This window comes from Cnephaeus nilssonii (genome assembly GCF_951640355.1).
Source record: "Cnephaeus nilssonii genome assembly, chromosome: 9".
Lineage (NCBI taxonomy): Eukaryota > Metazoa > Chordata > Mammalia > Chiroptera > Vespertilionidae > Cnephaeus > Cnephaeus nilssonii.
Window position 1 is genome coordinate 94,643,459 of NC_137080.1, and position 144,179 is coordinate 94,787,637.

A 144,179-nucleotide genomic window follows, 5' to 3' on the forward strand; every position below is an offset into this window, starting at 1 on the left:
CCAGCTCTTGTGGCCTGCCCCGGTGGCCGGCTGAGACAACCTCACATGGAGAGTTTTAAGAGCTTGCAATAGGCTGCATCAAACAAACAAAAAAGAAAAATCAACTTAACTTTCAAATACGTTCATTCAAAGAGCACAAATGCAGTAATTCTCCCATAAGGAGGCCTCACTGGCCAGCAGGGCTGGTGCATTTTGTGTGTGATATTCCCACCAGCCACACTTGCAGCAGAGCGGAGCGCTTTGCACTTAGAGCAGTCACATTGCTGTGAGTGTGTGTGTATGAAGGTGCAGATGTAAAATGTTGGAAACATGATCCGCATTTCTCAAAGAGAAGCCTGAGGCTGAAGGAGGTTGAGTAACTTATCTCATAAAGAGCATTTGAGGTGGAGCTGCAGCTCAAGACCATTCCTCTCAAGGCTCTGCTCTTCCCACCAGGACTTCAGGCTCCCGAGTGTTTAAGACAATGAAGGGAGCATCTCCTTGACAATGATTTTCTCTCCCTGATACATGATCCCCACTTATTTCCCTCCTGAACATCTCAAGTGTAAGGACAATAGGTTTTAACTGAACATCACAAAGATGTTTACTCTTGAGTCACCTTTCTCTCTTGGTTCTCTAAACCCCTAAGGCATTCACCTTCTAAAACTGAGAGAAAGTCTTCAAATGCTCATCCAGAGCAATGCGATGCAGGCTGGGTTCCAGGCACCAGCTGAAGCACCTCCAGAGAAAGCATCTGCCCGGAGACAGATGAGGCGGGTCAGCTCCAGTGCTGATTGGCTCCTTTCCTGGGGACTCTCCAGTCTGACCCTGTGTGGCAGCTCTCAGGTTTTTATTCTCTGAAGTGGCTACATCAGTCATCAGGAGGAGCCGGGCTCACTGCCCTTACTTCTTCCTTTGAGCTCCATCATGTCTGGGAAGCGGGCTCTGTGGCCCCCCGGAGGCCCCTGGGCAGCAGCTGTGATGGTGTGGCTGGTGGCGCTGAGGGCCCCAGTGGCTGAGGGCAGAGACTCTCCAGGTGAGTGCAGGGCAGCTGCCCCGCCTCCAGCCCCGGGGTGGGCTCTGAGGACCCTGGGCTTGGGGAGGGGTGGCTGTGACCTGAGAACAGTCGGAAAGGGAGCTGCCACCTTCTCATGTCCGCCTTCTGGTGACAAGGCGAGGACATGCCACCTCAGGGGCTCCAGCCTGGGGATGACCAATGGGAGGGCGGAGACTGGCCACTGCCAGTGACAGCAAAACGGCTATTTTTGAAGAAAAGAGTTTCTCCAAAGAAGAGACAGCAGGGCTTGTCTGGACTGAAGACTAAGGGGCTCTGGTTGGGGAAACGTGTGGGCAGGTCTGTGGGGTCAGATTTGGGGAAAGGGCTCCCAGTCCCTGTGCCCGAGGGGAGGGCTGGCAGCAAACCCTGGCATCTGGGCTTCTGACCTGGAGCCACAGGCAGGAGCTCAGCTCCCTCCCAGGGACTTAGGGTCCCACAGGGAGTGGGGGGATTGAGTCTTGAGTTGATGGTGGACTGGACTGAGGAGAAAGGGGAAGTGAAGAGGGGATGGCATGCTGGGAAGCCATTTATTTCAGACAGGATCCTGTCTCCATGTAAACGCTGTCAGTCTCCTGCCCCCCAGTGTAGGTGTCCTGGTCTCTCCACAATCACCTTTATGCTCTGGGTGCTCTGGGCAGCCCGTCCACGCTGGCCACCGGCACAGCCCCTGGGATCCAGCTGGTCTGACTCGGGAGCCTGTGCGCTTTCCATGATGAGCCTCCCTTTCTGGGTGTGTTGGGGTGTGGGGGGGTCCCTTGGATCTCACTGAGTGGGGGGAAGGCTCTGTGCCAGGGAGGAGGGGCGAGAGCGAGCCTGTGGGAGGACACTGGGTCCCGGCTTTCTGTCATTGCTCCCTGGACTCTCAGCCTGTGGGGACGCTGGTCTCTGAGGTTCCAGGATTCCGTGGGAAAGGGGACCTCACAGGGGCGACCTGACCGCTCTGAGGCGGGGCGGGGATATGAGATCGCGGACCGCCCTCCCAGCGGGTGTCAGGCTCAGGGGTGATCCCAAGCCCCAGGGCATCCCAGAGACTGTTCCCTGTTCCCCTCTGTCCTCTCCCTACAGGGGGCAGTTCCTGAGGCCCTGGCAGGGCGGGGGCGGGGCGGATGGAGGCGCCGGTGGGGGCGGGGCTGCAGGTCTCAGCGGAGGAAGGTCCCGGAGCTGGCCAGGGCTGAGGCCTGAGGGCGGCTCCCCGCAGGGAACTTCGTGCTCCAGTTTAAGGCCTTCTGTTACTTCTCCAACGGGACGGAGAGGGTGAGGCTGGTGCTCAGACACGTCTACAACCTGGAGGATTACGTGCGCTTCGACAGCGACGTGGGGGAGTTCCGCGCACTGACCCCGCTGGGGCGGCCGGAAGCCGAGTACTGGAACAGCCAGAAGGACCTCCTGGAGGAGAAGCGGGCCTATGTGGACACGCTGTGCAGACACAACTACCAGATTGAGGCCCGCACGACCCTCCAGCGGCGAGGTGAGCGCCCCGCTCGCACACACTCAGCCCTGAAGTCTCTCAGCGCGGGAGTGGGGGGGGGGGGGGGGGGGGGGGTCTGCAACCACAGCTGGGCTGCATTGGGGAGAGGAGGGGAGGCCAAGGGCGGGACCAACTGGGGACCTAAGGGAGTTGAAGGGGGACGGAAGGGGACCTAGGACAGGGACCTGGATCGGGACCCAGGGGGACCAGGGACTGGACTGGGGGCGGCACCTGCACAGACCCCAATCCCACCCAAGTCCCCAAGAGGCCGCAAGGCCTGTTCCTCTTTCCACCCATTCTGCACCCCCAGCCAACCCCCGTCCCCCCACTCCCGCTCAGGTGTGTTTGCCTCCTTGTCCCTCACTTTGCGGGAGCTGTCCCGTGCCTCATGTCCCTGTGCCTGGTGTCCCTGTGTCCCGTGTCACCATGTCCCCCGCCCCCGCGCTGCTGTGAGCCCCTAGCAGGCCTGCCTCCAGTTAACCTTCTGGTGGGGTCTGCGGCTCCAGGGCCCTGTGCACACGTGCACACGTGCAATATATCACAGTGGTGAAGAAGTGTTTTGGCTCTTTGGCCTGAATTCTGTTTTCCTAAATGTCTGTCGCTAGTCCTGCACCTCTTTAGCAGCGACTGCCAGGTCTGTTTCCGGCCTCTGCCCACACATTCCCTGGCGCAGTGAGCTCACTCAGCCTTTTGAGACTAAGGAGCACGTTCTCAGCTGCCTCACGGAGGCTCAGTAGAAAACAGAAGGGCAAGTACAGCCTTAAAACGGACTTTATTACTTGTGCTATTTTGCTTAATGCAGTAAACTTTTGTTGACTTGGGTCTTAATAATTCAGAATTTGTGAATGCAACGTCTGAGAAAAAAGTGTTTGCTAAAAGCAAAACAACACTTCAGTGGTTCATAAGGCAGAATTTAATCTCTTAGGAAGCTCAGCAAATGGCACAATAGAGCTGAAGTTTTGAAGTAAATTAATTGATGCTATTAGATGATTGAATAAAAATTGTTTCAGGGTTTCATTTTATCTACACCCTGCCTGTCTTCTCTCCCCCTGTCTCCCTTCTCCCCAGAATCCACTTCAGGGGTAGATATTTTTAATTGAATTTTATTGGGGTGACATTGGTTAATAAAATTATATAGGTTTCAGGTGTACAATTCTACGATGCACCATCTGTATGTTGTATTGTGTGTTCACCACCCCAAGTCAAGACTCCTTCCTTCACCATTTATTTCTCCTTTATCATCATCTCCTTCCTCCCCAACCCCCTTTCCCTCTGGTGATGACTATACTGTTGTCTGTGTCTATGAGTTTTTTTTTAAATTTCTTTATTGATTAAGGTATCACATATTTGTCCTCGTTCCCCCATTCCCATCCCACACCCCTCCCCACACATGCCCCCACCCCCCTGTTGTCCTTAACCGCCGGTTAGGCTCATATGCCTGCACACAAGTCCTTTGGTTGATCTCCCCCTTTACCCCCACCCTTCCCTCCCCTCCCCCTGAGGCCCGACAGTCTGATCCATGCCTCCTTGTTTCTGGGTCTGTTCTTGTTCATCAGTCTATGTTGTTCATTATTTCCCCTAGATGAGTGAGATCATGTGATATTAGAAATACACTTATAAGAACCGAAAATGAGACAAGCAATAATGGTTATGGTGACAGGCAAATGAATCAGTGTGTAGTGAGTTTCTTTCTGGGCCAACAGTTCTTTTGAGACCCAATTTCAATGTCCAACAGTTCCTTATGTGTACATGTCAGCACTGACATTTCAGTTTTGGATGGTGGACAAATGGTGGTAATGCAGGTCCGACTCTGTCTGGTTTGGTCCTGGGCAATCTGCAGTGATGCACAGCTGCTAACTGCTAGTATGGGAAGGCCACATCAGCGTCTTCCGTCTCTGGACTGCTTCTCTTCTGTCTTCATGGCTGGAGTAGTCCTGTTGATTCCTCTCTTGCTGGAATCCACATGGTCTCGGAGTTGTTTTCTGAAAATATACAAACATATTCTCGACCAAAAGTTAATGAAGGAATATTATCTATAAATTTGACTGGGGATCCTTTTTCAATTTTTGCCCAAATGATTTTCCTCTGGCTTGTTTTATCACCTTGTGTGTTTTTCATGGGTGTCTTGCTTTTAGCCTTACAATTAATTTTCTAAAGTATTAATTTTCTAGATGTAATTTACTTACAGGATATTTTTCCTTACATGATATTCCTCTACTATCCCCTCCTTTTTTGATTTAAATGTTAGGAGGCTTTTGAAAATTTTATAATGTAGTCTTGATGGCTTTTAAATTTTAATTTTTTGCACTATAATATTACTGTTTTAGGTTCACTATATGGTGCACAATTTTATCATGAGATGAAGTACCAATAAAAATTTTAGTTGACACTTTAGGAACACCTTTTTGTCCAGTACAATTAATTTTTCTAGAATATTCGCTTGTTTCAACTAGCCAATTTAAATTTGCCTGAAAACTTGACTACTATTTTACTGTCAAATTTATTACTCTAACAATAATCTTGTTTTACCCTGTAAATATTGGTGGAAGGGATTATTTGCCTTCTTGAGTAGGTCCTGAGCATTCCTGGTGGTAGGCTGGATTTAGATATCGTAAACCCACTTCCCCACACCATGGGTAAAAGACAACTCAAACAATTCTTGTTGGAGTGAGAGGGCAGCTGCTGTCGGCCAAGTCTCTGTCGGTCACCTGGGTCCTGATCTGAGCTGGGCATGGGAAGCACGAAGCAGCCATGGGGGCAGGAGACCTCCCTCAGAAGGGGCTAGGATTCAGGCCCCTGCAATGTTGGGGGGGTGAGGGTCTGTGCCCCACCTCTGTTGATCCCCAAATTCTCTCCTGATGGCCCCTCTGCGACTGTGCCTGTCTTAGGTTGTTCCTTCCTTGAGGAATCTTACCCGTCTCTGGCTAACCAGCCGTCCTCCGGGGCCAAGCAGGGTGATGTGAGGTTCAGTTTTGTCTCCTTGGTAGCCTATGCCCCCGTGGCCTCCATGCCCAGCACCTGCCTTGGGATCCCCTCGCCTGCTGGCGGGACCCCAGCACTGATCACATATCTTTTGGAACCCGGGATTCTTCTCCAGGGAGGGCTCAGTTCGCCCCACTGGGTGAGAGACAGATCCATGGCACCAGTCATCACGAGACTTCAACCTCGAGACTTCAACATGAACAGAGAGCTCATGCAACAGCTGTGAGCAATTGAATTGTGAGAAGAGGGTCTCTCTTGGCCTAAAGGGTAAGAGGGACCAATATAGAATGCTCAGGTGCCCTCCCAGGAGGCCCTCTACACAATGAAAAGGGTTAAATCCTTACATGTCCTTTTTAAATTGCTGCCAGACATTCAAAGAATTAGTTTGTACGTTTGCTTGGGATAATTGTATATTATGCTGTAGTAATTCTAAAGTATCAAGAGATGTGTTAAGTTTGTCTCCAAGCACCAAACAGATGACTTTTTTTTTTTTTTTTATCCCCAAGGGTGCGAGGAACTATTATAAGTACTGGGGGTGATCCAAATCTGGGAATAAATTTTAATGATAGTGTAGAATAATATCATGTAAGGATATTCTTTGTTCTAGTCCATGGGAATTCCCTTTCAAACTGGCTGTCCATTTCTTTTTATATAGACAAGGTCTTAGTTACATTTTCTGCACCTCTACCGGGGGCACGTAGTGATAGTAGTGACACCCTTTCTTTGGTGTCCACACAAGCCAGAAACCTCTCTTTAATTGTACACACAAAGGGGCATTGTTTTGATTTCGTGTCATACAAAAGGGAAGCTGGGTGGAGACCCCTGTGTATTTATACTTTCTTGCCCCACCAATGGACCTCCTAGGTGTCCAGGGTGTTTGGTATTATTGGTAACTACATTAGTCAGGGGATCAGCCCACGTAAGGGGTCTTACCCATGAAGGGTCAGGAGCATAAGATCAAAATACTTACCCTCTTGTCCCAGGTAAAATTACCATACATCTGATGATTGCTAGCGTGGCTAGAAAGGCGTTCTCAGGCATTCTTGGGTTTCTGGTTACCTCACAATTTCTTCCCTGAGGTTTGACGTTCTGATTGATGTTTCTCTGTTTCTGGATCTATTTCCCGCCCCCCCCCCCCCCATCAGTTTATGTTGTTCATTATATTCCACAAATGAGTGAGATCATGTGATATTTATCTTTCTCTGCCTGGCTTATTTCACTAAGCATAATGTTCTCCATCTCCATCCATATTGTTGCAAATGGTAAGAGCTCCTTCTTTTTTACCGCAGTGTAGTATTCCATTGTGTAGATGTACCACAGTTTTTTAATCCACTCATCTGCTGATGGGCACTTAGGCTGTTTCCAAATCTTAGCTATGGTGAATTATGCTGCTATGAACATAGGGGTGCATATATCCTTTCTGATTGATGTTTCCAGTTTCTTGGGATATATTCCTAGAAGTGGGATCACTGGGTCAAATGGGAGTTCTATTTTTAGTTTTTTAAGGAAACTCCATACTGTTCTCCACAGTGGCTGCACCAGTCTGCATTCCCACCAGCAGTGCACGAGGGTTCCTTTTTCTCCACATCCTCTCTAGCACTTGTCATTTGTTGACTTGTTGATAATGGCCGTTCTCACAGGTGTGAGATGGTACCGCATTGTTGTTTTGATTTGCATCTCTCTAATGATTAGTGATTTAGAGCAGGTTTTCATATGTCTCTTGGCCTTCCTTCTGTCTTCTTTCGAAAAGTGTCTATTTAGATCAGTTGCCCATTTTTTGATTGGGTTGTTTATCTTCTTTTTGTTAAGCTGCATGAGTTCCCTGTAAATGTTGGAGATTAAACCCTTATCGTTGATATCATTGGCAAATATGTTTTCCCATGTAGTGGGCTTTCTTGTTGTTTTATTGATGGTTTCCTTTGCTGTGCAAAAGCTTTTTATTTTGATGTAGTCCCATTTGTTTAGTTTCTCTTTAGCTTCCATTGCCCTAGGAGCAGTATCAGCGAAGAAGTTCTTTTGGCATATGTCAGAGATTTTTCTGCCTGTAGATTCCTCTAGTATTTTTATGGTTTCCTGTCTTATGTTTAAATCCTGTATCCATTTTGAGTTTATTTTTGTGTATGGTGTAAGTTGGTGGTCTAGTTTCATTTTTTTGCATGTATCTGTCCAATTTTCCCAACACCATTTGTTGAAGAGACTGTCTTGACTCCATTGTATGTTCATGCCTCCTTTGTCAAATATTAATTGAGCATAGTGATTTGGATCGATTTCTGGGTTCTCTATTCTATTCCATTGATCTATATGTCTGTTCTTGTGCCAATACCAGGCAGTTTTGAGAACAGTGGCTTTGTAATACAGCTTGAAATCTGGTATGGAGATCCCACCTACTTTGTTCTTCTTTCTCAGGATTGCTGTGGCTATTTGGGGACTTTTTTTATTCCAGATGAATTTTTGGAAAGTTCGTTTTAGGTCTGTGAAATATGCCGTTGGTATTTTAATGGGAAGTGCATTGAAATTATAGATTGCTTTGGGTAGTATGGACATTTTGATGATGTTGATTCTACCAATCCATGAACATGGTATAATCTTCCATCTGTTTATGTCTTCCTCTATCTCTTTTTTCAGTGTTGTGTAGTTTTCCATGTATAGGTCTTTTACCTCCTTAGTTAAGTTTATTCCTAGGTATCTTAATTTTTTTGGTGTGATGGTAAATGGGATTGCTTTTTTAGTCTCTCTTTCTGTAAGTTCATTATTGGTGTATAGAAATGCCATAGATTTCTTAGCATTTATTTTGTATCCTGCTACTCTGCCGAATTCATTTATTAAGTCTAGTAATTTTTTGATGGAGTCTTTAGGGTTTTCTATGTACAGTATCATGTCATCTGCAAATAAGGACAGTTTTACTTCTTCTTTTCCAATTTGGATGCCTTTTATTTCTTCTTCTTGTCTGATTGCAATGGCTAGTATTTCCAACACTATGTTGAACAGGAGTGGTGAGAGTGGGCATCCCTGTCTTGTTCCTGTTCTTAGGGGAAATGGTTTTAGTTTTTGCCCATTGAGTATGATGTTGGCTGTGGGTTTGTCATATATGGCTTTTATTATGTTGAGGTATGAAACTTCTATTCCCAGCTTGCTGAGAGTTTTTATCAAGAAAGGGTGTTGGATTTTGTCAAATGCTTTTTTCTACATCAATTGATATGACTATATGGTTTTTATCTCTCAATTTGTTTATGTGATGTATCACGTTTATTGATTTGTGAATATTGGACCATCCTTGCATCCCAGGGATAAATCCTACTTGGTCGTGGTGTATGATCTTTCTGATGTACTGGTGGATTCGATTTGCTAGAATTTTGTTGAGGATTTTGGCATCTATGTTCATGAGGGATATTGGCCTTTAATTCTCCTTCATTGTGTTATCTTTACCTGGTTTTGGTATTAGGGTGATGCTGGCTTCATAGAAGGAGCTTGGAAGTGTTCCTTCTTCTTGAATTTTCTGGAATAGTCTGAGGAGGATAGGTTTTAGCTCTTCCTTGAATGTTTTATAAAACTCCCCTGTGAAGCCGTCTGGCCCCGGGCTTTTGTTTGCTGGAAGCTTTTTGATAACTGCTTCAATTTCTTCCATAGTTATCAGCCTATTGAGATTTTTAGTCTCTTCCTTAGTAAGTTTTGGAAGGTTGTGTTTTTCTAGGAATGTGTCCATTTCCTCCAGGTTGTCTAGTTTGTTGGAGTAGAGTTGTTCATAGTATTTTTTGACAATCCTTTGTATTTCTGTGGGGTCTGTTGTTATTTCACCTCTTTCATTTCTGATTTTGTTTATTTGGGTCCTCTCTCTTTGTTTCTTGGTGAGCCTGGCTAGAGGTTCATCAATCTTGTTTATCCTTTCAAAGAACCAGCTCTTGGTTTTGTTGATCTTGTGTATTGTTTTTTTGGTCTCTATGTCATTCATTTCTGCTCTGATCTTTATTATTTCCTTTCTTCTGCTCACTGTGGGCTTTTCTTGTTGCTCCCTTTCTAATTCTTTGAGTTGTTGAGATAGATGATCTATTACCATTTTTTCTTGTTTTTTGAGGTAGGCCTGTAGAGCTATACATTTGCCTCTCAGGACTGCTTTCATTGTCCCATAGGATTTGCAATGTTGTGTTTTTATTGTCATTAGTCTCCAGGATGTTTTTAATTTCTTCTTTGATCTCATTGATAACCCAATCATTGTTTAGTAGCATGCTATTCAGTTTCCAAGTGTTTGAATTTTTTGGAATGTTTTTATTGTAGTTTATTTCTAATATTATGCCATTGTGGTCTGAGAAAATGCTTGATATGATTTCAATCTTTTTGAATTTGGGGAGACTTTGCTTGTTACCCAATATGTTTTCTATTTTTGAGAATGTCCCATGTGCACTTGAGAAGAACGTATATTCCATGGCTTTGGGGTGAAATACTCTGAAGATGTTAATTAGGTCCATCTGATCTAGTGTGTCATTTAGAATTGCTGTTTCTTTGCTGATTTTTTGTCCAGAGGATTTATCCATTGATGTCAGTGGTGTATTAAAGTCGCCTACTATGATTGTATTGATGTCGATCTCTCCCTTGATATCTTCCAGCAGATTTTTTATGTATTTTGGCGCTCCTGTGTTGGGTGCATATACGTTTACCAGAGTTATATCTTCTTGCTGGATTGCTCCCTTTAGTATTATGTAGTGGCCTTCCTTATCTCTTATTATGGCCTTTACTTTGAGGTCTATTTTATCTGATATAAGTATCGCAACCCCAGCTTTTTTCTCATTTCCATTTTCCTGAAAAATGTTTTTCCATCCCTTCACTCTCAGTCTGTGTGAGTCTTTTGCTCTAAGGTGGGTCTCTTGTAGACAGCAAATATATGGGTCATGTTTTCTTATCCATTCAGCTATTCTATGTCTTTTGATTGGTGCATTTAATCCATTTACGTTTACTGTTATTATTGATAAGTACCTGTTTGTTGACATATTTTTCCTTAGTGTTTGTGTTTCTTCTTGCCTTTCTCTTTCTTCTTTTTACAGCAGCCCCTTTAGCATTTCTTGCATTGCTGGTTTGGTAGTGATGAACTCTCTTAGCCCTTTTTTGTCTGTGAAGCTTCTGATTCCACCTTCAATTTTGAATGATAGCCTTGCTGGGTATAGTATCCTTGGATTCAGTCCCTTGTTTTGCATCACTTTGTATATTTCATTCCATTCCCTTCTGGCCTGGTGTGTTTCTGTTGAGAAATCAGTTGATATTCTGATAGGAGATCCCTTGTAGGTAACTTTCTGTTTCCCTCTGGCAGCCTTTAAGATTCTTGCTTTGTCGTTGGTGTTCGTCAATTTAATTATGATGTGTCTTGGTGTCGGTCTTTTGGGGTTCAACTTGTTTGGGACTCTGTGTACTTCTTGGACTTGGATAGTTTTTTTCTTGCCAATATCAGGGAAGTTTTCTGTCATTATTTCTTCTAACAGGTTTTCTATTCCTTGCTTCTCTTCCTCTCCTTCTTTTATCTCTATTATTCGAAGGTTGTTTCGTTTTGTGTTGTCCCGAAGCTCCCTTAGGCTCTCCTCTTGCTTTTTAAGTCTTCTTTCCAGTTGCTGCTGTGTTTGTGTGTTTTTTCCTACCTTGTCTTCTAATTCGCTGATGCGGTCCTCAGCCTCTTCTACTCTACTCTTTAAGCCTTCCATTGTGTTCTTTATTGCAGCTATGTCGTTCTTCATCTCCTCTTGGTTTCTTTTCATGTTGGTGACATTTTCATTCAGCTCCTTATAGCTCTCATTGAGTTGTGTGTATTTGTCATCCATCCGTTTAAACATCCTTATAACGAATACTCTGAATTTTTTCTCTGTTAAGCTGCTAGCCTCAAGTTCATTTAACTCCCTTTCTGGTGTTTCTTCCTGTTCCTTCCTTTGAGAATTTCCTTTCTGTCTCCCCATGTTTTCCTGTAATGTTTTAATTGTAGTTCCAATTGCTTTGCTACCCAGGATCTTTTGGTGATGGTGCTACTGATATAATCTCTCAGTTATCCTGGGCTTGGTAATCTAGTGTAGCTCCCTACTTGAGCTACTTGGGTTCTCTTGATGTAGGCCTGGAAGCTTGAGAGGCACAACTGTGGTGTCTAAAAGTCAGCAGCTATGAAGTGGAGTGTCCCAGTTTTTGCTGTCTTGCACCCTTAGTTGAAATCGCGCGTGTCCAGTGGGAACTCACAGTGGCACAAAGGAACCGTCTGTTGGGAGAGCTCCCAGTGGCTCCCACTAGCACCCTGTGTGTAGATGGGCTCAGGGTGCTTGCCTGTTGTAAATTCCCTTCTGTGGAGGTTTGTTTGCAGGCGCACAGCTCTGACGCACTTTGAGGGACTCTGGCACTGAAGTTAAACAGCTAGGGTGTATGTGGGAAGTTATTCAGGAGAAAGGAGTTCAGAGTTTTTGCTTTGGGGCAGCGCATCCTTGGCTGTACAGAATCACTCCCAGCAGGGGCTCAAAGCAGCTCCCCAGAGAACCCTGTGGATATAAGGGCTCGGGGCGCCTTCCCTTGCTGTGGCTGTGAGTTTGCCAGCTCTGGAGTGTGCGGGAACTGGTGGCGCACCCGCCGGCGCACACCTCTGACGCAATTTGAGAGACTCTGGCACTGAAGTTAAACAGCTAGGGTGTATGTGGGAAGTTATTCAGGAGAAAGGAGTTCAGATTTTCTGCTGTGGGGCAGCGCGCCCTTGCCTGTACAGAATCACACCCAGCAGGGGCTCAAAGCAGCTTTCCAGAGGACCCTGTGGATATATGGGCTCAGGGTGCCTTCCCTTGCTGTGGCCGTGAGTTTGCCAGCCCTTGAGTGTGTGCGAATTGGTGGCACGCCCGCCGGCGCAAAGCTCTGAAGCCCCCTGGCACTGAAGTTGCACTGCAGGGGTGTCCCTGGGCAGTTATTTAGGAAGAGGCAGTTCAGAGCTTCTACTGTAGGGCTGCGCACCCTTGACTGTGCAGAATCACCCCCTCAGGGGCTCTCAGTGGTTCCCAAGCACTGCCTGGGTAGTGGAGTGCCCGGGTGCCTATGGGCTGGGGACGCGGCGAGTCCTGAGTTCCGGCGCTGGGGAGGGGGAGGTTGTACTCACTGCTTTCAGCGGCACACTTTTGGAGATGGAGGTCTCAGGGTTCGCGCTTCTGCTGCTGGGGTGGCAGGTCTTCTACCAGAGTGGCTGTAGTGACCAGGTTTGCTTCCGAGACCAGACTAGGTGGTGGTAAAGTTAGGATTCTAGTCTCTAGCAGTTCCGTTCTTAAAGATGGCGGGGTCTCTGTGCCACTGGTGTCCTCCCTGGAGTGTTTGCAGCGGCTGCGGGGTTTTGCCAACCAAGACTGCCTGGATTGGATGCCCCCTGGAAGAACTGCAGGGTCTAACTGTCCCTGTTTCATTCACACACACACCCACACAGGTCCACACACACCTCTGTCACTCCTTCACTCGATCACACACTCACCCTCCCTACCTACCTGCCGGTCACCATCTTTCCTCCTGAAAAAGAGTTTTTTGTTTTTATTTGTTTTTTGCTTAATCCTTCATCTGTTTCACCCAGCCCCTCAACCCCCCTCCCATCTGACAGCTATCAATTTGTTCTCTGTTTCTATTTTTTTGTTTTGTTAGTTTATTCTGTTCCTTAGATTCCACATATAAGTGAGGGCTTTCTCTGACTGGCTTATTTCACTGAGCATAACATTCTGCAGGTCCATCCATTGTCTCAAAGAGTAAGAGTTCCTTCTTTTTAACAGCTATTCCAATGTGTAAATGTACCACAGATTTTTTATCCACTCATCAATGGGCACTTGGGCTGCTTCCTAATCTTGGCTGTTGTAAATAATGCTGCAATGAACTTAGGGGTGCATATATTCTTTTGAATTAGTGTTTCAGGTTTCTACAGATATATCCCCAGAAGTGGAATTGCTGGGTCATAAGGCAGTTCCATTTTTAATTTTTTGAGGTAACTCCATACTGCTTTCTCCAGTGGCTGCACCAAGCTGCATTCCCACACACAGAATGACCATTAACTTCAGGGGTAGATATTTTGAATGTTAATTACAGCCATTTAATGAGTGTTTATTTCTTGACAATTACCTTACCAAACACCATGTATATTATGCTATTTAATTTCACAATTACTTGTGTGTTAGGAGTTAGCATGACCACTTTAATATGCTAATATTGTTACACTAGAGGCCTGGTGCACGAAATTCGTGCACGGAGGGGGGGGTGTCCCTCAGCCCAGCCTGCACCCTCTGCAATCTGGGACCCCTCGAGGGATGTCTGACTGCCCGTTTAGGCCTGATCCCACTGGCCTAAACAGGCAGTCGGACATGCCTCTCACAATCCAGGACTGCTGGCTCCCAACCGCTTGCCTGCCTGCCTTCCTGATTGCCCCTAACCGCTTCTGCCTGCCAGCCTGATCACCCCCTAACCACTCTGCTGCCAGCCTGATTGATGCCTAACTGCTCCCCTGCCAGCCTGTTTGTCCCCAACTTCCCTCCTCTGCTGGCCTGGTCACCCCTAACTGCCCTCCCCTGCAGGGTTGATTGCCTCCAACTGCCCTCCCTTGCAGGCCTGGTCCCTCTCAACTGCCCTCCCTTGCAGGCCTGGTGCCTCCCAACTGCCCTCCCCTGCTGGCCATCTTGTGGTGGCCATCTTGTGTCCACATGGGGGCAGGATCTTTGACCACATGGGGGCAGCCATGTTGTGTGTTGGAGTGATGGTCAATCTGCATATTACTCTTTTATTAGATAGGATAGAGGCCTGGTGCACGGGTGGGGGCCAGCTGGTTTGCCCTGAAGTGTGTCCTGGATCAGGGTGGGGGTGCCCTTGGGGCGTGGGGCGGCCTGAGTGAGGGGCCTGTGGTGGTTTGCAGGCCAGCCACGCCCCCTGGCAACCCAAGAGGAGGCCCTGGTATCTGGAATTTATTTACCTTCTACAATTGAAACTTTGTAGCCTGGAGCGGAGCCAAGCCTCCTACTCGCTCTGTGGCCGGCAGCCATTTCTTTTGGGGTTTGTGTTCCTTCTATAATTCAAACTTTGTAGCCTTAAGCGGAGGCCTGGACTGGCCAGGGTGTGTGGAAAGCTTTGCTTCTTCCAATGCCGGGGGAAACCCTTGCCTCCTGCTCTTTCCGGCTCCGTAGCTGCCGCCATTTCTGTTTGGATTTGTTTACCTTCTATAATTGAAACTTTGTAGTCTTGAGTGGAGGCTTAGGCCGGCAAGCTTGGCTTCCTCTGTTGCCTGGGAAACACAAGCCTCCTTCCCGCTCTCTGTGGCTGTAGCCATCTTGGTTGGGTTTATTTGCATATTTGCTCCTGATTGGCTTGTGGGCGTGGCTTGTGGATGTGGCTTGTGGGTGTAGCGGAGTTAGGGTCAATTTGCATATTACTCTTTTATTAGGTAGGATAACAAACACCAAGTAATTAGCTTACAGTTATTCATGAGGTCCTGAGGCCTCCCCCAGATACACAGCAGTCATAGTGTTCTGTATTGCATGTATATACTACATGCATGTAATGGAAGCACAGCCTCATTAAAGCAATTATGAGCAGAAGCAGCAAAATGAGTCTGTTCTTGCCTATTTTCTTTTCTTTTTAAAAAAATGTTTTCATTGGCCTGGATGACGTGGCTCAGTGGTTGAGTATCGACCTATGAACCAGGAGGTTGAGGTTCAATTCCTGGTCAGGGCATGTGCCCAGGTTGTGGGCTCGATCCTCAGTGTGGGGCATGCATAAGGTGACCAGATTTTAACATTGGTAAAGTGGGACACCATTGACCGGGGGTGGGGGGGTGGGGGGGTCTTTTTTCTTTTTTTAAATATATTTTATTGATTTTTTACAGAGAGGAAGAGAGAGGGATAGAGAGTTAGAAACATCGATGAGAGAGAAACATCGATCAGCTGCCTCTTGCACACCCCCTACTCGGGATGTGCCCACAACCAAGGTACATGCCCTTAACCGGAATCGAACCTGGGACCCTTGAGTCCGCAGGCTGACGCTCTATCCACTGAGCCAAACCGGTTTCGGCCGCGGGGGAGGGGGGGTTCTTGATTAAAAATTTGGTCTATATTGTAATCGCTTTTGGTATTTTTAATAAAAGGAAATTCACTTCTTAGATCATCGACGAATTTGCATCCTCTTTCCTTACTCATTATGTTAAAAATCTAAAAAAAATAATTTAAAATTATATTATAAATTATTATATACATATTACTTAAAAACACAGTAAGTAGGTACATAATTACATGAACATATTTTATTGTTAGTTTATAAATTAAATTAATTTGATTGTTATAGAGTAACTATATTTTAAAAATTATTTTAATCCTATATTTCTTTCTAAATAATAACAATACTAACTTGTATTATTTTTCCTCTGAATTTGCCATAACGTAAATCGTAAGTGTCACTTTCCAGGCCGGCACTAGGTTTTTTGCCGCCACTATAAAATATAAATAATACGAGTACTGTCTGCTAAATTCAAGAAAATTTATGTATTTATGAAATAAATAAATAAATTACTTACCTAAATTATCTGAATAGCTGATTTGTAATGACATCACTTGTTTAACTAGCTTACTAGCACGCAGTACGATGCGTATCGTCTGAGAGACAGTTACAAAATGTTTTCGTCGTTGCCAATCCCAAAAAATGCCACTGTTCACTAAGTCCAAACAATGGTGGTCGAATTCTAACGACTGATCAACAATGCGAACTTTGATAAGCAGTTCTCAATAATCAGTTCTCAACAATTATTTGTTATTATTAAAGTTTAACATTATAAAATTAACAAAAATAATATAAAACTCATATCCTGGCTAAATAGCCACATGGCCGCCCAAAACCGTATATTCCCTTCCCGTTCTCCCGCCGTTCCCTAACTTGTCGTGCATTCTTTCCAAAAATTGGGACTTCTTTAAAACGCCGCGGGACGCGGGACAAATTGTTAAAAATTGGGACTGTCCTGCCAAAAGGGGGACGTCTGGTCACCTTAGGCATGCAGGAGGCAGTCAATCAATGATTCTCTCTCATCATTGATGTTTCTATCTCATTCTCTCTCCATTCCTCTCTGAAATCAATTAAAATATGTTTTCATTGATTTTTAGGGAGAGAAGAAGGAAGAAGAATAGAGAGAAACATAGATGAGAGAGAATCATCAATTGGCTGCCTCCTGGGCATGTGCCCTGACTGGGGATTGAACTGGTTACCTCTTGGTTCATGGGTTGATGATCAACCACTAAGGCACACTGGCCAGGCTACCCATGTTTGTGCCAATTTCAATGTTGGCAGGATAAAATGATAATTTCAGTGGATTGAAAATTCACTGATGAATCCCTGGTCTGGCACCAGTGTTATCTGTACATGTTCAGATAAATCTTAACTGATTTTACACTCTCTCACCTTCTGCCCCACATCCTAATGCCACCAAGTACTTATATTTTGAGATTTCAGGTCTTTTTCATAATAATTATTCTAACATGTTTTCTCTTGAACTTGGGACCTCTATTTCTACTCTCAATCTAAGCTGACAGATTTTTTAAATCCAGCTAGCTGACCATGATTTCAGTCCCCAGGAAGGAGAACCTAAGAGTCAATCTCTAAGCTGAAAACGTGATCCCTTCCAGGCGATGGCGCAGGAGTGCCATATAAAGGGGGCACTGAGACTCCTGCTGACCCCAACCAGGCCCACTTACTTACATGTTGACTTCACGTTCTCATCAACCCAGGCCACCTCCGCAAGGTTCTCAGGGTATTTTCTACAAAGAGCATATATGGTAATAACGTCTGATTTCAGAACAAGGAAGTACTTCTTAATAGTAAGGGGATGGAGAAGAGTAGGCTGGGATATTTAGTACAGTTTCACACTGTGGGACTAAGGGAGATGCAGTAAAATGGCTAAAGAGGTAAAGGAGAAGATGAGTATATAGGTAGGGAGAGGTGTATCATATTTGATCATGAGTAGCAATTTGAGAAGATAAAGGACTCGAGACATGGGCAAACGTAATGTCTGTAGTATTACTGGTTTTCAGGCTTCCCTTTCTTTTCCTTCAAAAATATTACAAACTTTTGAAATAACATTTATTTTGTTGTCTCTTACTAGATTGCATGTTCTATAAGGGCAGGGACCATGGTCTGTTGTTTATCTTTCTATTCCTAGTGCTTGTGGAATTTGTATTTGTTGAATGAATGAATAAATGAATCAGTAAATGGATAAAACATAGGTGGCATAGATGACGTAGACATGAAGTTTATTATTTAACTAGAGGCCCGGTGCACAAAATTCGTGCACGGGGGGGTGCGGGGTGTGTCCCTCAGCCCAGCCTGCATACTCTCCAATCTGGGACCCCTCGAGGGATGTTCAACTGCCCGTTTAGCAGGATCCGGCCTAAACTGGCAGTCAGACATCCCTCTCATAATCCAGGACTGCTGGCTCCTAACCACTCGCCTGCCTGCCTGCCTGATTGCCCCTAACTGCTTCTGCCTGCGAGCCTGATCACCCCCTAACCACTCCTCTGCCAGCCTGATCGACGCCTAACTGCTCCCCTGCTGGCTTGATTGTCCCTAACTGCCCTCCCCTGTGGGCCTGGTCACCCCTAACTGCCCTCCCTTGCCAGCCTGGTTTCCCCAAACTGCCTTCCCCTGCAGGCCTGGTAATCCCTAACTGTCCTCCCCTGCAGGCCTAGTTGCCCCCAACTACCCTCCCCTGCTGGCCTTGTACCCCCTCCCCCCAACTATCCTCTCCTTCTGGCCTGATCCCCCTCAACTGCTCTCCCCTGCTGGCCTGGTCTCCCCCCCCCACACACTCAAATGCCCTCCCCTGCAGGCCTGGTCATCCCCAACTGCCCTCCCCTGCAGGCCTTGTCCCTTCCAACTGCCCTCCCCTGCAGGCCTGGTTGCCCCCAACTGTGCTCCCCTGCAGGCCTGGTCCCTTCCAACAGCCCTCCCCTGCTAGCCTGATCGCCCACAACTGCTCTCCCCTGCCGGCCATCTTGTGGCAGCCATCTTGTGTCCACATGGGGCCATCTTGTGTGTTGGAGTGATGGTCAATTTGCATATTTCTCTTTTATTAGATAGGATAGTATACAATTTAATGGGAGTTTGCCACAGAAAGGCATCTGGGCTGGGTTAGGCTAACAGCTGAGAGGGCTTTGTTGATGGGTGACATGTGAGAAGTGCTCCTGTCCTTAAGTTCTGTCCGTGTTCCCGCTGAGAATGGTAGGGAAGAGCCTGTTTGAGAACATTGCTTTGGAGGAAGGATGTGATGCTCACTGCTTCCTGCTCTGTTGGATGTAGAACTGTCTGTAATGTTCCTAATTAATAGTCTGTGTTGCTGTTCATGGAGCTGTGACCAGTGTTGATGGGCTCATGCCCCTGAGACTCAAACTGATGTATTTTCTCCACTGTCAGGAGCTGTGGGACCAACAGGAAATGGTCACTGCCCTGGTGTGAGTCCCTAGAGCTGATCCCAGGGTCACCGTCAAGGAGGAGGGACAAGAAGTCCAGGTTTTTCATCTTTATTTCAAAACATTGTGAATAAAGGCCTGTATAACCTAGCAATTTAAACATTTAAAGGGCTTCATTTTTATTAATTGTTAACAGAATAACTCCCATAAAATGATTGCTGTTAGCTTTTGAGACTGAAAAGTTAACAGTTTATTCAGCTAATCAAGTGGCCCAGCTCAGGTTCTCATCATGGGCTCAGGATCCAGGGATCTTTCCTGCTGGTTCAGGGAGAACCCTCCCTGTGGGGAGACTTGCCTGTGCCCCCACATCTCACTCCATCTTTTCCTCTCTGTTACCCTCCCCTCCCAGTGGAGCCTACAGTGACCATCTCCCCAGCCAAGACAGAGGCCCTGAACCACCACAACATGCTGGTCTGCTCGGTGACGGATTTCTATCCAGCCCACATCCAAGTCCGGTGGTTCCGGAACGACCAGGAGGAGACAGCCGGCGTCGTGTCCACCCCCCTGATCAGGAACGGGGACTGGACCTACCAGGTCCTGGTGATGCTGGAAATGACCCCCCAGCGAGGAGACGTCTACACCTGCCACGTGGAGCACCCCAGCCTCCAGAGCCCCATCACAGTGGAGTGGCGTAAGGGGCAGTTTCTTCCCTGTACCCTGGGCCCCACAGACAGAGGGCAAACAGCGGCCCCTGGCTGTCCCATTGCATCCCTACCCCTGATGTCACTGCTGAGTGGACAACACAGGACGCTAGTGCCCTCTGGTGCTGTGGCAGGGGCATCAGATCTCACTGTGTTTTCAGACACTTAGGGAAGTCACTCTATACTGTGCCCAGTACCCAGCCTGGGAGCTCTGGAGGGCTGACTGTGGCAGCTGGTGACGGGGCTTGGGGTCCAAGGTTAGAATGTGTATGAAGGAGCAGGATCCATTTCCTCCCTGTCACCACCCATGGTGTCCAAGGGTTTACTGGCTGGTCCTGTCCCAGGGGTGGAGGCTCCCAAAGGGCCTCTGTGGGTTTGGGGACAGAAGCTGACACCCAGGCTCTGCTCCCCAGGGGCGCAGTCTGGATCCGCCCAGAGCAAGATGCTGAGTGGCGTCGGGGGCTTCGTGCTGGGGCTGCTCTTCCTGGGGCTGGGCCTTGTCATCCGTCACAGGAAACAGAAGGGTGAGCACCTGGGAAACGGGAAGATGGGCTGTGCCTGGGACCCTCTGTTGAGGGGCCTCTGCTTCTAGGTGCAACTCACCTCCTGACCTTGAAGGCAGGCGGCCAGGCTGGTGGTGGGAGGAGACAGACAGCCAGGCTGGTGGTGGGAGGAGACAGACAGCTGGGCTGGTGGTGGGAGGAGACAGACAGCTGGGCTGGTGGTGGGAGGAGACAGACAGCTGGGCTGGTGGTGGGAGGAGACAGACAGCTGGGTGAGGCTTTGGACTCAATTTTACTAGTTAAAAGGCAGCCCTGCCACAGGCTTGACTGTCATGAGTGGCCTGGGGCTGAGAGCTCATCACTGTCTCGCTGGCCCTTTTCCAGAAGCTGCTTCTTTTTTTTTTTTTTTTTTTTAAATTTCTTTATTGATTAAGGTGTCACATATTTGCAGAAGCTGCTTCTTTAAGAAGGTCAGCGCATTGGCTTCCCTTCCTCCTAGTGACAGGTCCACTCATTTGGGGGATCATTGCTTAGGAGTAAGGCCTTGTGGCTGATGGGTAGGGAGGACATAGATTTCCAATTAAGTTGCTTATCTCATTTCCTGTGGGTGGGAGAGGGACTGGCTGTGTAATGAGACCTGTCTCTGGGTAAAGTCCTTTTGTAGGGTCTCATGGGCCTCTGCCTCAAGTACTGTCTCTGCTCTGATTTAATGGGTGGTGGTGGTGTGAAAACAGGAAAAAGAGGGGGGGCCGTGCAAGGTGAGTCACAAAGGTTGTGGTTCATGGCCTATTCCCTGCCAGGGGATCAAGGATTCAGGGAGGAGCTCACCCAGTTTCTGAAGGAATCTCTGGGCTTGTTATCCAGAACCCGGGCTTAACTTTGGTGGGTCTTTCTGTGAAATGTGGAGCCAGAGCCACGTCTTGGGTGGTAGACATGGGGATGATGCCCACTTTGTGCCACTTCCCGCCTATGGGCCTTTATAAGTGACTATTAGTGGTGGAAGGAAGGTTAGTTATCATCTAATTTACTAAAAAGAGTGAGGTCTTTCTTCATATTCCCCAGAAGGATAACATCTGCCCACTCACCTCTCACACATCTGCATGGAGCTGAAGTGCTTTGTCCTCTTTAGATGATTTCACCTTTGCACAGATATTGAAGGAGGTGATGATGATATTCCCTGGACCTCATCTTTAACTGATGGTTCAGAGAACCCAAGAGGAGGGGACAGGGCGTATCCCCCAGGGTGCCGAGTGCTGATCACTCTCTCTTTTACAGGCTCCTGCACTGACTCCTGAAGGTATGTCATTGTGCTTGGTTTTCTCTCCTCTGAAATGGGTGTCGATCTTTGCCTAGAGTTCCAGTTGCCTATAAATCTGTCCATCTCTGAGATCAAGCCCCACAGTCACTATGACAGTCCTCAGGTCACCTCATGTGACCCTCACCCTAAGGATGCTGCCTCCTGCACTGACTTTAGAGTCTCTTCCTATTCCTGCCAAAGTGTTTTTCTATTTCCATTCTCTCCCCACAGACTGTTCAAGAAAAGCATATTGAACTCAATTACCTACCTACAGAGCTTTTTAAATCATAATTAAACATATTGTGAGTTATCTGTATCCTGAACCTCCTTAAATGAGCAGAGGTAGGAAACTACTCCAAAATGAAAGCAACATATTTTGAGTTGACCCAGCCAGCCTGGGACCAGACGGAGGGGTTTTGCCTTGAAAAGAGACTAGAAGCATCTTGTGGTGCCATATAAGGGTGGGAAGAGGGGACAGAAAATAATTTCAATCATAACATCCTTCATGATTCTTTAGTATTGATGTTGAGTGCAGTGGCCTTAGGACCGCTGCCTCTCTTCCAGTTTGGGGAGAATTCTGTAAGTAAGCATGTGGAATTGTTGCGTTCTGATAGTGACCTCTGGTCACTGATGTTTCAAATACACCCTGGCAAGTCACATTGGCCAAGGTCAGTTTTTATTTTTGAGGAAGTATAATAAGCAATAAAAGTACCATTTTTTGGTTTTAAATGATAGGAATCAAACACAAATTTACTTTGTTCATGTTACCTGGGGTCAAGTTGACTTCAGAAGAGACAAGATCCCTCAGGAGTTCAAACAGGACACTGGGAGTTTGATTGCTCACTATGATGTACGCTGACCACCAGGGGATGATGTGGAATGAAAGAAGGCCCTGGCCAGCAGCTGGAAGGCTCTGATTGACCCTGATCGCTGGCCAGGTGTAAGAACCCTACCTATGCATGAATTTTGTGCACCGGGCCTCAAGTTTAAAAATAAATGGCACCATGGACCTGGCGCCGACAAATTAACACTCGGCTTCTTTCAAGTGGGACACAGGCCCCACCACCACCCTGGAGTGACACTCCACTAAATCGCAGCCAACACTGCCAAGACCCCATGGTGCAAAATGTGGCCTGTGGCCCAGCCCAGCCCAGCCCGGAAACAGTCACTGTGGGTGCCAGGTAATGACATCACATAGCTACACCTGGCTTCCTCTCCCTAGCAACTAGCCTCCTTGCAGTTTCTTCAGCCCAGGGACCCATTTGCTTTATAGCCAGGTGCAAACATTTTACAGTTCAGTCAAATGTTTGTGAAGCATTTTCCCCATGCCTCATTTCATTTAATCCTCACAGAAATCCTGGAGTAGGTAGATAGGAGACTAGGTAGAATCCTATTTTCTTTTCATTAGCCAGAAAATGGAGATTTAGAAAGTTTAGAAACTTGACCTGACTGAAAAGAGTAAGAAATGGTGAACCTTGAAAATCACTTCAGGTTTTCTCACTGCACAGAATATAGTCAAACACTGCTACGGTTAAATATCTTACCCTTTGTTCTCCCTGCGTGATCTACAATAATAATCTGCTTTGTGTTGATGTTTACTGCTGCATTGCTGACAATTACCTGAAAGAGAAGTTGGGGTGCTTCACTGGGCTGGAAAAGTTTAGCTAAATCAGAAAGCAGGTCTAGTTAAGCAAGTTTATTCTATACATATAAAAGGCTAAGTTGACTTCTGCATGCGCGATACATATAAAGCTCTCGCTGGTGTCAACTGCATGAGTGTGTTTCAATCTGTCATTGTTGATCGAGAATTTGGTTGACACTTCTATTATAGAGAAAGGGTGAATAGCGATTTTAAAATATATCTTCTAATTAATTTCCTTTAAGTGTGCACAAATCTGTGCACCAGGACACTATTTAATAAATAAAAAGTTGTTCTATATGAGAACAGCAGGACACTTGGAAAGTAAATCTGATTAAAAAACTTTCAGGTTTGGAGTTTCAGCTGAATCATGAAGCCATCTGCACATGACTGAATCCACTATAGTGCTTTAGTCTGAGTTGTAAGATGTGTTTCCATTTCCTTGCATCCACACATTCCATAAGCATGAAATTGGTGAAATAAAAAGGGGGGAGAATGGAAAAGGGAGAGAATACACAAGGATGTTTGTCTTCATTTAAGTCATTTAAGAAGTTGGACCTAATCTTGGAGTCATAAGAAATTTACTTCAGAAATTAGTCTTTCTTTATATTTTATTGAGGTACAGCTGAAAAATAAAAATTGTATAAATTTAGCATGGAACTCTCAAGATCCATCTATGTTGTGGCAAATGGCAATATTTCATCATTTTTTATGGCTGAGTAGTATTCCATAGTACGTATGTACCGCCTCTTCTTTATCCAATCATCCATTGAAAGGCACTTGGTTTTTCCACCTCTTGGCCATTGTGAATGATGCTGCAATGAGGTTTACAACATGAGACTTCATTCTGAAAACCAATGTTTCACCATAACATTAAATAGTAAATAGAGAATCCTACCTAATAAAAGAGTCATATGCAAATTGACCACACTTTCGCTACGCCCAAGCCATGGCCACCAGCCAATCAGGGCGAGTATGCAAATTAACCCAACCAAGATGGTGGTTAATTTGCATATCAAGGCAGCATAGAAAGAAGCCAAGCACTGCAGAAGGGAGCGAAGCTGCGGAGAATCAAGCAAGCAGGGCAGGGGAGAAGGAAGAGAAGCAGGCGGGGCGGGGAGAAGGAGGAGAAGCAGGGAGGGTTGGGGAGAAGGAAGAGAAGCAGGGAGGGCGGGGGAGAGCGCAGCAGGAAACCCTATTGCAGGAATCTTCCTGCAACGGGCTACTAGTATATGATAAGAAGGGAAGGCAGTTGCTGAATGTCAAGTATAGGGAAAAGAGGTTTTGTTTTTACTTACAAAATTATTTTCCAACATACACAAAAGTAGAGAGAATAGTATAAGGAACCGTCATGTACTCATCACCCATCTTCAACAAAATGGAGACGATAGTTTACTTTTTTTAAAAAGAAAAGTCCTCACCTGAGGATGTTTTTCATTGATTCTAGAGAGAGAGGAAGGAAGAAGGAGCAAGTGAGAGAGAAAAAATGATCAGTTGCCTCATGCACATGCCCCCACTGAGATCGAACCAGTAATTTGGGTATGTGCCCTGACAGAAATCAAACCCGTGACCCTTTGGTACCTGGGAGGATGCTCTAAACCCCAAGCAACAATGGCCAGGGCAAGATAGGTTACTCTTTAGTATAAATTCTATCTCTGAAAAGTTTTTATACTGTCTTAAAACAGAAAATCTAAGAAATTTTTAGCCTATGGTACAAAGTGAATAGAGTCTTCTAGATCTAAGCTCCTTTAGTTGGCTTAGGATTCTTTCAGAGGAAAAAGGAGAAATACCCCAAAAAGTGGTGTATAGAGTCCGAAGGACTTTAGGGCTTTAAATTAGGCAAATGCCTCATGTGGCCTGTGCTTGCAAAGGTGACTGGGGTGAGAGTTGTAGTAACCCTGTAGCTGGTTGAAGGATCAGAGGAAGAAAAGCAAAAGGGGAGAGGGGACTGTGGGGAACAGGTGGAAGAAAAGGAACTGGAAGGAGAGGAAGAGGGAGAGAAGAGAGAGAGGAAAGAGGAGAGAGAGAGAGAGAGAGAGAGAGAGAGAGAGAGAGAGAGAGAGAGAGAGAGAGAGGAGAAAGGGAGAACAAATTATATGTGATGTAAAATGATAGGAAGTATTTAACAAAGGGCATGAACTTTAGAATTTAGTCCCAGGTCTGTCACTTATTATTGCTGTGTCTGTGATTGTATCTCTGAATCTCTCTAAGCCTCAGATTCATCATCTGCAAAATAGTGCTAATAATACTTACCTGGAAGGAATATTGTCAATATCAGTTTAATGAAATATAGTAGTCCTCCTTGTCCACAGTTCAGCTTTCTGTGACTGCAGCCACCGATGGTGGACTGCAGTCCAAAAATATCAAATGGAAAATTCCAGAAATAAACAATTCATAAATTTTAAATTGCATGCCATTCTAAGTAGTATGATAAGCTCTCACAATGTGTGCCCCTCAGAGAAGGGTGGACTGCTGTAATGTGTGTAAAAAATAATTCTTGTAGGACAATCAGAAAAATTGAATACTTACTGTACTAAGGAATTATTTATCTAATTTTAGGTGTGGGATGATGTTATGTTTCTAAAAAGTCATTATATTTTAGATTTCATAATTAAATATTTAAGTAAAAGGCAAAAAGTTTATGCGATCTGAAGAGCAACCAGAGTATCTTCTAAATATCCAGTGTGCATGTAAGATTAAGTGAATAGGTTTACAAAATTTCCCATGAATTGACCATTGTTAAAGCTGGACTGTTGATAAATGGATCTATTCTCACTACTACTGTATGTAGTTGAAATTTTCCATAATGCTAGATTGCAGTTTGTTTGTTTTTAAGTGTTTCAGGAAAGATGAAAATAGGCACAGAAGCATTCAACTTGAAGTTATGATAGTTTTTAAAGTTCTCTCTCTCTCTCAAATATTTTTATTGATTTCAGAAAGGAGGGTAGAGGGAGAGAGAGATAGAAACATCAATGATGAGAGAGAATCATTGATTGGCTGCCTCCTGCATGCCCCCTACTGGAGATCGAGTCCACAACCCAGGCATGTGCTCTTGACTAGAATCTAACCAGAGACCTTTCAGTCCGCAGGCCGACGTTCTATTCACTGAGCCAAACCAGCTAGGGCAACACTAGCCACATTTTAAGTGCTCACCTAGTCACATGTAGCTAGTGGCTACCACACTGGACAGAGTGTGGCTAGTGGTTACTACACTGGACAGAGCTCTCTCTTAAAATCATACTTAGAAAACCCAGAGTATCCAAATACCACTCTGGGCTATAGAACTCTCTCAGAAATGTAACCCTAAATATTATATATACAAAAAGAAATGATAGCAAAAGACAGCAATGTTCCCTTTATTATTGACTGTATTAAGACCCAAATTTAATTAATATATTTGCTAATTTAAAAAAATGCAAAAATGGTCATTGAGCCCTGGCCGGTGTGGCTAAGTGGTTGGAGTGTCAGCCTGTGAACTGAAGGGTCTTTGGTTCGATTCCCAATCAAGGGCAAGTATCTCGCTTGCAGGTTTGATTCCCTACCTGGTTGGGGGCATGCGAGAGGCAGCTAATCGATGTGTCTCTTTTGCACCCATGTTTCTCTCTCTCTCTCTCTCTCTCTCTCTCTCTCTCTATCTCTATCTCTATCTCTCTCTCTCTCTCCCTCCCTCCCTCCCTACCTCCCTTCCACTCTCTCTAAATAATCAACAGAAAAAGTATCCTAAGGTGAGGATTAACAACAACAAAATGGTCATTGAGTACAAGTGTGTGATACATATCAACTAATTGCTGAGTGTATTAAAATAATGTGAAAACAGATATTTTTATTGTCTTAAAAAATACATACATGGGAAATAATTCCACAAACATACTAGTAATTACAAACTCTGAATACTGTATGAAGGAAAAGGACAAGGTAACATGAGAGAGGAACCAGGGACCAGGTATAGTTTGGTAAAATTTAGAGAAGAGTTGGAGAAATGTATCTTCCAATGAAATAAAATGGTACATAGTATGTGAAAGACAAGGTTAAAGGGAGCAGAGGAAATTTTGAAAAAATCTTGCCATATGAAAGAGAAGATGAGAATAAAATACAATGAAAATCATCACAAATTTAGTAGAAAAAGTTCATGTAAGAGCAAACCAGTTATTAAAGTTTTTCTAATTAGAATTCTTAGAAATGAAAAAAAATTGCATCCATAGAAGTAATAAGGGGCTAAAAATTGAAAAGTTTAATAGAAAGTTTAGAAAATTAAATAAAGAAAATCTCCCTGAGATTAAAAAAAGACCAAAAAAAAAAAAAAAGATAATGTATTGTAGAAATAAGAAGACATAGAGAATAGACCAAGGAAGTCCAACATCAAGTTAATAGAGCTAGAGAGAAAACAAATGAAGGATGAAAATTACTACCACAATAATAAGTAAAAATTTCTATCTATAAAGGATCTAATTCTTTAGATAAAACAGTACTGTCAAATATTTAGCAAAATTAATTTTAAAAGACTCTTCTTAAGTACATCATTTAAAAAAGATTAGAACCTCAGGGGCAGATTATAATATATCCCAGTGAGGGAAAAATAAATCAGACTGAACAGAGTAAAAAGTCAGCCTTTTAGATACTTCTATCATTAAGAAAATGAGAAAAAGGATAATTATTGTCTATTAATAAATGTACACCTTTTCAAAATCACAGTCATGAAGGCAATGAAAATACTGAGAGACAGGAAAATATATTAAGTTACTGACCACAAAAAATAAATAAAAATAATAAAAGAAAGTAAAATAAAATTTAATGACCACACCTAGTTTTATTGGAAATTGATTAAGAGTATGACTTAGTAAAGTGAGGTTGTTATTCAAAAACGAGAAAGGCAAGGATGCAAGAAACAGTGGGTTCAACCCCGATGTCACGGAAAAGAGCAAGCCTAAAATACGTGACTACACAAGTGATATTTGTAAAGTGATGAACAACTTTTTCAACTTTTAGAATTAAGCTGTGAGCAAAGCCAGAAGACAATTATTGTTACAACAGAATGTCAATATTTTCAGCTTTGACAATGTATATTTTTTAAAAGTGCAGATACCTCAATTTTGCAAGAGGGAGGAGAAAGAAGGGGTAGCAATGCCAATACCTTCATGTTTCAAGAAGGGGGATAAGAGACCATACATATATACAATACATATTGGCCATACATATATACAAAAATATATTTAAATTGCAAAAGGAAACTGAAAGAATTATGTAAGATGACTCATGAATTAAAGCAGCATTTTATTATTTTTTTATTTTTTAAATTCTTTATTGTTTGAAGTATTACATATGTCTCCTTCCCCCACCCCCCGCCCCATTAACCTCTTTCTGGCCGTTCCCCCCCCACCCCAGCATATGCCCTTGCCCCGCCCCTAGTTTCTGTGTCCATTGGTTATGCTTATATGCATGCATACAAGTCCTTTGGTTGATCTCTTTTCACCACTCTCCACTTGCCTGCCTTCCCTCTGAAGTTTGACCATCTGTTCGATGCTTCTCTGTCTCTGGATCTATTTTGTTCATCAGTTTATGTTGTTCATTATATTCCACAAGTGAGTGAGATCATGTGATATTTATCTTTCTCCAACTGGTTTATTTCGCTTAGCATAATGTTCTCCATGTCCATGCATGCTGTTGTGAATGGTAAGAGTTCTTTCTTTTTTCCAGCAGCGCAGCGCAGTATTCCATTGTGTAGATGTACTTCTGTTCTTTAATCCACTCATCTGCTGATGGGCACTTACTAGTAGGTTGTTTCCAAATCTTAGCTATTGTAAATTGTGCTGCTATGAACATAGGGGTGCATCTAACCTTTCTGATTGGTGTTTCTGATTTCTTGGAATATATTCCTAGAAGTGGGATTACTGGGTCAAATGGGAATTCCATTGTTCATCTTTTGAGGCAACTCCATACTGTTCTCCACAGTGGCTGCACCAGTCTGCATTTTCACCAGAAGTGCACGAGGGTTCCTTTTTCTCCACATCCTCGCCAGCACTTTTCCTGTGTTGACTTGTTGATGGTAGCCATTTTGACAGGTGTGAGATGATACCTCATTGTTGTTTTGATTTTCATCTCTTGGATGATTAGTGACTTTGAGCATGTTTTCATATATCACTTGGCCTTCTGTATGTCCACTTTTGAAAAGTGTCTATTTAGATCAAGCATGTCAAACTCATGTCCAGCAGGCCGAGAATTTGACATGCTTGATTTGTTCCTTTGCCCACTTTTTTGATTGGATTGTTTATCTTCCTTTTGTCAAGATGTATGAGTTCCCTATAAATTTTGGAGATTAGGCAAATATGTTCTCCCATGCAGTGGGCTCTCTTGTTTTGTTGATGGTTTCTTTTGCTGTGCAGAAGCTTTTTATTTTGATGTAGTCCCATTTGTTTATTTTCTCCTTAGTTTCCATTGTCCTAGGAGCTGTATTGGTAAAGATATTGTTATGATATGTGTTTGATATTTTACTGCCTGTGGATTCTTCTAAGATTTTTATGGTTTCCCGTCTTACATTCAAGTCCTTTATCCATTTTGAGTTTATTTTTGTGTATGGTGTAAGTTGTGGGTCTAGTTTCATTTTTTGCATGCATCTGTCCAATTTTCCCAGCACCATTTATTGAAGAGACTGTCTTGCCTCCATTGTATGCTCTTGCCTCCTTTTTCAAATATTAATTGAGCGTAATGGCGTGGGTCAATTTCTGGGTTCTCTGTTCAGTTCCATTGGACTGTATGTCTGTTCTTGTGCCAGTACCAGACAGTTTTGAGAACAGTGGCTTTGTAATATAGCTTGATATCTGGTATTGTGATCCCTCCAACTTTTATCTTCTTTCTCAAGATTGCTGTGGCTATTCGGGGTCTTTCTTTCTTTCTTTCTTTCTTCTTTCTTTCTTTCTTTCTTTCTTTCTTTCTTTCTTTCTTTCTTTCTTTCTTTCTTTCTTTCTCTTTCTTTTATTCCAGATGAATTTTTGGAGAGTTTGTTCTAGGTCTATGAAATATGCTGTGAGTATGTTAATGGGGATTGCATAGAATATATAGATTGCTTTGGGTGGTATGGACATTTTAATGATGTTGATTCTACCAATCCATGAACATGGTATATTCTTCCATTTGTTTATGTCTTCCTCTATCTCTTTTTTCAATATCCTGTAGTTTTCTGAATACAGGTTTTTTGCCTCCTTAGTTAAGTTTATTCCTAGGTATCTTAAATTTTTTTGTTGCAATGGTAAATGGGATTTTTTTTAAGTTTCACTTTGTGTGAGTTCATTATTGGTGTATAAAAAAGCCATAGATTTCTGGGTGTTAATTTTGTATCCTGCTACATTGCCAAAATCATTTATTAGTAGTTTTTTTATGGAGCCTTTAGGGTTTTCTATGTACAGTGTCATCTGTGAATAATGACAGTTTTACTTCTTCTTTTCCAATTTGAATGCCTTTTATTTCTTTTTCTTGTCTGATAGCTATAGCTAGCACTTCCAGTACTATGTCAAACAGGAGTGGTGAAAGTGGGCATTCCTGTCTTGTTCTGGTTCTTAGAGGAACTGGTTTTAGTTTTTGCTCAATGAGTATGATGTTGGCTGTATGTTTTTCATATAAGGCTTTTATTATGTTGAGGCATGATCCCTCTATTCCCACTTTTCTGAGAGTTTCTATTAGGAAAGGGTGTTGGATATTGTCAAATGCTTTTTCTGCATCAATTGACATGATTATGTGATTTTTTTTTATCTCTCAATTTGTTTATGTGATATATCACGTTTATTGATTTGTGGATATTGTACCATCATTGTATCCCCAGAATAAATCCCACTTGGTCATGATGTATGATCTTTGTAATGTAATGCTGGATCCAATTTGCTAGAATTTTTTTATATATATTTTATTGATTTTTTACAGAGAGAAAGGGAGAGGGATAGAGAGTTAGAAACATCGATAAGAGAGAAACATCGATCAGCTGCCTCCTGCACACCCCCTACTGGGGATGTGCCCGCAACCAAGGTACATGCCCTTGACAGGAATTGAACCCGGGACCTTTCAGTCCGCAGGCTGATGCTCTATCCACTGAGCCAAACCGGTTTCGGCAATTTGCTAGAATTTTGTTGAGGATTTTAGCATCTATGGTCATCAGGGATATTGACCTGCAATTCTCTTTCTTTGTAATGTCTTTATCTGGTTTTGGAATTAAGGTAATAGTGGCTTCATAGAAAGAGCTTGGAAGTGTGCCTTCTCTTGAATTTTTTGGAATAGTTTGAGGATAGGTTTTATTTCTTCTTTGAATGTTTGGTAAAACTCCCCTGTGAAGCTATCTGGCCCAGGGCTTTTGTTTGCTAGAAGTTTTTTGATTACTGCTTCAATTTCCTCTGTAGTAATCAGCCTATCCACATTGTTTTTTTTATTCTTCCTGATTTAGTTTTGGAAGGTTGTATTTTTCTAGGAACATGTCCATTTCTTCTAGGTTGACCAGTTTGTTGGAATAGAGTAGTTCATATTATTTTTTTTTTTACAACCTTTTGTATTTCTATGGGATCTGTTTTTATTTTGCCTCTTTCATTTCTGATTTTGTATATTTGGCTCCTCTCTCTTTGCTTCTTGGTGAGCCTGGCTAGAGGTTTATCAATCTTGTTTATCCTTTCAAAGAACCAGCTGTTAGTTCTATTGATCATTTGTATTGTTTGTGTATTTTTTTTGTCTCTATGTCATTTATTTCCACTCTGATCTTTATTATTTCCTTCCTTCTGTTCACTCATTTATTACCAGTTTTTCTTGTTTTTTGTTTTTGTTTTTGTTTTTTTGAGGTAGGCCTATAATGCTATGAATTTTCCACTCAGGACTGCTTTCACTGTGTCCATAGATTTTGGATTTTTGTGTTTTCATTGTCCTTTATTTCCTGGATGTTTTTTTATTTCTCCTTTGATCTCTTTGGTAACCAATCATTGTTTAATTACATTCTATTTAGCCTCTGAGTGTTTGGAAATTTTTTATTGTTTTTAATGCAGTTGATTTCTAATAGTATTCTATTGTAATTTCTAAGATGCTTGACATGATTTCAATCTTCTTGAATTTGAAGAGACTTTGCCTGTGTCCCAATATGTGGTCTATCTTTAAAAATGCCCCATGTGCTATTTGAGAAGAATTTACATTCCGTAGCTTTGGGGTAAAATGTTCTGAAGATGCCAATTAAGTCCATCTGATCTAGTGAGTCATTTAGGATAGATGTTTCTTTGTTGATTTTTTGTCTAGTGGATTTATCTGGTGGTGTCAATGGGGTATTAAAGTCCCCTACTATGAATGTATTGCTGTCTATTTCTTCCTTGATATCTTCTAGAAGTTTTTTTTTTAATGTATTTGGGTGATCCTGCATTGCTTGCACATATGTTTACCAGAATTATATCCTCTGGTTGTATTGATCCCTTTGTATTATGAAGTGGCCTTCCTTATCTTTTGTTATGGCCTTCACTCTGAGGTCTATTTAGTCAAATATAAGTATTGTTACCCTAACTTTTTTCATTTCCATTTATCTGAAAAATATTTTTCCATCCCTTCACTTTTAGTCTGTGTGAGCCCCTTGTTCTGAGGTGAGTTTCTTGTAGACAGCATATATATGGGTCATGTTTTCCTATCCATTCAGCCACTCCATATTTTTTTGATTGGAGCATTTAATCCATTTACTTTTAAGGATATTATTTATAGGTACTTTTTTGTAGTCATTTTTATTTTTTATGCCTTTGTTCCTTCTTCTCTTTCTATTTCTTCTTTTTACAACAGTCCCTTAGGCATTTCTTGCATTGCTGGCTTTGTAGTGATAAACTCCCTTAGACTTTTTTTTGTCTGCAAAGCTCCTGATTTCCCCTTCAATTTGGATGACAGTCTTGCTGGATAGAGTAGTCTTGGATTCAGTCCCTTGTTTTACATCACTTTGTATACTGTATTTTTCTGTGTATAAGACACACCCATGTATAAGATGCCTGCCACTTTTCCAACCAAACATTAAGAAATCAATATTTGAAACATTTTTTCTGGTTTTCCTCTTAAATCCTTCTTCTTTATGGCATTAAGCAGTTGTTCTTCCTTTTTTCTCCACTGTCTGATCATACACTCAGTGGGACGAGGTCCAAATTGTCTCTCTGCAACTCAATACCATGCTCTTTTGCATAGCTGATTACATTCATTTTGAATTTTGCAGGGTAAGACAATCACTTACCAGTATTTATCTTTTTATTTTTTGACATCTTTATGGGCTCAGAATGCTCTGGTCCCTGTTGCATCTGTGCACTCTCCACCTCCACCTCCACCTCCACCTTTACCTCTAATTACGGCATCAACAATAAGGCTCATGATTAAGGAAGCCTGTTTGACAAGGTATGGGCAGCTACACACATGTTTGGCTCCCTCCTCACCTGACTTCCGTGTATAAGACACCCCTTGATGTTAAGTCTAACCATTTTTTTAAAAAGTGCCTTATACACAGGAAAATACGGTACTTCATTCCATTCCCTTTTGGCCTGATGTGTTTCTGTTAAGAAATCAGTTGATAATCTAATGGGATATCACTTGTAGGTAACTCTCTGTCTCTCTTTGGCAGCCTTTAAGATTGCCTCTTTGTCATTAACATTTGCCATTGTAATTACAATGAGTCTTGATGTGGGTCTTTTTGGGTTCATCTTGTTTGGAATGCTCTGTGCTTGTGTGACATTTTTCTTCCCCAAATCAGGAAGGTTTTCTGTCATTATTTCTTCAAATAGGTTTTCTAACCCTTGCTCCTTTTCTTGTCCTTCTGGCACCTCTATTATACGTATGTTACTTTGTTCCATGTTGTCCTAAAGCTCCCTTAGACTCTCCTCCTGCTTTCTGCTTTTTTTTCCCCACTTGCTATTTGGATTGGGTGTGTTTTCTGCCCTGTCTTCTAACTCACTAATTCAGTCCTCCGCTTCTTCTAGTCCATTGTTGAAACCTTCCATTTTTTTTTTATTGTAGTTATATCATTATTGATTTCCTCTTGATTCTTACATAAGTTGCTGATTTTCTCATCCATCTGGTTTAGGAACTGTATAACCCAGTGATGGCGAACCTCTGACACGCGTGTGTAGCCATTTTTGATGACACACGGCCGCTGAGGCGGCCGCATGCCGAGGATGAAACATTTATGTTATTTAAACTATAAATATCGCGAAATAATGTTTTTTCCTCAAAGTGACACACTACCTGAGTTATGCTCAGTTTTTTGGCGAAGTTTGACACACCAAGCTCAAACGGTTGCCCATCACTGGTATAACCCTTACTCTGAAATCTTTTTCTGACATACTGCATGCCTGTTTCATTTAGTTCCTTTTCTGGAGATTTCCCCCTTTTCTTTCTTTGGGGGTTGTTTCTTTGTCTCCCCGTTTTTGCTCTCACTGAAGGGTCCAGTCACCAAGTTACATGGGGCCTGTAGCTGAAGTGGCAGGTTGGTGGTAGGGTTGCCACTCCGAGAATCACAGGAGGGCCCAGGTGCCAAGTCATGAGTGGGGCTTGTGGCTGAAGCAGTGGCCTTGGTGGGAGGGGAGCGTACTCCATGGCTCCTAGGAGCCTGTGGCTGAGGAGGCTGTTTCTAGTGTCTGTGGGTCTGCAGACAAGGTAGCAGGTCTTTGGTTGGAGTGGCTGTAGGGTCCCTATGTTGTTTGAGGCCAGTCTGGGTGGTAATGAGGCTGGGCTCCCAGTCATAGCCGCTCTCCCTTTCAAGAAGGCGTGGTTTCTGTGCCATGGCAGGCTGCCCCAGGAGTGTTCGCAGTCGTAGCAGGGACTCCCCATCCAGGAGAGCCCATTCTGCTGGCTCCCCAGACTCCTGCAGGATCCAAATGTTTCTCACACACACACCACACACACACACACACACACACACACACACACACACACACACATCCTCACACTCTCCTTTTGCTCCCTCACTCACTCACACTCTCACCCTCACTGCTATCCTGCCAGCTGCCATCTTGACTCCCCCTTGCCTTAAAGCAGGATTTTAGAAGTTGGGCTGTCATACAGTCACAAAAAGTCCTAAGCCTAACTCCCAGGGAGTTCTGAAGCTGCAAGAGCCTTTCAGAGTGGGCCCAAGGTAGGGTGGGGTTCAGGACCTTGCTAGCATTACACTGGGCTGGCACTGGACAAGTTCCTCCTGGGAAGTGGGGTGAAATGGGTGAGCAGCCCGCCTCACCTAAGGCATTTCCAGAGGAGGGCTTACAGCCGAGGCTGTCAACAGCAACATTCCCAGCAACTGAGGGAATAAATTCTTCAGTCCCAAATGGAGAATTCTAGGTGGATCAGAACAGCTCCCCCTACAGGTGTGCTCTTCTAGTCACTGGGAATACATATATTTTCAGGTGGAAGAAAACAAACAGATTTTAAAAATTCATCATCTCCTAACTTTCATTAATTCAGCTGATTCAACATTTTGATTTATAAACTTTCCTCCTTCAACTAAACATTCCATTATAATCAGGAAGGGAAAGGTTATGTTGTAGTAGGATCTTATCAACCTGCATTAAAAATTAAATCTCAGTGGCTTAATTCAATAAAAGGGACTCAATTCCATAGCCCTTCAAGGGCCTCAGGTTATGGAGTTCCATCTTGTACACCATCACCTCAACAACGGCTTCCAGAAGAAGACAAAGCAGACACAGCTAACACCCACTTTCAAGTTCCACTGGCTGGTACTAGTCATATGATCCCAGCCTAACCCTGGGCGAGGCTGGGAAATATGCAGAAGCTTATAGAATACTAGAGGCCCAGTGCATGATTTAATCATGCACCTGGTGCACCGGCGGGCCGGCTGTCCGCCAGTGCACCAGGCCTTCCGAAAGCCTCCTGCGCGGCGGAGGCTTTCGAAAGGCCTTGTGCCGGAGCAGACAGCTGGTCAGCTCCCCCACTTTGGCTTTTGATCGCGGGGGAGCTGGCCGGCTGTCCGCCGGTGCGCCAGGCCTTCCGAAAGCCTCCGGCGCGGCGGAGGCTTTCGAAAGGTCTTGTGCCGGAGCAGACAGCAGGCCAGCTCCCCCGCTTTGGCTTTTGATCGCGGGGGAGGTGGCCGGCTGTCTGCCGGTGCGCCAGGCCTTCCGAAAGCCTCCGGCGCAGCCATGGCACAGACGCTGAGCGTCCTGCTGGCCCAATCAGCTACCCCGGCCACCCTGAGTCCCGCCCCCTGTGCCTCCTGCTGGCCCAATCGTGGGCGTAGCGGAGTGATGGTAATTTACATATTACCATTTTATTATGTAGGATTAGTAAGCACCTCTGATATGATTGAAGGTAAGGTCAAATGCTCATGAGCAGTAGGTTGTTCTCTAGTATGCCCATAGACTAGTCTCCAAGGTATATGTCTACTAAGACTCAGGTTTTTTGTTGGCAAACTTGTTTTTATAAGATTTACTTTATCAGAGAAAACAAGATGGCGGCATAGGTTAAACACCTAACCTATAGCCTGGCACAACAATTTCAAAAATACAACTAAAAGTCAAAACGGACATCATCCAGAACCACAGGAAAGCTGGCTGACTGAAATGCCCACAACTAGAAGGAAAGAGAAAACCACAAGGAATATCAGAGGAGCCGTAAAAGCCTGAGGTATGGAGACACGGGCGGAGACACGAGCACTCGCGCGTGTGGGGAGGATGGAGCTGGAGAGGAAGGGGCGGCTGACGGCCCGGCCGGCGTTCTCTAGCAGGAAGGAGATAAAAGTTCCAGATTGCGCTGAACCCCAGCTCCGACTGCACTGAACCCCAGTTCCGGGCGAAACCCTGGAAAGCCAGGATCATGCTGGGGGAATCTGGGCTGTGGGGCGGAAACACAGAGGAGCGGCAAAAGGCAGAGCTCCGGAGGCGCACACGTGAATGCGCGCAGAGGACGGACTGTTGCCTGTGCCGCTGAATTGCCCTGGCGGGGAGGAGACAGGGGCTCCAGACAGTGCTGAACCCCAGTTCCGACTGCACTGAACCCCAGTACCGGGCAAGACCCTGGGAAGCCAGGCTCATACTGGAGGAATCTGGGCTGTAAGGCAGAAATGCAGAGGAGCGGCGAAAGGCAGAGCACCGGAGGCGCGCATGGGAATGCGTGCAGAGGACGGTCTGTTGACTGTGCCGCTGAATTGCCCTGGTGGGAAGGAGACAAAAGCGCCAGACTGCGCTGAGCCCCAGTTCCGACTACACTGAAACCCAGTTCTGGGCGAGAATCTGGGAATCCAGATTCATTGGCGGAGAGACTAGACTGTTTGGCAGCGGGCGAAACTCCAGGGAGCTTTTTTAGCAGAGGTGTTTGCAGGGAGTACAGAGGGACACTGAGACACAGGAACCTCATAGGGCGGGGCTGACAGGAAGCCAAGGCTGTAGGCTCCACCCTGAAACTCCGCCCCATCCAAGCTGAGCACAGAGGCTTTTACAATTTTGCAAGTCTAGTTGAATAAGGCTGTCTCCCGGCATAGACACAGCTGATCCTCACAGCCAATTGGACTGGAGGTCAAATCCTCCCAGTGTACCAACAGCAATCAAGGCTAAACAACACCAAGACTTTGCACTCAGCCCACAAAGTGGGGTATCAAGAGCGACCACCTAGGGAGATTGGGGAAGCTGAGCTATAGGGAGACAGCCAAAAGGTGAAGACACCGAAGCAGGTCATGAATAGAAGGGATGAAGGAAAGTAAACTAATGGACGACACAGTGTTCAGAACCACATTTATAAGGTTACTTAAGAATCTTCTGGAGGACCAAGATGGCGGCATAGGGCAGACGCCTGATTGTTGCCTACCACAACAATTTTAAAACTACAACTGGAAAACAGAGCAGACACCATCCAGAACAATGGCCGGAGGAAATGCTGAGAAGAAATTGACCGATGGGAGTTGGGATCGGGAAGACGAGGCCCCGCTGGGCCCCGGATTCAGGTGCGCTCGCCCAGCGACTGGTGGCCGCTGCAGACCCGAGTGCCGCCGCAGCGACCTCAGACCAGCCCGCCGCCGCGCACAGGGCACACCGGAGCTTCGCCAAGCCCGCAGCCCAGCGAGTTCTGCAGCAGCCACCCCGGAGCTTTGAGAAAATGGCTGAAGGAATTGCTGAGAGGGAATTGACCGACAGGAATTGGGATCAAGAAGACGAAACCCCGCTGAGTCCCGGGTCCGGGCGAGGCCATGCGCCCCTGGGTCTGGGTGAGGCCACGCGCCCCTGGGTCCGGGTGAGGCTGGGTCCTGGGTCCGGGTGAGGCCGTGCGCCCCCAGGTCTGGGCGAGGCCGTGCGCCCCTGGGTCCCGGTGAAGCTGGATTCTGGGTCCGGGTGAGGCTGTGCGCCCCTGGGTCCGGGAGAGGCCACATGCCCCTGGGTCTGGGTGAGGCCACGCGCCCCTGGGTCTGGGTGTAGCTGAATCCCGGGTCCGGGTGAGGCTGTGCGCCCCTGGGTCCGGTTGGGGCTGGGTCCCGGGTCCGGGTGGGGCTGTGCCCCTGGGTCTGGGAGAGGCCACGCGCCCCTGGGTCCGGGTGGGGCTGGATCCCGGGACCGGGTGAGGCCGCGCCCCTGGGTCCGGGAGAGGCCGCACGCCCCTGGGTCCGGGTGAAGCTGGATCCCGGGTCTGGGTGAGGCCGTGCGCTCCCGGGTCCGGGTGGGCCTGTGCCCCTAGGTCCAGGAGAGGCCACGTGCCCCTGGGTCCGAGTGGGGCTGCATCCCGGGACCGGGTGAGGCCGTGCACACCTGGGTCCGGGTGAGGCTGTGTGCCCCTGGGTCCGGGTGGAGCTGGGTCCCGGGTCCGGGTGGGGCCGTGCCCCTGGGTCTGGGAGAGGCCACGCGCCCCTGGGTCCGAGTGGGGCTGGATCCTGGGACCGGGTGAGGCCGCGCCCCGGGGTCCGGGAGAGGCTGTGCACCCCTGGGTCCAGGTGAAGCTGGATTCCGGGTCCGGGTGAGGCCGTGCGCCCCTGGATCTGGATGAGGCTGGGTCCTGGGTCCAGGCGAGGCTGCGCGCCCCTGGGTCCGGGTGAAGCTGGATCCTGGGTCCAGGTGAGGCCGTGTGTCCCTGGATCTGGGTGAGGCTGGGTCCCGGGTCCGGGTGAGGCCACGCCCCTGGGTCCGGGAGAGGCCGTGCACCCCTGGGTCCGGGTGAAGCTGGATCCCAGGTCCGGGTGAGGCCGTGTGTCCCTGGATCCGGGTGAAGCTGGATCCCGGGTCCGGGTGAGGCCATGCACCCCTGGATCCGGGAGAGGCCGCGCCCCTGGGTCCGGGTGAGGCCGCGCCCCTGGGTCCGGGAGAGGCCGCGTGCCCCTGGGTCTGGGTGTAGCTGAATCCCAGGTCCAGGAGAGGCCGTGCACCCCTGGGTCCTGGTGAAGCTGGATTCCAGGTCCGGGTGAGGCCGTGCGCCCCTGGATCCAGATGAGGCTGGGTCCCGGGTCCGGGCGAGGCCGCGTGCCCCTGGGTCCGGGTGAAGCTGGATCCCAGGTCCGGGTGAGGACGTGTGTCCCTGGATCCGGGTGAGGCTGGGTCCCGGGTCCGGGTGAAGCTGGATCCCGGGTCCGGGTGAGGCCATGCACCCCTGGATCCGGGAGAGGCCGCGCCCCTGGGTCTGGGTGAGGCCGCGCCCCTGGGTCCGGGAGAGGCCGCGCGCCCCTGGGTCTGGGTGTAGCTGAATCCCAGGTCCGGGTGAGGCCGTGCGCCCCTGGATCCGGGTGAGGCTGGGTCCCAGGTCCGGGTGAGGCCGTGCGCCCCTGGATCCGAGTGAGGCTGGGTCCCGGGTCCGGGTGAGGCCGCGCCCCTGGGTCCGGGAGAGGCCACACGCCCCTGGGTCTGGGTGAGGCCATGCGCCCCTGGGTCTGGGTGTAGCTGAATCCCGGGTCCGGGTGAGGCTGTGCGCCTCTGGATCCGGGTGAGGTCATGTGCCCCTGGATCTGGGTGAGGCTGGGTCCCGGGTCCGGGTGAGGCCGTGCCCCTGGGTCCGGGAGAGGCCACGCCCCCCTGGGTCCGAGTGGGGCTGGATCCTGGGACCGGGTGAGGCCGCGCCCCGGGGTCCGGGAGAGGCTGTGCACCCCTGGGTCCAGGTGAAGCTGGATTCCGGGTCCGGGTGAGGCCGTGCGCCCCTGGATCTGGATGAGGCTGGGTCCTGGGTCCAGGCGAGGCTGCGCGCCCCTGGGTCCGGGTGAAGCTGGATCCTGGGTCCAGGTGAGGCCGTGTGTCCCTGGATCTGGGTGAGGCTGGGTCCCGGGTCCGGGTGAGGCCACGCCCCTGGGTCCGGGAGAGGCCGTGCACCCCTGGGTCCTGGTGAAGCTGGATTCCAGGTCCGGGTGAGGCCGTGCGCCCCTGGATCCAGATGAGGCTGGGTCCCGGGTCTGGGCGAGGCCGCGTGCCCCTGGGTCCGGGTGAAGCTGGATCCCAGGTCCGGGTGAGGCCGTGTGTCCCTGGATCCGGGTGAAGCTGGATCCCGGGTCCGGGTGAGGCCATGCACCCCTGGATCCGGGAGAGGCCGCGCCCCTGGGTCCGGGTGAGGCCGCGCCCCTGGGTCCGGGTGAGGCCGTGCGCCCCTGGATCCGGGTGAGGCTGGGTCCCAGGTCCGGGTGAGGCCGTGCGCCCCTGGATCCGAGTGAGGCTGGGTCCCGGGTCCGGGTGAGGCCGCGCCCCTGGGTCCGGGAGAGGCCACACACCCCTGGGTCTGGGTGAGGCCATGCGCCCCTGGGTCTGGGTGTAGCTGAATCCCGGGTCCGGGTGAGGCTGTGCGCCTCTGGATCCGGGTGAGGTCATGTGCCCCTGGATCTGGGTGAGGCTGGGTCCCGGGTCCGGGTGAGGCCGTGCCCCTGGGTCCGGGAGAGGCCACGCCCCCCTGGGTCCGGGTGAAGCTGGATCTCAGGTCCGGGTGAGGCCGTGCGCCCCTGGATCTGCGTGAGGCTGGGTCCCGGGTCCGGGTGAGGCCGCGCCCCTGGGTCCGGGAGAGGCCACGCGCCCCTGGGTCCAGGTGAGGCCACGCACCCAGGGGCCTGGGTGATGCTGGGTCCCAGGTCCGGGTGAGGCCGCGCGCCCCTGAGTCCGGTGAAGCCACGCCCCTGCGTCCGGGCAACACCAAACTAGAGGGAGTCAGACCTGCATTACCACCATTTGTCCACCATCCAGAGCTGAAAAGTCAGTGCCGACATGTACACATAAGGAACTGGTGGACATTGAAATTGGGTCTCAAAAGAACTGTTGGTCCAGAAAGAAACTTACTACAGGCTGATTCATTTGCCTGTCAGCATAACTATTATTGCTCGTCTCACATTCGGTTCTTATAAGTATATTTCTAGTAACACATGATCTCACTCATCTAGGGGAAATGATGAACAACATAGACTGATGAACAAGAACAGACCCAGAAACAAGTAGGCATCGATCGGACTGTCGGGCCTCAGAGGAAGGGTAGGGGAGGGTGGGGTTAGGGGGGAGAGATCAACCAAAGGACTTGTGTGCATGCATACGAGCCTAACCAATGGTTAAGTTCAACAGGGGGTTGGGGCATCCATGGGGAGGGGTGTGGGATGGGAATGGGGGAATGAGGACAAATATGTGACACCTTAATCAATAAAGAAATTTAAATAAATAAATAAATAAATAAATAAATAAATAAATAAATAAAAAGATTTACTTTATCAATTAAAGATTATATTATGCAATGAAATCTGGGTGCAAAAAATACTTGTTTGTATGAAGCTGTCACTGGAAGGGAAGAAGACTCTGACCCTCTCATTGAAAAGAATCTCCCAGCATGAGGCCAGTGTGGCAGTGTGGAACCAGAAGAATGCCCTATCATATACTCTAGCACTTACCCTTCTAATAGTGCTTATGTTTCAACTAGAAAAGTCCAATTTCAATGTCTCCCTCAGCTCTGGGTCTGGTTAAGTATCCAGTCCTGCCTCTCATCTTTGCAGGGTCAAAAGCAAAGAGCTACACATAGAGAGCATGGGTTCCCCGGACACCCACACATGTCTTGTTGCCGGTGGAAATGGAGTCCTTGTGGTTTTGCAAGAAAAGCAGTGTGGGACCATGCATGGGAGGATGAGGTAGGGTGGTGAGGTTTATTGAAGCTGGAGCAAACACAAAGGACTCTCCAAGGTTTAGCTCCGCCCTGCTGTGGAAGAAATCCAGCCTTGTCTTCATCAAGCCCAGAACAAAGGCCAAGGTCCAGAGATTCTGCGCCATTGGTTCAGTCCATTTCAAAGCTTAGTCCAGGTCAAATTTTGTCCCTGTTGGGCTAGTGCAGTCTCTCTTCCCAGCTGGGCTCTGGCTGGTGCTACCTTATTATATCCAGGCTGGTGTTTGGAGCCCACAATGCTGTGGGGCCCCAGGTGGCTGCTAGGCCTGCATGGCTGTATGGAGAGAGAACACAGGAACTAACAGGAAAAGCACATGTCACACACACACACACACACACACACAGGGGAGGGAGAGGGGGGAGATATATATATATATATATATACTATATATACTAGAGGCCTGGTGCATGAATTTGTGCACAGGTAGGGTCCCTCGGGGTGGCCTGTGGGGACCAGACCTCAGCTTGTGCCCCCACCCTCATAGGCCTGCAGCCCCACCTGGCACCCTGCCGTGGCCTGGTGCTGCCCCCTTATCTGCTGTACCATCTTGCCTGCGGGTTGATTGATCGGGGTCAGGCCCCCCGCCCAGCTCCTCAGCACCTGGGAGCCAGGTGGCAGTCCCATCCCCTGTCGCTGCCACTGGTCGCCATCTGTGAGGCAATCAGTGGGGCGATCAGACCCCCACTCACACCCACCTTGGCCTCGCGCTGTCCGCTCACCTGCTCCACCATCTCGCTGCGGTCCTGCTCTCTTCAGGGCCCATCGGGGCCAGCAGTACTTCCACTGCTGCCCTCTGCCAGCATTGTGTCGCCGACACCTGCTATGTTATGCACTGCCCCCTGGTGGTCAGTGCACATCATAGCAACTCCAAGTTGAACTCCATTTGCATAGTAGGCTTTTATTATATATTAGAGGCCTGGTGCACGAAATTCTTGCACGGGGGGTGGGGTTGTCTCTCAGCCCAGCCTGCACCCTCTCCAATCTGGGACCCCTTGAGGGATGTCCGACCGTCCATTTAGGCCCGATCCCAATGAGATCAGGCCTAAATGGGCGGTCGGACATCCCTCTCACAATCCAGGACTGCTGGCTCCCAACCGCTTGCCTGCCTCTGCCTTATTGCCCCTAACCGCTTCTGCCTGCCAGCCTGATCACCCCCTAACCACTCCCCTGCCAGCCTGATCAACGCCTAACTGCTCCCCGGCTGGCCCATTTGCCCCTAACTGTCCTCCCCTGCAGGCCTGGTCACCCCCAACTGCCCTCCCCGGCTGGCCTGATTGCCCACAACTGCTCTCCCCTGCAGACCTGGTCTCCCTCAACTGCCCTCCCCTGCAGGCCTGGGTCCCCCCCAACTGTCCTCCCATGCAGTCCTGGTTCCCCCCCTACGGCCCTCCCCTGTTGACCTGGTCTCCCCAACTGCCCTCCTCTGCCGGCCCGGTCACCCCTAACTGCCCTCCCTGCTTGCCTGATCACCCACAACTGCCCTCCCCTGCAGGCCTGGTACCCCCAAACTGCCCTCCCTTTCTGGCCTGGTCTCTCCCAACTGCCCTCCTCTGCTGGCCTGGTCACCCCCAACTGCCTCCTCTGCTGGCCTGGTCACCGGGCCTGGTCACCCCTAAGTGGCCACAACTACACTCCCCTGCAGGGCATCTTGTGGTGGCTATCTTGTGTCCACATGGGGGCAGCCATCTTGTGTCTTGGAGTGATGGTCAGTTTGCATATTACTCTTTTATTAGATAGGGAGAGAGAGAGAGAGAGAGAGAGAGAGAGAGAGTTTTGGTAAAAAAAAAACTTCCTTTTATCATGACTTGTAATATTGTTGTGAAATTCTAATGACATAAATACCAAACAATAGGGAAACAAATCCTCTCTAATAAAATGGTAATATGCAAATTAACCATCACTCCGCTACATAAGCCACGCCCACCAGCCAATCAGGGCGAGTATGCAAATTAACCCCAATCCAAGATGGCTACAGCCACAGAGAGCAAGGTTTCCCAGGTAACAGAGGAAGCCAAGCTTTCCATAGCCGTTGCAGGCCTAAGCCTCCACTCAAGCTACAAAGTTTCAATTATAGAAGGTAAACAAATTCAAACAAATGGCGGCAGAATGGAGCTTGAGAGAGCAGGCCAGGGTTGCCGGCGGCAACAGGGGAAGCAAAGCTTTCCGCACACCCTGGCCGGGCCCACCCGCTTAAGGCTACAAAGTTTCAACTGTAGAAGGTGAATTAACTGCCACAGAAATGGCTGCCGGAGCCCCAGGCTTGGCTCCGCTCCAGGCTACAAAGTTTCAATTGTAGAAGGAAAATAAATTCCAGATACCAGGGCCTCCTCTTGGGTTGCCAGGGGGCGTGGCCGGCCTGCAAACCACCACAGGCCCCTCGCTCAGGCCGCCCCACGCCCCAAGGGAACCCCACCCTGATCAGGGACACCCTTCAGGGCAAACCAGCTGGCTCCCACCCGTGCACCAGGCCTCTATCTTATCTAAAAAAAGAGTAATATACAGATTGATCATCACTGCAACACACAATATAGCTGCCCCCATGTGGTCAAAGATCCTGCCCCCATGTGGACACAAGATGGCCACCACAAGATGGCCAGCAGGAGAGGGCAGTTTGGAGGCACCTGGCCTGCAAGGGAGGGCAGTTGTGAGGGACCAGGCCTGCAAGGGAGGGCAGTTGGAGGTGATCAACCCTGCAGGAGAGGGCAGTTAGGGGTGACCAGGCTGGCAGAGGAGGGAAGTTGGGGGCAAACAGGCTGGCAGGGGAGCAGTTAAGCATGAACCAGGCTGGCAGCGGAGTGGTTAGGGGGTGATCAGGCTGGCAGGCAGAAGCGATTAGGGGCAATCAGGAAGGCAGGCAGGCAAGCAGTTGGGAGCCAGCAGTCCTGGATTGGGATAGGGATGTCCGACTGCCCGTTTAGGCCCAATCCCACCAGGATCAGGCCTAAACGGGCAGTCGGACATTTCTCCAGGAGTCCCAGATTGGAGAGGGTACAGGCTGGGCTGAGGGACAACCCCCCGCCGTGCACGAATTTCGTGCACCGGGCTTCTAGTTTATACATAAAATACAAGTTTAAAAACATAAAATATTATGTACATTACATAGTATAATGGAAAATTTTTATAAAATAATCTTAAACAGAAAAGCAGAAAACCAAATTATCCAAATATGTGAGGACAAAGCTTGGAAAGGAAGTCACAAAACACAAAACAATGTGTTGAGTTAAATTGATAGTATTATGGTGACTTTAAAAAAATTAAAATTGTTAAAAATATTTTTACATATTTAAAAATGAGGGAAATGGCATCATATTGACGATATTTAATGTTAATTTCTTTTTTAGCTATAACAAACATATTCTTAATATATGAATTCAGGGTAAGAACTATTATAATAGGGCATGACTAAGAGTATGGTTTGCTCCCTACAAACCTTTTCACTCATGGCATTGAGTTTTTAGTAACATGGTCCTGGTGTATATAGAATCCACAGTCTTGCACCATGTATTTTCTTATCTATATTCTGGAGCCAGTCTACAGGTAATTAGACATTATTCATGCTGCTATCTCTGATTCAAAATGGCAGGTATAGCTATACATATCCAATTATTTTACTCACTGAAGATTGTGTCTGTTATCACATCAAAAACTGTACTATCAGAAAGAGGGTTTGTTCCCTGAAACCTTTTTAGGAAGCTAAATCTAACCATCTGTAGTAATGCTTTTGTGTTTTGTTTTGTTTTCTGCTTAGGAAATGATTGTTAACATATGGTAGTGTCAAATGATTTTTATCTTTCATTTAACAGGAAACAGCATGTCATGTCTTAAGTAGCCTGGAGATTGTTTGCTTTTGAAATTATGAATCACTAAAGGATAGTGTCTACTGCCCTTCATCATGCTGCCCTGCATTATACCAGAAAAATTCACAAATGTCCCTAAATTTATATGTAAAGTAATTTAAATAAAAACTTAGATAAGATACTGTTAGTTCAGATTTCAACCCCAAAAGTTTGATTACTATACTTGGTTGTATAGTAATCTTGAAAGGAGCCATAGAAAAGCCTACACTCTTGTTCAGATAAGGCTTTGGAGGACTAACTACATTATTTGCTATGACAATGGAAAAAAATCGCATTTTATGAAACATACTCATATGAGATGTCTTCCATTTGGGTGATAAAAATAGCTCTACCTAATGATCTTGGCATTTACACGGTTAGTTTACATTCTGTGTAGTTGAATAGACTGAAGGGATTAGACAACGTGAGTTCAAAGTCTCTCTGACCTTATATGCTTTTGAAATATTTTACATTGTTTAATAGCAGCGAGTAGCTCATTGTAAGATTTCTGGTTTCTTCATATGGATTATGGAAACAAATATTAATCACATGTTCTAATAAGTATGGATGCATTTATGGGTACAGAATACTTAAACTTGGACTCCTCTAGAAATCTAGGGCATATTATTTAATCTGGGATTAAAAAATTAATTGGCCCATGATTTCCACTTCTGACTTGAGCTCACTAGCAGCAGGCACAAGCCTAGCATTTGGTTAATATGATTTTTTTTTTAATGTATAGTTCCTCTGTCCACTAGCATGAGGCACAATGATCTAATCATAAGTCTTTTCTGAAAAGAAGGTAAAATATCCAGGGAGGCAAAGAGTGACTTTTTAAGTAACGATTGGTAATAAATAATGATAGTACATAACAGACATGACAGCCCAAAGTTAAATCATTTGAGAATTAATAATAATAATAATATTAATAATAACAATGTTTAATATTAATGTATTTCTAAGTCTCGTTACTTAAAATCAAGAAATAGCTAAAATGATCTATTTTTAATGAAAATGCACCATGAAAGTATTGAGCACATATTTTTTCTTTTTTACCTTTATTTTTATTGTTGGCATTGTTACAGATGTCCCCACTCCACACACCCCCTCTTGCCCACCTCCACTCAGTACCTGTACTCTCTTCCCTCTGGCCATCACCACAGTTGTCTGTGCCTATGGGTTATGCATATATGTTCTTTGACTAAACCCTTCCCTTTCTTTCATCCATTCCTCCCTTCCCACTCCTATCTAACAGCTGTCAGTCTGTTCCATGTATCCACGACTCTGTTTCTATTTCATCCATCAGTTTATTTTTTTATTAGGTTCCACATATATGTGAGATCATATGGTATTTGTCTTTCTCTGACTGACTTATTTCTCTTAGCATAGTACTCCCCAGGTCCATCCATACTGTCACAAAAGGCAAGAGTTCCTTATTTTTTAAAGCTGAGTAGTATTCCATCATGTAAATGCACCATGGCTTATTATTGTTAATCCTCACCCAAGGATATTTTTCCCATTGATTTTTAGAGAGAGAGTGGAAGGAGAGAGGTAGATAGATGAGAGATAGGCAGGTATAGATAGATAGGTAGATAGATAGATAGATAGATAGATAGATAGATAGATAGATAAACATCTATATGAGAGATACATCATCAGTTGCCTCCCTCATGCACCCCACTCAGAACTGGAGATCGAACCTACAATCCAGCTACATGCCCTTGACTGGGAATCCAACCCATGACCGTTGATACATTGGCTGATGCTCTAACCATTGAGAAACACTGGCCAGGCTGTATCTCAACGTTTTTATCCACTCATCTACTGATGGGAACCTGGGCTTCTTCCAAATCTTAGCTATTGTAAATAATGCTGCTAATGAACATCAGGTGCATATATTCTTTTGGATTGCTATTTCCGGATTCTTCATATATATTCTCAAAAGTGAGATCCCTGGGTCAAAATGCATTTTTAAACTTTCAAGGTAACTCCACACTGTTTTTCACAGTGGCTGCAACCAGTCTGCATTCTCACCAGCAGTGTACTAGGGTTCCCTTTTCTCCATATCCTCACCAGCACCTGCTTATTGATTTATTGATGATAGCCATTCTGGCAGGTGTACAACATAATGATTTGATATTGGTATATATTGTGAAATGATCACCACAGCGAGTCTAGTTAACATCCATCACCATACATAGTTATAAAAACATTTTTTAAAATGGTTGCTTTGTTAGAATATGAATCAAAACAAAGCCTAGCATTTGGGTAATATGTTTCTTTTTCTTTTTTAATGTATAATTTTTCTGCTCTCTATTTTCCCTTGAAAAATATTTGCTGAAGAAATGGAATTGTTTGTCTATTAGAACTTTCCATATTCTGGATCCTGTTGGTTGCATCCCCGTGATGTCATTTATTATGGGATTTGTGAGTTGGGCTCCAGAATATAACAGTAAAACCAAGTGTTAACATCTTTTGACACTTAGTATGAGTCAGGTTTTGTGTAAAGTGCTTGATTTGTAAAAAAATTTAATCCTTCAAAATTTCATAATTTGCATGTGGTAAGTACTAACCTGATATATTTTATGTGATTTTTTAATTATGTAGATTTTAAACAGTATGATATTAAATATGAATAGTCATACTTTATACACACAATCAGAAATAATCCCAGTAACTCAAATAATTATTCAAGAATCACATAATTTAAAGTCACAAAGACTGATTTCCAGCTTCATTTGCAATATTGTGATGTGGGGGGTCTCACTTAATTTTTAGCTGATTAAAAACTGTGGTCTTATTTTAAGAATTACTTTAAATTATGCTATTTTAAACTTATATAAAAACTTATGAATGAATCCCTTTAATGAAATGCAACTACCATTAAGTTTGCTTTCCTCAGTACTTCAAGGGAAAGGAGTCTGAGTAGGGCAGATTTGTGTGTTTCTGTGACACTGGTAATAATGCCATTCAATATAATTCTTATATTACAGTAACACACACACCACCTCCCAAATGCTGGGTTCTTACCTTATGGATCATTGAAATTTATTCAAAATGTTATTGCAAAATTTCTCAGTATATTTGTATGTTTTTAGTTGACTTACATTTTTTATACAAAAATGTTTATTTTACACATTTGGGATCATAATTGCTGATCTTTTAAAAATACACTTTATTTTAGAAAAGTTTTAAGTTCACAATGAAATTGAGTGGAAGGCACAGAGATTTCCATACACCCTCTGTCCCCACCATGCACAGCCTCCCCCATTATCTCCATCCCCTACCAGAGTGGTGCATTTGTCACAACTGATGAACCTACATTGACACATCATTATACTCAAAGTTCACAGTTGATATTAGGGTTCATCCTTTATGTTTGAACAAGTGTATGACATGTACCCATCATTATAGTGCCATACAGAGTATTTTCACTGCCATAAACATTCCCTGTGCTCTGTTACTTACATTATCAGGATTATTTCTGGTTCAGAGTCCCTGCATGTACTAATTCCTAGTCTGCATTTTTAATTACTCTCTTCTATATCACAGGTGGCTTTTCTCCTTGAATCTTCTCTACCTCCTTTCCAAAGTAAACAAACTTAAAGATCTGTTGTATATAGCTCTGTTGCATATAGCATACTAGTACTTAACAAAAAATTTATGGGTTAGAGAGGGAATATATTTTTCATTAGGGTGAAAACCCAAGGTCAAATATTACAATTTCTTGCCATATCAGCTTTTTTAGCAACCCCTCCAACAATGAAATGTTACTGATTGCTCTACCCTCTCTACTCTCTCAGCTTAACCCAATCTCAGCCTCTTGTCCCAAGAGGGAAAAAATCATCCAATCAACATGTGAAAAGAAATTCATCCATGGCTCCACATTTGAATCTCCTAAATTATTAAAGGGCTCAGAAAAACAAAAGTGTTTTCCATGTAATATGATCCATTAAAAATAAATTTGATACTGGATCCAGGTGAGGCTGGGTCCCGGGTCCGGGTGAAGCTGGATCCCGGGTCCGGGTGAGGCCGTGTGCCCCTGGATCTGGGTGAGGCTGGGTCCTGGGTCCGGGTGAGGCCGCGCCCATGGGTCCGGGAGAAGCCACGCGCCCCTGGGTCTGAGTGAGGCTGGATCCCGGGACTGGGTGAGGCTGCACACACCTGGGTCTGGGTGAGGCCACGTGCCCCTGGGTCCAGGTGAATCTGGATCCCGGGTCCAGGTGAGGCCGTGCGCCCCTGGATCTGGGTGAGGCTGGGTCCCGGGTCCGGGTGAGGCTGTGCGCCCCTGGGTCCGGGTGAGGCTGGATCCCGGGACTGGGTGAGGCCACACACACCTGGGTCCGGGTGAGGCCACGCGCCCCTGGGTCCAGGTGAAGCTGGATCCCGGGTCCGGGTGAGGCCGTGCACCCCTGGATCAGGGTGAGGCTGGGTTCCGGGTCCAGGTGAGGTCATGTGCCCCTGGATCTGGGTGAGGCTGGGTCCCGGGTCCGGGTGAGGCCGTGCCCCTGGGTCCGGGAGAGGCCACGCCCCCCTGGGTCCAGGTGAAGCTGGATCCCAGGTCCGGGTGAGGCCGTGCGCTCCTGGATCCGGGTGAGGCTGGGTTCCGGGTCCGGGTGAGGCCGTGTGCCCCTGGATCTGCGTGAGGCTGGGTCCCGGGTCCGGGTGAGGCCGCGCCCCTGGGTCCGGGAGAGGCCACGCGCCCCTGGGTCCAGGTGAGGCCATGCACCCAGGGGCCTGGGTGATGCTGGGTCCCAGGTCCGGGTGAGGCCGCGCGCCCCTGAGTCCGGTGAAGCCGCGCCCCTGCGTCCGGGCAAGACCAAACTAGAGGGAGTCGGACCTGCATTACCACCATTTGTCCACCATCCAGAGCTGAAAAGTCAGTGCCGACATGTACACATAAGGAACTGGTGGACATTGAAATTGGGTCTCAAAAGCACTGTTGGTCCAGAAAGAAACTTACTACAGGCTGATTCATTTGCCTGTCAGCATAACTATTATTGCTCGTCTCACATTCGGTTCTTATAAGTATATTTCTAGTGGCACATGATCTCACTCATCTAGGGGAAATGATGAACAACATAGACTGATGAACAAGAACAGACCCAGAAACAAGGAGGCATCGATCGGACTGTCGGGCCTCAGAGGGAGGGTAGGGGAGGGTAGGGGTAGGGGGGAGAGATCAACCAAAGGACTTGTGTGCATGCATACGAGCCTAACCAATGGTTAAGGACAACAGGGGGGTGGGGGCATCCGTGGGGAGGGGTGGGGGATGGGAATGGGGGGATGAGGACAAATATGTGACACCTTAATCAATAAAGAAATAAAAAAATAAATAAATTTGATAAAGATGTGGTACATATATATAAAATGAAATATTATTCCAGCCATAAAAAGAATGAAATCTTGCCATTTGTGACAACATAGATGGACTAGAGAGTATTATGCTCAGTGAAATAAGTCAGACAGAGAAAGACAAATACCATGTGATTCCACTTATTTGTGGAATCTAATGAACAAAGTAAATGAAAAAAACAACGTGGAAACTAATTAGTTAGGGAAGGAGAACATTTTAACAGTTGCTAGATGGGAGGGGGCTTGGGGAGATGGTTGAAAAAGAGGAAGGGATTAAGATGTACACTTTTCCAGTTATAAAAACAGTCATGGGGATGTAAAATACAGCATAGGAATATATAGTCAATAATCCATATATATATATAAAAGGCTAATATGCTAGGTGTCCCTCCGACTGTCTGACTGGTTGCTATGACACACACTGACCACCAGGGGCAGATGCTCAATGTGATAAAGCAACACTTGGCTTCCTCCAACTGGGACAAAGGCCCCACCACCACTCTGGAGTGACACACCACCAAATTGCAGCAGATACTGCCAGGAGAAAGGGCAAAGAGCAATATTAAAATATGTCTTCTAATTAATTTCCTTTCAATGTGCACAAATTTGTGCACCAGGCCTCTCGTATTGTAATAACTATGTATGATGCCAGATGGTATTGGATTTATTGGGGTGGTCACTTTGTAACTTATGCAATGTCTAATCACTATATTGTACTCCTGAAACTAATATAATATTGTATGCCAACTGTAGTTGAAACATTAAATAAATTATAAAAATAAAGCTATTGATGATGGATATAACTAGCAGTATTTTCTATGTATTTGTATACTGTGTGCAAAGCACTGCCTACATATCAAGTTATTCAAATTCTGTCAATAACTCTGCAAGGAAAGTATTATTGCTCCCATGTATGAATGAGAAAAAGGCACATAAATGTCAGCTACTTTACCCAGTGTTATAAAGTTTAAAATGCCAGCTATAACATGCTGCGTCCTGGATTTGGGTTTAACTTTCTTTGTACTGAACTATGCTGTATCAGTTATTCTGCTAGTATCTGTCTCTCCCAGTTACCTTTTAAGCTCCTGGAGGCAGATGGCATGGACAGGGACAGCCTCATACACCCTGTGGCAGTTCCATCATGCCATCCTAGGTGCAATGTGTGGACGCAGTCATGTGGGGTGGAAAGACTGAGGCAACGTGGGGAAAACAGTTGCAAAGGGCGGGATGTCGCCAAGTCAGATCACATACACTCTCAGGAGTGAAGTGTTGGGTGCACCCCGGAGAGCCAGAACATCCCTCTGTGTGTCCATCTCCCCTGCCAGGGTTTCCACTGGGAGACAGTGAATCCAGAGAAGGTCCATCACCCACTGCTGTTGCATTATCTCATCCCTGTGCACCGGGACGCTTTCTTCCTCACAGGCTCCCACTCCTTAGTGAGATGCTGTTCTGCTGCTCCCAGGTGTACAGGGACAAAAGGATTCAGTGAGACTGATTGGGCTTACCTGCCTGGACACACCATGCAGCCATATTGAGCCCCTGTCCCTCACATGCCAGGATGGCACAGGAAAATCCACAGGTTAGCTAGCAGGACTCATCCAGGAGGTGAGGCAAGCTACACTTGTATCCTAGGGACCCTGTATGTCCATGGTTTCTACTCCCACCTTTTTCCCAGTTGTTACTAACCTAAGTAAGGACAAAGCACTTGGTCCTCAGACACCTCATTATTGCCTCATTCCAATGCCCTCCTAACTGACTTCCATTTTTCTCCTGCCTAGAGAATTGCTATCTCCTCAAGGGTGTGGAGGAAGAAGAAAGCTTTTACTAACATTATTTTTCTTCACAAATTTAAAGTTTGGGCAACAAATATTGACTACTGCTACTTTTGAGATTCAAAATTTCTTTCTAGTAACTTATTTCTCTGTCATAACTTTTAACAGCTATATTACAATGAGTACAGATTTATTTATTTTTGTATTTCTGCTGTGACAAATCTACACCAAGGACAGAAAGTATATATTACCTTCACTGATGCCTGAATTGGGGGTGGGGTAGGGACAGTGGCCAAAGGTGGGAACACAAGAAAGAGAGAAAAATTAACCTCAGCTAAGATATGAAAATATTATCAGACTATACTTGCTTTCTTTTGTGTTACTGGGCATGAAACCTGATCTGGGAAATGAGATTAAATGGACCTGAAGCATAAAGGGCCATGGTCCTAGTCAGTCCTGAGATAAACGACAGGAAAAATTTCAGTAAAGACCTCATAAAGGGGGTTTATCCTTCCACAGAGATATCAGCTCAGGGTCACTGAGGGATTAGATAGCTGTGTGGATACCCCAGGAATCCCACAATAGGTACCAATTGAGAAAAATTCCAGAGTTTGGGGGAGAATTCTGAGAGGTATGTGAGATCTGAGGGGGATACAGCACCTGTAGTCACAGAGAAGTGAGAGGATGAGTGTAGGAAGAGAGAAATGATGTGATGAATGTGGCCAGGAAATAGTGCTGTCATCCAGCATATCCACTCTCTGTTTGTGGATGGCAATGCACCTGCAATGAGACAGACATTAGATCTAGGGGCTCCTGTGCTACCATTACACCGTTTTCCAATTCTACTTTTCAACTACACTTCTGTCAACAACCTCCTCCCACTTTGCTTCCTCCTGCTGTTATATATCTGAACACTTACCTTCCCTTCAAAAGGGCCCTTGCTGTCTGGAGGCACCACCTGGGCGCAGGCCCTGGATAATGAAGACAGTGCCCGTGATGATGCCCACGAGGCCCACAGCCAGCCCCAGGGCACAGACCACAGTCTCCGTCAGCTCTGACATGGGGGCGGGAATCTCGGGCTCTGTGGATGTGAGGTTGTGGAGGTCAGAATACAGAGAGTTGCTGTGCATATATATGGAGTGGGATGGGGAAGGGTTGGTTCTGTAAAGATGTGGGGCATGGGGCTTAGGGAGAGAGTGCAGTCAATCATTAGAAACCCTTAATGTGTTAGTTTTAGGACCATGAGAGTTAGGGGATCATAGGCAGATGTTCAGAGTTGACAGAGAAAAGAAGGCACCAAAAGGCATGGGGCTCTGCTGGAGGTCAAAGCATAGCAGCATTAGTATGAAAGTGCAAAAAAGACATTGGAAGGTCAATGGACCTTGATCTCAGCAGGGCTGAATCAGCACAAGATTGCTTCTGCTGTGATTGTGATGTTTACCAGACTTTACCTTTGATCTGCCTGCATGCATTGCTAAAGGGAAAATGTGTAATCAAACTGTATAAAAAGCAGGCAGGACCCAGACTTGTGGTTCCTCTTCTTGCAAAGAGGTTTCCACCTGGCCCCCCAGTGCCTTCAAAATTCATATTTCTTATATAGTGTATTCATTGTGTGTCATTGCCCTCCTGCAAGTTATCCTGAACCCGCTGTGCAGGTCATGGCAGGGCTCATACACACCCCAGTGCTTCAGGAGTGGCTGGTCCAGCCCCCAGTGCTCCACCTTGCAGTCATAGACGTCGTCAGCAGAAGGCAGGAAGGTGAGGTAACTGATCTTGAGAAAGGAATCATCACTCTTGGACAGGAAGCTGGTTTCAGAAACACCCTGCGTGATGGAGTGCCCGTTGCTCAGCCACGAGATGTTGATCACAGGAGGGAAGATGTTGTCCACGGCACAGATGAGGGTGTTGGGCTGGCCCAGCTCCACGGGAGACTTGGGAAACACAGTCACCTCAGGAACCTCTACGGTGAGGAAGCAGCACTGGGTTTAGAATCGTGGGCAGCTCTGCCCTGAGGGTCTCTGCATCCTGGAGGGGCCTCCCACCAACGTTTCCCCATTGGAGAGCCGAGATGCTCTTGTTCCCTCTGCTTGTGAGCCGCTACACACTGCCTGCATGCCATCCCCGCTCCCTTCTCTCTGTGGGCCCCCTGTTAGGGTGAACGTCTATGGGGATTTGTCCTTGAAGGAATCGAGGATTGCATAGGGGAACAAGAATCTCTGTATCTTATGGAAATACGTGATTTGTAGGAAGGGAGAGGCTGAGAGATCAGCAAATACCATGGGAAGATCTGGGACTCCTTGGAAAGGAGAGCATTTTATAGAGTGAAGGGAATCTATCTGAAGCAAGAAGGGAATGAGGCCTGGTGTGAAGGGTAGATTCAGTAAAGAGACAGGATGGTGGACACCTACTATTGGGAGCAGCGGTATAGTTGGAGCGTTTAATCAGGAGGTCCAAGTTGTATTTGAATATAGCCATGTTTCTCAGTGCAGTCTGAGTGTCAAAACCTTTAAATTCACTGAACCCAGGCAGCCAGCAGACAGTCTCCCTCTTATCCAGGTCCACGTAGAATTCCTCGTCTCCATCAAATTCATGGGTGTACTGGCCCGAGGGACCGTAAGACTGGTAGACGTTTATGCCATAGGCCCCAACGTGGTCAGCTGATGAGTGAGATGGGAGCAGGGAGGTGCAAAACACAGGAGAGAAAGGATCTCGTTAAACAAAGTGACAAAAAACGGACGTGCAAACATTGTGTGCAGCACCTTTGGCACAGCCTGCAGACAATCCCCAGCGCCTGCTCCCTCCCCTGGCTGTCCTGTTAGAATCCAGCTGCCTCTCCACTCCCACATTTGCTCCTGTCACAGGAACAGAATTCCACAGGCCTGTTTACTGCTGTTCTCTGCCCACCTAGCTCAGCCCCTGGCACCTCATGGGCTTAAGATAAATACTGAAATGGGCAGAACAAGGAATGAATGAATGACTATAGCCTTAGCTTTCTTTCCCAGAGATTCAGTTTGCCTCCCTCTGCTTCATAAGTTTTCTCTCCCAATTTCTTCATCAGTTATTAACACATTCATTGTGGGTCCTCTCCCCTCAGGACTGGCTCAGAACAGAACATGCTCTGTGCAAGGATTCCGTCCTCCTTTTATTTTTTTAACCAAAAAAGCACACACAATATTATTTTAAAAGAATTGCCTCTATTTTAGGGAATAAGAAAGAGCATGAGCCCTGCCAGCGTGACTCAGTGGTTGAGCATCAACCTATGAACCAGGAGGTCATGGTTCGATTCCTGGTCAGGGTACATGCCCCAGTTGTGGGCTTGATCCCCAGTAGGGGGCGTGCAGGAGGCAGCTTATCAATGATTCCCTCTCATCATTGATGTTTCTATTTCTCTCTCCCTCTCACTTCCTCTCTGAAATCAATAAAAATATATTTTAAAAAAAGAAAAGAAAAAGAAAGAGCATGATAAGGGCAGTGACAATATTACAAAACACATAAAAAGTAAACATGTTTCTAAGGTCTGTGTGTGTGTGTGTGTGTGTGTGTGTGTGTGTGTGTTTAATCCTCACCTAAGGATATCCTACCTAGTAAAAGGGTAATATGCTAATTGACTGTACCTTTGCTATGCCCACAGCCAATCAGGGCGCTATGCAAATTAACCAAGATGGCGGCCCCACGCGCTGCTCGCCCCCCATCGCTGAGCAGCTGAGGGACCCAGGCCGACGGGAGGCGCCTAGATCGCAGCTGGTGGCGCGGGGCGGGCAGCGCCCGCCCCGCGCCGCTGCCGCCCGGGGCCAAGCCCCGACCCTGAAAGAAGGCGGAAGACGGTGGCCAGAGCCAAGGCCTGGAATCCCCCAGTGCCGGCAGAAAACTGGTGCAGGCAGCTAGGTGAATGAATGTCTTGCACGAATCTTCGTGCAAACGGGCTTCTAGTATATATATAACCTCACCCAGGGATATTTTTCCATTGAATTATTTTACTTTATTTTATTTTTTTATAGAGAGTGGAAGAGAGGGAAAGAAAGAGAGAAATATTGATGTGAAGGAACACATCGATTGGTTGCCTCCTGTACTTGCTCTAAACAGGTCCCGGACTGGAGAGGAGCCTGCAACTGAGGTACGTGCCCTTGACCAGAATTGAACTTAGGACCCTTTGGTCTGTAGGCTGATGTTCTATCCACTGAATTAAACTGGCTAGGGCCCTGAGGATATTTATTTTTTATTTTTTTTATTTTTTTGAGAGAGAGAGTTGGAGGGAGGAAAGGAGGGGGGAGAAAGAGAGAGAAAACTCTCAGATTGATTGGCTGCTTCCCACAGGTGGCTCTAGAGATGAACCTGCAACCCAGGTACTTGCCCTTGACCAGGAATCAAACCTATGACCTTTCCATGTGCAGGCCAATGCTCTAACCACTGAACACACCAGCCAGGGCTAAGGTCTCTACTTCTGTAACAGTGGTGATGCTTAGAGGAGAACACCTGGTTTCCTCTGAAATGAAACTGGAAATTTCATTAGACTTTGTATTTCTGTTATTTCCCACCCCTCTTCTTTTTCTTTCTTTTTTCTTTTTTTTCCCAATTTTTTTTAATTAAGGTATTATATGTGTACATATCTTACCATTGCCCCCCCCACTCCCATACATGCCCTCACCCCCCAGAATTTTGCGTCCATTGGTTATGTTTATATGCATGCATACAAGTCTTTTGATTGATCTCTTATCTTCCCCACCTCTCCCTAACCTTCCTGCTGTAATTTGACAGACTGTTTGAATCTTTACTGCCTCTGTATCTATCTTTTTGTTCAAGTTTATAATGTTCTTTATTATCCATAAATGAGTGAGATCATGTGGTATTTTTCTTTCATTGACTGGCTTATTTCACTCAGCATAATGTTCTCCAATTCCATCCAGGTTGCTGCAAATGGTAAGAATTCCTTCTTTTTTATGGCAGCATAATATTCCATTGTGTAGATGTACCATAGTTTTCTGATCCAGTCATCTGCTGACGGGCACCTAGGCTGTTTCCAGATCTTAGCTATTGTAAATTGTGCTGCTATGAACATAGGGGTGCATATATCCTTTCTTATTGGTGTTCCCAGTTTCTTAGGATATATTCCTAGGAGTGGAATTACTGGGTCAAATGGGAGTTCCATTTTCAGTTTTTTGAGGAAACTCCATACTGTTCTCCACAGTGGCTGCACCAGTCTGCATTCCCACCAGCAGTGCACGAGGGTTCCTTTTTCTCCGCATCCTCGCCAACACTTGTCGTTTGTTGATTTGTTGATGATAGCCATTCTGACAGGTGTGAGATGGTACAGCATTGTTGTTTTGATTTGCATCTCTCGGATAATTAGTGACGTTGAGCATGTTTTCATGTGTCTCTTGGCCTTCCTTCTGTCTTCTTTGGAAAAGATTCTATTTAGTTCCCTTGCCCATTTTTTTTATTAGATCATTTATCTTCCTTTTATTAAGTTGTATAAGCTACCTGTAGATGTTGGAGATTAAACCTTTATCCGTGATACCATTTGCAAATATGTTCTCCCAAGCAGTGGGCTTTCTTGTTGTTTTGTTGATAGTTTCTTTTGCTGTAAAAAAGCTTTTTATTTTGATGTAGTCCCATTTCTTTATTTTCTCTTTAGCTTCCATTGCCCTAGAGGCAGTATCGGTGAAGAAGTTCTTTTGGCATTAGTCTGAGATTTTGCTGCCTGTGGATTCCTCTAGTATTTTTATGGTTTCCAGTCTTATGTTTAAGTCCTGTATCCATTTTGAGTTTATTTTTGTGTATAGCGTAAGTTGGTGATCTAGCTTCATTTTTTTGCATGTATCTGTCCAATTTTCCCAACACCATTTATTGAAGAGACTGTCTTTATTCCATTGTATGTTCATGCCTCCTTTGTCAAATATTAATTGAGCATAGTGGTTTGGGTCGATATCTGGATTCTCTATTCTGTTCCATTGATCTATATGTCTGTTCTTGTGCCAGTACCAGGCTGTTTTGAGAATAGTGGCTTTGTAATATAGCTTGAAATCTGGTATTGAGATCCCTCCTACTTTATTCTTCTTTCTCAGGATTGCTGTGGCTATTCGGGGACTTTTTTTTATTACAGATGAATTTTTGGAGAGTTCTTTCAAGGTCTGTGAAATATGTCGTTGGTATTTTAATGGGGAGTGCATTGAATCTATAGATTGCTTTGGGTAGTATGGACATTTTAATGATGTTGATTCTACCAATCCATGAACATTGTATGTTCTTCCATCTGTTTACGTCTTCCTCTATCTCATTTTTCAGTGTCCTGTAGTTTTCCGTGTTTAGGTCTTTTACCTCCTTAGTTAAGTTTATTCCTAGGTATCTTAATTTTTTGGGGGCGATGGTAAATGGGATTGCCTTTTTAGTCTCTCTGTCTGTAAGTTCACTATTGGTGTACAGAAAGGCCATAGATTTCTTGGTGTTAATTTTGTATCCTGCTACATTGCCGAATTCATTTATTAAGTCTATTAGTTTTTTGACGGAGTCTTTCGGAGATTTTATGTACAATATCATGTCGTCTGCAAATAAAGACAGCTTTACTTGTTCTTTTCCAATTTGGATACCTTTTATTTCTTCTTCTTGTCTAATTGCAATGGCTAATACTTCCAGTACTACGTCAAACAGGAGTGGTGAGAGTGGGCATCCCTGTCTTGTTCCTGTTCTTAGGGGAAATGTTTTTAGTTTTTGTCCATTGAGTATGATGTTTGCTGTGGGTTTATCATATATAGCTTGTATTATGTTGAGGTATGAGCCTTCTATTCCCATCTTGTTGAGAGTTTTTATCAAGAAAGGGTGTTGGATTTTGTCAAATGCTTTTTCTGCATCAATTGATATGACTATGTGATTTTTATCTCTCAATTTGTTTATGTGATGTATCATGTTTATTGATTTGTGGATATTGTACCATCCTTGCATTCCTGGGATAAATCCTACTTGGTCATGGTGTATGATCTTTCTGATGTACTGCTGGGGCCGATTTGCTAGAATTTTGTTGAGGATTTTGGCATCTATGTTCATGAGGGATATTGGTCTGTAATTCTCTTTCATTGTGTTGTCTTTATCTGGTTTTGGTATTAGGGTGATGCTGGCTTCATAGAAGGAGCTTGGAAGTGTTCCTTCCTCTTGAATTTTTTGGAATAGTCTGAGGAGGATAGGTTTTAGTTCTTCCTTGAATGTTTGGTAAAACTCTCCTGTGAAGCCATCAGGCCCCGGACTTTTGTTTGCCGGAAGCTTTTTGATGACTGCTTCAATTTCGTCCATAGTTACTGGCCTATTGAGCTGTTTAGATTCTTCCTGATTGATTTTTGGAAGGTTATATTTTTCTAGGAATATGTCCATTTCCTCCAGGTTGTCCAGTTTGTTGGAATAGAGTTGTTTGTAGTATTTTGTAACAATCCTTTGTATTTCAGCAGGGTCTGTTGTTATTTCACCTCTTTCATTTCTGATTTTGTTTATTTGGGTCCTCTCTCTTTGCTTCTTGGTGAGCCTGGCTAGATGTCCATCAATCTTGTTTATCCTTTCAAAGAACCAGCTCTTGGTTTTGTTGATCTTTTGTATTGTTTCTTTGGTCTCTATGTCATTTATCTCTCCTCTGATCTTTGTTATTTCCTTCCTTCTGGTTACACTGGGCTTTTCTTGCTGCTCTTTTTCTAATTCTTTGAGTTGTTGGGTTAGGTAATTTATTACAATTGTTTCTTGTTTTTTGCAGTAGGCTTGTAGAGCTATGAACTTCCCTCTCAAGACTGCTTTCGCTGTGTCCCATAGATTTTGGATTGTTGTGTTTTCATTGTCATTTGTTGCCATGATGTTTTTTATTTCTTCCTTGATCTCTCTGGTGACCCAGTCCTTGTTTAATAGCATGCTGTTTAGTCTCCATGTGTTTGATTTCTTTGGATTGTATTTATTGTAGTTGATTTCCAGTTTTATGCCACTGTGATGTGAGAAGATGCTTGATATAATTTCTATCTTCTTGAATTTGAAAAGACTTTGCCTGTGACCCAGCATATGGTCTATCTTTGAAAATGACCCATGTGCACTTGAGAAGAATGTATATTCTGTGGCTTTGGGGTGAAATGTTCTGAAGATGTCAATTAATTCCATCTGGTCTAGTGAGTCATTTAGGATTGATGTTTCTTTGCTGATTTTTTGTTTAGAGGATTTGTCCAATGGTGATAGTGGGGTATTAAAGTCTCCTACTATGATTGTATTGCTATTAATCTCTCCCTTGATATCCTCCAGGAGTTTTTTTATGTATTTGGGTGCTCCTATATTGGTTGCGTATATGTTTACCAAAATTATTTCTTCTTGTTGGATTTCTCCCTTTAGTATTATGAAGTGGCCTTCCTTATCTCTTGTTATGGCATTTACTTTGAGGTCTATTTTGTCAGATATAAATATTGCTACCCCATCTTCTTTTTTCATTTCCATTTGCCTGAAAGATATTTTTCCATCCCTTCACTTTTAATCTGTGTGAGTCTCTTGTTCTGAGGTGGGTCTCTTGTAGACAGCATATATATGGGTCATGTTTTTTTATCCATTCAGCCACTCGATGTCTTTTGATTGGAGCATTTAGTCCGTTTACATTTAAAGTTATTACTGAAAGGTTTTTTGTTTGTAGTCATATCTATTTTTGTGTTTGTATTTCTTCTTACCTGTTTATTTATTCTTTTTTTCAGTATTCCCTTTAGCATTTCTTGCATTGCTGGTGGTGATAAACTCCCTGAGCCTTTTTTTGTCTTCGAAGGACCTGATTTCCCCTTCAATTTTGATTGATAGCCTTGGTGGATATAGTATTCTTGGATTCAGTCCTTTGCTTTGCAACACTTTGTATACCTCCTTCCATTCTCTTCTAGCTTGTTGTGTTTCTGTTGAGTAATCATTTGACAATCTGATGGGTGTTCCTTTGTAGGTAACTCTCTGTCTCTGTCTTGCCGCCTTTAAGATTCTCTCTTTATCATTTATATTTGCCATTGAAATTATGACATGTCTTGGTGTGGGTCTTTTGGGGTTAATCCTGCTTGGGACTCTCTTTACTTGCGTAACTTTTATCTTTCCCATATCGGGGAAGTTTTCTGTCATTATTTCTTCAAATAGATTTTCTAATCCCTGCTGCTCTTCTTGTCCTTCTGGCAGCCCTAGTATACGCATGTTACTTCGTTTCATGTTGTCCCGAAGCTCCCTTAGGCTTTCCTCCTGCTTTTTAATTTTTTTCTCCAATTGCTGTTCAGATTGAGCTTGTTTCTGTACCTGATCTTCTAACTCACTAATTCGGTCCTCTGCTTCTTGTAGTCTACTGTTGAAACTTTCCATGGTGTTTTTGATTGTAGCTATATCACTTTTCATTTCTTCCTCACTCTTGCATAAGTTGTTGATTTTCTCATCCATCCGATGTATAAATTCCACGACCATTACTCTGAACTCTTTTTCGGTCATGTTGTAAGCTTCAGTTTCACTAATTTCCTTTCTTGGCGACTCCACATTTTCTTTTCTCTGTGAGTTATTTCGTTTCCCCATTCTGACTATCACCAGAAAGCTCAAGCTTCAGTTTGCGTGGACCTGGGCCGCTGTGGGGACTTCGCTGCACCCGAGTTTCACTGGAGTGCTCTGACACTAGGACATGTGGCTGCCTTTGGTTGGTGGGAACCAGACTTGCCCAGGGTCAGTGTCCCCAGTGTTCCGTGTGGTCTCATGTGCACACTTAGAATCAGGGGCCCTGTCTGCACCACACTGTTGGTATGTGCCGAAAATGAGATCCTTAGCATTTGCCAGGAGTCAGAGTTTCCCTGGGTCTGCACCAAGAATCGAGTGTCAGAGTCTCTGTTTCCTTGTGCAGTTTCTCGTTGAGAATCAGGGTCCCTGTGTGTGCATGCACCAACAATTGGGGTCACTGGCTCTTAGTGTGAATGCACTGTGAGTCAGGGATCCCAGGCAGCTGTGTCTGGCGTGCCAAATTCCCTGAAGTGGAGCTGCGTCCTGTGTGTGCTCTCTCTACTGCGCCAAACAGGCTAGGGCTTCGCACACTCTCAAATTCCTGAAGGTGAGCTGCTTCCGTGCATTCTCCCAGATTCCCCGGAGGGGGGCGGAGTCCGTCCTGCACGCCAAATTCCCCAAAGGGGAGCCCCTCTGTGTGCGCTCTAAGATTCTCTAAAGGGGAGCTGTGACCTGCAAGCCAAATTTCCCCAAATTCCCCGAAGAAGAGCCCTCTGTGCGCGCTGTCAGATTTCCCTGAAGGGGAGCTGCTTCTGTCCCTTGCACCAAATTCCCTAAAGGGGAGCACGTCCCTGCGCAAAGCTTTGCAGCTTGGGCGAGGGGCGGGTCTATCAGTTACTATGGTGCTATCCGCGAGCCTGCAGGGAGGGGGATAGACTCTTTGACTCACGGAAATCTGCCTGGAAGTCTGGATTCTTGTTGTTTGTTGGTCTGAAGCTGTGATAGCAGTTCTCTGTCCCCAGTGGCTGCAGGGTCCTGGTTTGTATCTGAAGCCAAGATCCTAGTCTCAGGCAGCTCTGTTTCTCAAGATGGCGTGGTCTCCGCGTCCGCACCAGCTGCCGAGAAGTGTCACCTTTTTGCACGGGGCTCCGCCGTCTAGGATTGCCCGGTTAGGCAGCCCCTTGGAAGAACTGCAGAATCTAACTGACTCTAGCTCATACACACACACACATCACACACGTCTACACTCTCCTCTATGGGTTCCCCACTCACACTCTCTCTGTCCCTACCTTCCTGCTGGTCGCCATCTTTTTCCTCAGAAACTCTCTTCTTTTTCTTGAAGGACGTTACTAAACCTCTCCTTTTTCTGACTCAACACTTACCTTGTTGAGGACTCAAGGAAAACTCTGGCCCTTCCCTCCTCGAATGGACAGTGGACTTGTCTGTGACGCCAAAGCAGATGGCAGCCAGCGCAGCTGACTCTGCCCAGGTGAGCCTGACTGAACAACGTGTCTGAGCCTTTTACCATTTCCTCTTCCCTCCCTTCCTACTTCCTGACCATCAACAAGTTTTCAGACATTGTGAGGAGCAAGGAGTAAAATGCTGCCAGTGAGGAGCTTACTGAATGGAAAAGTCACAGGTGAGTAAGGAGCCAATAGGTGTACTGTGCTGAGTCCTCCACAAATACCTCACCTGCCCATCAAACCAGATGTCACCCTTTCATGGTCCTTGGGCTTTACAAGGGTCTGTTTTCCTCCCTCCAATTATCTTCCAGGATTTCCTGGACACCTCCAGTTCATTCTTGAAGTTTCTGCTTCGTTACCAACTTCTCAGCTAAGTCCCCTCATGAAGCATAGTTTTGACCACATTATGACCTACAGCCCCTCCATGCAAATGTCCTCTTTGCAAGTTTACCTATTCATCCCCCCAGAATGACTTGGTTGGCCACTTCCATATCCTCCATCAAAGCCTCCTTGTCCTTGTAACGAATCCTCTTGACTCCATTACAAACATGAATATATACATGATTATCCTTTTCATCTGCACATGTCCTGGCTGCACGCTGCTGCTGAGGGACATCACTGTGCCAGCTGGAACTACTCACTCTCAGTTTCAGCCTCGCTGGGCCCACTGTCCTGCCCAGCAGTGGCCCTGCTCTGGGCATCGTGTTGTCCTATCGCTAATCTGAGCTCCCTCCAGGGGCAGACAGCACGTCTCTTCATCTGAGTCCCAGCACTGAGCTCCTGGTGCTCAAACTGTGTAGCAAATGTCCGCGCTGTTCTCCAGGACAACAGAGATTTGGGAAGACTGACAGACATGAAGGTAGCAGCATCCTGTGAAAGTTAGACTCAGCGGTGACTGGGCTGCATTATGGGCCTTTATTTTTCCATAAAAATATTAAAAACTTATATTTTATGACCATATTGGTATAAAGGCAAATATAATCCAGGCTAAATTAAACTAGTTTCTTCTACCCTAAAAGTTCATTTTTTCTTCTAATTTTAAAAGAAAAGTAAAACATTCTCACGGGGCCCTATAGGCATTGCGGGCCTTTGACCCTTTGCTCACTGTGGGGATATATCGAGCTGGACCAGCACATTCTGGAGTGACATTGAGAAAAAGGGACTTGGACGTGTTCTGGAGAAGCAGACAAAACTTTCCTACCAAACCACGAAAGCCTGGGAGCAGCCATCTATATATTTAAAAGCCTAAGCAACTGTTATGACTGGTCGACCAGTTGCTATGATGCGCACTGACCACCAGGAGGCAGGCTCTCAATGCAGGAGCTGCCCCCTGGTGGTCAGTGCACTCCCACAGCCAACCTCCTGTGGTTTCTCCCCCCCCCCCCCCCCCCCCCCGGCAGGCCGACCCTGATCGCCCCGATCCGGACTGGGTGAGATGGCCCTGATCAGCTCCTATCGCCGGCCAGGCCGAGGGACCCCACCTGTGCACAAAATCGTTCACCAGAACTCTAGTGGTTAATAACATCATTTAAGATCAGGGTAACCTCCAGTTCACTTCCCCTTTGAACTACAGTGCTTGGTTTTTCTACTTTGCTTTTACAAACCCACTCTTCATGCCAATAAAACAGCAGGAAAAGAGCCAGGGATGGACCCTGGAAAGAAAGGAGGGTAAGGGAATGAGGAAGAGAGGGTGGAAAGGTGAGCAACAGAGGTGGAGGGGCCCAGGGCACTAAAGCATGATTGGATGCCCAATCCTTCTCTTCCAGAGCTTCCTTAGATGTGGTGAAGGACAGGTCATTTGGGCTGACAGTTTGAGGCTAAAATAATTTAATTCACCAAGTTTTCATCATAAAATTCTCAATTTTAAAATGAAAGTAAAGATATTCCCTACTTTGTTAAATAAGAATTATAAAGCTATACCTGTAGTAGTAGTAATTTTAAATGTCATTACATTTACTGGTCTTCATTACTTGGGAAGCACACCTAATACCTGCTTTACTTGATTTTCTGTAAGGTGACGCATAAGAGGTAACTGAGATTAAGTGAAAACCACGTGATATAATGACTTGTCTGAAGGCCCTCACTGGGCTGTTTTCCCATTCCCCACCCGTGCCAGTTTTCAGCTTGGAAATGTATGTAAATCTGAGACAAGGCAAAGAACCCTTCTTCATATCTACATGTACACATAATTCATGAAACTCTTTACCCCAAGGTAAATAAATTACAGGAGAAATATTCATAAAGCTCCAAAAGTTGTTCAGAAAAATTTGGAAGCAATGGTTCATGAATTTTAGTAACAGAACATCCACTTGTGAAAACAACCTAATCTTTGAGGCAATCACACACGAATGCCATAGAGCCTCTGGGCTATATTCATGGAGCCAACATTAGAACCAGGATGATGGCCTTGGTGCAGTGTGCAATAGCTCAGGTAGCAGAGACTGGGTGGGGGCTCTGGTTCCCCAAAAGAGGAAGGACCATAATTTTTGGATCTGCTTAACATTGAGGATGCCTTTGAGGAATCGCTACTCTTTCTATGCACATCTCTATTTTTTTTACCTTCCAATTCTGTTTCCCCAGTCCAGTCCCCATGTGGCTCAGTGGAGCACTCACCCACAATGTCTTCACCTCCACAGCCACTCAGCACGGTGGTCAGGGCGAGGGCCCCCCAAATCAGGGCTCTGTTTATGGTCATCGTCTTCTCAAGGTGGTCTCAGCAGTTGCTGCTCTGAGTTGTAGAGCAATGGTGAGGATCAAGCTGAGGAAGAAATCTAAAAACACCCCAACCAAACCCTGCAGGTCAGGTTCTGGCCAATGAGAAGCCCCCACTGTGATGACACCTCAGTTGCCGACTGAAGAGTGTGTAATAGGAGGCCTGGCAGGGACTGGGAAATCCTGGGTTCTGAGGTTCTGATGCAGCCTCTGCTCAGAGTGGACCTGAGGGAATTCTCCATGAAGGGAGGGAAGGTATGAAATCAGAATCTCCTCTCTGTGTGTGCCTGCTGGTTCTCACAGCCTAAATAACCAAAACATGAACATTGTCTGAGCCACAAAAACAGCCAAGCACACCTCTCTCCTGGGTAATGTGAATGACTGCTGCTCCTTTTTATTATTTTTTAATTGATTGATTTGAGAGAGAGAGAATAAGGAAACATTGATTTGTTGTTCCATGTGTTTATGCTTTCATTGGTTGCTTCTTGTATGGGACCGGAGATTGAACCCGAAACCTTAGTATATTTAGAGGAGGCTACCAGGCCAGAGCTGACTGCTGAGTCTCTACCAATTAGAGCTCTAGCTTCAGTATTGCCTTCCTTCTTTGCAGGTAAAATGTGTTAAGATGCCCAATTATAGAACTACCTACCCCAGCACCCACTTCCTAACAGAATCCAATTAAGGACAAAGTCTGTATTTCTCAAATCCTTCCCAAGATCACCTACAAGCCCAAACCTTGAGGTTAATGATCAGTTTTATGTGTCAGCTAGGTTAGAGTCCCCAGATAGTCAATCAAATGTTGATATTTTGTAGATGTGACTAAAGCCTACAACCCATTGACTGAGTGACAGAGGTCATGCTGGATAATGTGACTGAGCCGATCTGTCAGCTAAAGAGTTCCAGGCACAGATAAGGCTTCCCTGAGGGAGTGGATTCCGCTCCGGCTGCAGCTTGGGCTGCTCTGAGAGTTCCAGCTGCCCCTCCTGACAGTGGTCTGCCCTGGTGGTCTTGGACTTGCCCAGTTCCCCACAACTGTGTAAACTGGTCGTGCACTAATTCTCTGAACAGACGTCTCCTCCCGATTCTGCTTCTTTGGTTCCAGCACCCTCTGACTGAGATGCCTCACAGTTCCCCAAAGTGAGTGTCTCCCTCACTGCGATGACATAACATCGGCTTGTTCACCACAGGTGTGCTCCCGGTGCCTTTGGCTGGGGGCACTGACAGCACCCCGTTAGGTTGTTGTGAGGATATACACACACTGCCCTTGGAATGAATTCCTAGGACTCCTTAAATGTACCTGCCATGCTCTAATACCAGTCCTATTTTATCAGGAGGATCTTGCAGCAGAGAGGTGAGGTGCCCAGGCTCACACAGCTGGTAAGTGGCAGAGATAAAATGTCACAAGACAAGTCATGAGGCCTTGCTGGGGAGGGGTCTCCTTCCCGGTGGATTCCGAGTCCAGTGCACTGAAATAATTAGGATAGATATTTGAACCTATAGGTGGCCTTATCATTTTCTGGAGGGCCTGCTGTTATGAATCTAGAGCTTCTACTTGGGCCTCGCTGGCATGGCTCAGTGGTTGAGTGTCGACCTATGAACCAGGAGGTCATAGTTAGATTTCCAGTCAGGGCACATGCTGGGGTTTCAGGCTCCATTCCCAGTAGGGTGCATACAGGAGGCAGCCAATCAATGATTCTCTCTCATCATTGATGTTTCTATCTCTCTCTCCCTCTCCCTTCCTCTCTGAAATCAATAAAAATATATTAAAATTATTTAGACACTACTCAGGTTGTTGTAATTAAATTTATAACAGCCTCTAAAACCTGTGTATTTTCAAATTCTTCAAGTTCTGACTAACAGCTACTTTCCCTGACACAGCCCTGCTTATGAAGCATTGGAGCTTCTACTCCAAAGGCCAAGACCTCCACCACTGCCATCGTTAAAGATGCTTCACAACAAGGCAGAGCCCAGAGTGGCAAAGTACAGAGAAGACGGGCTTGTAATCAAATGAACAAGTACTCAGACCGCTTCTGATTTCATCCGCTGCATCAGCCTGGGCAAATCCTCAATATACAGGAGCCTTAGGGTTCTTTCCTAGAAACGGGATGAAAACTCTGATAGTTCCTATGATGACATGAAATTATAATATTTATAAATTATAAGGTTGTTCATTGTATTTTTTTTTATAATTCTTTGTATGTCTGTGGGGTCAGTTGTTAAGTTCTTTCACATCTGATTTTGTTTATTTGAGTCCTCTCTCTTTGTTTCTTGGTGAGCCTGGCTAGAGCTTCATCAATCTTCCTTATCCTTTCAAAGAACCAGCTCTTTGATTTCAGAGAGAAAGGGGGGGAGAGACATAGAAACATCAATGATGAGAGATAGTCATTGATTGGGTGCCTTCTGCATGTCCCCTACTGGCAATGGAGCCCACAACCCAGGCATATGCCCTTGGCTGGAATCAAACTTGGGACCCTTCAGTGTGCAGGCTGACGCTCTATCCACTGAGCCAAGACAGGTAGGACTCCTCTCTGATCTTTATTATTTCCTTCTATTTACTCTGGGCTTTTCTTGTTCCTCTCTTTCTAATTCTTGAAGTTGTAGGGTTAGATAATTTATTACCAGTTTTTCCTGTTTGTTTGTGGTTTTTTTGAGGTAAGATTGTAGAGCTATGAATTTCCCTCTTAGGACTGCTTTCACTGTGTCCATAGATTTTGGATTATTGTGTTTTCATTGTCATTTGTTTCCAGGATGCTTTTTATTTCTTCTTTCCTCTCTTTCATAACCTAGTCATTGTTTAATAGTGTGCTATTTAGCCTCCAAGTGTCTGATATTTTTAAATTGTTTTTATTGTAGTTGATTTCCAATTTCATGCCATTGTGATCTGAGAAGATGCTTGATATAATTTCAGTCTTCTGAATTTGTACAGACTTAGCCTGTGTCCTAATATGTGGTCTATCTTTGAAAATATCCCATGTACACTTGAGATGAATTCATTACTTTTGGGTAAAATGTTCTGAACATGTCAATTAGTTTGATCTGATCTAGAGAGTCATTTAGGATTGCTCTTTCTTTGTTGATTTTTTTGTCTAGATTTATCCAGTGATGTCAATGGGGTGTTAACATCCCCTACTATGATTGTATTGCTTTCAACTCTTCCTTGATATTTTCAAGAATTTTTTTTAATGTATTTGGGTGCTCCTGCATTTGTTTACCAGAGTTATATCCTCTTGGTGTATAGATCCCTTTAGTATTATGAAGTGGCCTTCCTTATCTCTTGTTATGGCCTTCGCTTTGAGGTCTATTTTGTCAGATATGTGTTGCTACTTCACCTTTTTTTTTTTCATTTCTGTTTGCCTGAAAATTTTTCTCCATCCCTTCACTTTCAGTCTGTGTGAGTCCTTTGTTCTGGGCTGGGTCTCTTGTAGACAGCATATATATGGGTCCTGTTTTCTTCTCCATTCAGCTAACCTATGTTTTTTTTATTGGAGCATTTAATCCATTTCAGTTTAAGGTTATTATTGATAGGTACTTGCTTGTTGCATTTTTATTCTTTATGCTTGTGTTCCTTCTTCCCTTTTTATTTCTTCTTTCACAATGGTTCCTTTAGCATTTATTGCATTGCTGGTTTGGTGACAATAAACTCCCTTAGCCTTTTTTTGTCTGCTAAGCTCCTGAGTTCACCTTTAATTTTGATTTATAGCCTTGCTGGATAGAGTATTCTTGGATTCAATCCCTTCCTTTGTATCACTTTGCATATGTCATTAAATTCCCTTCTGTACTGATGTGTTTCTGTTGAGAAATCATTTAATAATCTAATAGGAGATTCTTATAGGTAATGTTCTGTCTCTCACAGCCCTTAAGATTCTCTCTTTTGCATTAACATTTGCCATTGTAATTACAATGTGTCTTGGTATGGTATTTTTGGGTTCATCTTGTTTGGCACTCTCTGTGCTTGTGTGACTTTTTTTCTTCCCCAAATTAGGGAAGTTTTCTATCATTATTTCTTCAAATAGGTTTTTTATATTTTGCTCCTCTTCTTGACCTCTGGAAACCCTATTATGCAGATATTTCTTCATTTTATATTGTCCCAAAGCTCACTTAAACTCTCCTCCTGCTTTTTAATTCTTTTTCCAATTGCTGTTCAGATTTGGTGTTTTTCCTACCATGTTTTCTATCTTGCTGTATTGGTTCTCCACTTCTTCTAGTCTACTGTTGAAACTTTCCACTGTGATTTTTTATTGCAGCTATATCATTCTTCATTTCCTCATGATTCTTACATATGTTGTTTATTTTTTTGACTGGTCAGAGTGCAGTGGTGCCTACAACGTATGTTATTGATTTTCTCATTAAGCTGGTTTAGGAACTTTATGACCCTTACTCTGAATTCTTTCTCTGACATATTGCTTGCCTCCATTTTATTTAGTTCCTTTCCTGGTGATTCCTCATTTTTTTTCCTTGGGGGATGGGGGTGTTACTTCTCCCCACCCCATTTTTGCTGTATCTTTCCAGCCCAGAACACCCTGTATGGGGTTTGAGAAGTTGAAGATCCTATAAGGCCAATGGTCTGGAAATTGTTAGCTCAGAGCCTGGGTCTGCCTTGAGTCTCAAGCATTAATTATCCCTGCTGAGTTGTAAAACATTCTCTCATGGATTTTGTCCCCCAGTTGTCTGCTTCAGATGCTGAGAGTGGTGGGAACATTTGCACATTTCCTCTGGTGTGTGACTCCCTGTGAGGAGCCAGAGCCCTCTGGCATGCAAATTGCTGAGCAGCCCTGGCTCCCTTGGCAGGGAGATCCCCTAAGTCCCTCAGACAATGCAATTGCAGTGCGGTCCTGTGGACCCTGGTTGGGCACACTAGATTGCTGCATGTTGCCCCAAATGCATTCCCTTGTGGGGAAAGTGCTGGGTTGATTTGGGTAGCTCCAGCAGGAATGTCCCAGGGGCCGAGGAGGAGTGGGTGCAGGTTGCTTAGAGGTGCACAGTCCTCACTTTCCTGTGGCCCAGAGTGAAGCACATGCTAGTTGCTCCAGTCCACACCCTCCCCCAAGGTGGAGTGGGGGCTGGTTGCTCTGGGTCACACAAGTGGAGCAAACCTTCAATCTCCTGAAAGGACTGGTGAGGCCCACCTTCATTCTCTGGAGAGGACTGATCAGGCATACATTTAATCTAAGAGAACTGTTGAGGCACAGCTTCAATCTCCTGACAGGACAGTTGATCCAAACCTTTAATCTCTTGAGAAGACAGGTAAGGAAGACCTTATATCTAAGTGGATTTTTGAGGTACACCTTGAATCTCCTGAGGGGACTGGTGAGGCACATCTTCAGTCTCTGAGGGCCCCTTCGGGTGACTGAGTTCTCTACCAGACTGATTTTTCCCAGATGTGTCTGCCACAGTGACACAGTGACTGATATGGACAGCAGGTAAAAGGAGGTAAACATGTACATGGGGATCCTTGAAGAAGAGAAGACAAGATGCGACAATGCTGCCGTTTCATTTTTAACTATTCATTGTGAAGGCGATGAGGGAGCACTCTTAAGGCCTGTGAAGAATTATTGAGCAGTTTTCGATGGGACTCTCAGGAAAGGGTCCGATCATTACAACAAAATAGAAGATGTGAGAGAGAACAGAGCAAAGGGCCCTGTTCTAGCTGCCATGAGCCACAGAAACGGAGAAAAGGTATCGAGGAAGATTTACGCAGCAACCTCCAATGGCTGTATACTAAGTGTTCTAGAAAAGGTGAATGGAATGAATCTAGAAGACTTTGTCCTGAGCTTAGGGAATACTTCAGTCTTTGGATGGATTATATTCATGCAATTTAAAGGCATCAAGCAGAATAACGGAAATGTACAAGTAGTTACATATGTAGTGATGAAATTTTTTATTATAAGACCAGAAACAAAGGAAAAGCAAACCATGGTAAAACTCACTTTTAAGGCTACCAGAAAGGAAATAAAAAAACTAACCCAAATAGTTCATTGGTCATAAAAGGACAGGAAGAAGACAGGAAATAGAGTTCATATCTGAAATATTAGATGCCGGGAAAGAAATGGAAAACAAAGGAGGCTAACTGAACGCAGGAAGCTGGGTGTTTTGCTGGAAAGGCAGCGTGGGTGAGGAGGTTTGGGAGATGGAAGAGAGATAATGGAGAGGAGAAAATTGCAGCAGAAGCCATGAGCAGTAAGGAGGATGCTAATAATCCCTGTGTGGATGATTAAAAATTCTCATTGCTACACTCTCAAAGGACTAAATTACGTTTCAAAAAATTTCGGAATTATCTTTTGTCTTTCTTTTGATGTAAAACGGTGCTAAAGCACATTCCTTCTACTGGAAGTTCAAGACCCTTCTTTGCAGCACTAAGGGTATCACGTGGGTGACATTCACCAGCAGGTGGCGACACTGCACTTTCCCTTCTCTCTCCCTCTCACATTTGGACTGGGAGATGCCAGCATTCCTGCTAGAGGGTGGCAAGCAGCCCACCCAGCTCTAATTTCCCTGACTGTTCCTTCCTTGTTTCCAAAATGTGATGCAACCTGCCACGCTGTTAGGGATGTTTGAGAAGCAAAAAAGCATGAAATGGAGCAGATCCTAATGCCTGCTTCTGCCTGGAGTCCAAGGAGCTCGGTGTTTTACATGTTCTAACAGGTAAGACATTAACACTACAAACCCGCAGGCTCCAAGCTCCTCCAGTGCCTGCACTCTGGAGCAGGCCACTGTCCTTCCCGTGAGCTTGGTGGACCCCTGCCACCATCTAGTGCCTTCTTCTTGCCTCGGAGTGACATTTTACTCTTTATTTAAAGACTAGAAGCCCGGTGCATGAAATTCGTGCACGGCGGGGGGTTGTCCCTCAGCCCAGCCTGTACCCTCTCCAATCTGGGACTCCTGGAGGAATGTCCGGATGCCCGTTTAGGCCCGATCCTGGTGGGATGGGGCCTAAACGGGCAGTCGGACATCCCTCTCACAATCCAGGACTGCTGGCTCCAAACTGCTTGCCTGCCTGCCTTCCTGATTGCCCCTAACCGTTTCTGCCTGCCAGCCTGATCACCCCCTAACCACTCCGCTGCCAGCCTGGTTGATGCTTAACTGCTCCCCTGCCAGCCTGTTTGCCCCCAACTTCCCTCCTCTGCCAGCCGGGTCACCCCTTACTGCCCTCTCCTGCAGGGTTGATCACCTCCAACTGCCCTCCCTTGCAAATCTGGTCCCTCTCAACTGCCCTCCCTTGCAGGCCTGGTCCCTCACAACTGCCCTCCCTTGCAGGCCGGGTGCCTCCCAACTGCCCTCTCCTGCTGGCCATCTTGTAGTGGCCATCTTGTGTCCACATGGGGGCAGGATCTTTGACCACATGGGGGCAGCTATATTGTGTGTTGCAGTGATGATCAATCTGTATATTACTCTTTTATTAGATAGGATAGAGGCCTGGTGCACGGGTGGGGGCCAGCTGGTTTGCCCTGAAGGGTGTCACAGATAAGGGTGGGGGTTCCCTTGGGGTGTGGGGTGGCCTGAGCGAGGGGCCTGTGGTGGTTTGCAGGCCGGCCATGCCCCCTGGTAACCCAAGGGGAGGCTCTGGTATCTGGAATTTATTTTCCTTCTACAATTAAAACTTTGTAGCCTGGGGCGGAACCAAGCCTGCTGCTCCCTCCGGTTGAAACTTTGTCGGCTTAAGCGGGTGAGCCCGGCCAGGGTGTGCGGAAAGCTTTGCTTCCCCTGTTGCCGCCGGCAACCCTGGCCTGCTCTCTCAAGCTCCATTCTGCCACCATTTGTTTGAATTTGTTTACCTTCTATAATTGAAACTTTGTAGCTTGAGTGGAGGCTTAGGCCTGCAACGGCTATGGAAAGCTTGGCTTCCTCTGTTACCTGGGAAACTTTGCTCTCTGTGGCTGTAGCCATCTTGGATTGGGCTTAATTTGCATACTCGTCCTGATTGGCTGGTGGGCGTGGCTTGGCTGGTGGGCGTGGCTTATGCAGCGGAGTGATGGTTAATTTGCATATTACCATTTTATTAGAGAGGAAGGTCAGGAGAGCTGAAACCGGTTTGGTTCAGTGGATAGAGCATAGGCCTGCGGACTCAAGGGTCCCGGGTTCCATTCCGGTCAAGGGCATGTACCTTGGTTGCGGGTACATCCCCAGCAGGGGGTGTGCAGGAGGCAGCTGGTCGATGTCTCTCTCTCATCGATGTTTCTAGCTCTCTATCCCTCTCTTTTCCTCTATGTAAAAAATCAATAAAATATATTTTAAAAAAAAGATAGGAGAATATATGCAGATAGTTTAAAAACTGAATAATTGTGTTTTAATAAAACCATAAAAGCTCGTTACATACTCCCAAACAGGAGCCCTTAACTCCAATGAAACACACGCACACGTATGATCAAGGAAGTATCCATACATTCCTATTCTATGAGGTGATTTTAACATGAACGGACCCTAAATTATGTCAAAAGTGTGTCGTTGTTGGTTTCTTTAGGGGGGGGAGTGGGTGGAATTTAAGGATCAGTGAATTTTTAAGGATTAAAATCATACAAAGTTTGTTCACTGACCAAAAGGAAATTAAGTTAGAAATCAATGCAAAAATATATTACTAACTATTTATAATCTTAAAACACACTTCTTCTGAATAAAACAAGGGTCAGAGGAGGAATTAGAAGAGGACTTAGAAAGCATTTTGAGGCGAATGAAAGAGAACACAACGCGTCACAATTTATGCAGTGCATCAGAATCAGGTTCCAGTGGACAATGACAGCACAAATGCTTATACTAGAAATCAGGAAAAATCTCAGATCAGTGCACTGAGATTGTTCCTTAGAACCTGGAAAATTTGCCCTAGCTGGTTTGCCACAGTGGATAGAGCGTTGGCCTGTGGACTGAAGGGTCCCAGTTTGATTCCTGTCAAGGGAACATACCTCAGTTGTAGGCTCAATCCCCAGTCCTGGTCAGGTAACCAATCGGTATTTCTCTTTCACATCCATGTTTCTCTCTCTCTCTACCTCTCCCTTCCACTCTCTAAAAATCAATGGAAAAATGTCCTCTGGTGAGGGTTAACAACAACAACAACAATAAAGAACAAGAACCTGGAAAAGTGAATAGAAAATTAAGCCCAAATTAAGCAGAAGAAAGAAAATATAGAGTAGAGGAAAAAAAAAGATGGCGACCGGCTGGAAGGTAGGGAGAGAGTGCGAGTGAGGAACCCACAGAGGAGAGTGTAGACGTGTGTGGTGTGTGGTGTGTGTGAGCTAGGGTCAGTTAGATTCTGCACGTCTTCCAAGGGGCTCCCTAACTGGGCAGTCCTAGACGGCGCAGCCCCGCGCACAAAGCGGACACTTCTCGGCTGTTGGTGCTGACGCGGAGACCACGCCATCTTGGGAAACAGAGCTGCCTGAGACGCGGATCCTGGCTTCTGACACAAACCAGGACCCTGCAGCCACTGGGCACAGAGAACTGCTATCACAGCTTCAGACCAACAAACAAGAATCCAGACTTCTCAGCAGAATTCCGTGAGTCAAAGAGCCTACCCCACTCCCAGCAGGCGCGCGAGCGCCATAGTAACTGATAGACCCGCCCTTCCCCCAAGCTGCTGAGCGCTCACAGGCATGCCAAGAGCGCCATAGTAACTGATAGACCCGCCCCTCGCCCAAGCTGCCAAGCTTTGCGCAGGGACGCGCTCCCCACTAGGGAATTTGGCGCGCGTGGGACAGAAGCAGCTCCCTGTCAGGGAAATCTGTCAGTGCGCACAGAGGGCTCCCCTTCGGGGAATTTGGCTTGCGGGTCACAGCTCCCCCTTCTGGGAATCTTAGAGCGTGCACAGAAGGGCTTCCCTTCGGGGAAGTTGGCGCGCAGGACGGACTCCGCCCCCCTTCCGGGACTTTGGGAGAGTGCACCACAGAGTCAGCTCACCTTCAGGATTTTAAGAATGTGCGCTCTAGCCGGTGTGGCTCAGTAGAGAGAGCACACACAGGACGCAGCTCCACTTCAGGGAATTTGGCACGCCGGACACAGCTGCCTGGGATCCCTGACTCACAGCGCATTCACACTAAGAGCCAGCGACCCCAATTGTTGGTGCATGCACACACAGGGACCCTGATTATCAACGAGAAACCTCACAAGGCAACAGAGACATTGACACTCGAGTCTTGGTGCAGACACAGGGAAACTCTGACCCCTGGCACATCCTAAGGATCTCATTTTCGGTGCATACCAACAGTGTGGTGCAGACAGGGCCCCTGATTCCAAGTGTGCACACGAGACCACACAGAACACTGGGGACACTGACCCTGGGCAAGTCTGGTTCCCACCAACCAAAGGCAGCCACACGTCCTAGTGTCAGAGCACTCCAGTGAAACTCGGGTGGAGCGAAGTCCCCACAGCACACGGCCCAGGTCCACGCAAACGGAAACTTGAGCTTTCTGGTAATAGCCAGAATGGGGAAACGAAATATCTCACAGAGGAAAGAAAATGTGGAGTCGCCAAGAAAGGAAATTAGTGAAACTGAAGCTTGCAACATGACCGAAAAGGAGTTTAGAGTAATGGTCGTGGAATTTATACAACGGATGGATGAGAAAATCAACAACTTATGCAAGAATCAGGAAGAAATGAAGAGTGATATAGCTACAATCAAAAACACCATGGAAAGTTTCAACAGTAGACTACAAGAAGCAGAGGACCGAATTAGTGAGTTAGAAGATCAGGTACAGAAACAAGCTCAAGCTGAACAGCAATTGGAGAAAAAAATTAAAAAGCAGGAGGAAAGCCTAAGGGAGCTTCGGGACAACATGAAACGAAGTAACATGCAACGAAGTAACATGCATATACTAGGGCTGCCAGAAGGACAAGAAGAGCAGCAGGGTTTAGAAAATCTATTTGAAGAAATAATGATAGAAAACTTCCCCGATATGGGAAAGATAAAAGTTACGCAAGTACAGAGAGTCCCAAGCAGGATCAACCCCAAAAGACCCACACCAAGACATGTCATAATTTCAATGGCAAATATAAATGATAAAGAGAGAATCCTAAAGGCGGCAAGAGAGAGACAGAGAGTTACCTACAAAGGAACACCCATCAGATTGTCAAATGATTACTCATCAGAAACACAACAAGCTAGAAGTGAATGGAAGGAGGTATACAAAGTGTTGCAAAGCAAAGGACTGAATCCAAGAATACTATATCCACCAAGGCTATCAATCAAAATTGAAGGGGAAATCAGGAGCTTTGCAGACAAAAAAAGCCTCAGGGAGTTTATCACCACCAAACCAGCAATGCAAGAATTGCTAAAGGGAATACTGTAAAAAGAAGAAATAAACAGGTAAGAAGGAATACAGACACAAAAATAGATATGACTGCAAACAAATACCTTTCAGTAATAACTTTAAATGTAAATGGACTAAATGCTCCAATCAAAAGACATCGAGTAGCTGAATGGATAAAAAAACACGACCCATGTATATGCTGCCTACAAGAGACCCACCTCAGAACAAGAGACTCACACAGATTGAAAGTGAAGGGATGGAAAAATATCTTTCAGGCAAATGGAATTGAAAAAAAAGCAGGGGTAGCAATACTTATATCTGACAAAATAGATCTCAAAGTAAATGCCATAACAAGAGATAAGGAAGGCCACTTCATAATACTAAAGGGAGAAATCCAACAAGAAGAAATAATTCTGGTAAACATATACGCTCCCAATATAGGAGCACCCAAATACATAAAAAAACTCCTGGAGGATATCAAGGGAGAGATTAATAGCAATACAATCATAGTAGGAGACTTTAATACCCCACTATCACCACTGGACAAATCCTCTAAACAAAAAATCAGCAAAGAAACAGCAATCTTAAATGACTCACTAGACCAGATGGAATTAATTGACATCTTCAGAACATTTCACCCCAAAGCCACAGAATATACATTCTTCTCAAGTGCACATGGGTCATTTTCAAAGATAGACCATATGCTGGGTCACAGGCAAAATCTCTTCAAATTCAAGAAGATAGAAATTATATCAAGCATATTCTCAGATCACAGTGGCATAAAACTGGAAATCAACTACAATAAATACAATCCAAAGAAATCAAACACATGGCGACTAAACAGCATGCTATTAAACAAGGACTGGGTCACCAGAGAGATCAAGGAAGAAATAAAAAACATCATGGCAACAAATGACAATGAAAACACAACAATCCAAAATCTATGGGACACAGCGAAAGCAGTCTTGAGAGGGAAGTTCATAGCTCTACAAGCCTATTGCAAAAAACAAGAAACAATGGTAATAAATTACTTAACCCTACAACTCAAAGAGCTAGAAAAAGCGCAGCAAGAAAAGCCCAGTGTAACCAGAAGGAAGGAAATAACAAAGATCAGAGCGGAGATAAATGACATAGAGACCAAAGAAACAATACATAAGATCAACAAAACCAAGAGCTGGTTCTTTGAAAGGACAAACAAGATTGATGGACCTCTAGCCAGGCTCACCAAGAAGCAAAGAGAGAGGACCCAAATAAACAAAATCAGAAATGAAAGAGGTGAAATAACAACAGACCCTGCTGAGATACAAAGGATTGTTACAAAATACTACGAACAACTCTATTCCAACAAACTGGACAACCTGGAGGAAATGGACATATTCCTAGAAAAATATAACCTTCCAAAAATCAATCAAGAAGAATCTAAACAGCTCAATAGGCCAATAACTATGGACGAAATTGAAGCAGTCATCAAAAAGCTTCCGGCAAACAAAAGCCCGGGGCCTGATGGCTTCACAGGAGAGTTTTACCAAACATTCAAGGAAGAACTAAAACCTATCCTCCTCAGACTATTCCAAAAAATTCAAGTGGAAGGAACACTCCAAGCTTCTTCTATGAAGCCAGCATCACCCTAATACCAAAACCAGATAAAGACAACACAATGAAAGAGAATTACAGACCAATATCCCTCATGAACATAGATGCCAAAATCCTCAGCAAAATTCTAGCAAATCGGCATCAGCAGTACATCAGAAAGATCATACACCATGACCAAGTAGGATTTATCCCAGGAATGCAAGGATGGTACAATATCCGCAAATCAATAAACGTGATACATCACATAAACAAATTGAAAGATAAAAATCACATAGTCATATCAATTGATGCAGAAAAAGCATTTGACAAAATCCAACACCCTTTCTTGATAAAAACTCTCAACAAGATGGGAATAAAAGGCTCATACCTCAACATAATACAAGCTATATATGATAAACCCACAGCAAACATCATACTCAATGGACAAAAACTAAAAACATTTCCCCTAAGAACAGGAACAAGACAGGGATGCCCACTCTCACCACTCCTGTTTGACATAGTACTGGAAGTATTTGCCATTGCAATTAGACAAGAAGAAGAAATAAAAGGCATCCAAATTGGAAAAGAACAAGTAAAGCTGTCTTTATTTGCAGACGACATGATATTGTACATAAAAAATCCAAAAGACTCCGTCAAAAAACTAATAGACTTAATAAAGGAATTCGGCAATGTAGCAAGATACAAAATTAACACCAAGAAATCTATGGCCTTTCTATACACCAATAGTGAACTTACAGACAGAGAGACTAAAAAGGCAATCCCATTTACCATCGCCCCCAAAAAATTAAGATACCTAGGAATAAACTTAACTAAGGAGGTAAAAGACCTATACACGGAAAACTACAGGACACTGAAAAAAGAGATAGAGGAAGACGTAAACAGATGGAAGAACATACCATGTTCATGGATTGGTAGAATCAACATCATTAAAATGTCCATACTACCCAAAGCAATCTATAGATTCAATGCACTCCCCATTAAAATACCAACAGCATATTTCACAGACCTTGAAAGAACTCTCCAAAAATTCATCTGGAATAAAAAAAGACCCCGAATAGCCACAGCAATCCTGAGAAAGAAGAATAAAGTAGGAGGGATCTCAATACCAGATTTCAAGCTGTATTACAAAGCCACTGTTCTCAAAACAGCCTGGTACTGGCACAAGAACAGACATATAGATCAATGGAACAGAATAGAGAATCCAGATATTGACCCAAACCACTATGCTCAATTAATATTTGACAAAGGAGGCATGAACATACAATGGAATAAAGACAGTCTCTTCAATAAATGGTGTTGGGAAAATTGGACAGATACATGCAAAAAAATGAAGCTTGATCACCAACTTATGCCATACACAAAAATAAACTCAAAATGGATACAGGACTTAAACATAAGACGGGAAACCATAAAAATACTAGAGCAACCCACAGGCAGCAAAATCTCAGACATATGCCAAAAGAAATTCTTCACTGACACTGCTCCTAGGGCAGTGGAAGCTAAAGAGAAAATTAACAAATGGGACTACATAAAAATAAAAAGCTTTTTCACAGCAAAAGAAACCATCAACAAAACAACAAGAAGGTCCACTACATGGGAGAACATATTTGCAAATGGCATCACTGATAAAGGTTTAATCTCCAACATCTACAGGCAGCTTATGCAACTTAATAAAAGGAAGATAAATGATCCAATAAAAAAATGGGCAACAGACCTAAATAGAATCTTTTCAAAAGAAGACAGAAGGAAGGCCAAGAGACACATGAAAACATGCTCAACGTCACTAATTATCCGAGAGATGCAAATCAAAACAACAATGCGGTACCATCTTACACCTGTCAGAATGGCTATCATCAACAAATCAACAAATAACAAGTGTTCGCGAGGATGCGGAGAAAAAGGAACCCTCGTGCACTGCTGGTGGGAATGCAGATTGGTGCAGCCACTGTGGAGAACAGTATGGAGTTTCCTCAAAAAACTGAAAATGGAACTCCCATTTGACCCAGTAATCCCACTCCTGGGAATATATCCGAAGAAACTAGAAACACCAATCAGAAAGAATATATGCACCCCTATGTTCATAGCAGCACAATCCACCATAGCTAAGATTTGGAAACAGCCTAGGTGCCCGTCAGCAGATGACTGGATCAGAAAACTGTGGTACATCTACACAATGGAATACTATGCTGCCATAAAAAAGAAGGAATTCTCATCATTTGCAGCAACCTGGATGGAATTGGAGAACATTATGTTAAGTGAAATAAGTCAGTCAAGGAAAGAAAAATACCACATGATCTCACTCATTTATGGATAATAAATAACATTATAAAATTGAACAAAAAGATAGATACAGAGACAGTAAAGCATCAAACAGAATGTCAAATTACAGGGGGAAGGTTAGGGAGAGATGGGGGAGATAAGAGATCAATCAAAGGACTTGTATGCATGCATATAAGCATAACCAATGGACGCAAAACTCTGGGGGGTGAGGGCATATATGGGAGTGGGGGGGGGGCAATGGTAAGATATGTACACATATAATACCTTAATAAAAAAAATTGGAAAGAAAAAAAAAGAAAATATAGAGTAGAAATCAGTGGTATGAATATCAGAAAAATATTAGAGGAAACCAATGAAACGGAATATAATTCTTTGAGAAGGTCACTCAAATTCACAAACCTCTAGTGAGATTGATCAGGAAGAGAGAAAACACAATTCACAAATATCAAGAATGAGAGAAGAGCCATCACTGCATATTGTGCAAAAATTAAGATGATAATAAAATACTGTATGAAAAACCTTATTCTTATTATTTGGACCACTTAGAGGAATGGAAAAAATCCTTAAAAAAATACAAACTACCAAAGGTCAGTAAAGAAAATGAAATGACCCCAAACAGCCCTGTATCTAATACAGAAATTGAAGATTTGTAGCTGAAAACCACCCTAAAAGTGTACGCCAGGCTCAGGTGTTTTCACTTCATTAAACTCTTCCAAGCATTTAATGAAGATTTAACACCATTACATAAGTTGTTCCACAAACATACTGTTGTGGAGCGGATGCGAGTGAATGACCACTGGAGCCCAGACCAAATTAAAATTTAGGGAGCCTTTATTAGCCGGGCGGCTGGACGACCCGGCGACTGCTCTGCCATTCTCCACGCAGGGAGACCAGAGAGCAGCAGCGACCCTTTGTGTAGGACCGCTTTTAAGCACATTAACCACATCCGGTTTTTGCAGAACAAGTAACCCAAGACAAAACAGTTTTTCCCAAGCAACGTCAGGATCATGCCAATGACGACCATGTTATTCACAGGGTCATCCTGTTCTCCAGAAAGCCGAAAGTGTTCTATGAAAGAAGTCCTATGTGCTGGGAAGGGGCCATGAGTCCCTATCTCAAGGCCTGGCCTGGTGTCAGCACTGACATCTCTATCTGGGGCATAGTCCATGGCCTCTCTGGAAGCATGCTCAAAAATTCCCACTCTCCAACACATACAAGCGTTGGGAGGACACATCTTAACTCATTCTCATTACCCTTATGAGAGAAGTTAACTTGAAACGCAGGCAGACAGGGCAGGGGTCTCGTGGGAAACAAAGGCAGGGCAGACACAGCAGTCTGAGCACCCTAATCACAGGAACAACCACGCAGGAATAATAAAATGTTTCTGGACTCAAAGTAGAAGCATGGGAAAACAAGGTGTGTGTGTGTGGGGGGGGGCGGGATTTGGAACAATAAGGTCAACTGACACATTGAAACAGATGAAGTTCCCATAGGAACAGAGAAAGGACACAGAAACAGGGAAAGTTCAGGTCCGTTGCTGGGCAGGCATAGTTGAGGGAATCAATCAGGTGACGACACAGGTAGGCATAGAGAAGGCTTGTAGCAAACACAGACCTCTGGACTACAAGGCTTCAACGGGCAGCCCATTATTGGGCCCCCTCCCTGTGAGGGGAGTCTGAATATGCTTGTAATAATCTTTCCACGTTTTTGCTTAAATCTTCTGGTCCACGGAACTCATTTTTTGGCGTCTCCAGACATGTCCTTGGGGAAAACCCTCGGCTCACCATTCTGGTTATCATTTATACCCAAATCAAAGACTAGAAATCAAAGACTAGAAATCAAAGACTAGAAATCACAGAAGAGAAAACTACAGACCTATATCCCCCATAAGCATAGATGCAAACATTCTTAACATAATTTTTAGCAAATTAAACCCAATTTTGTAAAAAGAATGATACAGCATGATCAAGTGGAGCATGCACAAGGAATGCAAAGTTGCTTTGGCACTCAAAAACCAATCAGTGTAATTCACCATATTTTCAGATGAAAATAAAACAAAAAAATATTTGGCTCAATTAATGCAAAAATATATTTGACAAACACTTATTCATGACAGAAATGTTCAGGAAGCTAGGAATAGAACACACTTCCCCAGTCTGAGAATTGGATCTAAGAAAAGCCTCCAGCTACCATTAAACTTACTGGTGAAAGAATGAATGCTTTCCCTCTAAGACTGAGACCAAGGCAAACTTTTCTGCTCTCACCATTTGTAGTCACTACCTTTTGTATAGACCCAGTGCAAAAAGCAAGGTAGACCCAGTGCAAAAAACAAGAAAACTAAACAAGGGTCATGCTAATTGGAAAAAAAAATAAACTGTCTTTATTATAGGTAACAATTAATATTATGATGTGGGGATTAGCTAACTGTTTTGGTAAAGGGCCCGATAGTTTCCATTTTAGGCTTCATTATTTAAGAGGCAAAATCAAGAATATTATGCAGGAGGCAGCCGATCAATGATTCTCTCTCATCATTGATGTTTCTATCTCTTTCTCCCTCTCCTTTCTACTCTGAAATAAATAAATAAATATTTTTAAAAAGTTAAAACATGCCCTATTTTTTAAAGCATTCCATTCTTATGTATTTGTCCCAAAGAAGAGGAAATATATGCACAAAGACTTGTACAGAATGTCCATAGAAGATTTATTTGTAATAGCCTCAAACTGGAAACAATGCTAGTATGTAGATGATGAAATACCACTCTACAATCAAAAGGAAGAAATCATTGATATGATTCAACACGGTTGAGTCTCATATAATTATGAAGGATGAAAAAAGACAGAAAAAAGATTTCTTGTATGATTTAAATAAAATTTTAGAAAATACAAACTAATTTTATATAAAATTTTAGAAAATACAAACTGACAGAAAGCAATTTAGTGATTGCTTGGGGACTGGGGGTGGGTGGTGTACAAAGGGTCACAAAGAAGTTTTAGGGATGGTGGCTATGTTCACTATCTTGAGTGTGATGATGGCTCTGTGGGTGTGTATCTATGTCACAACTCATGAAATTGTACTTTAAATGTGAGCAGTTTATTGTATGTCAATTATATATCAATAAAGCTGTAAAAAAAGTAGAAAGTATAATGAAAAACCTAGATTAGATTTTCTATTTTTTCATGATTTTACATGTGTATTTAATTTCTTTCCTGGTATTTTACTTATTACTATCCTATCTAATAAAAGAGTAATATGTAAATTGACCATCACTCCAACACACAAGATGGTTGCCCCATGTGGTCAAAGATGGCTGCCCCCATGTGGACACAAGATGGCCACCACTAGATGGCCAGCAGGGGAGGGCAGTTGGGAGGGACCAGGCCTGCAAGGGAGGGCAGTTGGGGCGATCAAGCCTTCAGGGGAGGGCATCTAGGGGTGACTAGGCCATCAGAGGTGGGAAGTTGGGGGCGACCAGGCCTGCAGGGAAGGACAGTTGGGAGGAACCCAGTCCTGTAGGGGAGAGCAGTTGTGGGGGGACCAGGCCTGCAGGGGAGAGGGCAGTTAGGGGTGACCAGGCCTGCAGGAGAGGGCAATTAGGGGCAAACAGGCTGGCAGGGGAGTGGTTAGGGGGTTATCAGGCTGGCAGGCAGAAGCGGTTAGGGACAATCAGGAAGGCAGGCAGGCGAGCAGTTGGGAGCCAGCAGTCCTGAATTGTGAGAGGGATGTCCAACTGCCCGTTTAGACCCGATCCCGGTGGGCAGTTGGACATCCCTCAAGGGGTCCCAGATTGGAGAGGGTGCAGGCTGGGCTGAGGGACAACCCCGCCGCCCCCCCCCCCATGCATGAATTTTGTGCACCAGGCTTCTAGTCATGAATAAAAACTTTTCTGCAAATATATACATTTTCGTGTTTGATGACTATAACCCAATATTGTTGTCTATATTCACTGTACTGTGCATTGGGTCTCCAGGACGTATTTATTGTTCCCTAAACAGTATCTGTTCTGTTTCCCCAAATACGTGTTTCTTATTCACCTTCTCATTGGTCTAACCTTCCAGGGGCATGTGCTGCTGGCCCCTGGCTGTAGGCAAGCTCTTCCCACAGATGTTGCAGCTGCGGAGATCCTGTGTGTCCCAGAGGTTGAGTGTGGGTGAGGGCATCCCACTGGGTTTGAATGACCCTCTTTCCACTGTTGCCAGGATGCTGTTGTTAGAAAATAGCTCTATTATATTTCCAAACAACATATTTAGAAACTCCAGAAGTATTTGTGTAACAATTGCTTCCACATAACAAAAAAAAAATATCTACACTAATAAAAGAGTAAGGTGCAAATTGACTGTACCTTCACGACGCCCCCCCGGCCAATCAGGAGTGAGCATGCAAATTAACCCAGCAAAGATGGAAGGTTAATTTTCATATGCAGGCGCTGAGCAGCTGGGGGCATCGTGGGAAGGTGGAAAGGTGGCTCCAGGCCAGAGTGAAGGCAGTACCAGCAACCAGGGGAAGGAAGGCCCATTCTTGCACAAATCTTCATGCATCGGGCCTCTAGTTCTATAATAAAAGGAATAATCAGAGAAAAATAAAAAGTGCAGTGCATTATAAAATTAATTACAAAACAAAAATGTAAGTGCAGTAACAAAAATCAAACCCTTTTTGGCCATTCTTGCTCCTCTATCCTTCCAGATAGTTCTTTGCATTCACATGGTTGTTCTGTAAAGTCCAGTGGATTTGATTATTACATTGAATCTTAGAATATGAGACTTCTTTCCATTAACTCTTTTTCTATATGACCTCACAGATGTTCATAATGTTCTAATGATTCTATACATTTCTTGATATGTGCATTTTATGCACCATTTCCCCCTAGCTTCAGCTCTAAGCTTCTTGTTGGCCTTCTTAGTGAGCCAGTCTGCTGGAGACAAGTGACACTGCCTCACATCTGCTCCTCATTGGCTGGAGAGGAAACCATTATGTCCTCAAGAACAGCTTCTGTAATGTCTCTTTGTCACCAATGTCTTTGAAGGTTGGAATAGATTTAAATGACAGAGTTTTGGGGAAGGGAAATAGTTGTAGGAAGCCTCTTTGCCTATGTGTTCATATACCCTGTCCTAGCCTTTACAAGACTGCCCTAATCTGAGAGGGAGACAAAGGCCAGCAGGAGGATGAGGGGACAGACAATACTTCAGATCTCCAAGTCACAAGCAGGTCCTGGATCTTAACCTGGTGGTACCCTGCACCAGCAGGAATTGCAAGAAAACAACCACGCACTGCTCAACGATGGGCACACGTTCTGAGAAATGTTTTGCCAGGTGGTTGTGTGAACATCACAGAGTGCACTTACACAAACCTCCGTGGGATAGCCTGTTACACACCTAGGCTGTAAGGTCTAGCTATTGCTCTAGGCTACAAACCTGTACAGCATGTGACTGTACAAACAGCATGAGATTTAATCAAGCATAAGAGAAAATTATACAATAAAGAGACATGGTAAACACAAGATGCAGCTGACATAGCATATGGTTGAAAAGCCACCATTTTTTTAATAAGTAGAAAGAGTACAGGCCAACGCTCTACCAACTGAGCCAAACTAGTTCAAGCATAAACACCTTTTCTGACCGCTCATTGGCTAAGCTCCCTTGTATGCCACCACTCGCAGTGTTCTTGGTAACTTGGGTAATAAGAATCCAAGAACGTGATCTAGGGGTTTTTCACCACACTCCTGAGAAAAAAATGAAGGTCCGCTGCTGGAGGGGCTAGGAAATGTCATATCCTGCCCTAGCCGGTTTGGCTCAGTGGATAGAGACTCAGCCTGCCGACCACAGGGTATGGGTTCAATTCTGATCAAGGGCAAATACCTAGGTTACAGGCTCCTCCCTAGCCAGGGCTCAGGTCAGGGCTCATGCAGGAGGCAACCAGTCAAAGTGTCTCTCTCACATTGATGTTTCTCTCTGTCTCTCCCTCGCTCTCTCTTCCACACTCTCTAAAAAGCAATGGAAACATATCCTCAGGTGAGGAACAAAAAAGAAAAAAAGAAAGAAAGAAAGAAAGAAAGAAAGAAAGAAAGAAAGAAAGAAAGAAAGAAAGAAAGAAAGAAAGAAAGAAAGGAAGGAAAGAAAGAAAGATCATATCTTATGAAAGACACATCTTGGAAATGCCTAAAGAAAGTTGTCATTTTTTCATGATGAAGGGACTGGAGTCCATGTTGATGAAAACACCTTGGCGGCTGTGGTGGCTGACAGTGGCTGCAGCAGTGGAGTGATGGGTCAGGCGCCTTCCCCTGATCAGCCCAGTCGCCTCCCACAGTGGGAGTCCAGACTGTGGCTTAGGTCTGTTCCAAATGGGGAGCGGGCCTAAGCCATCAGTAGGACATCCCCTGAGGCTCCCAGTCTGTGAGATGGGGTAGACTGGGCTGAGGGAACCCCTTCCCCAGTGCACAAACTTTGTGCACCGGGCCCCTAGTGTAGACATATAACTAGAAAATTGTTTACAGGCTTGAAATCATAAAAATAGGCTAACTTGTAACTACTTTTTAATATAACATTTGATAAATAATTTTATTTTTTCATTGAAGTTCCTTCTAAAACATTGTTTTGAAGAACTATATATAATTTTGCCATAATTCACTTAGTCCTTGAAAATTTGGGGTTTTTATAGGAGCTAATAGAAAGCATTTTTTGGTTGGTCCTCAACTCCCCTCCAGCCCTTATTATAGAACACTAGAGGCCCGGTGCATGAAATTTGTGCATGGGGGGTGTGTCCCTCAGCCCAGCCTGCACCCTCTCCAATCTGGGACATACCTCTCACAATCCAGGACTGCTGGCTCCCAACTGCTCACCTGCCTGCCTTCCTAATTGCCCCTAACCGCTTCTGCCTGCCAGCCTGATCAACCCATAACCACTCCGCTGCCAGCCTGATTGATGCCTAACTGCTCCCCTGCCAGCCTGTTTGCCCCTAACTTCCCTCCCCTGCAGGCCTGGTCCCCCCCCCCCAACTGCTCTCCCCTGCAGCCTGGGTCCCCAACAAGTGCCCTTCCTTGCAGGCCCGGTCACCCCAACCTCCTTCATCTGCCAGCCTGGTCACCCCTAGATGCCCTCCCCTGCAGGCTTGATCACCCCCAATTGCCCACCCTTGCACGCCTGGTCCCTCCCAACTGCCCTTCCCTGATGGTAATCTTGTGTCCACATGGGGGCAGGATCTTTGACCACATGGGGGCAGCAATCTTGTGTGTTTCAGTGATGGTCAATCTGCATATTACTCTTATTAGATAGGATAGAGGCCTGGTGCATGGGTGGGGGCCAGCTGCTTTGCCCTGAAGGGTTTCCCAGATCAGGGTAGGGGTTCCCTTGGGGTATGGGGAGGCCTGGGCGAGGGGCCTGTGGTGGTTTGCAGGCTAGCCATGCCCCCCAGTGACCTAAGCAGAGGCCCTGGCATCTGGGATTTATTTATCTTCTACAATTGAAACTTTGTAGCCTTAAGCATAGGCCAAGGCAGGCCAGGGCTGCAGAAACTTGGCTTCCTCCATCGCTGGGGGCAACCCTAGCCTCCTGCTCTCTCCAGCTCCGTGGCTGCTGCCATTTTTGTTGGGATTTATTTATCTTGGACTAAAGATGAGAGTGAGTAACAAACCAAGTAGTAGGATCATTCAAAATCTTTGCACTTCATGTGTGTGTGCAAGAGAGAGGAAAGGGTGTTGGGACACATTTGACTCTGAACAAACAGCCAGGCCATCTATTTTACTGGAAATAGTCCTAACATTCAGCCAGTGCTTGACAAGATTCTTTCCAAATCAACCTTGTTTCTGAGTTTCTGAAAAATAGGAGAAACCACTCAAATGACTGATTTGAATTTGCTTTAACCCCTTGTCCCCTTCCAATCTGTGACCCTCTTCCTCCCAGCTTCCATGGGCCCCACACCCTGTTCTTCTATTACACCTCCATTTGATTCCCCACTCTCTCTGCCTTGCTGAGTGCCCCCAACAGCTGATCCATGTGGAATTACCTCCTGGCACCTGGCTTGCTCTGAGCAATGAAAAGGTCATCAGGGGGTTGGAGGAAGGGAGCAAAGTGGATTAGCCTTTTCCACCACACTCTGGGTGGGTCATGGAAGCCTGGCAATTTTCCTCACTAAAAAGTTAGGTGCCTTACCTCCTAGTCCTCTCTGTACAGTCCTCTCTGCCTCCAGGGCCCTTTTATCACCCTCTCCCCTCATCTCTTCAAGCTTGAGTGGTGTACCAGTGCCCCTGCTCTCCCTAGCTCAGAGTATCCCTGTGTCCCTATGTTTTGTCTATGCTCTGATGATGAGAGCTTTTTAAATATTTATTAAAAATTTTAGATTCTATTAAAATCTGCTCAAATGAACCAATTTGAGCCTGTCATTTTTTCCCTATGAGGCAAGCAATTTTATTTTCAAGGACAGATAAAAAATATTTGTGTCTTGCAGGCCATATATTTTCTGTCACAGCTACACAGTTCTTCTGTTGAGGTGGTAAAGCTGCCATAGACAATACATAAGTAAGCCAGCAATGTGTCCCAGTATCGTCTCACTCATAAAACAGGCGGAAGGCCTAGTGTCTGTGGTTTGCAGACCCTGGTTCAGACTACAAAAAGTTATGCAGCTAAAACTTAAAAGTGTATCATGCCCTGCTGGTGGTGTAGCTCAGTGGTTGAGTGTTGACCTATGAACCAGGAAGTCACGGTTTGATTCACGGTCATGGCACATACCCAGCTTGCAGGCTAAATCCCCAGTGTGGAGTGTGCAAGAGGCAGCCGATCAATGATTCTCTCTCATCATTGATATTTCTATCTCTCTCTCTCTCTCTCCCTCTACCTTCCTCTCTGAAATCAATAAAATATATTTAAATACAGTTTTGTTAAAAACAAAGTGTATCATGTCTGTAGCCATACAGTGTGAATAGCAGAAAAACAGGAGGAAATATCCTTCCAATATTTGAAAACTATTGTCTGATTTGGCAATGTAGTTCCTCACGTCATTGACAAATGAGCAAAGTTCTGACATCTTTGTGGCTAAACTTTCTGTACTTATTAATGTAGGAGAAAATATTTGTTCCATTGGCAAAAATGAGACTATAAGGACTTGACTTTCTACTTCTGCAGAAATACCGAAGTAAGAAACTAACCTGAAAACTGGTCCAGGATCATGAAATTTCTGCGACTGTAATAGTAGAAAAAGAGCCATTGTCTGGGGGAATTTTCATAACAAGGGGCAAGAGAAAAACCAAAGCCCCAAGAAAAATAAGAAGATAGTAATAAGTACAAACCCCAAAGCATGAAACACATAGAATAACCACAAGGAGACAAATGAAGAGACTCTGGTCAAAGTGGTTCTGAGACTTCAATATTTGATAAATCCATTTACTCACAGACGCAGCTCTCATAGATAAAGTGGAAAGTGGGGAAGAAACAAAAAAGGGGCTAAAGGTGGGCATATACTAGCAATAACAAAGACTCCACGTGGAACGCTATTCCCCACTCTCACCCAGCTGCACTAGCAGGATCAGTGTCTCCTGGTGACCTAGAGGCAGAGGATAACCCAGGCCCAACATTACTTTTCTTTTTAATTTAATAAATCTTTGTTGTTCAGATTATTACAATTGCTTCTCCTCCCACGCCCATAGCTACCCTCCACCAGGTTCCCACCCAACCCTCTGCCCTTACCAACCTCCACTGTCCTCATCCATAGGTGTACAATTTTTGTCCAGTCTCTTCCCGTACCCCCTACACCCCTTTCCCCCTGAGAATTATCAATCCACTCCCATTCTATGCCCCTGATTCTATTATATTCACCAGTTTATTCTGTTCCTCAGATTGTTAATTCACTTGGTTTTTAGATTCACTTGTTGATAGATATGTATTTGTTGTTCATAATTTTTATCTTTACTTTTTTCTTCTTCCTCTTCTTAAAGAATACCTTTCAGCATTTCATATAATACTGGTTTGGTGGTGATGAACTCCTTTAGCTTTTTCTTGTCTGTGAAGCTCTTTATCTGACCTTCAATTCTGAATGATAACTTTGCTGGGTAGAGTAATCTTGGTTGTATGTTCTTGCTATTCATCACTTTGAATATTTCTTCTGACTCCCTTCTGGCTTGCATAGTTTTTGTTGAGAAATAAGCTGACAATCGTATGGGTGCTCCCTTGTAGGTAATTAACTGTTTTTCTCTTGCTGCTTTTAATATTCTCTCTTTGTCTTTTGCCCTTGGCATTTTAATTATGATGTGTCTTGGTGTGGTTCTCTTTGGATTCCTTTTGTTTGGGGTTCTCTGCGCTTCCTGGACTTGTAAGTCTATTTCTTTTACCAGGTAGGGGAAGTTTTTTGTCATTATTTCTTCAAATAGGTTTTCAGTATCTTGCTCTCTCTTCTCTTCTGGCACCCCCATAATTCTGATGTTGGTACGCTTGAAATTGTCCCAGAGGCTTCTTACACTATCTTCAAATTTTTGGATCTTTTTTCTTTTTGCTTTCTGGTTGAATGTTTTTTGCTTCTTTGTATTTCAGATCTTTGACTTGATTCTTGTATTCCTCTAGTCTGCTGTTGGGTTTCTGTATAATTTTTTATTTCAGTCAGTGTATGCTTAATTTCTAGTTGGTCCTTTTTCATATCCTCGACGGTCTCGTTGAATTTATCGGCCTTTTCTAGGAAATTCTTGAAAAAGCTTATAACCATGGTTTTGAACTCTATATACAGTCGTTTGTTCTCATCCATTTCTTTCTTTTGTGATCTGTTTCTTTGTCTCTGCATTTTTGCTGCTTCCCTGAGTTGGTAGGGTGGCTTTGTGTGCTAGGTGTCCTATATGGGCCAGTGGGTCGGCCTCCCAGTTACCAGAGGTGGACACTCTTGGTGCACCCCTTTGTGGACTGTGTGTACAGCCTTGTTGTAGTTAAGTCTTGATTGTTGTTGGTGTCACTGGGAAGAATTGACCTCCAGGCCAATTGGCTGTGAGGACCCGCTGTGTCTATAATGGAAGAACTGCTGCGCTGGAGACATGCTTATGGGGCAGGACTTGTTTCAGTGGGGCTTTGGTGCTCACTGAGTCTGCCTCTTGAATGTGACACTTATGAATGTGAGTAGTTGAAATCTTGTGTCATCTCACACTGACCACAAGATACACTAGCTTCTGGATCTCCAATGGGGTGCAGGTCAGCTACTGTCTGAGGCCACCCAACAGGAGCTACAGGGAGAACTACAGTTTTCTCCTCTTTGCTTGGGGTTTGGAGGTTTTGGAGCTGTCTGACCAGAGCTGCAGTTTGTTTGGTTAAGCTGCAATAGGGCAGGCCATTTATATGCAAAAGCTGTTGCTTGGAGCTTGGGTGGGTTTGTAGATTGTGCGGGGCCGGGTCTTAGGGAGTCACTAGCCTAGGGCATGGCAAAAAGTGATGGCTGCCACTCAGCTGTCTCTGCATCTCAGCGTTTCCAAGTCCCAGCATCCCGGGCTCCAGCGCAGTAAACAATGATTGCTGGGCGCACCTCTCTAAGAAAGTCACCCTCACTTTCCAAACCGATGGCAGACAAGCCAGCTTCTCCCCATAGGAGTTCAGATCCCAGCGTCTTCCCAGAAACTGGAGTTCAGAGTAATCGGGAGCTTGTCTCCCTTCGGGTTGAAAGAAGCAGTGCACCCAGACACCCGCCACCAGTCTGATTCGCGTGCCTCCGTACCTCAGCTTTTCAGAGCTTGTGCACATCTCAATGCTCTTTTCTCTTTCCTTCTAGTTGTAGAACTTCCACTCAGCCATCTTTCCTGTGGTACTGGGTGATAGATGTTTTTTCTTTTATTTGTAGTTTTATTTATTTATTTATTTATTTTAAAATATATTTTATTGATTTTTTACAGAGAGGAAGAGAGAGGGATAGAGAGTTAGAAACATCGATGAGAGAGAAACATCGATCAGCTGCCTCTTGCACACCCCCTACTGGGGATGTGCCCACAACCAAGGTACATGCCCTTGACCGGAATCGAACCTGGGACCTTTCAGTCCACAGGCCGACGCTCTATCCACTGAGCCAAACCGGTTTCGGCTTATTTGTAGTTTTGAAATTGTTGTGTGAGGCAGCAGTTTAGGTGTTTACTTATGTGGCCATCTTGGTTTCTCCCCAACATTTCTTGATTTCCCCTTTCGCCCTAGCATCAGGAGGCAGCCCAGGGAGGAGATCTTTCTCATTCTGGGCACCACAAAGAACAAGCAAGAAGCCTTTCAGTTGTAGGAAGCCTGGGGACCAGATAAAGGACATTCCTTCCTTTCCTAGTCTGATTGACCCCATCCCCCACCATCCATGTCCAGGGATGGCACAAACTGGGACTGAATGGGAGCCCAGTGCTAACAACGTAAAGAAACAGACTAGGACAGCACCACAAGGGCTCTGAAAACAAAACTGTCTTTAGAACTGCAGCTCCATGCCGAAACCGGTTTGGCTCAATGGATAGAGCATCGGCCTACGGACTGAAAGGTCCCAGGTTCGATTCTGGTCAAGGGCATGTACGTTGGTTGCGGGCACATCCCCGGTAGGGGGTGTGCAGGAGGCAGCTGGTTGATATTTCTCTCTCATCGATGTTTCTAGCTCTCTCTTCCTCTCCCTTCCTTTCTGTAAAAAATCAATAAAAATATATTTAAAAAAAAAAGAACTGCAGCTTCCAAAAGTAGGCCAGGACACATGTGCTAAGCCCCAGAGTGACTGCCTGCTAAAAAAGAGACGTGAATAGGGTCCAGAGTCTCCACCACAATAGCCAAAATGTCCAGAATACAATAAAACATTGCTCCTGTCATACCAAGAACCAGATGAGAATAACTTGAGTGAGAAAGACAGTCAGTTGCTACCAAGATGAATTAGATGTTGGAAGTACCTGACAAGAAATTCAATGCAGCCATCAAAAATACTTTGATAAGCAATGATCAATTATCTTAAAAGAAATGAAAATAATAAAAATATAAATAAAGAAACAAAAACTATAGAGAACAATCAAATGGAAACTATAAAACGGAAAAAGAAAATAAGTAAACTAATTGCCAGGTGGACTCAATAGTGAAGTGGAGATGACAGAGGGTAGAATCAGTGAACCTGAGGACAGATCAATAGAATCTATGCAATTTGAACAACAGAGAGAAAATAGACTGGAAAAGATCTAACATCTTCATCATTGGAATCCCAGAAGAAGAGGAAAAAGAGTGTGGGGCTAAAAAAGGATTCAAAGAATAATGACTAAAACTTTCCCAATTTTGGATAAAGACATAAAAAAGAAAAAGAAAAAGGCATAATCCTACAGATTTAAGAAGCGGAACAAGAGCCAAATTGGATAAACTCAAATAAAATCTATGCCCTGACACATGGATTATTACACTTATGAAACACAAGACAAAAAAAAAATACCTTGAAGGCAGCCAGAGAAGTGATATATCACCTACAGGGGACATAAAGTTACGTGATTGTAGATTTCTCACCTGAAACCATGGAGGCCAGAAGAAGTGTCACATGCTTTTAAGTGCTGAAATAATTGTCAACCATGAATTCCGTATCTCTACTCTTCAGGAATGAAGGGAAATAAAGATATTCTTAGGTTAGACAAAGAAAAACTAAGAAAATGTTGTCCCAAGCAAATCCTACCTTAAAGAATGGCTGAGGGAAGTTCCCAAACAGAAAGGCAATGATAACAGAAGAAGGTTTGGGATTTCAGAAAGAAGAGAACAATAGAATGGATAGAAATAGTTGTAAATACAATAGAATATCGTGAGTTTAATGGTTGAAGTAAAAATATAGCACCATTTGAAATGGTACTAAAAGTATGTAGAAGAAATACTTAATACAATTATATTTAAAAGTGCCAATTTAAATAAGTGGGAAAGAAACTAAAATGTTCCGTGCAGGAAGGAGAGCCAGGGCGGACTTTCTCTTTCTAGCTGGGGCTGAGTTTGAGCTTCCCTGACTTTAAGGGAGGCTGAGGAAAATATTTCCAAACACTTGTGACTGACAGATAAAGGGAGATGAGAGGATAGAGAATAGCTTCCCCATCACAAGCCCACCACACTGCCCTGAGAGGACTGTTGTTTTCCTAGATGTGGCCACAAGGCAATAAACCTGAATGGCCATCAGAGAACTGGGGTTTAGATTTGGGAGCTGAAGGGCTGGGAGGAGGCAGCTACATGGGGAGAGGGGAGTGCAGAGGAGAGGGAGGAAGAGAGTAAGAGATGAGCAGCAACTCAACATGTAGATTGCAAATTCTAGATTGCAGATTGTAGATGAAATTAACTTTATAAAGTATTCCAGTACATAAAATAAATTCCAGTATATAAAATATAAATAAGTAGAGTGCAGATGACACCGGTAATAGTATCTTCATTGTTATCTCTGTGTTAGTGAAGGGGGCTCCTACAGGTGTGGTTAGTACCTGTTTAGGTGTGTCTTCTCAGTGTCCTGGCAATGAAGTTGGTTTTGGTTGAAAAAATAGCTCCCTGGTCTTCTAGCTAAATCCCTAAATCTCACCAGATCCATGTGCTTCTGTATGTCTACCTCCGGGAATCCAGTGACAATTGCATACTTGGTTCCCTAGATATCAGTTAATAAACCACCTCATGATCCCATCAGCCACTATACACCAGACATTGTCAAGTTCCCGACTGTCACACCTCCAGGTCCTGTAATTTGATTTGAAGTGGTGAGAATTTGGACTTTGAGCTAACAAGGTTTAGATGAGATATTGGGTTTTAGCTGAGCCCCTAATGGGACTGAACTCTTCCTGAAGAGAGGTTCATGTGAGGCAGGCTCTCTGTTGCTGACCTGGGATATGGGAGGGCCAGTGGGAGGATCTGAGAGGGGACTCTAGGAGCTGGGAGTGACGCCCTGCTGACAGCCAGCCTGAACCAGGACTTGACATAGCAAGGAAACCAATTCTGCTCGCAGCCAGCAAGCTAGGAATGGGCGCTAAGCCTCAGATGAGCACTACAGCTCAGTTTGTGAGACCATCAGCAGAGAGCCAGCTGAGCCCTCCCAGACTTCTGACCTAGAGAAGGAACACAGGGTGTTGTCATCTGCAAGCTCGTACTCATTTGCATGCAGGGGTAGAAAAAAATGAACAGTAGCTTTTGCCCATTTAAGTTTTATATACTGCAGCTTAAGAACTTTTTGTATAGATGGAATGCTTAATGATTAAGAATCATTTCAGCCCTAGCCAGTTTGGCTCAGTGGATAGAGGGTCAGTCTGTGGACTAACAGGTCCCAGAATCAATTCCGGGTAAGAGCACATGCCTGGGTTGTGGGCTCCATCCTCAGTATGAGGAGTACAGGAGGCAGCTGATCAATGATTCTCACTCATCATTGATGTTTTTCTCTCTCTCTCTCTCTCTCCCTCTCCCTTCCTCCCTGAAATCAATAAAAATATGTATAAAAAAGAATCATTTCACATATTAATTTGTGATTTTTATGTAACTTGTGGTTGTACTTGTCATATTTTTTAAATAAAAACTTAAAAAATATAGTATAACAATGTTTTTCTCTATACTTTCTTCCCACTTTGTTATTTAAAATCATTTCATCATCTTTTAATGAAATAAATATCACATTTTTTCTATACTTGGAGTTTCTTCTTTCACATTTGAACTTTTCAAAAAATATGTTTTTATTGATTTCAGCGAAAGGAAGTGAGAGGGAGAGAGAGATAGAAACATCAATGATGAGAGAGAATCATTGATTGGCTGTCTCCTGCACGCCCCATACTGGGGATCGAGCCCGCAATCCGGGCATGTGCCTGACTGGGAATCAAACTATAACCTCCAGGTTCATAGGTAGACAATTGACCACTGGGCCACACTGGCTGGCTAGATTTGAACTTTACATTCATCTCGGTATCATCCATGTGGACTTTTTTTTACTCTCCAATTAATTAACCAATTGACACAATGCTATTTATAGTAAATTTCCCTCACTCGCTGAATTAAAATTTCACTTTTATTATGCACCACATCCTTAATTTATTTAATGTGAAGGAAGGATAACTGTTCTGTCCTTGAAAGTAGTCCCAGTCTGCCATTCTTTTATTTTTTTAATAGTTCTTTATTTTTGGAAGTATTTCATATGTCTCCTTTTTCCCCACAGTGAACCCCTCCAGCCCCCCCGAACCCCCATCTCAGGCCTTTAGCATCCTATTGTCTGTGTCCTTGGTCCTGCATATATGCACACAAGGTCTTTGATTGATTACCTCCCACCCACCCACCCTCCCCTGCCTTCCCTCTGAGATTCCGCACTCTGTTCCAATGCTTTCATGTCTCTAGATCTGTTCATCAGTTTATTTTGTTACCTAGATTCCACATATGAGAGAGATCATGTGACACTTGTCTTTCTCTGACTGACTTCTTTCACTTAGCATGATACTCTCCAGGTCCCTCCATGCTGTCTCACAGGGTAAGAGATACTTCTTTTCACTGCTGCATAGTATTCCATGGTATAAATGTACCACAGCTTTTTTATCCACCCGTCTACTGATGGGCACTTAGGCTGTTTCCAGATCTTAGCTGTTGTAATTTGTGCTGCTATGAACATAGGGGTGCATACATTCTTTCTGATTGGTGCTTTGGGTTTCTTAGGATATATTTTTAGAAGTGGGATCACTGGGCCAAATGGCAGTTCCATATATAATATTTTTACGAAACTCCATACTATTTTCCATAATGGCTGCTCCAGTCTGCATTCCCACCAGCAGTACGAGGGTTCCCTTTTCTCCACATCCTCGCCAGCACTTGTCATTTGTTGATGTGTTGTTGATGGTAGCCAGTATGGCATTATTTTAAAGAAGCAAGAATAAATTGCCTGGCATATATTTAAAAACAAACTTTTATTGCAGTCTCTTGAAAAACTTCAACTTTGAATTATATTTCTGACACCAAGGAAAATGGTTTAAAAGCCTTTTAAAGTATCTTCTTCCCTAAAATCTCACACTGGACTTTCTTCACTCCCCACAGCTTCCTCACCACGGAGCGCTTTTCCTTCCGCTCCCCCACAGGGGCCTGATGGTCAAACACATCTCCTAGCCGCAAACCCTTGTCTCCTGACCCTCACACCCCACTGAGCTCCAGTCCCCACCAGCTGCTGCCCTTCACCCCAGCCGGATGGACTCCAGAAGAGTGAAGCGGGCCCTTCTGCCTTCCTCCTGCCACGGAGAAGCAAAGAATATAACCTACAGCACTAGAGCTTCTTAGATTTATCTCTGTCTCCCATCCCAAATTTTCTCACGGATTAACTGCTTCCTAGAAATACAGTAATTTCTCAATATCCTTGATTTTATATAAATTAGTTCTGTTCTGTGAAGTTTGTTTTATTCCACAGTTGCCCTTTTTTGGCAGCAGTATACATTTGTCTTAATTGTTTAGCTTTATAATCATTTGTAAACATCTGTTAGAACAACCTCCCCCTTTATTAATAGCTATTTTTTTACATTTGTTATTCTTGAAGAAAGCAGAAATATTTTACTTAAAAAACAGCCTATCAATAGTTAGATGAAAGCAATACCAAATCTATGTATCTGTTTCAGGAAATTGTTCAAGGAGGGGTATCTATTTATTTTTAAATCCTTTCTGTCTTTAAGTCAACTTCCGCTCTTTTCTGAGCATTAGACACATGGCTGGTGGAGTTTGTTGCTCTGATACTCTGTATATGTATTGCTCTTCTAAGGAATTCTTTTCTGGACAGACTAAGTGGCTTTGTCTGCTGGAGACAAGTTAGGCTGCCTCACATCTGCTCAGGGGCTGGAGGGGAAGCATTTACTGGGTTAACTTAAATACTGAGTCTGTGGATCCCCCTTTACAGCAACATTCCATATTTGGTTACTCCTGGTCTAGGAACCACTTCCTCAGCCAAGACAGCCCCTCCTCCTCCAGGAGCCGGGCACATGACAGCAAATGTCCTTTGTGGTCATTACTCACTGCTCACACCCCAGTGTTTGAGCTGCCAGTTGTGTGTGTTCCCTTCCAACGAAAGCCTTTCTTACCAAGATAAAAGGAAGTTTATATTCACTTCTCCTCACAGTAAGTTTTATTCACAAAGCACATTGGCCTGATCTACAATTAATGATTTCCCACAAGTGTGAGGAATGTACGCATGTATAATTTTGAAGCAACATCAGTATGAGTATAGGACAGAGTGGGCAGATTCAAACATAGCTTTCAACAAGGCAGTCTTTCTATGAGATGCTTAAAAAAAAATCAAAAGCAATTTGATGGATATGGACTGGGGAGGGAGCATGTCAGTGAAAGGCCAGCTTCATGTCCCACTTAGTACATGAGAGGCAGGGAGGCTGGGGGAAAATGCCCAGTTCTGAAAGATGGGGTGAGGAGTGGGCAGGGAGGATTGATCTGGTCTGAATTCCAGACACAATCCCAGCTGCTAAGTTGCCATCATCATCAGCTCAAATGAGATCCTGTCCTAAAGAAAAGAGGTTTATTTCATATGAGTCTATATATATAGCACCCCAGGAGAAACCATTAAAATAGTTACATTCTCATTTATTCCCCACCTCCCCCTTTTTTGTTAAATTAAACTTATTTTAAATAGCTAACACACATTCCTGACAAAAACCTCAGCACAAAGGAGTATGACAGTAGGAAGTGTTTCTGTCCCCCAACATGAACTCACATCAATCAGGTGTGCTCTCAGGAGGCATCACTGTTAGAGCCTTCTGGCTCTCCTTCCATAAGGACCCTACACACACACCAGCAAACACCTGTCTCCACCTATCACCTGAACAGCTCGCCATTATTAATGCCAGCCATAGGATGCTATACACTCTGCTTTTCCAATCAACCAATCAATCTTAGAGGTGTTTCCATAGCTGAATGTAAATATCTGCTCATTTAGAAAATAGTTCCATAGCGGTCTGATAGTGATAGACATTGAGGTAGTTTTCCCTCTTTGCGCTTATAAACCAGCAAATAGCCTTATACCTGCATTACTTTCCACATGTTCATATGTAGCAAAATAAATGATTAGAGGTGGAATTCCTGACCAAAGACTGTGTATTTGTTATTTTGATTGACGGTGCCAAATTTCCCTCCATAAAATTTTATCAATGTAAACTCCCACCAATGTGTGAGAATGCATTACCATACATCTTGGGTTCTTCCCATTTTATAAGTGAAAATGATGTGTCCACATCCTTTTTTCATTTGATGTTATTAGAGCAGGCCAGACTGCTGTAATAAATCGGCCCAGAGTTTATGTTGACTCAAACACAGACGTTTATATCTCACTAATGTAACTACAGGCAGGTGGTGATCCTTAGGGAGGGACTCTCCTCCAGGGGGTGACTCAGGGACCCGTCTCCCAGACTTCAGTATGGTTCCTCTCATGTCTTTCCTGTGAAGATTAACACACCTCAGTCATTCCTCAAGAAGAGAGGTCAGGAAGAGTGGCCAGCTGTGATCTCCTACATGACTAAGGCATGGAGTTTGGTGTGTTTGCTAACAGTGCCCACGGCTGTAACTGGCCTCTTAATAATATTCTCCACTGCCCAGGGGTGAGTATCTTACCTCAGGTCACCTCCTCCTACATTCAAAGGAGTAACCAAGCCATTGAGAGCCATCGCTAAGCTATAGCAGCCGTCAACTTCCAAACAATGACACCGTGTAATCCAACCCTTTAGGGAACTGAGCCCAAATCCCCCCCTCTGTCCCCTTTATTAGTTAGTTAATCAGAATTCTGTGATGACATAGATGTAGGTTCAGGGAGAGGTGATGGTGCCGTGGAGGAAGGGAAGAAATGGCATTTAGACTCACTGTTCCTGTCCTTGACTAAGTAGTTTGGATCTGTTCCAGTCTGGTTGTAAATGCAGAACTCTAAGAGCACAGTGGGTTGTGGTTGTAAATGCTCAAACTCTGATTCTGAATCCTTACATCCAGCGACAAGCCGCACAGTTTATAAGTGCTAAGGGCCTGCCAGGAAGAAGATGCACATCTGGCTTTAGAACATGAGTTCATGCAAAGTCACTGTCAGGTAAGTTATCCCGTGGCCCCTTTGGGAGCATGTGGTCCAATAGAAGTGCTAGAGAGAGCAGAGCTGTGACTTTCGCTTTAGGCTGCGATAGAGGAGTTGGTAACAGACAGAGTCTACAATGTGGGCAACTAGAACACAGGGAACATGTATAGGTGACTGCGGTCAAGTATTGAACAGCAGGCCCTACGGGACTGTGATTCCTGGGAAAGCAGCAGAAGCTAAAGGAGCCCTGTGATTGGTTGGATTTCTGCCCGAATGGCCTCTTTCAAACATGGTGCACAAGAGGAGGTCACAAGAGGAGGGAGGTGGACGTGCTGAGTTGAAGAGAGAGTGATGTGAGTTTGGGAAGATGAAGGAGGATGGAATTTGAGGGGCAGAGTTTCAGAGAGGAAGGAAGGCTGAGGAAAGAGCTCCAAGAATCTACGTTGTGTCCCTTTGAAGCTGAACTGCACGGAGTGGAACTATAAGCTAGAGGAGACAGATCCGCGAGCTTAGTCTGAAATGTTCCCAGAGGATACTGAATTTGAGTTTGTCAGTCAAAGCACAGAGTTCCTGTGAATTCCTGGCATTCATTGGCCACCAGAAAGACTATGCTTTAGTAGTGACTACCCCTTGACTAGTACTACTCTAACCCATGATAAAGCTTACAGAGAAACCCCAAAGGATTGCGATTATCTGCAAGTAAATCAACTGCCTGTTATAATAAAACTAGAGGACTAGTGCATGAATTCCTGCATGGGTGGGGTCCCATCAGCCTGCCCTGGCTGGCCTGCTCAGAGCCAGGATGGCTGTGGAAGAGGGCCGAGGGTGATTGGCTGGCTGGCCCCACCCCTGACCAGGCGGTTCACTGGCTGCAGTGGGTGTCATAGTGATTGGTTGTTATGGCTGTTAGGGAGTTCCAGTCCCTGGTTTTATATATATATATACTAGAAGCCCGGTGCACGAAATTCGTGCACAGTGGGGGGGTTGTCCCTCAGCCCAGCCTGTACCCTCTCCAATTTGGGACTCCTTGAGGGATGTCCAACTGCCCATTTATCGGGCCTAAAAGGGCAGTCGGACATCCCTCTCACAATCCAGGACTGCTGGCTCCCAACTGCTTGCCTGCCTGCCTTCCTGATTGCCCCTAACCGCTTCTGCCTGCCAGCCTGATCACCCCCTAACCACTCTGCTGCCAGCTTGGTTGATGCTTAACTGCTCCCCTGCCAGCCTGTTTGCCCCCAACTTCCCTTCTCTGCCGGCCTGGTCACCCCTAACTGCCCTCTCCTGTAGGGTTGATCACCTCCAACTGCCCTCCCTTGCAAGCCTGGTCCCTCTCAACTGCCCTCCCTTGCAGGCCTGGTCCCTCACAACTGCCCTCCCTTGCAGGCCGGGTGCCTCCCAACTGCCCTCTCCTGTTGGCCATCTTGTAGTGGCCATCTTGTGTCCACATGGGGGCAGGACCTTTGACCACATGGGGGCAGACATATTGTGTGTTGGAGTGATGGTCAATCTGCCTATTACTCTTTTATTAGATAGGATAGAGGCCTGGTGCATGGGTGGGGCCAAGCTGGTTTGCCCTGAAGGGTGTCCTGGATCAGGGTGGGGTTCCCTTGGGGTGTGGGGTGGCCTGAGCGAGGGGCCTGTGGTGGTTTGCAGGCCGGCCAAGCCCCCTGGCAACCCAAGTGGAGGCCCTGGTATCTGGAATTTATTTTCCTTCTACAATTGAAACTTTGTAGCCTGGAGCAGAGCCAAGCCTGCTGCTCCCTCCGGGGCGGCAGCCATTTCTGTGGCAGTTAATTCACCTTCTGCAATTGAAACTTTGTAGCCTTAAGCAGGTGAGCCCGGCCAGGGTGTGTGGAAAGCTTTGCTTCCCCTGTTGCCGCCAGCAGCCCTGGCTTGCTCTCTCAAGCTCCGTTCTGCCCCCATTTCTGTTTAAATTTCTTTACCTGGTATAATTGAAACTTTGTAGCTTGAGTGGAGGCTTAGGCCTGCAACGGCTATGGAAAGCTTGGCTTGCTCTGTTACCTAGGAAACCTTGCTCTCTGTGGCTGTAGCCATCTTGGTTTGGGTTAATTTGCATACTCGCCCTGATTGGCTGGTGGGCGTGGTTTATGTAGCAGAGTGATGATTAATTTGCATATTACCATTTTATTAGAGAGAATTAACATTCTTTAAAGATATACAACAAAGCAAACAGTTAAAATAAAATCCACAATGTTCAGCCCCTGGTGAAAATTACTAGACATACACAAAATGAGAACAATATTGAACTATAATGAGAAGAGAAAAGAGTCAGTGGAAAAAGAAAAATGGAGAAGAAAAACCATGGAATTACTAGCAAGCAGATAAGGATGTTAAAACACCCATGATAAATATATTCAAGGATTGGCAGGAAAAAAGTCATGATAAATGAATGAAATGGAAGCTATAAACATAATAAAAGACATATCTAGAAATGAAAAGTCTCTGAAAAAAAATTCTCTGGATAGATCCATCTCCCCTATCTTCTGTGAGTAACAAAGCCCTAATTTGCAGGGGAAGGGCATAGAATCAGAGCCCGTGGATACTGGTGGGAACCAGCTGCATCTTGGTTGGGGGGGATGGGGAGAGGTCCTTCCTGGCTTGTGAAGGACATCGTGATAAGACCCAAGTGCACAGTGCCTGCCTGAGACTTGACATCAGAGAATGACACCACCCCACAGCCCACCAACATTTAACAAGCCATTTTTGTTTGTTTGTTTTTGTTTTTTAAGAAGGCATTGATTTAAAAAGATGAATAAAAGTGGGTTGTAGCTGGGAGAGCTCAAAAGACAGTCTTTGCCTGGGAAGAGGCACAAGGTTATTTGGGGAGACAAACACAGTTCACTGGAGGAATCTGAAGCCACAAATGCACGGAGGCTGACCACTAACAGCAAATTCACACCGAGGTCAGTTAATGACCAGATCAATGAAAATCCCCACAATAAATCATCACCCAAGGATATATTTTTATTGGTTTCAGAGAAAGATACAGAGAGAGAAACATTGATGTGAGAGAGAAACTTTCCATCCCCTTCTGTATGCATCCTGACTGGGCATGGAACCCACAACCTAGATACGTGCCCTGACCAGGAATCAAACCCATATTCTTTTGCTGTATGGGACATTTCAATCACCTGCGCCCCTGGGCAGGGGTCCACTTGGATAACTTAAACTGAAGATCCTTAATTACAGGACCATTCATGGAAGTGTACTGTGTTAAGGTGTGAGCAGGACAAGGGATTTTGAGGTTCCTGGAGACTAGAAAGCATGGGAAGTCTTGAAGAGAGAGAGGGAGCTGGCAGGAGCTATAGTTTGGTAGGACCAGCCACTGCCAGAACAATTGTGTGCCAACCAGGAAGGGGTAGAGGAGGAATACCATGTCCTTGCCTTCTTCTAGCCTTCCAATTTCCTGCTGGTACCATCCACTGGTTGAACCCAACTAGAAACCATCTAGAAAGTCTAACCAAGTGATGCTATCCTTAGCTCAGAGGGCAGAGAGCAGGACCAATAAGGACAGAGAGTAAAACTGGTTAAGCAAACTAAAAAGAATCAGTACACTCCTTTTAACTACATGGGGAACCAACTGTAGGAAGAAGCCAATGCTGGAGCCAGAAGAGCAGGGAGATAGAAATAACTGGATCTGTGTTGGCACGGATAGAGACTAAATCAACTCACCCTAGAAACTGCCCTATTTCTGGACTTTCTATTATAAAATATTAAAAATGTCCTTATTTATGAGCTAGTCTCAATGGCTATTTTTATTACATGAAGGCAAAAGCATACCATCTCATATTAGTAATTTACCAATTGCTTGTGTACATGATTATGAAACACTTTTCTTTTCTTTTGAATTTCCTCCCTCCTCCACCCTAATTCACCACAAATATAAGTCTGTTGCATACAGTATCTTTTTACAGGCTTATGTTGAGGCTTCATATGTCACCATGAAATGCAAAAAATAAAAGTAGAAATTTCATATTATATATTTTTGTCAAAACCACTTTATGTTCCTGACTACTCCACTCCTTAGAGTGCCTTGCCTTTTTCCAATTTATTACTTTCTTTTCTTTCCCTCTCTTCCCACTTCTGTCTCCTTTTCTGTCAATGCCTCTTACATTTCATCTTCCATAATTAGATTGAAAATAAGGCCTACATTATTTTTCAGATAATTCATATTATACATTTATGAGCAACATTCAATTAAAAAATTTTGTTGTTGATAATATTACAGATATCTCCCATTCTCCCCCTCCCACCTTACCCCTCTCCTCCCACCCCCTACTCATCCCCAACCACCATGGCCATTCACTTTTATTGGAAGGGTATTGTGATTATAACTAACTAGAGGCCCGGTACATGAAATTCATGCACTCGGGGGTGTTGGGGAGGGGGGGTGGTTTTGCAGCATCAAGCCCCCAACTGGCACTGGCGGGATGCCAGGCCTTGGCATGCCAAGCAGTGGGACTCACCTCCACACCACGCAGGCAGCATCAAGTCCCTGCCCACCAGTGCACCCCTGCTGTGCATGCAGCCTCCTGGTGATGGGTTGTTATGGTGTGAGGGCATCATGGTGTGAGGGCGTCATGACCATTAGCATATTACCTCTTTATTATATAGGATATCTTCACTACCCCAAAACACATATGCTATATAATCTTGCATAATGATAATTATTTCTAATTCTTACAATGGCTATGCAATAAAGATTTTTTTTATTGCATTATAATGAGGAAGGTGAGTCTTAAGGTGTTTATTTGCCCTAAAATACTAGTTCATGAAGGTTATACTTAACCATAATGTGACAACACACATATATTTGGTCTAGTCTGTTGAGTATATCTTTTTCTTTGCCTGTATAATATTTTCTTTGCCTGTTTTCTCTGAGCAGAGCCTAATTCACTGAAAGAATATCAGTGACCATGGATTGTGTGACTTTTGTCAGTATTCAGTGTTTCAGAGCACCTTTCCAGGTCCAGTGTGGATGCTGAATGTTGGAGGAGAGTTTCTGAGAGAAGCCAAAGACTTCAGCTGACCTGGCCCCATATCCAGAACTGTGACCTCATTCTGACTTCATTATCCTCTACAGGTCAGACTATCAGAGGGGCTGAGAGTAATGGTGGGTGTAGTACAACACCCACCTCAGTCCCTGGCCACTCAGAATAGCATAATTCTCATATAGAGGATATAAGATCATTCTCACCCAAATATTATTGCTGATGACACTGTTGAGCATAAACCATGACTTTAGGTGTGAGTTTAAGTGGGGCTATGCTATCTGTTATACAGTTGAATATTAGAGCCTCTCTTTACTGTTAAGCACATATAGAAGAAGATGACATTATGAAGATCCCATGAGAGATATTACAGTTTTTCTGAAGATAAAGCAACATGGTGACCACAGATAGAAGCAGAGGAAAGAATGGTCTCTGGAAATATCCCAGGAAACAAGAGGAAAACAGAAACAGAGATAAGATATAAATAAAAGCCAGAGGTGAGCAGGAAAGAGTGACATGTGTAGGTGAGTGCTGAACGACCCCACCGAGGTGGGGAGTGGATTAGGAGAGTGACTGGAAGAAAGAGCCTGAAGAAATGGATCAGGAGAGAAGTCTCAATCTGCAGCAAGTCCTTAGCAGGCAGCCTGAGTTCTCCTCTCCTGCCCTTGGATGATAATGAGGAGCTCTCCACAATGCCCATCAGCCTCTGCAGACTGGTGTCTCTCCCTTCTCTGAAAATGGTTGGAACGAGGGTTTCTGGGAACAGAGGTGTTGATATTAGAAATGCACAGGGTCCAGTGGGGAGCTGCAGTGCAGATCACAGGGGCAGGGTTGAGGGTCCAGGCAGAGTTGGAATATTCAGGCATGACGTCCAGACCAGTGTTTGAGTGAGCAGTGTTCCTTGGTTCTCCAGAGGGCCAAATGCTATAACCTGTCAATCTCAGGTTGCTCCTACCTGACCCTCCTTTCCAGGTTCCATTATCCCTGTTCATCTGAATCAACATTGTAGGGCCGCTGGCACAAAGAGGGTCCATAGGCCTACGTGGTCAGTTACTGTGAAAGGTGGCAGAGCCTGGGAAGAGGAGCGATGGATGGGTAGGACTCCAGGAGGGGTCTGACACTTAGCATGCACATTGATCAGAATGGAACCAACACGTGAAAGCTCCTGGTGCTAAACCCAATTTCCTTCCTCTTTCTCTCAGGTTCCCCATGTGTCTGGGGTTTTCTTTGGAGGGTGTTATATTTGAGAAGTCGGGTCCAGGAACAAGTTCTGGATAAAAACAACTTGTGGTGGAGGTTCCTGCTCACTCTCAAGAACGTCTCTTATGGTTCAGTCAGCTAATTTGCCAGAACATCCATTTAGCCCATGCATCAGTTTGATATACTGACCAGATGTAGTAAATTTAGCAATTTACCACAATTTGCTTGAGGAATAGTTTTATTGAATTCATTTATTAATTTTCTCATGAACATTAAAAATGTTAGCATTTCAGATAGAAATTTTTCAGTTTATATCTATATTGGTATCAAATCCTTTTAAAAGTTTTATTTTATAAACATTAGCATTTTAAAGGCTCTTTGCTAATTTCTCTGTAGAATAAATTCGTTACTAGTAAATACACCAAATTCAACCAAAACATATTTTAACCATTTAAAATATTTATTTCAGTTTACATTCAAAGCATCTTAAACAACTTCTGAAATTATCAGTGAATTGTAGTTGTCCCGTTTTCATTCCGTGTTTATTAATGTATTTAATGGAAAGCTTCATGGAAGCTGAGCTTCTTGTTGGCAGAAGATGGAGCAGAGTCTTAGAGAGCGAGAGAATGGGGGCCTGGGATCAGGAGGGCTCACAGACCTCCAATTCACTTACCAACCATCAATAATGGCGTAACATATTTTAAACAAACTTTAGAAATATAAAAAAAGAAATGAGTTTTGAGTACATTAATAATTTTAGTAAATTTAGCAAACTGGCCATTGGCAAATTGGCTCCTTAGTAAACCGGTTTTTGGTGGATTGTGGTCCTCCAGTGCACCTGGATCCTTTTGCATCACAGAAAGAGATCCCACACTGCTTCCATGTGGCTTTATGAACAGAAAAGCTCGTCATGACACTCCTCTGCTTAAATCCCCTGTTTTGTCATACTGTGAAGAAGAGTCAGGTGACTTTCAATGGTGCAAAGACCCGTACACCCGAATCCCACCCTGTAATCATACCAAACCCCATGATGTGAGTACCCTTCCCAACCCCCCAAGCCTTGCCAAACTTCCCTGTCTGCACCCCGGTAAGTGTTCTTGCCTGGAAAGGCCCTTTATCGCTGAACCATCACCTCCTCTGAGAAGTGCACCTGAAAGTCTGTCTCAGTCCTGTCATGACCTCTACACTGTCAACTCCCTTCCTCCTCATCTGGAAAAATTATTATTCAATAATTAATCCACAAATAATAATCATCCTCTCACCCTATGTTGCCAGCCCATTCTAAGAGAAAAGAAAGTGAACCAACAGCCACCATTACCAGTTTATAGTTTTGTGTCCTGATCCTTCAACACTGTCTTAGTCAGTGTGTATGCCAATCCCTTAGTGGCTGCTGCAAACTTTTGTCTTCATTTTCCCCTACGTGTGTCTCCCCTTCCACGTGTGAACTCCTAGAAGGGAGAATCCTTGTATTTTCATCCTTGAAACCCAGGACCGTAACGCTGTAGGGGTATAAAAGCATTGTAGAGTATGCACCATCTGGGGTCTTCTGGGTTTCGGGAGGGGGACAGAACTACAGGAAACAAATTGCATAGAGGTGTCGGAGCTGAGCCGCCCGGGACCCTGATCCTAGTTGGGGAGTGCAGGGCACTCAGCCTGCGTCCGGGACAGGGCTCTTAGACATGTGGCAGCAGCTAGTGAGGAGCAGCCAGTCCCTCTTCCTCTAAATCCAGTCAAGATGAGTGAAGTCTGTCCTACTGGGCCATGTGGCTCACAAACTGCACTCACTGTGTTCTTCTTTCATCGATTTGTGTGTGATTCTGTGTTCTGCACTAAAGTTTCCACATTTGTGAGCCCACTGAGAGGAGGACCAGGTCTGATAGCTGAAGTTGTAATGAAATGGCAGTTCTGTGCTGGCACTTCAGAGGGAAAGGCAGGGGGTTCATGGTCAAATGCATCTAATGTGCTCCCCCTCTTCCCCCTTTTCTCTCTGTAATGATGGGGTAAGTGGTAGGGATTAAAAATAATAGAAATTCCAACATGTGAACAGAGATGAGAAATGTCAAGGAGACTTTGCTATCTTTATTAGTGATGTCAACAAAGATGAACCCATACATTACGTCCAAACTCATGTGCATGTGGCTCAGCACAGATCCTGGGGACTATTACAGGTACATCTGTGCTCATGACTGTCCTGTGAGGTGTGTGTTCTTCCTGCAGATGATGGATACCTGCGTCTTTTGTGGTGTAATGTTTATCTGTGGTCACTCTGCTGCTAGGTAGACTCTTCAGATTCTCTAAAATGTGATTTTAAAAAGGTAAGGTTGTGTGGAGAGAGGACCTACATTGTATGTGTCGTGGGAAATGCATATAACTGGTTACTTAAGGGTTCATATGGGGTCATATGTGAGTAGCTCCGTAAAAATTTAGAAAAATTTAGGGATAAATTTTTATGAATTGTTATTAAAGGGAAATAATGTTCTGGGAACAGGATTTCTATGTGACTGCTGCATTAAGGAGGCCACAGACCCTTTAAAACCAACAATGTTTCTGGTTCCTGCATGAATGCAGAATGGGTCCTGGATGGCACTTTGGTGACAGATGGTTACTATGTTCACAGTGAACCCACTGACCAGTGCAGATTCCTAGGATGCCAAGTAGGGAAGGCGGGTTCTCCCTGAACTTCCACCAGGAAGGAGTCCCCAAGTTTAACCTTCCACCTGAGGGAACAGGGGACATCCCTGGGGAGTCTCATCCCTACCATAACCCGGACTCATGTTAATGGCTGCTTCTTTACAATGGCTACCCACGTGGCCCACATTCCCTCACCCTAAGGGCCCTGCCTCCACAGTGGCCCGGCCAGGTGGTTCAGGTGAGGTTCCAGAATAGGGATGTTGCCTTCCTCCCAGGCCAGGCCAGGCCAGCAGCAGCTGCCCTCAGTACTGTGTCCAGGATGGGGACAGTGCAGAGAAATCTAGAAAATGTAGAGAATGCTAACTGAGTCAGGGAAGCAGCTGGCAGAAGGCCAAACCAGACTTTTCAGATGATATTTTAGTCAATCAGAAAAAGGAGTCTAAGCTGACATCCCTGTTGCTAGTAGAGAAGTCTGTGCTAAGAGACCTGTGAGACCTGGGAATCCCCAGGCCTGATGCAGCCTCAGCTGCAAGGCCCAGAGCAGAGCAGAACTGAGTGCACGGCCCAGAGCACAACCGAGTGCAGGGCCCAGAGCAGAACTGATGGAATTCCCCGCTATGAACGGAGGGAGGCGATGGGCCAGAGGCCTCTGCTGATTCTGAGGGACCCTGAGGTGGGGGCTTAGGGCACGGAGGCACCTTCAAGTTCCCTCTCTATTCTTCCTTGTCCCCCACCCCCATTCCAGGTCTGAGTTGGATGTTCCTCTCTTATGCTTCCACCCTTACTCTGGAGTGACCCGACCCTGACCCTGACCTACCACTGCTGGTCGGAGCCCAGGGCCAATCCCCTGGCACAGGTGCTCCGGAGAGATGCACCCAACAGAGAAAATGAGACCCACTCACAGCCTCCACGTGCCACTAATGCAACATCTTGTTGCCTCCTCCCTGCTTCTCTTACCTGGTGAACTCCTTATATTCTGCTTTCAGATCCTGTCCTCAAATTTAAAGGGAGAACATAGTATATAGGAAGGAGAAAGAGAGAGAGAGAGAAAGAGAGACTATCTTGTTTATTAATATTTACCAGACATTGTCAGGGTGAGCCTGACAGGTGAACCAGGCTGAGGTAGGGAGGTGGGAATTAAGAAAAGAAAGAAAGACAGGAAAGCGGGATCGGGAGGGCTGTGAGCTATTGACCGACTGCAGCAACTTTATTAACTGCGCAATGCCTTTTATACACAAATACTGAATGGGAGGTCAGTTAAAAGGAATATACTCTCTGTTCCAGTTAATCTCTAAGATAAAGCAGGAAGCCAAATTCTCGGTAAATATTTACAGACTTCTGATAAGGTATGAAAGGTTGCTCTCATTCTGCTCATTCTGCTGACAGTAGGAAAGTGCCATCAAAACAAGTCAGGGAACACTGCATGGGTAAGGAACTGATTCTTGTCAGTCCCTTCAGGTGCAAGGACCATGTCAGCTTACTCCTGGTCTCCAACAGATTCTCCTTCTTTATTTAATTTTAAGCTGCTAATGATAAAAGTAAAATTTAAACATTAATAATAAAGCTCTAGTATTAAAACAATTGAAAACAATGCCAATGCAAAACCAAACTATGTATATGTTATCATTTTCAAAACTTGAATGTCAAGAGCAAAACTCTGGCATTAAATAATAACAAAACAATAAGAGAGAAATCAAAACTATGGACATGTTAACATTTTTTAGCTACTAAGTGAAAGAAAGACTCTTTTGCTGCTGGTGTATTAATTTACTCAGAGTCCTTAGACTTGGCTGCACAAGACTTTGCAGAAGACTGGAAGCTAACAGTTGCTAGCATGAGTAGGAACATGGTTGAAGAAGTAGCTTCAACTTCTTGCTTTTCCACAATCTGCTGCACTTTAGTAGTTAACTTCTTCAGCTGACTCTATGTTGGCACCTGATTCCCTTGCGTAGCTTTCAGTTTTCTTTTTCCTCCACTTTGCTGTCATTAGGGCAGTACTTAGTCCTTTTGAGTGAAGGGACACAGGAGCTTGTCTGAGTCTATTGTGGTGATGGACGTAACGCTCTGGCACCCAAATTGACTGCATTGCTCCTTCTGAAAAGATATAAAACACAATCTCTTCCCCACATTATTACTGAATCTGATAAAACTCTTTTCTGGTTTATGCTTCCTTCCACCTAGCTTACTCAGTAGAGGCTATTGTACAGGAGGCCTGATGCCTTTCACCTGCTGTATGATCCTCTCCATCACAATTCAAAAAATTTTTAAAGTAAAAAAGCATGACTGAGCTTCTCTTGAGGTGACACATAACATCTGTCTCCCCTTTTTGTTTTACTAAATGATTTTGTACGATTGGTTCTTTCTATAATTGAGTGACATTCATTTTGCTAGATTTGATTAGGTTTAAGTCCTCGGGGATTTACCCCTAAAGTTGGCACAGGAAGGTGGATAATATACTGAGGACATTGCTTCTAATAAAACATGGAAATTGTCCTTCTCAAATAGCATTTTAAAGACTGAAAATTAAATGAAAAGTTCCTCTCAATTAGTGTGCCCTATAGTAGCTCTTTCAATAATTTTTGCTATACTTACCCAATAAGCACTATTACTATAGGTTTATGGGCTCTGTAGTAAAATCTATTAAGGCATAAATAAGAGCTTGTATTTCCACTGAAATACAAGGGGTTTGAAGGACCTTTGCTCCTCTGCTGTAGTAGCTCCAGAGTTTTTAAAACTGGATCTATTTGTAAAAATGGTTAATGCCTGAGGTATAACATTTCTTTTAATGTGGTAGTTAATACTATTCACTGTGTTAGAAATAAAGCAAGCCCCTAAGCCAGGGGTCCTTGTAGAACACAAAACATTAAACATTTTGACTTTTATGCAGAAGGGTGTGTACACATGATCTGGAAGTACACACACTGACCTTCCTTGCCCTTGGTCCTGGGTAACCTGTAGCAATATACAGCTGCTGACTGCTAGTATGGCAAGGCATCTTCACTATTTTTATTTCTGGACTATTTCTCCTCTGTTCTTGTGGGCTACTGCCTATTCTGTGCCTGGAACAGTTCTATTAGGTCCTCTCTGGGTTCCGTTGTTGTAGGAATCTATATGGGCTTTTCTGGAAATATACTATTTAACTCAGTTTAAAAGGCTAAACATATAGGCTTTCAATTATAATTCCTACATTTGAATGAAACCTCTTTATTTCCTTCTAGAATAATTTTCAGGCTACAGAGGGTTTCATTTAAGAATCTTTGTCTTTCTTTTTACAACACGTAACCTGTAGGGCTGTAGTTTGAAGTCAAGCCTCCAGGCGACTAGCTAGGTATATTACAAGTACTTTTACAGTAAAGTGATTACTAACTTACTTTCAAATTTAACATTTTAACAACAATCTTAGTTTACACTGTGAATATTAGTGAAAGAGAATTCAAAATTTTAAAATTTCTCCTTTTTATTAAAATTATAATTATATTTTAAAGTATCCTCTTAGGCTTATTTGTATATACAGAGGGATTATGGGCTTATTCAAAGGAAGGGGGTTGGCCTTTGTTATATCAAGATGGTGGCCAGAGGGGAGGCTGCTCAATGTGTTCTTTTAAAAGACAATCAAATTTATATTGTAGATAAATCTTTTACTAGCTATTTCTGGTCTTTATTAGAATTGTTTATTAAAATATTGGCTTTTTATTTAGCTGAAAACCTTGATTATAATTTAATAAGCTAATTTATTTAACTAATTAAAGTAGGTATCTTTATTTAAAATAAAGTAAATTTATGTCTGATTTTACAAGCCACAAATGTTGCCCCGCCTCTAGCTTAATGCAGGCAGCTACATAAAGTTAGGCAGTAAATGATGGCTTCTAATCTGTTCCTAGATTTTACTTGGATTCAATTATTTAAACATTGGTTTCTTATGTAACTTAACTTATATGAGACCTTGATTATATTTTAAAAGGCTAATTTATAAAGTAATGTAAGTAGGTATCTTTAATTAAAAAGCAAAGAAACTTATTTAGTAAAACTTATAGGTCTGATACTTTATTGGTCTGATCCAAAAGCATGGCTTTTGTCTTTCTAGAGATTTTACTGCTATTGAAAAATTTGGCTATATTTAAGAAACATGTTGTTTTTGCCCTTCTTACAGGCAAAAACCTTTATAACATTTAATATACATGTATAAATAAAATATATTAATTTTTATTTGATAAAGCTTTCCATGCAATTTCAAGTATCACCCAGTTTAATAAAAATAAATATTTCTTTTAAGAGAGAATAGACATTTGAAAAACATTTCGGGGCCCATGAAATGTCTAAAAGTCACTCTCAGTCTTGATATAACTTGGAAAGATCAAATACACACACACACACACACACACACACACACACACATACATATATATTCATATATATGCTTTAAAGATTATATACCTAAATTATCTTAAAGAATATCAATTACATTTAAATTGGATCATAGAATTAATCCTTTTTTAAAAATCAGACCAATAACTAATATATTTTGAATTCCTAATTATTAGAGAAAACACAACATTTTATTTTCTCAAAAACACATTTTTATATTTTAGGTATATAATTACTACATTTATATAAATTTTCCTAATCCAATATGTATTTTAAACTTTCAGAGCTTGCAAGATTAATATTTTTAGTAGTTCTTAGATTTATAACACTTTGCATTTCTAAGAAAAATACAAGATATAATCAAATAGATTCAATTCTGTCCTCTAGGTTTTTTATGAGGCAAATTTAAGCTTTAATTTTGATTTTCCAGTGGCTCTGGGAAACTAGGTTTGGTTTATTCGAATGTAAATTACCACATTCCTTAGCATACTGGGAGAGTGGGCTTCTATATTGGATTGCTACATGCCTCCCTTTTCCCACATCCTGCTTACTTCAGGGGTAGTTTTAGCAATAGATCTGGCCGAATTTTTTTTCATGCTTAAAAGATAGACAGATCTCAAATGTTTTCTTTCTTTTTCGCTTTTTGAAGTAATAACTCACACCCAATTTGGCCAAGATTTGCATTTCCCTGTGAGTTATTTTATAATTTTTAAATGTAACCTTAAGTAATCTTATTGCAAGTAATCTTATTGTGGAAGAGCAGATAGCCCTGCCCTCTCCTGCCACCTTTGAATTTCTCCACAACAGAGGCAGTTTCAGCAGTGGAGTTTCATTTATTACAGATTTTAAATTCCAAATACAAGCTAATATTTTAATTTGAACAAGAAACCACATTACTTTATGATCACATAGACTTCAACATTTGCTTATAAAGGGCACATTTTCTAGACTCTAATTGTCCCATGCTTTACTCCCAACTATCAAAACATTTCTCATCACTTACCTTATCAAGTGCACTCTTTACCTTGAGGAGTTCCTCACTGTGCTTCCCAAGTCCTCAGGTCCCTGTTCAGGTGCCAATTGTCAGGGTTAACCAAGCTGAGGTAGGGAGGTGGGAATTAAGAAAAGAAAAAAAGACAGGAAAACGGGATCGGGAGGGCTGTGAGCCATTGACCGACTGCAGCAACTTTATTAACTGCGCAATGCCTTTTATACACAAATACTGAATGGGAAGTCAGTTAAAAGGAATGTACTCTCTGTTCCTCTTAATCTCTAAAATAAAGCAGGAAGCCAAATTCTCGGTAAATATTTACAGACTTCTGATAAGGTATGAAAGGTTGCTCTCATTCTTCTCATTCTGCTGACAGTAGGAAAGTGCCATCAAAACAAGTCAGGGAACACTGCGTGGGTAGGGAACTGATTCTTGTCAGTCCCTTTGGGTGCAAGGACCATGTCAGCTTACACCTGGTCTCCAACAAGACATCATCTTAATTGCTCTACAACCATTCAGTACTACCCCTAGGCATGGTTGAGGGGAGCCTGAGAAATAAAACATTGATTAAAAACCATATCAAGGCGACTGAGCACGCAGCTGCGAGCCTCTGCGGAGTCAGAAGTGCAAGGCAAATATGTCTCAAAGCTCTAGGATCCCTCAATGAACATTTGATAAAAACATATCACTAGGATCACCAGAACACCAGTCCCCAATCGGCACAAACACACAGATTCAAAGGAACTCTTCCCTGCACCAAGGAAAGGTTGGATCTCGCCTAGGATAAGGAGAGAGAGGACTACATAACCAGACATCTGGAGAAGAGAGACCATGGGAAGACAAAGAAACAGCCCCCATAGGAAAGAAAAGTAGGCATCTCCAGAAAAGGAAGTAAATGAATTAGAGGCAAGCAACCTATCAGAGAAAAAATTCAGAGAAATGGTCATAAGGTGGCTGAAAAGAATGGAAGACAAATTCGACAATATGAGTAAGAACCAAGAAGAAATAAAGAAGAACCAAGAAGAAACGAAAAATGACATCGCTGCTGTAAAGAACTCAATAGAAAGCATCAAGAGTAGACTAGAAGTAGAAGAGGACCGCATAGTGAGCTAGAAGACAAGAGGGAAAAAAATACCCAAGTAGAGCAGCTTCTAGAAAAAAAAATTAGAAAGCAGGAGGAGAGCCTAAGGGAAATTTGGGACAGCATGAAACAAAATAACATCTGAATAATAGGGGTTCCAGAAGAAAAGGAAACTGAGCAAGGAATAGAAAACCTGTTTGAAGAAATAATGACAGAAAACTTTCCTGATATAGGGAAGAAAAAACCCACACAAATCCAAGAAGCTCACAGAGTCCCAAGCAAAATGAACCCCAAAAGACCGATTCCAAGGCACATTATAGTTAAATTGGCAAACACCAATGACAAAGTAAGAATCTTAAAAGCGGCCAGAGAGAGACAGAAGGTTACATACAAAGGAATCCCCATCAGATTAACAACTGATTTCTCAACAGAAGCTCATCAGGACAGAAGGGAATGGAATGAAATATAGAAGGTCATGCAAAGGAAGGGTCCGAATCCAAGAATACTGTACCCAGCAAGGCTATCAATCAAAATTGAAGGTGAAATCAGGAGCTTCAGAGCCAAAAAAGACTAAGGGAATTTATTACCACCAAACCAGCAATGCAAGAAATGCTAAAGAGTCTGCTGTAAAAAAAAAAAAAAAAATAGGATGCAAAGAAGGAACACAGGGGTATAGAATAAAAATGGTGACAAATAAGTAACTATCAATAATAACTTTAAATGTAAATTGATTGAATGCCCCAATCAAAAGACATAGGGTAACGGATTGGATAAGAAAACAAAACCCATATATCTGCTGTCTACAAGAAACCCACCTCAGAAAAAAAGACGCATACAGACTGAGAGTGAAGGGATGGAAAAAGGTTTTCCAGGCGAGTGGAAATGAAAAAAAAAGCTGGGGTAGCAATACTTACATCTGACAAATTAGATCTCAAAATGAAGGACATAACAAGAGATAATGAAGGCCACTTCATAATACTAAAGGGAGCAATCCAACAAGGAGAAATAACTCTGGTAAACATATACGCACCCAATACAGGAGGACCCAAATACATAAAAAAATCTTCTGGAAGGTATCAAAGGAGAGATTGACAGCAATACAATCATAGTAGGAGACTTTAATACCCCACTATCACCACTGGACAAATCCTCTAAACAAAAATCAGCAAAGAAACATCAATACTAAATGACTCACTAGACCAGATGGAATTAATCGACATCTTCAGAACATTTCATCCCAAAGCCACAGAATGTACATTCTTCTCAAGTGTACATGGGTCATTTTCAAAGATAGACCATATGTTAGGACATAGGTAAAGTCTCTCCAAATTCAAGAAGATAGAAATCATACCAAGCATCTTCTCAGATCACAGTGGCATAAAACTGGAAATCAACTACAATAAAAACAATCCAAAGAAATCAAAGACATGGAGACTAAACAGCATGCTATTAAACAATGACTGGGTTACCAGAGACATCAAGGAAGAAATAGAAAACATCATGGCAACAAATGACAATGAAAACACAACAATCCAAAATCTATGGGACACAGCGAAAGCAGTCCTGAGAGGGAAGTTCATAGCTCTACAAGCCTACTGCAAAAAAACAAGAAACAATGGTAATAAATTAGCTAACCCTACAACTCAAAGAGTTAGAGAGAGAGCAGCAAGAAAAGCCCAGTGTAAGCAGAAGGAAGGAAATAACAAAGATCAGAGCGGAGATAAATGACATAGAGACCAAAGAAACAATACAAAAGGTCAACAAAAGCAAGAGCTGGTTCTTTGAAAGGATAAACAAGATTGATGAACCTCTAGCCAGGCTCACCAAGAAGCAAAGAGAGAGGACCCAAATAAACAAAAAAAGAAATGAAAGAGGTGAAATAACAACAGACCCTGCTGAGATATAAAGGATTGTTACAAAATACTATGAACAACTCTATTCCAACAAACTGGACAACCTGGAGGAAATGGACATATTCCTAGAAAAATATAACCTTCCAAAACTCAATCAGGAAGAATCTAAACAGCTCAACAGGCCAGTAACTATGGACGAAATTGAAGCTGTCATCAAAAAGCTTCCGGCAAACAAAAGCCCGGGGCCAGACGGCTTCACAGGAGAGTTTTACCAAACATTCACGGAAGAACTAAAACCTATCCTCCTCAGACTATTCCAAAAAATTCAAGAGGAAGGAACACTTCCAAGCTCCTTCTATGAAGCCAGCATCACCCTAATACCAAAACCAGATAAAGACAACACAATGAAAGAGAATTATAGGCCAATATCCCTCATGAACATAGATGCCAAAATCCATAACAAAATTCTAGCAAATCGGCTCCAACAGTACATCAGAAAGATCATACACCATGACCAATAAGATTTATCCCAGGAATGCAAGGATGGTACAATATCCGCAAATCAATAAACGTGATACATCACATAAACAAACTGAGAGATAAAAATCACATAGTCATATCAATTGATGCAGAAAAAGCATTTGACAAAATCCAACACTCTTTCTTGATAAAAACTCTCAGCAAGTTGGGAATAGAAGGATCATACCTCAACATAATAAAAGCTATGTGTGATAAACCCACAGCAAACATCATACTCAATGGGCAAAAACTAAAACCATTTCCACTAAGAACAGGAACAAGACACGGATGCCCACTCTCACCACTCCTGTTTGACATAGTACTGGACGTATTAGCTATTGCAATTAGACAAGAAGAAGAAATAAGAGGCATCCAAGTTGGAAAAGAAGAAGTAAAGCTGTCCTTATTTGCAGATGACATGATATTGTACATAAAAAACCTGAAAGACTCCATCAAAAAACTAATAGACTTAATAAATTAATTCGACAATGTAGCAGGTTACAAAATTAACGCCAAGAAATCTATGGCATTTCTGTACACTAATAATGAACTTACAGAAAGAGAGACTAAAAAAGCAATCCCATTTACCATCGCACCAAAAAAATTAAGATACCTAGGAATAAACTTAACTAAGGAGGTAAAAGACCTATACACGGAAAACTACAGGAAACTGAAAAAAGAGATAGAGGAAGATGTAAACAGATGGAAGAACATACCATGTTCATGGATTGGTAGAATCAACATCATTAAAATGTCTATACTACCCACAGCATTCTACAGATTCAATGCACTCCCCATTAAAATACCAACAGCATATTTCACAGACCTAGAAAGAACTCTCCAAAAATTCATCTGGAATAAAAAAAAGTCCCCAAATAGCCCCAGCAATCCTGAGAAAGAAGAATTTAGTAGGAGGGATCTCAATACCAGACTTCAAGCTGTATTACAAAGCCACTGTTCTCAAAACAGCATGGTACTGGCACAAGAACAGACATATAGATCAATGGAACAGAATAGAGAATCCAGATATCGACCCAAACCACTATGCTCAATTAATATTTGACAAAGGAGGCATGAACATACAATGGAGTCCAGACAGTCTCTTAAATACATGGTGTTGGGAAAATTGGACAGATACATGTAAAAAAATGAAACTAGATCTCCAACTTACACCATACACAAAAATAAACTCAAAATGGATACAGGACTTAAACATAAGACGGGAAACCATAAAAATACTAGAGGAATCCACAGGCAAAAAAATCTCAGACATATGCCAAAAGAACTTCCCCACCGATACTGCCCCTAGGGCAATGGAAGCTAAAGAGAAAATTAACAAATGGGACTACATCAAAATAAAAAGCTTTTTTACAACAAAAAAAAACTATCAACAAAACAACAAGAAAGCCCACTGTATGGGAGAACATATTTGCAAATGCTAACACTGATAAAGGTTTAATCTCCAACATCTACAGGCAGCTTATACAACTTAATAAAAGGAAGATAAATGATCCAATAATATAATGGGCAATGAACCTAAATAGAATCTTTTCAAAAGAAGACAGAAGGAAGGCCAAGAGACACATGAAAACATGCTCAACGTCACTAATTATCCGAAAGATGCAAATCAAAACAATGCGGTACCATCTCACACCTGTCAGAATGGTTATCAACAAATCAACAAACGACAGGTGTTGGCGAGAATGCGGAGAAAAAGGAACCCTTGTGCACTGCTGGTGGGAATGCAGACTGGTGCAGCCACTGTGGAAAACAGTATGGAGTTTCCTAAAAAAACTGAAAATGGAACTCCCATTTGACCCAGTAATCCCACTCCTGGGAATATATCTGAAGAAACTAGAAACACCAATCAGAAAGGATATATGCACCCCTGTATTCATAGCAGCACAATTTACAATAGCTAAGATTTGGAAACAGCCTAGGTGCCCGTCAGCAGATGACTGGATCAGAAAACTACGGTACATCTACACAATGGAATACGATGCTGCCATAAAAAAGAAGGAATTCTCATCATTTGCAGCAACCAGGATGGAATTGGAGAACATTATGCTAAGTGAAATAAGCCAGTCAATGAAAGAAAAATACCACATGATCTCACTCATTTATGAATAATAAAGAACATTATAAACTTGAACAAAAAGACAGATACAGAGACAGTAAAGCATCAAACAGACTGTCAAATTACAGGGGCAGGTTAGAGAGACGTGGGGGAGATAAGAGATCAACCGAAGGACTTGTATGCATGCAAATAAGCATAACCAATGGATGCAAATACACATACAATACCTTAATAAAAAAATTTAAAAAAGCCAAACACATCAATAGTTCCACCTGTGGGGTTTGATGCTCAGGGGCCACACAGCAGGAGCTGTGAGTGTGAACACCTGCTCCCACAGTCACACTGTGCAGGCCCCAGGGTGCTTCTTTGCTCTCTGGCCTGAAGCTACAGGTGCCCATGTCCTGTTGATGTAAATGTTTGTGGTTGTGCCTTTGCTGACATCAGATGGACATGGTCCGGAGAGAATTGTAGCAGCCAAATAGCTTAGAAGAGAAAAATCAACTTCAATGTAGAATCCCCCTCCGAATATCCCACTGGAGAATCGAGGGAGCAGGAGTATTTACTGTCATCTTTCCTTAGCCTACAGATATTCCCACGGCCATTAAACCCCAGCTCTTGTGGCCTGCCCTGGTGGCAGGCTGAGAAAACCTCACATGGAGAGGTTTAAGAGCTTGCAATAGGCTGCATCAAACAAACAAACAAAAAAAGAAAATTCAACTTAACTTTCAAATACGTTCATTCAAAGAGCACAAATGCAGTAATTCTCCCATAAGGAGGCCTCACTGGCCTGCAGGGCTGGTGCATTTTGTGTGTGATATTCCCACCAGCCACACGTGCAGCAGAGCAGAACACTTTGCACTTAGAGCAGTCACATTGCTGTGAGTGTGTGCGTATGAAGGTGCAGATGTAAAATGCAGGAAACATGATCCGCATTTCCCAAAGAGAAGCCTGAGGCTGAAGGAGGTTGAGTAACTTGTCTCATAAAGCGCATTCGAGGTAGAGCTGCAGCTCAAAACCATTCCTCTCAAGGCCCTGCTCTTCCCACCAGGACTTCAGGCTCCTGAGTGTTTAAGATAATGAAGGGAGCATCTCCATGACAATGATTTTCTCTCCCTGGTACATGATCCCCACTTATTTCCCTCCTAAACATCTCAAGTGTAAGGACAATAGGTTTGTATCACAAAGATGTTTACTGTTGAATCACCTTTCTCTCTTGGTTCTCTAAACCCCTAAGGCGTTCACCTTCTATAACTGAGAGAAAGTCTTCCAATGTTCACCCAGAGCAATGCCATGCAGGCTGGGTTCCAGGCACTGGCTGAAGCACCTCCAGAGAAAGCATCTGCCCGGAGACAGATGAGGCGGGTCAGCTCCAGTGCTGATTGGCTCCTTTCCTGGGGACTCTTCATTCTGACCTTGAGCGGCAGCTCTCAGGTTTTTATTCTCTGAAGTGGGTACATCAGCCACCAGGAGGAACCGGGCTCTCTTCCCTTACTTCTTCCTTTGAGCTCCATCATGTCTGGGAAGCCGGCTCTGTGGCCCCCGGGAGGCCCCTGGGCAGCAGCTGTAATGGTGTGGCTGGTGGCACTGCGGGCCCCAGTGGCTGAGGGCAGAGACTCTCCACGTGAGTGCAGGGCAGCTGCCCCGCCTCCAGCCTGGGGTGGGCTCTGAGGACCCTGGGCTGGGGGAGGGGTGGCTGTGACCTGAGAACAGTCTGTGATCACACATTTCCTCTTTGGGAAAGGGAGCTACCTTCTCATGTCCGCCTCCTGGTGACAAGGCGAGGACATGCCACCTCAGGGGCTCCAGCCTGGGGATGACCAATGGGAGGGCGGAGACTGGCCACTGCCAGTGACAGCAAAACGGCTATTTTTGAAGAAAAGAGTTTCTCCAAAGAAGAGACAGCAGGGCTTGTCTCCAGACCTTGTCTGGACTGAAGACTAAGGGGCTCTGGTTGGGGAAACGTGTGGGCAGGTCTGTGGGGTCAGATTTGGGGAAAGGGCTCCCAGTCCCTGAGCCTGAGGGGAGGGCTTGCAGCAAACCCTTGCATCTGGGCAGCTGAGCTGGAGCCACAGGCAGGGGCTCAGCTCCCTGCCAGGGACTTAGGGTCTCACAGGGAGTGGGGGGTTGAGTCTTGAGTTGATGGGGGACTGGACTGAGGAGAAAGGGGAAGTGAAGAGGGGATGACATGCTGAGAAGCCATTTATTTCAGACAGGATCCTGTCTCCATGTAAACGCTGTCAGTGTCCTGCCCCCCAGTGTAGGTGTCCTGGTCTCTCCACAATCACCTTTATGCTCTGGGTGCTCTGGGCAGCCCGTCCACGCTGGCCACCGGCACAGCCACCTGGGATCCAGCTGGTCTGACTCGGGAGCCTGTGCGCTTTCCATGATGAGCCTCCCTTTCTGGGTGTGTTGGGGTGTGTGTGGGGGGGTACCTTGGATCTCACTGAGTGGGGGGAAGGCTCTGTGCCCCGGAGGAGGGGCGAGAGCGAGCCTGTGGGAGGAGGACGCTGGGTTCCAGGCTTTCTGTCATTGCTCCCTGGACTCTCAGCCTGTGGGGACGCTGGTCTCTGAGGTTCCAGGATTCCGTGGAAAGGGGACCTCACAGGGGCGTCCTGACCGCTCTGAGGCAGGGCGGGGATGTGAGATCCCAGACCGCCCTCTCAGCGGGTGTCAGGCTCAGGGGAGACTCCTTTCCCTCCTTCCCCTAAGTTCAGGGGGCAGTTCCAGAGGCCATGGCAGGGAGGGGCGGGGCGGCAGGAAGCGAGGTCCAGCAGGCCTGCAGGTCTCAGTGGAGGAAGGTCCCCATCGCTGGCCCGTGGCTGAGGCCTGAGGGCGGCTCCCCGCAGGGGACTTCGTGCTCCAGTATAAGGCCCTGTGCTACTTCACCAACGGGACGGAGAGGGTGCGGCTGGTGCAGAGCTATGTCTACAACCTGGAGGAGTACATGCGCTTCGACAGCGACGTGGGGGAGTACCGCGCGCTGACCCCGCTGGGGCGGCCGGACGCCGAGTACTTCAACAGCCAGAAGGACATCCTGGAGGAGACACGGGCCGAGGTTGACGTGATGTGCAGACACAACTACCAGAATGAGGCCGCCACCACCCTCCAGCGGCGAGGTGAGCCCTGCCTGGCCCCCCGCGGCCCAACCAGTCTCCCCGCAGGGCCTCTTGGACCCAAACTCAGTCGCGGTGGGGATGGGAGCGGGGGTGGGACAGAGGGGGGGACCGAGGGCAGGACTGAGGGGGGCCAAAGGCACCACCGGCACAGACCCCTCAGCAGGTCACGTCCCTGGGAGCCCGCCCTCCTGCCCTCCTGCCCTCCTGCCCTCCTGCCCTCCGGCCCAGTGGGCCCGCAGCATCTGCCCCTCTTTCCACCAGTTCTGCACCTCCCTCCGCAGGTGTGTGCCTCCTTGTCTCTTACTTTGCCACAGCTGTCCCCGTGCCCCGTGTCCCTGTCTCCCCGTGCCCCGTGTCCCTGTGCCCCTGTGCTCTGTGCCCCGTGTCCCGCCATGTCTCTATGTCCTTGCGTTCCATGTCCCTGTGCCCCGTGTCCCGTGTCCTAGTGACCCCCGTCCGCGCTGCTGTGAGCCTGCAGCAAGGCCCACCTCCAGTTTCACGGCCTGTGGGTTCGGGGCTCCACGCTGCCCCCCGGGCCCCTCACACACGTGCAATATATCACTGTCGTGACGAAGTGTTTTGGCTCTTGGGTGTCAAATTATTATTCCTGTGAATTCTGTTTTCCTAAATGTCTGTCGCTAGTCCTGCACCTCTTTAGCAGCGACTGCCAGGTCTGTTTCCGGCCTCTGCCCACACATTCCCTGGCGCAGTGAGCTCACTCAGCCTTTTGAGACTAAGGAGCACATTCTCAGCTGCCACACTGAGCGCAGTAGAAAACAGAAGGGCAAGTACAGCCTTAAAACGGACTTTATTACTTGTTTTGTGCTATTTTGCTTAATATAATAAACTCTTCTTGACTTGGATTTAATTTAGAATTTGTGAATGCAAAGTCTGAGGAAAACAGTGTTTACTAAAAAGCAAAACAATACTTCAGTGGTTCGTAAGGCAGAATTTTTATTTCTTTTTTTTTAAATTTCTTTATTGATTAAGGTATCACATATTTGTCCTCGTCCCCCCATTCCCATCCCACACCCCTCCCCACACATGCCCCCTCCCCCCTGTTGTCCTTAACCACTGGTTAGGCTCATATGCCTGCACGCAAGTCCTTTGGTTGATCTCCCCCTTTACCCCCACCCTTCCCTACCCTCCCCCTGAGGCCCGACAGTCTGATCCATGCCTCCTTGTTTCTGGGTCTGTTCTTGTTCATCAGTCTATGTTGTTCATTATTTCCCCTAGATGAGTGAGATCATGTGCTATTAGAAATACACTTATAAGAACTGAAAATGAGACAAGCAATAATGGTTATGGTGACAGGCAAATGAATCAGTGTGTAGTGAGTTTCTTTCTGGGCCAACAGTTCTTTTGAGACCCAATTTCAATGTCCAACAGTTCCTTATGTGTACATGTCAGCACTGACATTTCAGTTCTGGATAGTGGACAAATGGTGGTAATGCAGGTCCGACTCTGTCCGGTTTGGTCCTGGGCAATCTGCAGTGATGCACAGCTGCTAACTGCTAGTATGGGAAGGCCACATCCGCGTCTTCCGTCTCTGGACTGCTTCTCTTCTGTCTTCATGGCTGGAGTAGTCCTGTCGATTCCTCTCTTGCTGGAATCCACATGGTCTCGGAGTTGTTTTCTGAAAATATACAAACATATTCTCGACCAAAGGTTAATAAAGGAATATTTTCTATAAATTTGACTGGGGATCCTTTTTCAATTTTTGCCCAAATGATTTTCCTCTGGCTTGTTTTGTCACCTTGTGTGTTTTTCATGGGTGTCTTGCTTTTAGCCTTACAATTAATTTTCTAAAGTATTAATTTTCTAGATGTAATTTACTTACAGGATATTTTTCCTTACATGATATTCCTCTACTATCCCCTCCTTTTTTGATTTAAATGTTAGGAGGCTTTTGAAAATTTTATAATGTATTCTTGATGGCTTTTAAATTTTAATTTTTTGCACAATAATATTACTGTTTTAGGTTCATTATATGGTGCACACTTTTATCATGAGATGAAGTACCAATAAAAATTTTAGTTGACTCTTTAGGAACACCTTTTTGTCTGGTACAATTAATTTTTCTAGAATATTCACTTGTTTCAACTAGCCAATTTAAATTTGTCTGAAAACTTGACTACTATTTTACTGTCAAATTTATTACTCTAACAATAATCTTGTTTTACCCTGTAAATATTGGTGGAAGGGATTATTTGCCTTCTTGAGTAGGTCCTGAGCATTCCTGGTGGTAGGCTGGATTTAGATATCGTAAACCCCCTTCCCCACACCATGGGTACAAGGCAACTCAAACAATTCTTGTTGGAGTGAGAGGGCAGCTGCTGTCGGCCAAGTCTCTGTCGGTCACCTGGGTCCTGATCTGAGCTGGGCATGGGAAGCACAAAGCAGCCATGGGGGCAGGAGACCTCCCTCAGAAGGGGCTAGGATTCAGGCCCCTGCAATGTTGGGGGGGTGAGGGTCTGTGCCCCACCTCTGTTGATCCCCAAATTCTCTCCTGATGGCCCCTCTGCGACTGTGCCTGTCTTAGGTTGTTCCTTCCTTGAGGAATCTTACCCGTCTCTGGCTAACCAGCCATCCTCCGGGGCCAAGCAGGGTGACGTGAGGTTCAGTTTTGTCTCCTTGGTAGCCTATGCCCCCGTGGCCTCCATGCCCAGCACCTGCCTTGGGATCCCCTCGCCTGCTGGCGGGGCCCCAGCACTGATCACATATCTTTTGGAACCCGGGTTTCTTCTCCAGGGAGGGCTCAGTTCACCCTACTGGGTGAGAGACAGATCCATGGCACCAGTCATCACGAGACTTCAACCTCGACATGAACAGATAGCTCATGCAACAGCTGTGAGCAATTGAATTGTGAGAAGAGGGTCTCTCTTGGCCTAAAGGGTAAGAGGGACCCATATAGAATGCTCAGGTGCCCTCCCAGGAGGCCCTCTACCCAATGAAAAGGGTTAAATCCTTACATGTCCTTTTTAAATTGCTGCCAGACATTCAAAGAATTAGTTTGTATGTTTGCTTGGGATAATTGTATATTATGCTGTAGTAATTCTAAAGTATCAAGAGCTGTGTTAAGTTTGTCTCCAAGCACCAAACAGATGACTTTTTTTATTTTATTTATTTTTTATCCCCAAGGGTGCGAGGAACTATTATAAGTACTGGGGGTGATCCAAATCTGGGAATAATTTTTAATGACAGTGTAGGATAATATCATGTAAGGATATTCTTTGTTCTAGTCCATGGGAATTCCCTTTCAGACTCGCTGTCCATTTCTTTTTATATAGACAAGGTCTTAGTTACATTTTTTGCACCTCCACCGGGGGCACGTAGTGATAGTAGTGACACCCTTTCTTTGGTGTCCACACAAGCCAGAAACCTCTCTTTAATTGTACACACAAAGGGGCATTGTTTTGATTTCGTATCATACAAAAGGGAAGCTGGGTGGGGACCCCTATGTATTTATACTTTCTTGCCCCACCCATGGACCTCCTAGATGTCCAGGGTGTTTGGTATTATTGGTAACTACATTAGTCAGAGGATCAGCCCACGTAAGGGGTCTTACCCATGAAGGGTCAGGAGCATAAGATCAAAATACTTACCCGCTTGTCCCCGGTAAAATTACCATACATCTGATGATTGCTAGCGTGGCTCAGAATTTTTATTTCTTAGAAAGTTCAACAAATAGTGCAGTAGAGCTGAAGTTTTGAAGTAAATAAATTAATGCTATTAAATTATTGAATGAAAATTGTTTCAAGTTTCTCTTGACTTAGACCCTGCCTCCCCTCCCCCCACAAATCACCATCCATTCAGGAGTAGATATTTCGAATGCTAATTATAGCCATTTAATGAGCATCTATTTCTTGACAATCACCTTACCAAATACCCTCTGTATAATGCTACTTAATTTCACAACTACTTGTGTGCTAGGAGTTAGCATGACCACTTTAATATGCTAGTATTGGTACATAATAAACACTTGAATTAGTTAGCCCAGCTATACACCACACAGCAGTCGTTGTGTTCTGTATTGCATGTGTATACGACATGTATACAATGGGAGCACAGCCTCATTAAAGCAGTTCTGACCAGAAACAGCAAAATGAGTCTGTTCCTGCCTATTTTCAATGTTGGTGGGATGGAAAGTTCACCGGTGTATCCCTAGTCTGGCCCCAGTGTTACCTACACATGTTCACACAACTTTTCCTGACTTTACACTCTCTCACCTTCTGACCCACATCCTAATGCCACCAAGTGCTTATATTTTTGCTATTTCAATAAAAATTATTCTAACATTTTTCTTTTGAACTTGTGCCCTGTTTTTTTACTCCCAGTTTAAGCTGACAGCTTTTGTAAATCCAGCTAGCTGACCATGCTTTTAGTCACTCTCCAGGAAGCAGAACCTGACAAGAGTCTAAGTGAGCCTGGCTGGTGTGGCTCAATGGTTGAGCACTGTCCCATGCACTGGAAGGTCATGGGTTCAATTCCCGGTCAAGGCACATGCTCAGGTTATGGCTTTGATCTCTGGTTGGGGTGCATGCAGGAGGAACAAATCAATATTTCTTTTTCTCCTCACCCTTCTCTCTCTAAAAAAAAAATAAATAAAAATCAATAAAAACGTATTTAAAATGCACACATGAACTATTCAGTATAGTGTCATGCAATGGGAATAAGAGAGATGCTGTAAAATGGCAGGAGAGGTGGAGGATAAGATGTGTAAATAGGGAGGAAGAGGTCTGTTGTATTTGATCACACGAGGCAATCTGAGAAGATGAAGAAATCGAGACATGGGCAAGCATGATGTCTATGAGTGTTACATGTTTTCAAAGTTCTCTTTTCCTTCAAAAATTACAAACTTTAGAAATAGCATTTATTTTTTTGGCTTTGTTACTAGATTGCAAGTTCTATAAGGGCAGGGACCACGGTCTGTTGTTTATCTTTCTTTTCCTAGTGCTTGTGGAATATATATTTGTTGAATGAATGAATAATGAATCAGTAAATGGATAAAACATAGGTGGCATATATGACGTGGACATGAAGTTTATTATTTAGCTAGAGGCCTGATGCACGAAATTCATGCAAAGGGCTTGGCCCTCGCAGCCCCGGCTTCATCAGGAAGTTTGTTTAGCTGTCTGGTCGGATTAGCATATTATGCTTTTATTATTATAGATAACACAATTTAATGGGAGTTGGCCACAGAATGGCATCTGGGCTGGATTAGGCTAACAGCTGAGAGGGCTTTGTTGATGGGTGACATGTGAGAACTGCTCCTGCCCTTAAATCCTGTCCGTGTTTCCTCTGAGAATGGTGGGGAAGAGCCTGTTTGAGAACATTGCTTCGGAGGGAGGATGTGATGGTCACTGCTGTCCTGCTCTGTTGGACTTAGAACTGTCTGTAACGTTGCTAATTAACAGTCTGTGTTGCTGTTCATGGAGCTGTGACCAGTGTTGATGGTCTCATGCCCCTGATACTCAAACTGATGTATTTTCTCCACTGTGAGGAGCTGCGGAACCAACAGGAAACAGGGTCACTGCCCTGGTGTGAATCCCTAGAGCTGATCCCAGGGTCACCGTCAAGGTGGAGGGACAAGAAGTCCAGGTTTTTCATCTTTATTTAAAAACATTGTGAATAGTGGCCTGTATAACACAGCAATTTAAACATTTAAAGGGCTTCATTTTTATTAATTGTTAACAGAATAACTCCCATAAAATGATTGTGGTCAGCTCTTGATCCTGAGCTTGTTTACTTGAGCTAATCAAGTGGCCCACCTCGGGTCTTCTGAATCCAGGGATCTTTCCCGCTGGTTCAGGGAGGACCCTCCCTGTGGGGAGACTTACCTGTTCCCCCACATCTCACTCCGTCTTTCCTGTCTGTTACCCTCCCCTCCCAGTGGAGCCTACAGTGACCATCTCCCCAGCCAAGACAGAGGCCCTGAACCACCACAACATGCTGGTCTGCTCGGTGACGGATTTCTATCCAGCCCACATCCAAGCCCGATGGTTCCGGAATGACCAGGAGGAGACAGCCGGCGTCGTGTCCACCCCCCTGATCAGGAACGGGGACTGGACCTACCAGGTCCTGGTGATGCTGGAAATGACCCCCCAGCGAGGAGACGTCTACACCTGCCGCGTGGAGCACCCCAGCCTCCAGAGCCCCATCACAGTGGAGTGGCGTAAGAGGCAGTTTCTTCCCTGCACCCTGGGCTCCACAGACAGAGGGCAAACAGCGGCCCCTGGCTGTCCCATCGCATCCCTATCTCTGATGTCACTGCTGAGTGGACATCACAGGACGCTAGGCCCTCTCGATCCGTGGCAGGGGCATCAGAAGGTTCCTGATCTCATTGTGTTTCCAGACACTAGGGAGGCCACTCTACACCATGACCCCAGCCTGGGAGCTCTGGAGGGCTGACTGTGGCGGCTGGTGACAGGGCTTGGGGCCCAAGGTTAAGGATGTGTGTGAAGGAGCAGGACCCACTTCCCCCTGTCACCACCCATGCTGTCCAAGGGTTTACTGGCTGGTCCCACCCCACGAGTGGAGGCTCCCAAAGGGCCCCTGTGGGTTTGGGGACAGAAGCTGACACCCAGGCTCTGCTCCCCAGGGGCGCAGTCTGGATCTGCCCAGAGCAAGATGCTGAGTGGCGTCGGGGGCTTCACGCTGGGGCTGATCTTCCTGGGGCTGAGCCTTGTCATCCGTCACAGGAAACAGAAGGGTGAGCACCTGGGAAACGGGAAGATGGGCTGTGCCTAGGACCCTCTGTGAGGGGCCTCTGCTTGTAGGTGCAACTCACCTCCTGACCTGGAAGGCAGGTGGCCAGGCTGGTGTTGGGAGGAGACAGACAGCTGGGCTGGTGGTGGGAGGAGACAGACAGCTGGGCTGGTGGTGGGAGGAGACAGACAGCTGGGCAAGGCTTTGGACTGGATTTTACTGGTTGAAAGGCAGCCCTGCCACAGGCGTGACTGTCGTGAGTGGCCTGTGGCTGAGAGCGCATCACTGTCTTTCTGGCCCCTTTCCAAAAGCTTCTTCTTTTAAGAAGGTCAGCGCATTGGCTTCCCTTCCTCCTAGTGACAGGTCCACTCATTTGGGGGATCACAGCTTAGGGGTAAGGCCTTGTGGCTGATGGGTAGGGGGGAAATAGATTTCCAATTAAGTTGCTTCTCTCATTTCCTGTGGGCAGGAGAGGGACTGGCTGTGTGATGACACCTATCTCTGTGTAAAGTCCTTTTGTAGGATCTCCTGGGCCTCCCTCCAGGTACTGTCTCTGCTCTGATTTAATGGGGGGGCGGGGGGTGAGCGGAGGGGGTGTGAAGATAGGAAAAAGGGAGGGAGGTAGGATGAGTGTTCGTGGTCACAAAGGTCACAGTTCATGGCCTGTTCCCTGCCAGGGGATCAGGATTCGGGGAGAAGCTCGCCCAGTTTCTGAAGGAAGCTCCGGGCTTGTTATCCAGAACCCGGTTTAACTTTGGTGAATCTTTCTGTGAAACATGGAGCCAGAGCCACGTCTTGGGTGGTAGGCACGGGAGTGATGCCCACTTTGTGCCACATGCTGGTGGCTCCTGCCTGTGGGCATTTATAAGTGACTCCTAGTGGTGGAAGGATGGTTAGTTATCAATAAATTTGCTAAAAGATGAGATGCTCATATCCCCCAAGGATAACAGCTGTTCCCCGCCTCCTGCATGTCTGCGTGAGGCTGAAGTGGTGTCCTCTTCAGCTGATTTCACCCTGACACCGATACTCATGCAGGGCCCCGAGAGGAGGGGACAGGGCGTGTCCCCAGGTGCCGGGTGCTGACCACTCTCTCTCCTACAGGGCTCCTGCGCTGACTCCTGAGGGCGCTTTGGCTGGGATCGGCTGTGTTTCTTCTGAAAGGCCTGCTTGTTGTCCTCGCACAGAATTCCCAGCTGCCTGTGAGCCTGCTCCTCTGAGATCAGAGTCCCAGTGACTCTGATGCAGTCGGCCAGGCATCTCCTGTGACCCACCCTCGAGGCAGCTGTGACCTGGGGGTCTGTCCTGTGGGCTCCAGCTGAATGTACTTAAGGCCCCCAAGGCATTTTTCTTTTGTTCCTCCTCCCCTACTAACTACCCCCCCCCCCACCCACCACCACCACCACCACTGTCAAGAGAAGCACATTAAAGCCTTTACCTGACTCCGGAGCTTTTATCACAATTAAACATGTTATTTGTATCCTGAGCCTTCTTAACTGGTGGAGGCTGGAAGCCACTGCAGAATGGAAGGAACATATTTTGCTCCTTGAGGGAGACTAGAGCACTTGGGGTGCTATGATAAATATGGGCAGAGAGAACAATTCAATCGTCCTGCTTCCTGGCTCTTTGGTATTGATGTTTAGTGCAGTGGCCTTAGGATGTGCCGGCCTCTCTTCCAGCCTGGTGGGTAGAGTGTGTGTCAGCAAGGTGAGATTACCTGGGCCCAGGTACAGTGACCCCTCTTGTCTCCAAGAACCAAACTCATGTCTCAGATGTCTGGGCAAGTCACATTGATCAAGGTCAGTTTTAATTTTGGAAAAGTCAAACCAGCAATAAAAGAAATATTCTTGGTTTCAAATTATTGAAAGTTTAGATTGCTCATGTTACAGTGAAGCCTGGGGTCCAGCTGATGTCAGAAGAGATCCAGGTATTCAATGAGGTATTTTCCTCTCCTCTTTCTGTTATAACTCTATCTGTGCACCTTTCTCTTTTCCTGTATCTCTCTTTGTTCCTGTATATTTTTTCAGTGTGTCTCTCTGCATCTTTTTCTGTCTTTCTCTGCAAACGTGTGTCTCTCACTCTTTCATTGCATCCCTGTCTCTATTTCTAGCTGTACCTCTGCCACCATTTACCTGGATCTCTTGACTTCTCTGTGTTTCTTTTTGCATCTCTACTTTTTGCATCTTTCTTATCACCACACAACTTATCTTTGTTTCTGTGTATGTGTGTGACTGCCTGTCTCTGTTGTGTATTTCTAGAGTGTCTACCAAAGTTTGAACAATTTTAGGAAAGATTCTGGTTGACCAACCCTTAGTAACATGCACACCTCTCAAAAGCATCATCATGTACATGGATGCAGACAGTCTTGCGTTCACCCCCTTTAGTAGGAACATGGACTGCACCTTCCAGATCTTGGTGATGCTGCAATGACTGCCCAGTGTGAAGGTGTCCACACCCCCTATGTGCAGCACCCCAATCTCCAGCCCCATCACCGTGGAGTGGCATACGGGCAGTGTGTTTCTGTGGGCCCCGGAGATGAGTGGCAGAGTTTCCTCTGCTCCTTGGGCGCATTGCTGGAAGTGCTGACTCACACCCATCTCACCCCTTGTCTCCTGCCTAGTCACCTGATGGCACTGCTGAGCTGGAATTCTCCAAGGATAGAGCTTTCCTTGCCCGTGGATATAGTGACCTGTTGATTCCTGTTGATATTCTCTTCCCGGGTGTTAAAGAGGTCCCTGCACACGGAGGCTCCCTTCACGTGGGCCAGCACAGAAAGCTGGTCTCCATCTCAGTCTCTGGTTTGTTATATGGCCAGGTGGCTGAGAGCTTGTCTTTGAGGTAATGGGAGGCATCCCCTCCTCCCTGCTCCCTCACCCACTCACTGGGCCTGAGGAGCCAATGGTAGCTCCTTCCCTCTCTGGATGAAGTCAGAATGGAGAACAAGGCTTTCTTGGGGCCATTGTCTTCTGTACCCCAGGTGGTAATGCGGGTCACCAGACATGGGCACTGTGACGGTGTGGGCAGATACACTCAGGAGGACTCTGCTCCCCAAGGTCATAGTCTGAATCTTCCCAGAACAAGGTGCTGAGTGGTCAGAGGTTTTGTCGTCTTCTCAGGATGTACACTGTCATTTATCACCGGAGTTAAGAGGGGTACCACTTAAGGAAATGAGTAGCAGTTGTGTGGGTGTCTAGGGAGCCCTTATTCTCTATATGTAGCACTTTGTTTTGATTCTGCAAAGACAAGAGGCTGGGCTGGATACTGAACCTGGCCCAGAGTTTAGGAAGACATTGAGATCTGACTTTTCTAATTGAAACATAAGCCCCCTTATAAGGGTAAGTGGTCGAGTATGTTCTAGGGCATTCTTACGGTTTCACACTGTCACTCTGGTCCCATGCTGGGAGATTCCTTTTAATGACAGGGTCAGAGTCTTCTTCCCTTCCAGTGACAGCTTCATAGCAATAAATATTTTTCTTTTCTTTTTTTTTGCATCCAGATTTCATTGGGTAATATAATCTTTAACTAATAATTTAATCAAAATAATAGTACATTGTAGAATCCCCTTTCCACGTCCCGCGTGGTCCAGGGTTCCGGTTCAGGGTTTGAGTCCTGGAGAAGGGCCACACACAAATGAAAAGAGACTAGAAGAAATTTAATTTGGCGATATGGAGGGCCAGGCAGTAGTCCGAGAACTACCCTCTGCTCTGGCCTGACCATCCCTTTTATTAAGGCTATGGGGAAAACACCTTAGGCAGGAAATAACAGAAATATACACAAGATAAACAGAGGTGGAGGCTGCTTCAACTAACAATGCCTCAACTAAAGGGTGAGTGGTTAGAGCAATTAATGTTGTTGACAACCTTCCTGGCTTCCTGTCCACATTTCTCTATTAGTGAAACAGTGATTGGTTTCTGACAGTACATCCTTTACAAACAAGTTTCTAAAAGAAGAGCTCAGTCTTAGTAGGCGTACATCTTGGAGAAATGTCTGAGTGTGCAAGAGAAAAACCTGCTGGTATTTACCCTGTGGCTTTACCTTCCACCACATCAGGGTACATTTTTCAGGCACAGTGGCATTCATCAACATTCCATAAGCTTATGCACATTCCCCAGATTCCACTGTGGTTCGTGTGGAGTCATGTGACTAGTATCAGCCAATAAAACTTGAAAGTGGGTGTTAACTGTGTCTACTTTGTCTTTCTCTGGAAGCCATTGTTGAGGTGATGGTGTACAAGAAGTTGGAAACTTCATAAGCCTGTGGGGGGCCTGAAGCGGCGGGGGCCAAACATGACAGGGATCTCCCTTTTCCCATCCCTCGTGGAAAGAGAGATGAACGAACCGATTCTAAGTGGAGGCGGCCAGGGATTGAGAAATATTGGAAATAAAGAAGACAAGACGCAGAAATAGATTCATGAAGCTGGGAGCTGGGTGGGTGGCCATTTTCTCTGATGGAGAGGCAGCATGACGATGACCCTGAGCCACACAGCAGGTTTATTTTATATATCCCAAAAATCCAGGAAGTAACACCAAAACTTAGGCTCAAAGGAGCTTATTTGCATTCTTAACTAGGCCCTAGCATTACTGGATTTATATATCTAGACCCGCCCCTGCTGACACCTGGGCTTCTATGAAGTCAGAACTGATTAACATGTCCAGCCTTATTGGGGAAGCATGTTCCCAGGGCGTGGCTCTGCCTACACCCTGAGTTCAGCTGATGATAATTAAAAGAAATGCCCAGGTGCCTCCCAGGCGGCCCTCTACATCTCACCCTTTCTTTTGTTTTTAAGCTACTATAATAAAAGTAAAATCTAAACATTAATAAAGCTCCAATTGCAAACAATGCCACTGCAAAAACTAAACTACATACATGTTATCATTTTCAAAACTTGAACGTTAAGAACAAAACTGGCTATTAAATAATAACAAAACAATGCTGAATGCAAAACAACAATAAGAGAGAAATCAAAACTATGGACATGTTAACATTTTTAGCTACTAAATGAAAGGAAGTCTCTTGTGCTGCTGGTGTATATTTACTCAGAGTCCTTGGACTTGGCTGCACAAGACTTTGCAGAAGACTGGCAGCTAACAGATGCTAGCATGAGTAGGAACATGGTTGAAGAAGTAGCTTCAACTTCTTGCTTTTCCACAATCTGCTGCACTTCAGTCGTTAACTTCTTCAGCTGACTCCATGTTGGCACCTCAGTCCCTTGCGTAGCTTTCAGTTTTCTTCTTCTTCTACCTCTTTTCTGTCATGGCAACCCTCAGTCCTTTTGAGTGAAAAGATTACAGGAGCTTCTCTGGGTCCATTGTGGTGACGGATGTAATGCTCTGGCACCCAAATTGGCTGCATTGCTCCTTCTGGAAAATTATAAAACACAACCTCTTCCCCACATTATTACTGAATCTGATAAAACTCTTGTCTGGTTTATGCTTCCTTCCACCTAGCTGACTCGGTAGAGGCTATTGTACAGGAGGCCTGATGCCTTTCACCTGCTGTACGATCCTTTGCATTACAATTCAAAAAATTTTAAAGTATAAAAAGCATGACTGAGCCTCTTTTGAGGTGACACATAACACCTGTCTCCCCCTTTTTGTTTTAATAAATGATTTTAAGAGTACAATTGGCTCTTTCCACAATTGAGTAACATCTATTTTGTCAATTTGATTAGGTTTAAGTCCTCGGGGATTTACCCCCTAATGTTGGCACAGAGAGGTGGATAACACACTGAGGACATTGCTTCCAATAAAACATGGACATTGTCTTTCTCTAAGAAATTTTAAAGGCTGAAAATTAAATGAAAAGTTTCCTCTGAATTAGTGTGCCCTATAGTAGCTGTTTCAATAATTTTTGCCATACTATCCACATAAGCACTATTACTATAGGTTGATGGGCTCCGTAGCAAAATCTGTTAAGGCATAAATAAGAGCTTGTATTTCTACTGAAATATAAAAAGTTTGAAGGATCTTTGCTCCCCTGCTGCAGTAGATCCAGCCTTTTTGAAACTGGATCCATCTGTAAAAGTGGTTAATGCCTGAGGTATGACATTTCTTTTAAAGTGGCAGTTAATACCATTCCCTGTGTTAGAAATAAAGCAAGACCCCAAGTCAGGGTCCTGGTAAAACACAAAACATCACATTTTGACTTCTATGCAGAAGGGTGTGCACACATGGTCTGTAAGCGTGCACACCGACCTTCCTTGCCTTTGGTCCTGGTCAACCTGCAGCAATGCACAAGTGCTGACTGTTAGCACGTCAAGGCATCTTCACTATTTTTATTTCTGGACTATTTCTCCTCTGATATTGTGGGCCACTGCTTATTCTGTGGCTGCAGTAGTCCTATCAGGTCCTCTCTGGGATCCGTTGTTGCAGGAATCCATATGGGCTTTGGCATTTTCTGGGAATATAAACATATTCTCGACCAAAGGTTAATGAAGAACTCTTTTCTATAAATTAGACTTGGGATCCTTTTGATTTTTTGTCCAAATGATTTTCCTTTGGCTTATTTTGACACCATAAGATTTTTCATGGGTGCCTAATCAGCATTATAAATGAAAAATAATTTTTAAAGTAAAATTTTAAAGCAATTAAGGCTTGATGTAATTTACTTACAGGATATTTCTTACAGGATATTATTCTACTATCCTTCTTTTTTGATTTAATTATTATGAGACTTTTGTAAAAAAAATTTTAATGCAGTCTTGATGACTTTTATCTTTCATTTTTGCACAAGAATATGACTGCTTTGGATTCATTGGGTGTTAAACAATTTTTACCATAAAATGAACTACCAATAGAAATTTTGGTTAATACTTTAGGAACAGCTTTTTGTACAATTAGATTTTCTTGAATATTCACTTATTTCATTTTAGCCAATTTAAATTAATCTGAAAACTTGACTATTTTACTGTCAAATTTAATACTCTAACAACAATCTTAGTTTACCCTGTAAATATTCATGGAAAGGATTATTTCCATCCTTGAGAAAGTGCTGAGCATTCCTGGATTTAGATATAGGGCAGCTGCCATCGGCCAACTCTCTGTTGCCTGGGTCCCAATCCAAGCTGGGCCAAGTCTCTTACTGTTATCGGGGTCTCTTTCTGATCTGAGCTGGGCCAAGTCTCTGGGTCCCAATATGAGCTGGGTATGGGAAGCGCGAAGCAGCCATGGGGCAGGAGCCCTCCCTCAGAAGGGGCGAGTGTTCAAGCCCCTGCAATGTTGGGGGGGGTGAGGATCTGTGCCCCACCTCTGTTGACCCCCAAGTTCTCTCCTGATGGCCCCTCTGCGACTGTGCCTGTCTTAGGTTGTTCCTTCCCTTGAGGAATCTTACCCGTCTTTGACTAGCAAGCCATCCTCCAGGGCCAAGCAGGGTGATGTGAGGTTCAGTTCTTTCTCCTTGGTAGCCTATGCCCCTATGGACTCCATGCCCAGCACCTGCCTTGGGATCCCTTCGCCGGCTGGCGGGACCCCAGCATTGATCACATATCTTGCGGAACCCAGGTTTCTTCTCCAGGGAGGGCCCAGCTCACGCCATAGTGTGAGAGACAGATCCATGGTACCAGGCACCATGAGGCTTCAACCTCAGCAGGAACAGAGAGCTCAGGCAACAGCTGTGGGCAATTGGATTGTGAGAAGAGGGTCCAGCTTGGCAAAAAGAACAAGAAGGGCCAATATAGAATGCTCAGGTGCCTTCCCAAGGAGGCCTTCAACACCGTGGAAGGTATTAAATCCTTTAAATTGCTGCCAAATATTCAAAGAGTTAGTTTGTAAGTTTGGGATAATTGTACAATATGCTATTGTAAAATATCAAAAATTATAATGAAATTGTAGAATAATACCATGTAAGGATATTCTTTGCTCTAGGCCATGGCAACTCAATTTCAAACTGGCTGTCAATTTCTTTTTGTATAGAAAAGGTCTTAAGCAGTTAAAGTCCCCTAATTCCTAAAAGTCATTTAAAGTTTTAAGACAATTTTTTCTTATCTCCACCTTCGGAGACCTAATGCATTGGTTATCCATGACAATCCCTACGATATTTGAAGGAAACCTCTCTTTATTTTCTTCCAAAATAATTTTCAGGCTACAGAGAGTTTCATTTAAGAATCTTTGTCTTTCTTTTTACAACAAGCAACCTGTATGGTTGCAGCTTGAAAGGTAAACCTCAGGCGACTAAGCTAGCTATATTGCAAGTACTCTTACAGTAAGGCTGACTACTAATTTACTTTCAGATTTAACATTTTAACAACAATCTTGGTTTAAACTGTAAATATTAGTGAAAGAGAATTTAAAATTTTAAAATTTCTCCTTTTTATTAAAATTATAATTATATTTTAAAGTATCCTCTTAGGCTTATTTGCATATACAGAAGTATCATGGGAAGGGTTCAGTAACTTCCTTAAAAAACTTATTTAAATTGCTTACAAAGACATTGGCTTATTCAAAGAAGGGGGTTGGCCTTTGTTATTTCAAGATGGCGGGCAGTAAGCCACGTGGCCAGAGGGGCAGGCAAGATGGCGGCTGTCTCACAAGCCAAAAATGTTGCCCTTCCTCTAGCTTAATTAAGAATGCAGGCGGCTACAAATAGTGGCTTCTAATCTGTTCTTAAATTTTACTTGAATTCAGTTATTTAAACATTGACTTCTTATGTAACTTAATTTATATGAGACCTTGATTATATTTTAAAAGCTAATTTATAAAGTAACTTAAGTAGGTATCTTTAATTAAAAAGGCAAAGAAACTTATTCAGTAAACTTATTTGATACTTTATTGGTCTGATCCAAAAGCATAAACAGTGTCCCACCTCCAGCCCATTAAAAAATGCAGGCTGCTTGAGGCTTTTTGTCTTTCTTGAAATTCTACTGCTGTTGAAAATTTTGGCTATATTTAAGAAATATATTGTTTTTGCCCTTCTTACAGGCAAAAACTTTCATAACATTTGATATATATGTATATAAGTAAAATATATTAATTAATTTTAATTTGATAAAGCTTTCCATGTAATTTCAAGTATTAATCGGTTCAATTTAAAAAAATATTTCTTTTAAGAGAGAATAGACTTTTGAAATACATTTCAGGGCCCGTGAAATGTTCAAAGGTCACTCTCAAAACCTTGAAATAACTTGGAAAGATCAAACATATAATATATGATTTAAAGATTATATACTTAAATTATCTTAAAGAATATCAATTACATTTAATCTGGATCACAGAATTAATTCTCTTTTAAATCAGACCAATAAGTAAAAATTTTTGAATTCCAAATTATTTAAGAGAAAACACATTTTATTTTCTCAAAAACACATTTTTATATTTTAGGTATTATTATCACATTTACATAATTTCTCCCAATTCAATTTGAACCTTAAACTTTCAGAGCTTGCAAGTCAAATATTAGAAGTTCTTAGATTAATAAACTTTTATATTTTTAAGAATAAATTTTAAAATCTAATAATTAACTTTAAATCATGTTTTTTCTGCCCGGGGAAACTGAGAAGCAAATGTGTAGGTATTAAAAAATGACTACTGGTGGAAAGCTGATTTTAAACGAGCCACTTTTTCAGGAAAAAACCTTTTGGCCTAGCCACTTGACCTTTTCTGGGAAGGTCTGCTAGCAAAAGCTGTAGTCATTGAAATGCAAATTAACATTCTTTTAAGATGGCTGCTGGCAGGAACCAGCCTACCTGCATGCTAGGGGAAGGGTGTGTCCACCCCTCCCTCCATAAAAAAGGGTGTAGCTTTAAAACCTTTAATGGAGAGAAAAGAAACCTTAAACTTTCAGAGCTTTAAATCTTAGGTAGCAAATTAAATACTTAGCATTTCTCAAATAATTCATACTTTTACATTTTTAAGGATACATTTCAAATAAAATATAAGGCATATTCAATTAATTGATTAACTTATATCATCTAGACTTCATACTAGGCATACTTAGATCAACATTTCAGTGTTATCAATTTCAATACATTTAGAAAATTTAAATTTATCATTTGCTTTAGTAAACTTCCAAGTTCTTTTAAATTTCCAGCCGATAAGCTTGGCCCAGCCACTAAATTTCAAAATGGTCACAATTTTCCTGCTGGGGAAGTCAAGAAGTAAACTCTCAACCATTCATATGTAAACTTGACTATTTACTTCCTGCTGTTTACTTCCCCCTGGGGGGAAATTTCAAAAGAGTTACTTTAAATGCCTTGGGAAACTAGCCTGTATTTCTTTCTCCGGTTCATCTCCGCCATTTTTAAGGCCAAAACAGTCTCGGGTTTTTATTTTGTACACAGCAAAAGGTCAAGTTCAGCTCAAAACAATGCACACTCATTTTTAAACTGGACTTTTCCCTTTACATGTGCACAGAAATCCCGGATGTATTTATTAATTTTTAAAAGCTTTAAGTCATTAGCTGGAAAATAAATAAGGATGGCGAAGATGAGGCCCCTTAAAGAGGCAATTTTGGGGAGTGGCGTCCATATTGGATCACCACGTGTCTCCCTTCCCCCACCTCCTTGCTTTTTAGCGGGAAGATTCAGTGTTGGTCTGGCTTCTACTATTTTTATCTTATTTACTTTTTTCAATTTTTATTTGTTTTTATTTTTTAAGGAAAGAAAAAGATTTTTTAAGATAAAGAATTATTGGCAATTGCTGAGAAATTCCTTTAATTCTTTTCTACTTGGTTACAAGTAGTTTACACATGGAGGCAGAGTAGGTGCAGAAGGTATTTTTAGAGACTTGCACCCTTCCACTGCACCCCACATAGACATTCTTAAACTCTCCTGTGCTGAATCAAGTCCATCACCAATTAAAATAGGAATTTTCTCTGGACTTTTTGCTGAGTATTGGTCACACAACTGCTTTCTAACCTTTTCCCAGGTTTCATCAACAAAACTTAAGAAAGAAATCAAGAATCTGACTACACTTAACAGAGCATAGTTTAAAGTATTTTTGAGGATTACCCACGTTTTACACCCGGCTAATTCATATCAATTCACAACAATACACTCCCCGTACCTTACACTTTCTTAAATCTGTGGCGCGCGCCATTCCTGGAAGCGATCCCTTGACCCATACCTCTTGTTGCCTCTTTCGCAGCCCACGTTGGTCGCCAAAATGCGGGGGGCCTGAAGCGGTGGGGGCCAAACATGGTGAGGATCTCCCTTTTCCGCATCCCTTGCGGAAAGAGAGATGAACGAACCAGTTCTAAGTGGAGGCGGCCAGGGATTGAGAAATATTAGAAATAAAGAAGACAAGACGCAGAAATAGATTCATGAAGCTGGGAGCTGGTTGGGCTGCCATTTTCTCTGATAGAGAGGCAGCATGGCGACGACCCTGAGCCACACAGCAGGTTTATTTTATATATCCCAAAAATCCAGGAAGTAACACCAAAACTTAGGTTCAAATGAGTTTATTTGCATTCTTAACTAGGCCCTAGCATTACTGGATTTACATATCTAGACCCGCCCCTGCTGACACCTGGGCTTCTATGAAGTCAGAACTAATTAACATGTCCAGCCTTATTGGGGAAGCATGTTCCCAGGGCGTGGCTCTGCCTACACCCTGAGTTCAGCTGATGATAATTAAAAGAAATGCCCAGGTGCCTCCCAGGCAGCCCTCTACATAAGCCAATTCCCTTGAATGTAGAATTGAGTCCTCTTTATTCAGTTAAGGCATGAAGATTAAATTTTTACTGCAGGTTAATAACTTACTGCAACATAACCTTGCCCCTGATTATCTGGGAATGTTTAACTTAAGGAATAGAATTCATAAGTTAATAGGGTGAGTCAGATGAGTTAATGGAATTTAAGAGATGATAATTTAAAAAAACATATTTACTACTTTGTTTTCTTCCACCCCCAAAATATATGTATTCCCAGGGACTAGAACAAGTGCTTCTGTAGAGATGCTGTCCTGACCCACCCAGTCTCCTCTCTTCAGTACTGAAGGATCTATTCCCTCAGTTGCTGGCTGACAGTCCTCAGCTCTCAGCTCTCCTCCAGAATTGCCTTACGTGATAATGGCTGCCTCACCCAATTTCAGCCCCCTTCCCAAGGGAACTCTCCGGTGACTGCTCAGTGTGGGGCTGTAGAGGTCCCAAGCCTCACCCTAATTTGGGTCAACTCTGAAGGGCTCCTGAAGCTTCAGAACTCACTCGAGATTTGGATGAGGACATTTTTTGGGCTGTATAATAGTCCAACTTCTAAAACTCTGCTTTAAATCATGAGTCACCTTACATAATCCTTCTTTCAGTTACTATTTTAATTTACATGTATTTATTTTTGTATCTTCATCCCTTAAGTATGGCCTCATTGGAAGATGAAGGTATTGACATCACTGCTTTTCCTCCCTCCTCTCCTATAAGCTTCCACTTGCCAAATTGAGGTACCCACACTTATAAAAAATATTGTCAAAATTGAAAATGTTAACATTCTTCTGTAACAATGATTGTCTTGGGGTCTGTTCATAGCTTATTTCTAAAAGTTGAAGTTGTTTAACACTATCAATATCATTTATGATGAATCTCTTTTTAGTGATGCCCTGGATTGAATATGCTGTTTCTTGGATTCCTTGTCTTCCAATTATCTTTTTAAAAAAGTCAAAGGGCTCGGCCTACATGGCTCAGTGGTTAAGCTTTGATGTATGAACCAGGAGGACATGGTTGGATTCCCCGTCAGCGCACATGCCCAGGCTGCAGGCTTGATCCCCAGTGGAGGGTGTGCAGGAAGTAGCTGATCAATGATTCTCTCTTATCATGTCTCTCTCTCTCCCTCCCCCCGCCTCTCTCTCTCTCTCTCTCTCTCTCTCTCTCTCTCTCTCTCTCTCTCTCTCCATCTGTGTGTCTCTCTCCCTCTTCTTTCCTCTCTGAAATCAATAAAAATATATTAAA

The 144,179-nt window shown here is 44.4% G+C and overlaps 3 protein-coding genes and 1 long non-coding RNA gene across 5 annotated transcripts; 2 read left to right on the plus strand and 2 right to left on the minus strand.

Annotated features, from left to right (window-relative positions):
* The first annotated feature begins 880 nt into the window (after positions 1 to 880).
* Positions 881 to 98,949, plus strand: LOC307105296 (HLA class II histocompatibility antigen, DQ beta 1 chain-like). 2 transcript variants are annotated; one of them, XM_079781018.1, is made up of 6 exons: positions 881 to 1,015; positions 2,235 to 2,504; positions 19,302 to 19,583; positions 20,007 to 20,117; positions 21,372 to 21,393; positions 98,753 to 98,949. In XM_079781018.1, the coding sequence occupies exons 1-5, from the start codon at positions 907 to 909 to the stop codon at positions 21,389 to 21,391; spliced, it is 792 nt and encodes a 263-aa protein (XP_079637144.1). In that variant the 5' UTR covers positions 881 to 906; the 3' UTR covers positions 21,392 to 21,393; positions 98,753 to 98,949. The 2 variants fall into 2 exon arrangements, with proteins under 2 accessions (XP_079637144.1, XP_079637143.1); XM_079781017.1 differs by lacking the exons at positions 20,007 to 20,117; positions 21,372 to 21,393; positions 98,753 to 98,949 and having other exon boundaries at positions 19,302 to 19,787.
* Positions 53,988 to 66,750, minus strand: LOC307105770 (SLA class II histocompatibility antigen, DQ haplotype D alpha chain-like; the record flags this gene model as incomplete). Its single annotated transcript, XM_079781655.1, has 4 exons — positions 66,588 to 66,750; positions 55,470 to 55,718; positions 54,740 to 55,021; positions 53,988 to 54,142 (listed from the first exon to the last, which is right to left on the minus strand). The coding sequence occupies exons 1-4, from the start codon at positions 66,667 to 66,669 to the stop codon at positions 53,988 to 53,990; spliced, it is 768 nt and encodes a 255-aa protein (XP_079637781.1). The 5' UTR covers positions 66,670 to 66,750.
* Positions 98,950 to 112,089: 13,140 nt separating the features above from the next.
* On the minus strand, positions 112,090 to 116,129 carry LOC307105306. The gene is made up of 2 exons (XR_013814012.1): positions 115,971 to 116,129; positions 112,090 to 112,696 (listed from the first exon to the last, which is right to left on the minus strand). It is a non-coding gene; the product is annotated as an uncharacterized lncRNA (long non-coding RNA).
* Positions 116,130 to 123,000: 6,871 nt separating this feature from the next.
* Positions 123,001 to 132,737, plus strand: LOC307105302 (HLA class II histocompatibility antigen, DQ beta 1 chain-like; the record flags this gene model as incomplete). The annotated part of the gene is made up of 5 exons (XM_079781031.1): positions 123,001 to 123,109; positions 124,335 to 124,604; positions 130,498 to 130,779; positions 131,206 to 131,316; positions 132,414 to 132,737. 5 exons carry the CDS (start codon positions 123,001 to 123,003, stop codon positions 132,425 to 132,427), a joined length of 786 nt encoding a protein of 261 aa, XP_079637157.1. The 3' UTR covers positions 132,428 to 132,737.
* Positions 132,738 to 144,179: the final 11,442 nt, after the last annotated feature.

What these genes read in the sequence shown, in the direction of transcription:
- LOC307105296 (XM_079781017.1), top strand. Translation starts at nt 907, where the DNA reads ATGTCTGGGAAGCGGGCTCTGTGGCCCCCCGGAGGCCCCTGGGCAGCA. An exon ending in TGAGGGCAGAGACTCTCCAG is followed by an intron (nt 1,016 to 2,234) that starts GTGAGTGCAGGG and finishes GGCTCCCCGCAG; the next exon opens with GGAACTTCGTGCTCCAGTTT. An exon ending in CACGACCCTCCAGCGGCGAG is followed by an intron (nt 2,505 to 19,301) that starts GTGAGCGCCCCG and finishes CTCCCCTCCCAG; the next exon opens with TGGAGCCTACAGTGACCATC.